Source organism: Eulemur rufifrons, chromosome 5, assembly GCF_041146395.1.
Source record: "Eulemur rufifrons isolate Redbay chromosome 5, OSU_ERuf_1, whole genome shotgun sequence".
NCBI lineage: Eukaryota > Metazoa > Chordata > Mammalia > Primates > Lemuridae > Eulemur > Eulemur rufifrons.
Window position 1 is genome coordinate 1459311 of NC_090987.1, and position 121896 is coordinate 1581206.

A 121896-nucleotide genomic window follows, 5' to 3' on the forward strand; every position below is an offset into this window, starting at 1 on the left:
GGTAAGTGGGAATGTGGTTCTCCGCCATCGCTAGCAGACGCCCGTCGTCGGGGGAGTCGGGAAAGAGAAGTCTCGGGGTCTGCGAGGAAGGGTCGTGGAAGACACACTGCTCAGGGCACCTATGCAGAGGAAGCACATGGGTGGAAAATTGTAATTTCCCACTAAACCTGGAAATTCTGACTCAAATCATGATATGCAAAATTATCACTTCCTATCGCCATTTTCCTTACCAACATGGAAAGTTAACACTTTCAATATCTTCTTTCAAATTGCTTTTTCATTTAAGACTTCTCTTCATAGTCACGTTCTATGAAAGCTGAATTAACAGCTTAGGAAGGAGCTAAATTTTAACTATCACAGTTCTTATGAATTCCAGTCCTAGCCACGTAGGGACCTTATGTTCCTAGAGAGCGTTTTTGTTTGTTCCTTACTATGGATGAAAATATAGACAAACACTACTTTCAATATTGCGTTGTTAGGCTGAAATTAAACAAAAATATTGACTGTAACTACCTACATTTTAGAAAATTCTTTTTTATAAGGAAATTGCTCATTAAGTTTCTTGAATGGCACAAGAAAATATATCGTAGCCTGTATTATGCACACAACAAAAATTATAAATGGGTATTCATGCATAAGTGCCCATTTGTGCCTTCCTCCTCTACATGTAATGATGTTAAGAGAAAATTGCGTGGAAGCGATTAAGTCAGCATATTTTAAAAAGATTTTCTCCTAAATACTTATAGGGATCTACATCTGTCTGAGAAAAATTATGTTCCAGCTCTAGCACTTATCTCCCAGAAAATGCTCTTAGAAAAATATTGCATTGTACTGGCTCTCTTTAAAAATACAAAATCTTATTACAAATATCAAAATGTCTGAAGTTTTGATGCTCATATATTGACACACACACAAAAAAATCCTGGGAGCCAAATCTATCTGTATCCTCTAAACCAGGGCACAGAAAAAGTTACTCCCCATTTTAAAAAGTACTTTATCTTTATTTATGTATCTTCTCTTTCAAGAAAAAGAAGATATTAAGATGATTTGCAGTTAAAAAAGTATATCATAAGATAGCAAAGCAAACATGTAAAAGCCAAAGAAAAGTAATAAAATAGAATCACCTCATTTTCCCTCTTCCCTCTGAATTTACTGTTAGTGTCCAGAGGTGTAGATAACCTTAAAAAGAACTTTAAAAGGATTCTTTTCAAGGTAAATCTAAATTAGGTCAAAGTGTAAAACCTCTCTCCACTAAGAAGGCAGTAACTTGCTTTGAGATGTGTCATTTTAGTGAAAAAATAAATTAACTCAAAAAATGCAACTGAGCTGAAGAATGCAAATGTCCATCAATTGACAAATGTTTAAACAAAATGTGGCTATTCGTGCGATCGAGGACCCTGGGACAACAGAAGGAAGGAAGTGCTGGTTCGGGCTGCGGCCCAGGTGCACTGACAGGGCTGCTGAGTGACGGCCCAGGGCCACACCTTGCCCAGTTCCATCCGCCCGAATTGCCCAGAGCAGGAACGTCTATAGAGATAGCGCGTCCCTGGCACAGCGGCTGCCTGGGCTGGGGCAGTGACTGCTAATGGGTGTGGCTTTGGTTCCCAGGGTGAGGAAAGCGTTCTAAAATTTGATTACAGTGATGGCAAATACACTAAAAAATCATTGAACTATGTATTTCAAAGGTAGACGTTTATGGCATATAAACTATATCTCAGTAAAACCATTTTAAATACACAATTGCACTATACAGGTGGCTCAGGCTCCAACCTGACAGCTGAACAAATATTTAAGTCCCAAAGAGGGTGTCCCAGCACAGCGTGGCAGGATTGGTCTGGGCTGGAGAGACTTTCCAAGCAAGTGTCCTAGTCTCCCACCCGGAGGCGGGAAACCTCGGCAGGGTCCCCGTGGGACGCGCGATTCTGGGCAGCATTTCTCCCTGTGCCCGACACCAGGAGTCATCCCCAGATATGTAAAGAGCGAGTGCCCTTAAGAACTTATTATGCACTATTTACCTTTAACCAACAGTGTCTCTGGCAAGATCCGCCTGTGGTGTAGCCTGCCTGCACCAGCTCTGGGAGCTGCACCCACTGTTTCCCAAAGCTACATCCAGTCACACTGAATCCATGTGCTTCCCTGGGAGCAGCTACTCTTTGCCTTTGTTCCCAGGATTGGCCGGGCACTGGGGGACCCGGCTCAAGGCCAGGTGACTACAGGGTGTACGGGGGTGAAAGTGGAGTCCGTTCCCTGAAGTGTGTAGACTCGAGCTGTGAAGCCTCTCTCTGCACTGACTGCAGCTCTGCAGGAAGAGTCGGGGGGGGGGGCCGGGAAGAGGGGCCAGGGCGCAGGGGGTCCGGCTTGGCAGGGAAGGGGGTCCCAGGTGAGCCCAAGGCCCGTGGGCCTCCCTTGCCCTCCGTGCAGCTGTCCTGGGGTCTGTCGTGGAGGCTGAAGATGAACCCTTGTATGATTTCAATGTTTTATTAAATTCCATCGTCTCTACCAATGGAATCTGTACTACCAAAGACTACCAAAAGGATCATTTTTGGTTCACTGACCTTAATCATAACCACTGTTTATTGAGTGACTGCTATGTGCTTGGTGCCATTCCAGGTGCCAGGAATTTATCCAGGAACCAGCCAGAAGCCCCTGCCCTGTGGAGGCTGTGCCATCACCCACAGGACGTTGCTGACTGTATCCTTTATTCACAGGTAATTACTGAGCTCCTAATAAACAAAATGGTCATTCTTTCAGCAGCATTAAATGAGCGTCTGGAAGCTAGACTGTGGACGCCCTTGGGGATGCCGTCCATGGACTTGGTCACCTCCAAGTTTATAGTATAAACTCCTCAAGTTTATACTATATAAATTTCTTCAATTTTTAATCACTTTTTCATGCTAAAATGCTGAGAAACCAGCCAACAATTCGCACAATACATTGTCTGAATGCATTGTTTTCTGTTGTGTTTGAATGGGAGTTACTTTCTATTACTAGTCTATTATTTCTAAGTGAAGAACGTGCTAAAATTGCCCCCATAATCTACAACAGGATTCATAATCCTCCTGGTTTCTTACTTTATAAGGAGTCATAGGACTAAAGAAAGGTTACTATGTTACATTTAAATTTGCAGTTTAACAGGGTTTGCCTGAAAGGAGGAAGCGTTTTTCTGAAACAACCGTAATTACAGAGCAAAAAAAGCAAGTGGTAATCAGGCGTCTTGCAGCCCAGCACTGCCTTCCTTAGAACCGTGAAGTCTGGGACGCAGAGCTGAAAAGCGCTTTGCAGATGGAAAATCAGGTTCAAAACTATTGTTCAAATATGGGAACTTGGGCACCAAAAAAAAAAAAAAAAAAAATTAAGTGACTTCCACAGGCCACCTTTCCCCCACGATGGCCGGGAGACCTGGATCCAGTGACCTGCACGAGGTCACGTGAGGGTCCGGGGTGACAGGGGGAGTTTGCTAGAAAGAGGTGAACAGGACGCACCCAAGTCACACGCCAGCACAGCCAGCGCTCGGAGGTGCCCGCGTGTCCAGCGCCAGCATCTGCGGCACTGCAGGGCTCTGCCCGATCCTCGTCCCATTCACCCTTCGACTCCTAAAACCCTGTTCTCAAACTCACTCTTCCAGTCACCTGCGGAGGTGAGATTTCAGAGTAGACACTTCGTACGTCTTTATTAACCACTATTTTGGAGAATGCAAAGAATACAGAACCAAAGGGCATCCGTTGATGTCTCCAAATCACAATTATGCTTTCTTAAAAAAAAATCAGAACTTCTCCTTAGCGGACACCAGGAAACCCAGCCACCAGAAAATGCCCAAATCTGGGGAAATACGCGGAGGTGCCGTCTAGCAACCTTTATTTTCAAACTCTTTGTCTTGGTCCATGCAGGCTGCTTTCACAAAGATCATCAACTGGATAGATTACAAACAGCAAAAACGTGTCCCCACAGTCCTGGAGGCTGATTCAGTGTCTGGCTCCCAGACGGGTCATACCGCTGTGTGGTTGTCACATGGAGGAAGGGCCGGGCAGGTGGCTCTCCGGGGCTTCCGTCCCACGGGCACCAACCCCCTTCCCCAGGCTCCACCCTAATCATCTCTCAAAGGCCCCGCCTCCTGCTGCCCCCACTGTGGGTTGGAATTTCCACATGTGCATCTGGTGGCAGAGGAGGACACGCAGTCAGCCTGCAGTATTCTTCGAGTACTAATATGCTGTCAAATGTAAAAATAAATGCGTGGAATAGCTTATAAACTTTGTGTATGTAAATGTAATATGATACAATGCCTCAAGGGTTGAGAAGAGGAAAAGAACAAATAGGACATACCTATGTCCATAGCCATGTGTGTGCTTCTGTGTGCATAAGATATTTCTGGAAGGATGTGCCAGACACTGATACTATGGTGTCCTGGGGACTGAGGGCTGAGGATGGATGACGAGCGAGAGCCCAGGACAGGAAGCCAGGGCGTGGCAGGCAGCGCCCTCTAGGCCAGCACCGTCTTTGGGGCCGAGTCCTCTAGAACCAGGCGTATTTCAGGCAGGCTGTGCACAGGATGAGTTACAAAAATGCTTTAAATCATTTCAGAACTTTCTGAATATTTACATGATCTCCCTGGGTGACTATAAATATATCTGTAATTTTTACATTTTTTAAAAAAATTACATTAATTTAATAATCTTCCCCTGTATAAACACATAAATCACTGACATGTATTAAATCTTAATTCTTCCCTTGTTTATTAGGTTTCCAACTGACAATAAAATAAATGACCGTGATAATGTCTTCCAGCTTATTTCTCATAATGACAGAATGAAACTAAAAATATTTTTAAAAATAACCATAAAACAGAAACTGATGCTTTTCAATTACACTCAAAGACTCAGAATATTTCAAGATATACTACTTTTTGTACGATTCCACTTTTCATGGTTTTCTATCTCTATTCCAGGTTCTGTTACTGTAGCCAAACATTCTTTCAAATCCTCTTTAATATAAAATTACTAAATTAAGGTATAACTGAAGTATATTCATTCAACATATTAATGTCTGCTCCACAAAATGAGGGCTCTCTCAGACCTACTCTATTGAACATGGCAAGGAAGAAACAGAAATGTAAATGAATAAACACAGCTAATAAAAAATTCTAAGTAATAAAGCAACTCCATAGTTAGAATACACTTTCCCATTCTGCCTTTGCTAACAGTCGCCCCAGCTCTCCGGGACGATGCAGGCTGACGTGTCACTGAGGCACAGGAAGCAGATGGCCACGCAGGGCTCCAGCTCAGCTGGGTTTTCGGGACAGAGCAAGAGGACCTGCATAAGGACAGTGGGCCGCACAGCTGACCCCGCGGGAAGTGGCCATTCCAGACAGTCTGCCGCTGTTTCTCCCCCTCTGTGACAGGCGGCGACCCCTTTCCTCTCCCGGACACCTGGCCTCCCCGTCTCTGCTTCTCTGCTCTCTGCAGACGGGCTTTCCCTGCCGGTTCATAACTTCCGCCTTCATTTGCTGCCGTCTTCACAGAGCACCTGTCATGGCCAGACCCCTTCCTCGTGTGACTGCAGTTAAGGGACAGACAGAGGGCCTCTGTCCCCCCCCAGACCGTGGGTCACTGACACCTCTCCCAGCTGAGCCCAGCACGCCAAGACGCCCGGGAGAGCCCGCAAGTCACCAGACACGTCTACTCCCAGAGCCGGGATCCAGAGGATTACTCAGAAATGGATTTTTGCTTCAGTAGTTTTATGTGGATATTTAGAATGCATTGCATACTTCCTTGTAAATACGATGTCATCAGACCACCCCACGCACCCCCGTGACATGGCCAGTGGTCGTGTCCGGCCTCCACCTCGGAGCTGGAGACCTTGGTGACCTTCTCTCTCCTAACCCAGGGGCCTCATGTCACAGTCCCCCCCCACACACACACTTTCCCTGGCTTCCAGACCCTCGTAGGCCCCGTAGTTATTCTTGGAGTCATTAGCACTTAATGTCATAGAAATGATACTGAAATCTTGGTTGTGGCTTTTATGTTCTGCAAAACGTTTGCAATCAGGCCTGTTCTGGATAAGATTAGGATGCGGGACACACGACGGCTGCCGCACACTGGATCTCATGAGTCCGCCCACCCCCACGGCAACACGCCCTCCACGAGACCGGTTCACCCTCCCCTCCCCTCCACCCTGGTGAAATCAGATCTGGGAAGATCCGAAATTCATCCATCCAAAATGAAAATAGTTCATAGTTTCCATTTCGTTTACCTCTCCTGGTAGCATTTGCATTTTATCATGAGTCAAAGTTTTAAAATAAATAAAGGAACAATGCTAGAATGTTAGAATTTCCATCTTCAGCCAGTAGAAAATAGATAATATTGGGAAGGCAAGTGCAAACGCCTCTGAGTTCAAACAGTATTCTGCTTTTACAGGAGGCTGACCTCGGCTGCATGCTGGTTGTCAAAGTAGCTATTGCACAGACAAATAAACTGGACTTTTTATAAAACCAGCTATGATGGCATCTGCCAAGGCAGGTCTGCAGAGCTACACATCAACACACCATCTCCATGGGTTTCCCAAATAGGCCAGAAATGATTAAATAATTTCTGTAGAACAGCATTTGAAATTTTGCTTCCATCTATATTTTTCATAATCGTCAGCAGAGAACTGATTTCATCGCTTTAAGAAACGAATAATTTGGCATTTTAAAGAAGTTCGGAGCTCACATTAGCACAAAGAACCCATTAAGGTTCCGCGCACACAGCTCGGGGACCCTTGCGAGTACTTTATCTTTCAGCTCTACCAAATGCTATTTTAAAAAAAGCATCCAGATTTCTATCCTAAAGGCAATTATTTTCTTAAAGTTCATGAAGTGTAGGAGATAAATGAAAAACGCAGTTTAATATTTGTATGTCTGTCCCCCAGCAACGGAAGCTAAACATCAAATTGCACAACTCCAAGGACCCTGAGGAAGAGCGGCTGCACGTAATTTTAGTCAATTGTGCTTGGAAATCCGCGGATGGTCTAAAACCAACTCATGTCGGTACAAAGACAGTCGCATGAATTCCCGACTGTTCCTGTGAAACACTGTCAGCACCTCCTGCGACGAACGCACTGTGTGTGTCAGCCTGGCCTGTCTGTGGCACCCAGCTACTCACTCCAGTGCCAATGCGGGGTTGCCGCACAGATAGTTTGCGGATGTGGTTAACGTCTCCCATCAGGTGACTTTAGCTAACAGAGGTTACCCTCCATAACGTGGATGGGCCTTGTGCCACCAGTAGGAGGACTTCAGACCAAACCCAGGTTTCCTGGAGAAGAAATTCTGCATCTAGAGCGCAGCGTCGGCTCCGCCTGAGCTCCCAGCCTGCCGCTGCCCTGCGGGCTCAGACTTGCCGGCCCCACAGCCAGGCGAGCCAGTTCTTTGAAACGAATCTCTTACCCCATAGAGAGGTGATCTCCTCCTGGTTCTGTTTCTCTAGAGAACCCTGACTGGTACATCGCCCTACTCTACAGTAGTAATTTATTTACGTATCGCGCCTGAACGGTTTTGCAAGGAGAAAAGCTCTGTGACTATGTTAAAGACATGAAGTCCTGGCCATCTGTTGCCTTAGCGACTAGACCCTTTGTGGCATTAAATCAGCTTTTGCAGGCCGTAATCCCAGTTACCTAAACAAGTTGCCCGGGCTACTCAGGCAGCCAGAAGAATCCAGACGGCTTCCACGTGGCCCCTTTGCATTTGCAGAATGAGAGCAGGAGGAGCTGATTTGTGATTTACTGCTGTTAGTGGGGCCTTGCGTTTTAACCGGAAAAGTCAGAACGCCGCAGGTGGAATTCACAGACCCCAAACACCACCCGAAGGCGCCGGTGAAACTTCGGGTGCTTGCTTTGACGTGCCCCAGGAGGAAGGCACCTCTCTCAACGAGGGCTAACTGCTGCTTTTCTGCCAACCTGATCATTACACGTTTGTCTCACTTGTGGGTTTAGATGGTCAAGGTTAAAGCCGGATGCGCCAGTGAAAGGCCTCGTCTGTTCTTACAGGCCCGGCAGCTTCCAGCTACAGCCCGGAACACTCTAAATGAAAACGGCAGTTGCAGACCATCTCCACAGGGGTCACCCTCTGTTTCCTGGAAGGCGGGCCGCCAAACACTCTGATGTGGAGGTAAACTGAGGCAGGTGGGGAGCGACTTCTCCACCAACCACCCCCCCCACCATAAAGTGTCCTTGTGCTACGTACAGGGCATGTGATAAGTGACCGCACTTTCTGGGCGATTTTATAAGGCTGGTTGTATTTATAAAGGGAATTATAAACAACTTGTTGGAAATGAGTGAGGGGACCTTGCATTTCAAAGGAATCTTGTGGTTTTTTAAGTCTCTTTGTAAATATGGACTTTTCATATGTCAGCTTTGCTCAAAGCAGGAAACAGGTCTGTGCTGATAGAATGTGGACGTCTTTCCCTGTCAGCCCAGCGGTGCTTTGTTCACGCTAATCAATCACCCTACCAATATTCATTTAATAATTATTGCCCAAATTACCGTGAGTGCAGTTACCTGCACAGACGGCAAGTTTCATCTGGGACTCCAGAGATTAAGTAGCACAGCTCTAGATTATTTTTATTACTATTATTACTATTACTATTAATATTATTAAACAACAAGAATGCCGTAATTCTATTTGGCTCTTCAAATTTTTCATTGCTTTCACATACATTCTTATTTGGTACTCACCACATCCTATAATTTTACTTTGCAGATGAGGAAATTGTGCCTTAAAGAGAACAAGTGACTCACCCACGAGGATGTGACGAGCTGGAGGAGGCTAACACCTGTCCTTCCCCTTCTAAAACCGTCTCAGATCCGTGCAGTGCTGACGTCTTCGCAAGCTCTCCCCGGGCACGGGCCAGCAGGCTGGATTCCCACCCCACATGCGGGATCCTGTGAGCGCCTCGGATCCGGAGAGCTCTCCGTGCCCCGCGCACAGCAGAGGGTGGTCCACACACGACGTCTGGTCCGTTTGGTTTTCAAGGGTCCCTCTAGTAACCAGTTCTACTCCGGTGTACACCAGTGACACTGGAAACCAAACGGAGTCAGGAGAGACTACGCCAAAGGCCCACACATTTCCAATTATAACTCACATGTTAGAAACAGGCTCCACAGCAAGACGAATAATAGTCAACCCCCCAGTCCAGAACCAACACAGTCACTGTCATCAAGGATGTGACAGCTGTTCATTGACATGGAAAGATGCTTACGATATTCTGTTAAGTGGAAAAAGCAAATTTCAAAATAATAATTATAGCATGGTTACAGTTTTATAAATATATATAGCATGCAAAATGTTGGAAAGTAAATTCACACTATGTTCAATAATTATTTCTCAGTGGTGTAGCTTGGAGCCTTTGTTTTTTTTTTTGTTTTTTTTTTTTTTTATAGAGATAGGGTCTCACTTTGTCACCCAGGCTGGCATGCAGTGGCACGATCACTGCTCACTGCAGCCTCGAACTCCTGGGCTCAAGCGATCCTCCTGCCTTGGCCTTGCAAAGCTCTGGGATTATAGGTGTGAGCCACGATGCCCGGCCTAACTTGGAGCTTTTATGTTTAAAAATGTTTTTCTGGGCCGGGCAAGGTGGCTCATGCCTGTAATCCTAGCACTCTGGGAGGCCTAGGTGGGAGGATTGTTTGAGCTCAGGAGTTTGAGACCAGCCTGAGCAAGAGCGAGACCCTGTCTCTACTAAAAATAGAAAGAAATTATATGGACAGCTAAAAATATATATAGAAAAATTAGCTGGGCATGGTGGCGCATGCCTGTAGTCCCAGCTACTTGGGAGGCTGAGGCAGGAGGATCGCTTGAGCCCAGGAGTTTGAGGTTGCTGTGAGTTAGGCTGATGCCACGGCACTCTAGCCCAGGCAACAGAGTGAGACTCTGTCTCAAAAAAAAAAAAAAAAAAGTTTTTCTGCATTTTCCAACTTTCAACCATGAGTAAGTAGTGCTTGAGTAACATAATGTTTGAGACAGTACACAGCTAATTTCTAATCATTCATTAGTAGGTTACTCAGCCACCAAATACTCTCACATCAAAGACCTACTCTCTCCGGCCTTCTGAGTGGCTTTGGCCTGAAGGCCCAGGCTTCGGGCAGCGAGTGGGCAGGGCCAGCGTCGTGTCCTCGTGTGAGCAGGGATGGAGAGGAGACTGGCATTCTCTGCTTATAAAGCTGCTCCTCGTTTGCAAAGGAATTATCTTCTGAACGTTTCAGGACCTGGGGTTCACCATCTCCCTCTCCACGTTCTAAGCTGGAACTATCTGTGTGTCACTCTCGGTAGCCAGGGGTGGGCTGACCACCAGGGAGGAACCAGCCACCTCTTCCCGTCCCACTGGAACACACGAGCACGGAGGCCGGTGTGCAGATGGCAGTGGCGTGTGTAGACAGGTAGGTGTGTATCCCTGCGAATGTATCCCTATAATGGGGCCAGAAAACATTTGGGAAGGCAGAGTTGAGCCAGCAGATGCCCCACCGGGTGTTAAAGATGTAGCTTTTTTTGTAACCAGGGAGTGGGCCTTGTCCTTCCGACGTTCGACGTCGTGTGACCCCAGAGCAGGCTTGCGCAGGAAAGGGAGGATGTCCTGGCGAGACCTCCCTCCCGCTCCACCCGCGTTGGTGTCGTGCATCCTCTGCCCAGAGTGCCGCCCCAGCACAGCCCTGGCACAGGAGAGGTGGCTCCGCCCTGTCCCCCCAGGTGGCTCCCACCCAGGGAGGAGCTCTGTTCCTGAGACAGCGGCCACCTCCCTCTCTCCCTGTAAACCCACGACTTTTAAAATGTCATCGGTTCTGAATCCTGCGCGGCAGTTCGCGTGTTTCAAGGCGAATATTCAGATGACTTAAGGGAATAAGCCTTTAACCCCCTCCAGTGTTAATCTGCACACCCACCAGGTAAGAAGAAGTTAGTTACTGTCTTCACTGTTCTCGTTTATAAATCATGGAGCCCTTCTCGCAAGGCCTCTACGTGGCTAAATTTCTTAGCCTCGTTGTGATGCTTCTGTGCACTTGAAACTAATAATATTTACTCTCTTTTAAAAATAAAAACGTGTATAGTTGCACAGGAAGCACATCAGTCCTTACTGTGTGCCGGGCCCTGTGTAAGAACCGCACACAAACACCGCGTTGCATCCTCAGGACAACTGTGGCCGCAGCCAGCACCGCCCGCCAGGGAGGACGTCCCCAAGGTCACGCACTGACCGGGCTGCCTGCCCACGCCCAGCTCCTGTGCGTCACGGTCCACATTTACTCTGGACGCGAGGGTGACAGAAATCACTCTCATGTGAGTGTCCCTGTGAAAATTCGAGCTCAGCCTTCCAAGAAAGCTGCCTCCCCGTGTCAGGACAGGAAGTGCTCACACGACCAGAAAAATCCGGTCCCTTCTCACTGCTGCCCAGCTGCACACGGCAGGAAGGCAGAGCTGCCCTGGGAATGGGGAGGTCCTGCCAAAACTGAACTCAACAAGGAAGCCCCTGAGAATGCAGAGAAAGGAGGTGGCCCTGGTCACAGCCACTGGAGCTGTCAAATCAAGCCAGGCCCCAAAGCCACATCCCTTCAGAACTTCTAGCAGCCTGTAACACAACGGCTCCTCCACGGCGCCAGTCCCTGATGTTTCTCTTCGCTTGCAGCCAGCAAGTAACTCGGTGAGGAGCGGGATGTTATCACGGCAGCCTTCCCGACGTGCGGTTGGCTGCGTTGGGTCGTACAAGGGGCAGCGGTTGGCCGTCCTGGTATTTCAAAATGAAGCCCACGGCTATGTCATCTCAGCTGCGGCCCCGCCTGGATGCAGTGAGGCTGCAGAACTGCTGGCAGAGGGAGCAGAGACCTGGGAGAGTGTCGCCCGCTCCAGCAGAGAGATGAGCTCCCCTTGGAGCCGGACGCCCGCGGAAGCAGAGGAGACAGAGACGGCTGGTGAACCAGGTGTCTCTCGGCAGCTCGCAGCCCTAGTTATGGGCTCTTCCAGGTCAGGGCCTGGTGTGATTCTCTGCCTGGGGCTGGTATGTCAGCAGCAGGGGCAAGACGCAGGATCCGGTGTGAAGGGAGGTGCTCTGGACACCCCCAAGCCCCCCTGCCAGGCTTTCTTTCCTTAAAGGCTCCACTGGGGGCAGCCGGGCTTTGCCACCCCGCAGAGAACAAGGTTTGGAATTGCCCTGGGGCAGAAGGCACCAGACGGAAATCGAGACAGGAGAAAGCCTGTCCTTCCTCTCCTGTGAACTGGGCTCACCTCCTGGTTCTACTTGTGCGCCAGCAACCCGGGGAAAGGCGCTGGCCTCCCCGAGCCCGGGTGCCCGGCTGAGGGTGCTGTGAGGATGAAGTGAGTTGATGCCTCTGAGACACTCACAACACAGTGGTGCTGCAGCCATCGGCTGTTTTTAAACTGTTTAGAATTGATGTTCTAATTTCTGCGAGAAAAAAAATGAAAAGGATTCGGTTACATACAAGCAGAGAGCATTCGGGAGAGGCACAGTCCCCCGCCTTCCTGATGAGAACGGCAGAGCTGGAGCGAAAGGGCGGTTAGGACAGTCTCCTGGCACCAGAGACCTGCTCCCCTCTCTCACATCCTCTCGGGGAGAAAACAAGAGAGATGGGTTTTTTTTTTTTATTATTATTATTTGTATGAATTTAAGAGATACAAGGATGGTTTTGTTATGTGGGTATGTTGCATAGTGGTGAAGTCTGGGCTTTTAGTGTAACCATCACCCGAATAATGCACACTGTACCCACGAAGTAATTCCTCATCATCCACCCCTACCCTTCTGAGGCTCCAGTGTCTGTTGTTCCCACACTCTATGTCCACGTTTACACGCTTTTTAGCTTCCACTTACAAGTGAGAACGTGCAGTCTCTGACTTTCAGTTCCTCAGTAATTTCACTTAAGATAGCGGCCTCAAGTCCATCCATGTTGCTGCAAAAGACAGGATTTCATTCTTTTTTACTGCTGAATAGTATTCTATGGCATGTGTACGTATGTGTGTGTATGTTTGTGTATATACACACCACATTTTCTTTACCTAATCATCCATCGAGGAACTCTTAGGTTGATTCCGTATCTTTACTATTGTGAATTGTGCTGTGATAAACATACCAGTGCAGGTGTCTTTTGATATAATGATTTCTTTTCCTTTGGGTAGATACCCAGTAGTGGGATTGCTGGATCCAGTGGCACTTCTATTTTTCGTTCTTTGAGAAATCTCCATACTGTTTTCTACAGAGGTTGTATTAACTTACATTTCCACCAATAGTCACTCCCTTTCTCCGCATCCTCTGCAACATCTGTTATTTTTTTGTCTCAATAGCCATTCTGACTGGTGTATCTCCTTGTGGTTTTAATTCACATTTCTCTGATGATTTGTGATGTTGAGCATTTTTTCATCTGCTTGTTGGCTATGTGTATGTCTTCTTTTGAAAAATGTCTGTTCATGTCCTTTGCCTGCTTTTTTTTTTTTTTTTTTTTTTTTTTTGACAGAGTCTTACTCTGTTGCCCAGGCTACAGTGCCGTGGCGTCAGCCTAGCTCACGGCAACCTCAAACTCCTGGGCTCCAGCAATCCTTCTGCCTCAGCCTCCCAAGTAGCTGGGACTATAGGCATGTGCCACCATGCCCAGCTAATTTTTTCTACCTATTTTTAAATGTCCAGATAATTGCTTTGTATTTTTTTAGTAGAAACAGAGTCTCGCTTTGCTCAGGCTGGTCTCAAACTCCTGAGCTCAAATGATTCACCTACCTCGGCCTCCCAGAGTGCTAGGATTACAGGTGTGAGCCACCTCACCCAACCCTTTGCCTGCTTTTTAACAAGGTTATTTTGTTGTTATTGTTTTTGAGTTGTTTGAGTTCCTTGTAAATTCTGGACATTAGTCCCTGTCAGATGCATAGTTTGCAAATATTTTCTCCATTCTTCAGGTTGTCTGTTCGCTTTGTTGATTATTTATTTTGCTGTGCAGAAACTTTTAAGTCTGTTTTTGTTACTTAGTTTTAAATCTTAGTCATAAATTCTTTGCCTAGACCAATGTCCAGAATTCAGTAAAGTTTCAGGATACAAAATTCAATGTGGAAAAATCAGTAGCATTTCTATACACCAATAAAGATCAAGTTGAGAACCAAATCGTGAAGGCAATATCATTTCCAAAGCTGCAAAAGAAAAAAAAAATACCTAGGAATATATTTAATCAAAGAGGTGAAAGACGTCTACAGGAAAAACTACAAAACACTGATGAAAGAAATTGTAGATGACGCCAACAAATGGAAAACATCCCATGCTCATGGATCAGAAGAATCAATATTGTTAAAATGTCTGTACTGCCCAAAACAACCTATAGATTCTATGTAATCCCTATCAAAATACCAATATCATTTTTCACAGAATTAGAAAAAATAATTCTAAAATCCATATGGAAAAAAAAAAAAAAAACCCCAAATAGCTAAAGCAATCCTAAGCAAAAAGGACAAAGCTAAAAGAATCGTATTACCTGACTTCAAATTGCACTGCAAGGCTATAGTAACCAAAACAGCATGGTACTGATGTAAAAATAGATGCATAGATCAATGGAACAGAGAATGCAGAAATAAAGCCACATTATCTACAGCCAACCGATCTTTCACAAAGTTGTCAAAAACATACATTGGGGAAAGGACGCCCTTTTCAATAAATGGTGTGGGTCAGATTGGATAGCCACATCAAAAGAATGAAAGTGGACCTCTATCTCTCATCACACACAAAATCATCTCATGATGGATTAAAGACTTGAATGTAAGACCTAAAACTATTAAAATAAAAATACTGGGAAAAAATCAAGATAGATTACAGTCATTTGCAATTATTTTTAGCTGACAAACTGTGTTTCTCTGAGCCATACTGTATCGCATGGGTCCCAACTGTCATTCAGGTGCTATACTGAAGACCTACTATGCGCCGGCCTGCGTCAGGGTTTGATGAAGCAGAAGTGGGCAAGGACAAGGTCCCTCCCTAGGTGGAGCTCACATGCTAATGTAGGAGGGTTAGGGGACTAGAATACAGGAAGTAAGTAAGAAGACTCCAGATCATATCATCAGTGCAAGACAGAGCCTTACAACAGTGGTGTGAAACAGCCCGGACACAGCTGCTTCAGAATGGGAGTCCAGGGAAGATCGCCTGAGGGAGGGGACTTTTTTAAATTATAAAATACACATAACATAAAATTGATCATCTTAACCACTGTTAGGTGTACAGCTCAGTGGCATAAGCACATTCACATTTTCCTGCAACCATCACCAACATCCACCTCCAGAACCCTTTTTATCTTTCAAAAGAGAAACTCTGTGGGTGACCAAGCAGGGGGTTTCTGGGTGGAGGCCACAGTGACTAGAATAATGGGTGATTGTGGCGGCTCGAGGAGGAGACTGATCTTGCAGAGAGGGTGTGTTGCTCACCACAAACAGGCCAGGCAGAAAGGATGAGGCAAGTGTGTGAACCAGAGAGAGGACTGGGGGTCCAAGGTGGGAGTTGAGCAGGGGAAGGGGTGTGAATTTATTCTGAAGGTCACAGGAGGCACTTCAGGATTTCCAGCAAGGGACAGATGTGGCTTGATCAATTTAGGACTAAGAAGTCATGCATCCACGGTGAGTACTGAGACAGCCACCACAGCTGCCTGTGGAGCCACGAGGGGGCTTGGGGCAGTGGTGGGACGGAGACGCAGAGATGGAGGAAGTTGGGGGCAGAGTGACAAGACGTGCTGACAAGTGAGAGACATGGGAATGCACAGGATCCAGGACGATTCCCAGGGTGGGGGCTGGAGCCCTGGGTGGCCAGTGAGGCCATTGCTGGGGATGGCGAGAACTGTGGCTCGGAGGAGGCTGAGGGGCAGGGGCAGCAAAACAGACCCTCCTGGCTGTTGGATGTCGCTCCTTGGTGAATCGCAATGTCAGACCTGGGATAAGTGTCTCAGGGAACCTAACATCAAAAATAAAACCTGGAGTAGCTTTTCTTCGTGTAAACCTGACTGTACATGATGCTACCATAGAGATAAAGTCACTGATTGTACAATATAATTCATGCTCAATGAAGCTGTATGTTAATATACATTTATTTTAGTAACCTGTGGTATATATCTTTCTGCAAATAGAGAAGCAAATCCTATTTTCCTAACCAAAATGAATCTCTGAAATTTATGTTTTTGGTTGCCATAAGAACTGTTATACACAAATGTCCAAGCCCAGAAACAGTAATAAAGGTGTGCACAATAACTGGACAACATTCTGGCATCTTTCAACTTGCACCGGTTAGTACCAGATACTTTAGGAGGCAACATAGTTATGAGCCAAACAGAGCGTTCACCTTAGTAAAAACTACTGGGTTTCATTTATCTTCCACAATTTAGCCAAAAGTTTTAAATACAAAGTATCTAAATAAATAATTTTGAATCAGTGAGTGAATGAAGGAATGAGATGCTTGACCAATCAGATTGTCAGGTAATAAAATATTTTTCTTCTGGAAATGGAGTCTGTGTTATTTACAAGGGGTATAATAACTAAAGGGTGGGCAGTGGCATCTACCCTCAAGGTTTCTGTGAGCCCATCCTTCCGCTTATCACTCTAACCAACTCTTCCACATCCCGTGACACATAACACACTGTCCCCAATTTCATGGACCAAAGCAGCAGCCGTTTAATTACGCTCCCAGATTCCACAGGCTAGGAACTTGCAAGCACCCAGAGTGGGTGGCTCGTTTCTCCACCAGCTGTCTGGAGCTCCCCTGCAAGACTCGAAGGCCAGGGTGACTCGAAGGCAATCTCCTCTGGACGCTTGTTCATGCTCACAGCTGGCGGTTGATGCTGGTTGTCACAAGCCTGGGCTGTAGGCAAGGACATGAGCACGTGGTGGCCCCATGGGACTGCCTGGACCTCCTCAGAGCACGGCAGCGGGTTCCAAGAGCAAGTGGCCCAAGAGAGAGAAGTGTCCGTTCCTGTTATTGTTACGGTCCTGGCTCAGACGTCCAGAGCCTTCCCTGCTGGTGGAGGCCAGTGTTCACCAATGTTCACCCACGGTCAAGGGGAGGCAGCAGAGACCCCACTTCTCCAGAGCATCAGTGTCCACTAAGTCACATGGGAGCAAGGCTACGTGGGACTGGAGATAATGCCAGCACAAAATAAAGTTGCCGCACTAGCTCCCTCTCAAGTGTCTACGTGTGCACACGGATGAGCCCTAAGAATTTAAGAGGCTAATTGGAAAGCACGCCGTGCAAGGCTGGGACCTCACTGGAAAGTACAGACATTCCAACAGCCCGCAGAGCGGTCGGTGGCTAATACCACAGCGTGACTACACATTGAGTGCATGCAGTTTCTTCCCCAAAACATAGACTTGCCAGTATAGTTCTACAGCTCATTGAGAGTAACTTTGATCTCTATGGATAGCTGTGTCCTTTTATTTTTATTAATAAAATTAAAGAAAAATATTATATATATATAGTTTATGCCTTGTAAAAGTTTATGAAAATATAATACCAACACATTGATGGTAGGAAAATGTATGAAACATGTTTTGTTTTTCCCCACATCACCAGAGTCCTACACATCTCCTTTTCTTCTTTTCTTTCTTGGTGTTTCATCCGGGGGTGAAGTGGCAAGAGGCCTTTTGTGAGTGTGCGTATGTGTGTGCGCGTGTGTGTGTAGTTGTGTTTTATAGCCCCCAAATGGTTCCCTGTTCAAATAATGGTTTTTTTTCATGTTGTACTTTCTCAATTCACTCACCTAATTTTCTTGCACTCAGGGACGTAGCAGTCTCCCCGGTTCCTAACTGGAGTTTGTGGCGAGGCAATCAACCCCGATCGCATACAGGAGAATTATCTGCTATGCGACTATCACCAGCAAATTGTTAATTACAGAGAAGAGGTGAAAATAAAGTTGAATCCTTTTCTAGGCAAATATAACAAGGACAAATCTCTTGATAAGCCAGATAGACTCAAAATGCATGTAGTCCGAAGTCTATTGGAAATTATATAGATTGACTCCCTTTAGCTTGGGTAATTTGGAGTTTAACTCAACAAAAATTTATTGAGTGTACATCATGCACAAAACATTTTGCTATTTGCTGCAGTATGAGACACTGACCAGGTCAAGATTCCTGCCTTCCGCTTCCCTGACAGACAAAGGTAACTGCAACGTGATTTTCTTAGAAATGTCAAAGACACAATGAGGCTTTGATCATTTACTTGTAAAAAGACACCTTTCAATCTCATTTAGCAAGACGGATCTCTGTCATTTTGCTAAGGGCTGCAAGGACATCCTTATGTCAAAGTTTGACTCCCCAAGGTAAGGTAGCATCCTCTGCTCCTCTGTCTGCTGTCCTTGATCCTGGGTCCCATCCTAACCAGGAGGGAGGGGATGGTCTCCAAGCCTGGACCCATTAAATGTTGATCTACTGTTTTATTAACTAGTATTACTCATGTAGGTTTTCTCTGAAGTGTTCATGAATTTTTAAAACTGGCTACCAAACTGCACAGGCATTCTATCCCCAACAAAACACTCGTGGTGCAATTTTATAAAGACTTTAAAAAGACTTAACTGGAGCTTGTCCAGCCTGACATTTATGGAGGTGACTCCTGGCAAATGTAATGTTTCAGCAAACCACTGAAAATCTAGCAGAAGTAGAATAAAGCGGAATGACACGTGCCGCTGTCGTCAGTGTGCTGGAGTGACTTCCCAAAGCCCAGCGGCACTGCCTTGGCAGGGCAGGCACGTGTCCCCTCTGTGTGAAGTCACCCCAAGATGAAGCAGGGAGACATTCTGGGGGAGAAGCTGTTTCTGATGCTGAAATGGGCATTCGAAATGGGGCCTGGTTGTCTGGCTTCCCAGAGCTTTAAGAGCAACTTGAGTCTGGGAACCAGGGGGCACCCCTGGCCAGGCGTCACTGCCTGGCACCTGAGTGTTAGCCCAGCTCCCTCACACCCGCCCTGTTTATCTCGGACCTAAGGTAGGTGTCAAGTCAGGGGGGAAACTTTATCCCTGGCACACTGGGCACCCCTCTATCTACCCCTCCTAACCCCCAACCTCTGGTTCCCAGAGCCCTCATGTTCTCTGCTCCCGACAGTCTCTTCTGAGGAAAAGACTAGATTAAGCGCTTTTATATTATTCCGGAAATATTTGCCTTTGAATTACCAGCACTTGAACTCAATTGGTGAATCCTGGGGGTCTCTGCGGGAGGCCGGTTTGGGCAGGCAGCCTGGAACCCGCGCTGCGGGTGGCCCAGGGGCAGGAGCGGACTGCATCTTCCCTCTGACGTCGTGTGGGTGCCCTGTCTCCTGTCTCATCAGACCCATTCCTGACTGGGGACTTAGGTCCACAAGAACACCAGGATCCCCTTCGGCATGTCTCCCCGACCTCCTACTCTTCCCGCAGCAGGAGAAGGCCCGGAGTCCAGACCCGTCTCCCCGCCAGCCCTGTGCGTGATCCAGAGGACAGCGCAGCCCGCAGGTGCTTCCCTGCGGCCAGGTGGCTTCATTTCTTCAGCGGCCGCAGCGCCTTCCCACAGGCCTCCCTCCTGAGCACGTGAGCGCTCGGCTCTGCAGCCAGCACCTGTTCGCAGGACTTTGGATCCTACTTCTGGTCCGGGAAGAGGAGGCCGGGACCTCGGGAGGACCGGCCTGGAGTTGGACCCTCCGCACTCAGACACTGACCTGTCCCAGGTTCGTCTGCCGGACCGCCAGAGACGGGTGAGGACAGGCATGAAGCCGGAGGGGGCGGTGTGCATCCGGACCGGTCGCGTGTGGGTGGGCCTCAGTCGCGTGCTGTGCCACGGGCCTGGAGGAGACGCTGTCTCGGATCCCTCCGGTTAGGCCGAGGGCCTGGTCGGGGCAGGTTCAGAGGCCAAGCCACGAGGGAAGGTTCCACAAGCAGCAACTTAGATCCCAGTTCCGCAGCGGGCGAAGCTTCGGCCCCACCCCCGAGGGCTGACCGTGCGCGCGGGTCCCCGCGGGTCCCCCGATCCACGTGGGCAGAGCCGCCCCTAGGTCCTCCGGCTCCCGTGCGTGCGGCGCGGGGCGGACGCCCAGGTGGGGCGGGCTGCCTGCAGCCAGCGGTGTTTACCTGGCTGGCCGGCGGCCCGGGAGGCGGGGCGGGAAAGCGGGGTGCGCGCCCGTCCCTCGGAGCCGCGCCGTCAGTCACCACCGCCGCGCTCCAGCGAGGACGAGCCTCCGGCCCTGGCGGCCCCAGTTTCCCGACCCCGGAAGGCGGCGCCGGCGGCACAGAGCCCCTGCGCTGCCCGCGTTTGGCGCAGGGACCAGCTTCCCGGGCCCGGGCGTGAGAACACGGCCTGGGACCCCGCGTTGCCCCTCGGCCTCGGAGCAGCGAGCACAGCACCGGTGGGTGATCGTCGCCGGGGACGGGAGGGGCGGCTCTGGCGCCTTTGTCTCCGCGCCCCTCTGAGCCGGGGACCGCAGAGACCTGGGCGGGATGGCTCGGGGCGGGGAGCGGGGAACTGGAGCACGGCTGGGGATAGGCGCGGCCCCCGCGGCCGAACTCCGGGTCCCTTTCCTGGCCGGGAACGGACGGGGCTCACCTGGTCACCGGCGCAGGTGGCCGGGCAGGTGGCAGCCCAGTGGCCTCCCGGACCTGACACTACGTCCCTACCCAGATCCTACCCGCGAGAGGGTGGGCGCGGGTGTAGACGCAGGCCTACAGCGGCGGGGACTGGAACCTGTCAGGTTTCCAGGGATGGCCTCGGGCCAAACCTGGCGGCCCCGGTCGCTTAAAGAGCGCCCGGCCGTGGGGGTGGGGGAAAGTTTAGAGGTGGGAAGAGACACCGGTCAACAGAGGTCGCTCGCGGCTGGGCCGGCGCGGAGACTGCTGGTGGGAGCCTAAGGGCGGGCGGGGAGGGGGATCCGTCCAGCTTAGAGAGCCTCCTAATTACACACCTGGGGCCAAGTGCATGATCGCGCCCCGCCCCTCCCCCAGGGCGAAGCAGTTTCCTTTTGAGCAACAAGGGCGGCTACGACGACTTTGTCCGGGCTTCCGCCTTTACGGGGCCTGTCTGCTGTTCCTCTGCCGGGCTCGCAGGCAGCCCACCTGAGCCCACCTGCGGCCATCTGCCTGCCGCGGTGCCCGTGCCGCGCGCTGTGGCCCGCATTGCTCGGGTCTGCCCCCCGGGCACCTCCTGGGCGACTCCCGTCCTGGGCCGGATGCGCCGGTTTCTGTGACCCCCCCCTCTCCCACCAAGTCGGCTTGCGTGACTGTTGCTGTCACTCTATGTCTTCTGGAGTCCTCGTGGCAGTTCCTCGCTTCTTTCAGCCTCTACTGTAGCCCCCTGTTTTGGAGGGTGGAGAGAGGTTTGGGGAAAGGTTCCAGTTTCTTGGGGATCGGAGTGAGCTCTGGCAGGAAAGAGGCATTCTGGCTCCTTGTTCTGTTTTCTAATTGCAGCAACGTGGGAATCAGCAACACATGTTTGGTGTATCCAGTGGGTGACAGGTGCTGGGCTTGCTGGGATGTGCTAGGAGGGAGGTAGACTGTGTTCAGGGAGACTCTGCCTGTCTGGCCACAGGACTCCGGAGTAGAAAGAGAGGTTTTCAGAGGCAGGAAACTTTAGGGGGCATCCCATCCAAGACCTGTGTGCGCTGGACATTTTTCTCGCCAAGGTCAGGGAGATACTTTACAGGACAGTCAGGGGACCGTCCTGAATCAGGCATGACCCTGCACGAGAGCTTCCTGCAGCCACTCCCAGTGATGAGGGGCCTCCTGGGAGGTTGGGGCCAGGTGCTGATGCCCCACATCTGCCTGGAGCAGAGCTGCCCTTAGTGGGTGAGGGGCCAGGACTGTAAGGAGGCCCCGGCCCGGCAGTGCGTGTGTCTACGGCCAAGGGAAAGTGCACGGCAGCAGATTGTTTTTTTCAAGTGGAATAAACAGAAACCTGAGGAGAAAGAATCCTGTTAAAGATTATTGTGAATGTTGGTACCGAGACTCCCAAGGATTTAACTGTTCTGAACTGACTGCCTCTGTTAACTCAGGGCTAAACAAAAGCTGTTTGGTTTAAATGTGCTTTGAAAATCCTTCTAAAGAACCACAATTCTGCTGAAAGATAAGGAAGTGTGAGATGAGAGACTGAGATCTGGTGTGTGGCTGCGGTGACAGTGGCGATCAGCGTTTACAGCCCCCGCTGCTGGTGGTGGCTGTGCGTGGATTGGGGTCCCCACTGACCACTGAGAAAGAACAGACCAATCTTTCTAGTTTCGCCTGATTTGTAAATGTTAATTGAAGCTTATTTTGTTTGACTTTTAGTTTCTCTCTACATTCCTTAAAAATAGGACACACTTGAGGTTATAGCTGCCTCCATGCCTTTTCTATTACCAGGAGGCATTTACTGACCACTTGCAAACGGCCAGGCTCTCTCCTCAGAGCCATTTGTCACCTCACATAGTATCATAACTGCCCGGGATGTTCTCATTTGATGTCACTGTCCTATTAATAGCCTCATTTTTTACTGATGAGGAAACAAGGCCCCAAGAGGTTAAGTCACCCCAAGGGCACACAACCGGGAAGAGGCAGGATTCAGTCTGGGCGCCTGCCACCAGCTCCCGCTTGCTGCCTGGCGTGGCCTTGCTGGACAGGACACCGTGCAAAGGTGCCCTTCACTTCTCTTTCATTTTCAATTCCACCGTGAGCGAGTGGTCTGCACCCATAGCTGTCAGTGGCTGAAGTTTGAGGGAGATGCCCAGAAAATGTGCTTCCTTTTCAGAATGACACAACCCTAAGGGCACTGTCGTCTGCCTTTGCTTTTATCATCCTGTCCTTAACTTTCTTAGTTGTCAATAAAGAAGGAAAGACTATTCTAATTACTCTTCGTATGATTTTAAATACATAGTCATTAGGCACTTCTATTGGTCCGCTGAAGCCCCTGAAGAAGCCCCCAGAGCCGTCCCTCAAGGGAGAGCAGCCGTATGGGAGCCCTGGCGCCTGCCAGGCGGGAGTGTTGCCAGATGAGCAGCTGGAACGTTCTCCTGAGCAGATTTTGAATCTCTGTAAATCTGTAGTGTGCAGGCTTCCACCAGAGAAGCAGAACCAGTGGGAGATGCATGTCAGGGGTTTACTGAGGAAAGGCAGATGTCCCGAGGCAGGCCGGCCAGAAGGGCGGCTGGATCGCTCAGGCGGGCACGGGAGCTGCGGCCCACAGGTGGAGCCTCTTCAAGCTGTGCCCAGTGAAAACCTCAGGCGCATGTTCCAAACCTACTGAAAATGTCCCAGACTCAATAATTGTTAAAATGCAAAAATGTAGATCTGAATGTTCTTTGGTTCTGGACTCCGCGAACAACACTGGGTAGGTCTGCGGCACTGCCATGAAAAACAGGTGGACGTCAAAGTGGATAAACAGGCTTATGTGAGGTTGGCATCTGGGATAGCTCCAAAGTTCCCAAATTCAGTGATGTAGAACAAGCCACTCGAGAGTAAAATACGAGACTGAACAGGCTCTATAGTCTAGAGAGAAAACCCAGGTGGACTAATAAAATATGAAACGAACTTTAACCCATTGGTAATGAGGGAATTAAAAATTAAAACAGCAATAAGATACTTTGCCGCAGTCACCACGCTGGTAAGAAATTTAAATTCTGACTATAGCAAATACTGGAGAAGGCAGAGAGAAACGAGAGCTCACATTATTGCCAGTAGGACTGTAAACAGGAGCGGAGAATCTTCTAGAAGAGCTGAAGATGGACGCACCCTGAGACAGTTTCACTTCCACCTCTGTCCTCCTGGGACAGCCGCTCTGTGTGTACAGGACACACACAATGGCTGCTCCCTGAAGTAATCTTTTAAAATTTTGTTTTGAGATAATCGTATATTCACATGCAATTGCAAGAACTAGCACACAGAGGTCTCATATGCCCTTCACCTAGTTGCCCCAGCGATAGCATCGTACAAAACCGTGGTGTGACCTGGCAACCGGGAAGTGAGCCCGGATACAGTCCACCGGCCTCGTTCAGATTGCAGAGTTCCCCAGTTTACATGCACTCGTTTCAAATGTGTGTGTGTTTAGTTCCGTGTAATTTTATCACCTGTGTAGAGTTGTGTGACCACCAGCACATGAAGGTACAGGACAGTCTCATCACAGGAGCCTCATGCCACCCTTCATGGCCCAGCCAGCTGCCCCTCTCCCCTCCCCAAAGTCTGGCAACCACTCATCTGCTCCCCGTTTTCTACAGTTCCATCTTTTCAAGAATGCTATAGAAATGGAGCCATACAATCGGTAACTTTTGAGACTGGCATTTTTTTCTCTGGAATAAATGCCCAGAGAGCAGCTGCTGAGTTGTATGGTAAGCACATGTCCACGTACCATGTCCATACCCCCGCATCCACGCCCCCTGTCCTCGTCCCCATGTCCCCATCCCACTTCCAGGGGTGTCCCAGGAAAGGGGGGTCAAACATGTGGAGGTGACCAAAAACAATACTTTAGCTGATTTATTTTTATATGAACTCACTCTCTTTAAGAGTGACAAGATTAACATTCAGCTCACCAATTTTCCAAGAGACAAAAGGAAAATGAAGTTTTATTCACTGTAAGTGATTAACCAAATTACTTATTCAGTCGTATATTAGAGACTTATATACAAAATTTACAAACAGGCAAGTAACACAAGAGAGAGAGAAGGGCCTGGAGGCAGGGGTGGGGCAGGCAGGACTCGGGGAGCTGGAGAAAGGGGGCCTGGGAGACACCCCCACCTCACCCCCCACTCCAGGATCCTGCTCATGGGAATTGGTCAGTTTCCTTCTTTTAGAAGCAAAACGTTGACAAATCAGACTGTGGGCACAGCTAAGCAGAGCTGGGGGGGAATTCAGAGAGCTAAACGCTCTCAGGGTAGAAAAGCGGAAAGGTCTCTAATCAGCAATCTAAATTCCAACTCAAGAGTAAAAACGAATAATTAAATCTATCCAAAGGAAGCAGAAAGAAGAAAACAAAAAGAGCAGAAATCAATGAAATTGAAAATAGGAAAACAGTAGAGAAAAATCAATGAAACAAGATAATTCTTCAGGAAAAAAATCAAATAAAGCAACAGGACAGCTTGTTTTTAAAGGAAAGACGTGGCTATGAACACATTCAACATTTTCAAGTGCATGAACATAGAGTCATTTCTTTTGATGTGATGGGACGCACACGGCGGACGTGGCACTGACTGTGACAAGGCGTGAGCGCCGGCAGCGTGACAGAGACCCCCACCCTCCCCCACTCCACAGCCTCTCAGGCCTGGAGCCCCCCCTCCCTCCAGGAAACCGGTTTCTGGGGCCTCGTGGTTATTTTTCTTGAGGATGAAATCCTTCTCCGTGGTATGAATTATAAGTTGTAAAATTCAAAAATAGTTGAAATAACAATTCAGGAAGTTTTATTAAATGAACTAGCTTTAATAGCACATCAGGTTTGACTCATGTTGTAACTGAGGCTTGGATTTGGTTTTTATCTCACAGTTTTAAAGCTCTCTAGAAACCAGCGACCGGCATTGACTTTCCCTTTGAAAGTAGAGTTGAACTTGATTTCATTTATATCTGAGCTTCTATTTTGGTCAGTGGTCCACGTTCAACCCTGACCGCCGGCCGGGAAACGCTGACTCCTTCGCAGCTCGAGCACCGTCCGCTCCGCCCAGGCCGACCCGCCTCGCCCGCCGGTGGGGGCCGCTGCCTGCCAGGCACGGCGGGCAGAGTGTGGATGGCTGGCCTCGGGCTCGCGGCCGACCGAGGGTGGAGCTCACGGCAGACAGAGCTGAAGTGTCTCAGGGTGGATTTTTGTCAAAGAGGGTGATGAGCCTTAAAGTACTTGCAAAGGAATGGTGAGTGTCAGTGCAGGGGCTGTGTGTCCACCTGGCATTGCTCGATGGCCTTGTCCACTGTGGGACAGCAGCACTGCAGGGTCACAGCCCCGCCTGTTGGGGTGTCCGGTGACAAGGGATCTTCCCGGAGAGCCCTGTCCACCCTCCAGGTAGGAGCGCCTGCCCTGCTGCCCTGCAGGCAGGAGCGAGAGCCCCGTGCCGGGGAGGGACGGCGCTTGGGGAAACTCCTCCCCGGACAGCAGGCAGGGCCACTAGGCCAGGTCCAGGCTGACCGCCAGCCGCACAGAGGGAGGGAAACACTCCCACTCAGACGGACTGTTTCTCACACGGAGTCTGATCAGGAACCCTAAATCCCGAGAGGTCAGCACACTCAGAAAACGAAACAGAACCTGCCTGGGTCAGTGTGAATTCCTAGCAGGGATGGAACAGGCCTGGTGGCTGGGTACCCACCTCCCCGGCAAAGCACCTGCAGGTGGCCAGCAGGCCCTGGCTGTCCTGCCTTCTCACCGGGGAGGGGCAAGCTGGCTCCTGTGTTTCTCATGGGGGGTCTGCAGCCCCCTGCACAAGTTTCACTGGGAGTTCATGTCAATGCAGGGCCCTGGGCCCCGCCTCCGGCAGGCCACACCACAGTCTTGGGGGTTGGGCCCAGGAACCTGTATTGTAATGAGCTCCTAGTAAACTCAGGACGGCTGCTCCAAGTGAAGGAAGGAAACAGGTAGCGAGTGGCCGCTTGTGTCTGGTTTCCACAGCTCGTGGTAACCACACAGAGGCTCACAAACGTGCTTTAATACGATCAGGAAATTCTTTACTTTCCACTGATAAACCAAATTTGCATTAGAGAGAATGACCCATTAATTAAAATAAAGTTTTTACTTTGACAATATATTTTTATTTGTATCATGCACTTTTGATACTTGCTTTGCATTTAGAGAGTAACATTTTATTTCCTGCCTGTGAGTGCTACTGTGTCTGCTGAGGAATGTTTACGGTCACTCATGTTCCTCATCTGGTTTCTTGCATAGTGGCAACCTAACATGTTTGCTAAACGTGCTATCAAAGCCGAAATTACAGAGCCACGTTGCAGGCTTCCCACGTAGAGCCAGCGCATGAGTACTTTTAAAAGATTCCTCGGGCGTCTACTTTGTGCAAAGTTCTCTGCTATACATTTTGGGGCACAGCAAGAGAAAATAGACATCATTCCTGTCCTTAAAAGTGCTTATCGTTTCATTACGGAACTGAGAAGTCCACAAATAAGTTTTCCAAGGCAAAGTATTTGCTCAGGGCCCTGGAATACGTGCAGGCAACATGCCGCAGAATCCCTGACGCAGGAGATTGCACCTAGGAGAGGACGATACACTGTGACGTTTGTCCCGTGCTGTGCCACGGTTCACTTTCCACCTGGCCCCCACGCCACCAGCTCCCTGCCCATCTCCCAGGTCCTGTCCGGATCTGCTCAGGACTCTTCCTGGAATTCCCAGCTCATTATCGGTGTAGATGGCTCCTTTCTGGAGCTGCTTTCTTACCTTGTTTCTTGCTGTCTCCTGTCCTGCGCAGCCTTCACAAGGGACGGCCCTCTCCTCCGGTGTTGGTAGCATTCTGTTTACAGATTACATATGTTCTGGAAAACTGTTCGAATGTGGTATAGTTGCCCTAATACGTACCATCGTGCATAGTCCTAATATTTGTGGCATAAACAGACACGTGGACTTTGCTAATTCTAATTGTCATTGCCCAATTGTTGCATCAAAACAGCCTGAATTTTACAGAAGTTGGGTCTAAATCTGCTTTCCACCAACAGCAGCCAGCTAAGGAACTGGGGCAGGATTGATTCAGCTTATTTATTCAGCTTAAAAGAACAGATAAATTAGATCAGTAATTTAATAAAATAAGCAAACGTGATTCTCAGATCTTTTAGGAGATAGGTTTCTCTGTGTGTGTGTGTATGTGGGGGAAGAGTGTGTTTTGGTTATTTTTATTGTGGTTCTTTATGATGTCTGAACATGTAATAATCTTGGGATACCTTGAGACCAAGATTGATGAAGTGTAAGTGCCAGCTACAGTTATCTTCCTGGAATCGTGAAGAGGACAGATTATATTTCAGAAGCAGGCAAAATGCATGCTCGGCTCCAATATATCATTTTCTATTGCTGTATGAAAGGTGTTGGGATTTTAAAAGGGAGATGATGATTCTTTTACTCCATCATTATTTTTTATGTCAAGACTTATTTTTGAAGAGACAAGGATTTAAACCAGATATTAAAAGCTAACCTTATTCATCTCAGACGAGGGGTTGAAAATTGCTACATGAAGGGAGGTAGAACATCGAAGTGTATAAACCTGGCAAGCAACCTTCCCGAACATGCATGCTTAGGTGAATGTGAAATGTCATATTTGAAGCCTCATTAGATAATAGTCCCAATACTGAATAAATAAATTAAGTAGATCAGAGAGGGAGAGAGATCAGCAGCACTGAAGTGTGCTGATTGAACTTCAGTAAGTTTCAATGTGACAATAGATTGAAACCTGGACAGAATGTCTCAGCATCTCTAAAACAGAAACAGAACAGCAACATCTGCTTGTGCAGGTGGAAGGGTCCCAGCGGGTATTTTTGTGCAGGTGACCGTGACGCAGTCGTCTCAGAGATAACTTCACTTCTTTGCACAGCACATGTAGAAAAGGAGTTTGGAAACTGACTCTTGGTTCTACCTGCAGGGATCTGTTCTTGGCCTCTCGGTGGAGCTGCTCTTAGTCACCACGACACCCAGGGCAGCTCCAAAGGGCAGTGATTCTGGTCCTCCAAATCCCCACATGTCCCCATCCTCTCCTTAGATTAACCGTCTAGTCATGCTCTTTGAAGTTTTCTGCACCGTGCTGATGTGATGGATTTTGTGCCTGATTACGTACATTTCGTAGTGCTGTGGAGACCCAGAGAAAGCCCAGGATAAACATGGGCAGAGAGGGAGGGAGGCAGAGGGTGTTCGCCCATTCCTCGAAGCAGGCCAGGCTCAGGCCAAGTGCCCACGGGGCCTCCAGGAGGAAGAAGGAAAGACAGAAAGCGCCCAGGGCCTCTCCAGTGTGGACAGCATGTCTGCAGTCACATGGCACCGCAGGCCACCGCTGCACCAGCTGCTGTGGGGACTGACCTGGTTTCAGACGGGTCTGTGTTCCCAGCAGCGGGCGGAGCTTGCAGGAGGGTGTGTTCTCTGCACTGGGACTTTGGAACCCTGCCCCGGAGCTGTGGGTGAATGTTGCCACACGGTCTGCCCAAGGCCTGGGGGATGAGGGATGGGTGTGCTGAGCACAGAGGTGCTCTTCCGGAACCACAGGCCTTCCTCGTGCCCTGGAGGGGCCTACACTTGGTGGCTGTGGGCACAGCGTGGGTCTGGGGCTGCCCCGGCCGCTGCAGGGTGTCTGTGCGGTGCCTGCTCCTCCGGTCCCCTCGGTCCCCTCGGCATCTGTGGCTGAGCTTTCCAGCCGGGGTGGGGGGAGGCGGTGCTCCTCTGCAGTGCAGGTGGAGGTGACTTTCTCTGCCTCCCTTCCTCGCCGGCACCCCAACTTCTGTGCCAGGCCTGTTCCCTCAGCTCAGCCCTGGGGCTGGGGTGGGGCTAACTGGCACTTCCTCTTGGGGCGTCCTTTGTTCAGGAGGAACCTGCGCCTAGAGCGGCCTTCAGCCTCCCGGCCCCAGCTCAGCTCTGGTGTGAGGCTGCAGCGGGCGGAGCTCAATGCCGGTGCTCAGGGCCGAGTCCTCCCGCCTAACCCCACAGTGTGTGTGTGCGTGGGGTGTGTGTGATATGTGAGAGTGTGTGTGCATGTGTGTGATGCACGTGGTGTGTGGTATGTTTGTATGTTGTGTGTGCATGAGTGTGTGGTGTATATGTGTGTGCGTGTTGTATGTGATGTGTGTGAGGTGTGTGGGATGGGTGTGTGTGTGGTATATGAATCTGCGTGTGTGCGTGCTGCATGTGGTGTGCTGTGTGCGTGTGCGTGTGGTGTGCATGTGTGTTGGGATCCAGCCCTCTGCCCTGCCATTGGCTGTGAGCCCGGGCACGGGGCACCTAGCAGACACTCAAATGAATTTTCGTCATTCTCATCTCAGACTCAGCCCCCATGTCAAAGAATCCGCTGTTAGCCGCTCACACAACCCGGACAGCTGTGTGTAAAGCTTGTCGGAGACGCTGGCTTTGTGACAATGCTCCGAGGTCCGGAGCTCGAGGGTCCTTGTACAGACTGCCAGCAGCCGAGCCGCAGGAATGCCGCCCGTGTCCTGAGAAGGACAGCAAAGGAGGCTCGGGGACTGGCCACGGCCACCAGCTGCCAAGGGCAGGGACAAGGCTAGGATTCGGCTTGTGGTCCCCAAACCCGTCGCCTTCCGGTTTCGTCACGCACTCACTCTTTTCAGCAGGCTCTGCGCTGTCTTGGATGTGACCATCCTCACTTGAAATCTGTGATCAGAGTCGAATAAGAGACTATTTACCCACAGATATTGTAAAAGACACTTTATCATAATTCCAGTGTAGTCACACTTCATCAGACAAGCCGTAGTGACTACTCTGCCAAGATGTTTGCATTTCTCAAGCCATGTTCTTTATATCCTGTGAAAGGCATCCTGGGGTAATCTTGATTGTGGTGCGGCAATAAAGTTACAAGGCCTCAGCCTAGAGGTAGTAAATCACCTGTTGAATGGATGTTGATCTTTTAGGCTTCAAGATATTAGCAATTAAATGGCACGCAGAAGACTCTTGGAATGTTCACATTCAAAATGCAAGCTGACTGGCAGTCACGTTCACAGTTTACGCCGTGTACTCTAGGTGTTTCTTGCTGAATTCATTTAAATACCACTTTTTAAATAACAGAGTTTAAAAGATACTTAATGTAATGATGCATTCTTATAATGCTTTATTATTTCTTGTCACTCTGGGACAGTTTTCACATTGAAGGAAATGAGGGATGAGAGCTTTGTCGAAGCTGTTAATATATTTTGTATCTTCAAAACACATATCATAGGGTATAAGATGAAGGAGAAAGTGAACGTCTAACCTTTCAATGGAGCTCTTTTCCTTACTAAATCCAAAACTTCATGCGTAGAGAAACCAAAGAGCAAAGTGTCAGGCTGGCTCTTGGCCGTACTCATGGACGAAAACTCCACTCGGCAGCTACCAGCGTGGCTCAGCGCAGAGCACACGGCGCCCCTGCCCGGCCCTGCCCGGGATGCTGCGTGGCCTTGGGTTACACAGGCCTTCTGCTCTCATGAGCTTCAACATCTGTAAAATGTGGAGCATAATGATAGCACCTACCTCTTCGCAGGTGGGAAGGATTAAGAAGATACGTGTCCGAACTCTCCAGCCAGCGCCTAACACACTGCAATTCCCCCGATGCTGCTGGCCACGATCAGAGGTTTCCTGAGCCACATCCAGAGTTCTCTCCATGGCACTTCCTGTCTGTGATGTGCCGCTCGCCTTTGCTTGCATACAGCTGTCACTTGCCAGCATCCTTTGTCTTTCTACTGTGCTTCACACAGCTAAGAACTTACCTGGTAAAACGTTGCACATCCAGGTGAAGACGTGGGACCCCTTAGGGGATCAGCTCTGACCGGGTCTTCTGCGAGGCCATGGTGGGGTTGATGACCACAAGTAGCATTCTTATCCCTGATTAGAATATGAAGTTTCTGGAAAGTTCCAGAAGGTTCTGGAAAGAAGTGACACAGTAAAATGCTGCTTGCCCTGGTGAAGACATGGCACCGATTAGAAGATAGGCTCTGAGCCAGGTCTCCTGTGGGCCCATGGTGGGGTCTGTGGCCACAACATGGCATTCTTTTCCCTGATTACAATCTGGAGATTTTAGATCAACAGCTCTAGAATTCATTTATCCTCTGTGTTTTCAGAATGATCAGCTTTATCTTAGTCAAGACTCAGACAGCAGCTCTTTGGGGCCCAGGCCACGTGTAAATTTACGGCTGCACCTAGAGTTACGGGGCCGGCACATTTGTTGCCTGTGCACAGGCCGCCTCAGGCCGTCACGCCTGGTGCTCAGGAATGTGAGCTGTGCTGGAGGTGAATGAGCACACACTGCTCTGCCCTGCGGTTGCTGGCTCTGCAGTGAGCAATGCCCAGAGTGTCCGTGGCCCGCTAATTACCAACGCCGGTGCCCTGGGTCATGTCAGACACACGGGCCGTGGTAATGGCAAAGGCATGACTCCCTGCCACGGCCGGGGCGGGGGAGGCCACTGAAGATGGGACACGTGGGCCAGCCACGGAGGCACAGCCATGCTGGGGTGTAGCATCCTCTGACTTAATGGTTTGCACCCCCAGGGGCCTATAAAATATTAACCAATGGTTCCCGCAGCACCTGCAGGAAGTAGCGTTTACATCACAGTTGCAGATAAGGGGAACATGGGCAGAGCCCTCAGAGCCCGCGGCAGGGGCAGGAGCAGGAGGCAGCCGCCCTGGACACGCCTGTTCCTCAGGCCTCACCACTTCCTCTCTGCACCCCGCGGCTCGCCCGTCCCAGCGCTGGGGCTCACGCAGGACGTGCTCGTGATGGGGACTCACCAAGCCAGCAGGATCCGACACACGTTCCTGTGACTGGCCCCACATGACCGCAGAGCCCCAGAGGAAGGGCGTGCCCTCCCCGCGCCAGTCCCGACATGACAGTGTGGCCTGGCGCGTCAGACTTGGAGCAAGAGCAGCTTCCTCCTTGCTGCTTCTGCACGGAGAATGTCCCACGTCCCACCTGTCACAACTTGTGGATACAGGGATAAGAAGTTTCCACGGTTAATCTCACCTAACATGAATGAACTGTGGTTTGATCTGCCTTTTTTTCCTTCGAGAAAATGCTTTATTGTCATTTACAGTGCTGGGAACACTGGCCATTTGCCCCTTCCTCTGAAAACGGCGGTCTCTGCAAAGTCAGCTGATCCTGCAAGCGGTAAATTCAAGGACTGCGATCAGATTTCCAATAAACTCCATTTTTCTCACTTCCCTAATTTCCTTTTAAAATGGCTTTTGATAACTTTAAGGTGGTGTTCTTCCCTACTGTACATCTACTTAAGTCTGATACGCCTGAAGAAAACAAGGGGCAGTGTTAACTTATGGACACTATCTGACACCCCAGAGCAAAGCCCCCATCCGGAAGGTCTAGGAGCTGGTTTCTTCTCGGGCACTTCTTACCTGCGTGAGTCCAGACTGGGTTCCGGAGCTTGTTCTGTCTGGAAGCGCCCGCAGACTCCCAGCCCAGTGCAGGGCCCTGGCAATGGTGGGAGGCCGCGTCCCTCTGCGTTGCCGTGGAGAAGGCTGCTCTGGGATGGACGTAGGTTCCTCGACGAGCTCCGACCTTGTCCTCCTCGGAAAATTGCAGGCTTTCAGGAAACTCTTGGTCTAGGGAAACGCAGCCCGCTGGAGAGTGGGCTCACCGCAGGAGAGTTGCAATTTCCTTCCAGAAATGGATGAGGGGCATCGCTCATCTCCTGCGGTGTAAGTCATTTCACCTGCGACTTCAGTGGTGTCCCCAGGGACCCTGTTCCTGGGTGGATTTGGTGCTATTCGGTCGCTCCTGTGTCCACTGGACTCCACTCACAGTCTCCCTTCCTCGGGGCCTTTGCACAAGCCGTGCCTGCTGCCTGGAGCACTCCTCCCCTTCTGCGCTCCCTCCCGCATCCTCACCTGCTCCTTCCGCTTTTCCTGCAGGGCTCCGCTTGCCCTGTCCCTGAACATGGCCTTTCTGGGGCTGCCATATAAAGTGCCCCGCATGGGCTGGCTTAAAACAACAGAAACGTTGTCGCCTGTCACGGTTCTGGAGGCCCGAAGCCCAGGTCAGGGCACTAGCAGGGCCAGTCTCTCTCCGAAGACCTGAGGGGAGGACCCCTGCTTGCCTCTCCCAGCTGCCGGGCTGCCGGCACTCCTCGGCTTCCCGGGAATGCGGCCACGTCACTCCGTCTCTGCCTCCGCTGACACGTGGTGTTTCTCCCTGTGTGACGCTGTGTATCTACGTCCAAATTTTCCAGTCCTTTCTCTCGTAAGAGCACCAGTCACTGGATCTAGGGCCCGCCCTAACGCAATAGGACCTCGTCTTAACGTGGAGACATCTATGAAGACCTTGTTTCCAAACAAGGTCACATTGATGGGTGGTTGGAGGTTGCAGTAAGCTATGCTTGCACCTGGACAACAGAGCAAGACCCTGTCTCTTAAAATAAAAAAAGGAAAAAGTGCAATTTTAGGAGCAGAAACAGAAACTTGTATATATATCTGTACATAGAGATATATAGAGATTATTTTGCTAATCCTAATCCATATGTAAGAGTAGAACAAGCAAGGCATAAATTCTGCAAAGTGGAGTCTTTGTTTTTCAGACAAAGGGAACGAAATCTGTGCTCCTGTCCAGGCAGACGAACCCCAAACCTATCGGCGCTGCCCCTCCCTCCGCGCAGGCTCGGGCTGGCTGGGGCAGCTCCGCGTGCAGGTTCTCGGAGGGCGTCCTCACTATGCCCGGCTCCCCACTCGCCTCCCGTGTAGACGTCGGGAAGGTGTCAAGGCCCGAGGGCCCCAGACTGGAATCACCTGCCGGGCCGTGGAAGGTGTTTCTCAAAAGCTCTCGGAGTTGCTGGTGGGTCCCCAGCACTGCGTGGTGCTGCCTGAGACCCTCCCCGCTGCCACTTCCCTGACGGTGTGAGTTGATAATTTGGGAACGTGGAACACCGCAGACCCACCGTGGCAGTTTTTCCCACATGGGACGTGTTCATATGTGAATAACATCCAGCTAACCCTGTTTATAACTAAAATATGTTCCTAGAGGTACACTCATAGCTAGAGTCAGCCTCTAAACTTCACTTCCCCAACTGTGAAATGGGAATAAAGCTCACAGGCTTAGTCCTATAATCACATAACTAAAAGGTCTCTGGAAAGGTGAGGATAAAGCAATCATCGTAGAATCAGTCCCGTTACTCCCCAGAAACATTTACCTTAGGGTTGCTTCCTTGAACACGGCTCAAAAAATAACCCAACATTGTGCAATCGACAGCCTGTTATAAAAACAAAACTAAAAGAATTATAAGTTTGCAAAAATAATACAACTACGATCTGTGTCCTACAACATGGGCAGAAATACACCATACAGATTTCTCCCTCATAAGCCCAAACACACAGTGAAGTGAAGACAGCGTACGATTACTTACACACCGTCATAAACTTGACATTGCATCACTGCGCCCAAGGCTCATCAGCCAAACACTCCACGGTGCAGATGCTTTGGCAGGTTTGGGGATGGGGAGTGAGATGCTTTGGGCGACCACGTCTACTAGACTTGCATTGAGGTCTTCTCTATCTCACGGTAAATTTATTTAAGCAAGCTATTTCACAATAATCCCCTTGCCTCTAAAATTGCACTTGAAGTTATTTCAAAAATAGCCAATTTAGCATTTTAATGTTTGAAGCCTTCTCCGAGGTTGGGGAATGGCTGTCTCTTGAAGGTCCTATTCACTTTTCTCTTTTCTCAACTCCCCAACCCAGAACACCAGTCCTGAGCTAGCAGAAGTGGCATGACTTCCTGTGCTTTGGTTGTCTGTGATGGAGAAAGAGCTTTGTTACGGGCAATTGAGTGATGTAACTTCTGGGTTTCTCAAAGCAGCTGGTGTTTTTAACACTTTTTCTTTCCTTGACTTGTCAGTTTAGGAGTGGACGTACACGTAGACGGGAAGCCATACGGGGGTCTCGGAAACGTGGTAGTGGACAGGTAGACGGTGTGGCTGTAGCTGCCCACCACCTGCACCTGTGCGGGCGACAGAGGAAGGTGGAAACCAGCAGCCCCCCGTAGGGCACCCTACCCCTACCCCTTCCCCTAACCACCCCCGCAGCTCCTGTGTGTTTCCCTCTGACCCCAGTGCAGGGAGGGAGCTTTGATTACCTCCACTTCATAGCACACTGCGGCTTAGAGAACGGGAATCGGCCCAAGGTCACCCAGGGGAACCTGGGCTGAGACCTCGGTCTGCTCTGCCTGGTTTGCACTGTGAAAAGTCAGAGCTGCCCACGGAATGTCTAGTAACTGTTTAAAATACTCAGGAGCAAAGTGCCCCGGCCCCTGGCCCTGGCATTTTGGTTTCATCATTTGCCCACACGAACGGGCTCATGTTTATCTGTGCCGATTCCTCCTAGAGCTCGTCAAGGTAACACCTAGAAGTCTAAGCTGCTTTAGGGGCACCTTATTGAAAATGAAAGCCAGTTAAAACTGGATTGCTTCCCACTTACTCTGGTTTGCTAATTTTGATTGCATAGTCTTAATTCTAACCCTCGAGGTAACACTAAGTGTTGATAATCACGTAAACTTTATCAAGGTGTTCAGTAATCCCGTCGGCTGCAAATCTGACCCAGGTTTGAATTCCAGTCTGGAATCTGCACCATCCGATGGAAACTGGAAGTCTGTCCGTGTCCCAGCTCAAGCTCTCCACCCCTCCCCCTCTCGACCTTTCCTGTTATTTTGCAAAAAGCTTTTTCAGTTACCCAAGAGACACTTGGGAGTCGGCCTGGCTTTCCTGGGGCATTCCACACACTTATCACATTTTTCTCTTGCTTTCTCAATTTGATTAATTGTAAACATGCGATAAAGTAAAGATTCCTCCAAACACCCAGCTGCTTGGTCCCCACATGCTTCTTTTCAGCACACGACAGACACGGCCGCTGGGGCTGAGCTCCGGGCCGAGACCGGCACCCTTCTGTGACTCGACTGTCTCCGGCAGGCAGAGCGGGCAGCGTCAGAATCCACGAGGCAGAGCGCCAGTCGCTCAGGGTCACGGCGGAAGGTGAGCGGCGGGTCTGCTCTGCCGCCCTCACCGCGGTGCCGGGGTGCACGGCCCAAGCACCGATGCTCAGACATTTCCCATCAAACCGTCATTTTCTTCCTCTTGTCTCTCTCTTCCTGCCAGTATATAAACTTTGCATTTAAGGCTAGAGTTTACCAACCCTAAATGACACATATAAATAAATTTTCTTTATATAATCTGAGCAGTCCGTCAAATGTAAGTTAGTAGGTTTATCTAACTAGTAAAATCTAACAGGTTTATTCGGAAGTCTGACCTGGACTTTACTTCTTGTAATTGATTCTGTGTCTGGTAATCTTGAGTTTCCTAAAGAGTGATTGACATCAGTCATTCCGGGTGTAGCCTAGTTGTCCTGTGAAGTGTGGTAGGTGTTTGATCAGAACAAACGACTGGGATGAAGCGTGGCCTCCCTCCAAGCAGTGCTTGAGCATCTGTGGTTAGATTTCAGCTGTTCCAGGGCCATTTGTCCAAAAATAGTTCTCCTTTGTCCACAAGCAACTCTTGAAATATTTACGTGTCCCAGGCTGTTCTGATTTGGGACAAATCCTCAGAGATGAGTTCTCTGGGAGGCGGGAACGTTGTACTTGCATTTGCCTAGTCCCAGCACAGGGGGAGGGAAGATGGAGGAGGAGGAGGAAAAGGTGCAGACGGCAGTGAGGAGGGACGCACAGGGCGTGGAGCTGAGAGGACGCCCGGGCAGAAAAGGCAGCGGTGACAGGAGGTCGTTCCCACGTGCCTAGGCAATGCGCCCAAAGGTCCAAGCAGTCAACTGTAACGACAGAAGTTACCCATTTTTGCCTGTAGTTAGTTTTGAGTAGACCAGTTCTTATTTCTTAAACAGAAAGGTGGCTCCACAGATGTTTGATGCATTGTCGTTCTATACATGATAGACACATCGCAAGTTCTTGATGTTTAGCTACAACGGCACTGCGTGGAATTAAAGAGAGGACCCACTTTGGGGCGACAGCCCCTGTGTGCCGAGCATTCAGATCAGCATCTCTCAGGGAGCTCACCCATTCCTGTTTAGACCCCCAGAGAACAACAGTTTCTTTTTCCCTTTTTTAACTCATTCTTACCCAAGAAAGTACTATCTGTGCCCCCAAAGTCCATTTTCCAATGAAAAAATTACCCCGGAAAGGTTTGTTTGGTTGCCCAATTTAGACAAATTGGCAAGGTAGATGGTAGAATCGCACTGGATACTGAAATTATCTGCAAAGGCGGCCCTGCGTCTTTGAAATCATGCATATCAACGTTGCTTTTTTCACTCTCCTGCCATAAACCTGGGGAATTCACCTGACTCTTCAATGTTGGTCGTGTTCTTATCGTCACTAGAGCCACGGCTTGCGTCGCCCAGAGCACTGTCTTTGGGCACTTGCAGCTCTATCAAACCCTCTCTGCACGAGGCCCCCGCTGGAAATGTTCCGCTCGCCCTGGGTCCTGTTTTCTTGGGCCGAAGGCGTCTGCGGCTTCCCTCCTGCGGTTGGCTGTTTGTGTTCCACACAGACTCGGAGGTCTCGCTCCCAGGAATGACTCCGCTGCTGTGGATGTTGGCTTCTCTCCTCACCGATCCTTGGACGGGCCGTGGGGCGACTGGGGTTCCTATGCAGGAGGATCCTAATCCAGTCCTTCATTAGTCACCATAAAGCCACCTGGTAATAGGAGAGGCGGAAGCATTCAGCTGCTAGGCAATTCTCTCTCTTCTGAAGAGTGACTTTGGGTAACAAAACTGGCCCTGTATTCCGGCACATGTAATATTTTGGAGATTTTCCTTCCCATGCTTAGAAGATGATTCATTTTGTCATCTTCCGAGGACAGCTGCTCCTGGGCTCAGCAGGGGAGTGGGGACCCACATCTTCTTTAAAAAGACAATTACATCATGTAATTGTCCTTAGAGACTCGGCCCACCTGCGCCCAGGTCTGCGCTGACGGGACAAGGGACCCTCAGCTGACAGTGCCCATGGCAGGTGCAGGTCCAGAGGAGCGGACGGGTGAGCACTTGGTATGGAATGGGTGTGGCTTAAATTCTTTAGTTCTTTAGTTCTGTGCATATTTTGGGGAAAAATCATGAATCTGCTGCTAAGATTTGTGTTAGAAAATAAAAAGGAGGAGCAAGATGCCTTTTCTAATCCAACTCGATCTTCCCTACAAACGTCAGATTCTTCGGATGCTGGTCAGACGAGCCGTCCTCGATCTGACTTTGCTGTTTTTAAGGCAGCAAACACGAGTGACTACTTGTGACGTGTTATTTTTAGAGGAGTGCTGAGCGCTTTTCTGACGTCCCAGCTCATCTCATTGCATCGCACCTGAGTGTGAGATGTACTTCTGTGAGTGCCTGCGTATGTGCACGGACCTTTGAGATTGCTTGAGATGGGTCGGCATGTTCTGTAGGTGAGGAAACAAGCTGAAGCGTGTTTGCTGCTGAGCAGAATCTGGGCACTGGCGCTGTTCTACTTTCTAGCTCTTCGCACGGGACCAAAAGCCTGGCATTGGCTAAACGGATGCTTGGACGTGTCTCTTGAGTTTCCAGGCTTCGGTTTTCCCTTCTCAAAAACAGGCATCATGCATCTCACAGGTTGTCATTCTGATTGGAAAATAATGTGGAAAACTCTCAAAGTGCAGCTTAAAGGCTCACACCTTCTTTTTCTCTTTTTCTTTTAGCATCCGAAGAGCCTGTCGTAGCAGTTCAGGATGGGAAACCACGTGGGGAAGCGCGAGGCGCACGCTGAGAAGGCCGGCACGGTAAGCTGGGAGCGGAGGCTGGAAACACGGGGCGTTCTTGGCGTTAGACGCCGGCCCCGGGTGCGGCATCGGCTAGAGGTGCTGAGTGCACCACGGCGGCCCTCGCGTCAGCGGGTGGGGGCAGAGCCCTGGCTGTTAGGATTAATCATCATTAATAATTTACGCAGGAAGATTCCTGTCTCCGGGTGGGTCATGACCTTGAAAAGAGATAAAGGAAGGAGGGGAGGGAGGAAAAGACGGAGACAGAGAAGGAGAAAGAGAGAAAAGAGAAGGAGGTCGAGGCCTTTGCTCCCTGCCCCGGGGCGTGATCCTGTGAGCATCGGGAGGGTCTCAGAGAGAAAAGAGATTATAAAACTCTTCTGCTCTCATGAAAAAATACTTTTGTTTTTTTTCAAGGGTTTCTATTTTTCAAATGAGGGTATTCCCAAACTGCCCTCTCTTCTACCCGGAGCCCTGGTGAAGGGCCGGGAGATACTGGAGCTGCTTGCTCAGACCTCTCCTAGATCAGGGACGGCTTTCTCCAGCGCTTGGCTCCTTGGCCCTCGCGCCTGTTCCTTCCTTCGGGGGTCGCGCCCGTTCCTTCCTTCGGGGGTCGCGCCCAGCCCCGACCGCACTTCTGCACCTCCCAGAGTTTCCAGACCCACCAGGGTCTCGGCCCAGCTCAGAGATCCAGGTCCTGGTGCCGACGGGGATGGTTTGCAAAGTGTCCAGTCCGAGACCCCAGGTTCCAGGGTCCCCCACTCCCGGGAGTCCCGTGCTCCTGCTGCCTGGGTTTTTTTCTAAGACGGTGGACTGTTACTGGCTGCCGTAGAGACTTCCAGGGCCGTCCGTAGCTGGGACCCCAGCCCTGCCGGACTTGGCCTTTCCCGTGGCACCTGCCCCCACAGCCCTTTCCTGACCGTCCAGTAGAATGTTTGGAAAATACGAATGAGCAAGCAGGAAAACTGCAAATTAGAAACCACCCAAACCTTTCCAGCTAGTGAGGAGTACTCCTTGGGATCCTAGCCCAGCATTTGCCGTTTTCCGGCTTATTTACGGGCATCTGCTTCCCGCTCTGATCCTGACCCTCCGCGTTGCCCTCCATGCCCCTGTGCTGTCTCTGGACTGAGGTTCCCGCCTTTTGCGACTGAGACCCCACGGCAGGTGGTGCTCACAGGGGCCACACTGAGCGGGCTCCTTGTCTCGCTCTGTGAGGACATCGGCCTGACATTGTGCACAAAACCCTGAATCTACCCCATTTGGGGAGGGGGGATTGTTCGATCTCTTTGTTACTTTAACTCGACATAAGATTATGCTACAATGTAGGATGAAATGACAGGGCACCAGCACGCCGCGATGCTGAGGGTGGAAGCCCCGCTACTCGCACGGGGAAGGGCTTTTAAAATGTCCACTGAATTGAATGGAATTGAATTGTGGCCTCAAGACCTCCTTGCTGTGGTCTGTAGTAGTGTTTTTATTTAATAATAGCAAACTTTACAGTAACAGGTCCTCTGATTTGTACTTGGACTCAATTTCTGTATCAGCCAAACAGGTAATTTTCCATGACTTGCTTTCAAATCACCGTGCAAAGCCAGTGAGTGACTGCCGGCCATCCTTCTGTATCTCATCCTAATGAAAGTCCTGAGGAGTATTATCTACAGCCTCACTAGCTTCTTGCCTAATGATTTAGAAGAATCAATTTTCTAAATATGTAAATGGTCCTAGTAAATACTGAGTGATGGGTGCGGATACCGCGGATACTGACACAGTATCTCTGATAACTCAGTTGTTACAATTAGCAGTAACGTCAGCATCTGCACCAGGAGCACATAGTCTCAGCTAAAAGTAAAAGTGGAAAAACAGCTCTTCTCGGAGGTCTCTAGGCTGTTAACACTGTGGTATTTTCAGGCTTAGAATGACTGATTTGCAGCTCCAGTTTCTAAATACCTCTGTGGCTACAGTCTCTTGCCTATTGTTTGACGTTGTGAAGCACTGAAATATATTTTTAATTTGCCTGATTCTGCCAGGGAAAGATTGTTGAGCATAAGCTTATACTCGTGCTTTCATTTTCTGAAATCTAATTTTTAAAGTTCTGTCATGTAAAAACGTCAAAAACTGAGAATTTAAAAACTATGGTTTCTCTAGATAGCTTTTACTAGTAAGAGCTTTTTTAAAAAAAACCTTGATAGAAAACATTTGATGCCCTTCAAAGTACGTGTTCTGTGATGATGCACGGCCTAGGTGAGCATTTGAACTTGCACCACAAGAGGAAAATGCCACAAGAGCTGCCACCCCACTGGTGACCACGCCGAGTGTTTGTGTGTGTGACACTGGGGGGCATTTTGTCCCCTTACGAGAGAGCAAGGCGGGGTGTGTCTGTTTCGGGTGCCGCTTACTGATCGTGCCGGAAGGGCAGCTCCCTGCAGCCCTAAGCCACATCCCCCCGCTCCGAGGGCCAGGGCCTCCCTGTCCGCCGCCCCGCTGAGACCCCTCCCTGTGGCCTGCAGGGACCCTGCAGCAGGGATCGCAGGGATCGGTTTACCCTCTGACTTCTCCCCTGCACGTCCAGTGAGGACCTCCCCCTCCCTCCTCACCCGCACCAGCACCTTGGACATGCTGGCACTGCTGACTCTGAACGTCTGAAAGAGTAAATAAAGCGCACCCTCTTTGCTAACTCCACTTGCGCATAAGAACTTAGCTTCCTGGCACGCTCTGCGCTCTGTGCGCTGCTGCAGAAGGAGATGGGAGACTGTCCCTGCCCTCCAGGACCCTCAGTCCAGTGGGCAGGTTTCCCCCAGTGACTCAGGGCCTTGAAACTCCTTCCCTGGTGTCTCTCTTGTCCCGAGTGAGACACGGCAGCCGTGAGGGGAAGAGCAGCCGACCAGAGGGTAACTTGGGAATTTCTCCGCTCGGTGAGAAGATAAAGGACACGCTCTGCTGAGGTTGCACCGTCAGCCACCCCAGGCAGGCGCACGTCCCGGTAGCGACGTGGTGGGAGCCACGGTCCTGGTGCCACGTCCAGGAGCGTCGCGTGGGGCCGGGCCCAGGGCAGGACCCAGCAGCAGGGGAGCCGGGGCCTGTCCTGGCCGTGATTCACTCCCGCCGGTGACTAATCACTTCCCGGGGGCAGGAGCAGTTTCAGTGACTCACCCTCACGCTCAGAAATGAAGAAATCCCTGTCTCGCTTTTGATTCCCTTTTTTATTTTTAGTCTCAGTGAAGTTTTGGGTTCCGAATGGCCCTCACGCCATTTACCGGCTTTTCGTCAGTCTGCCGTTTGTACTTGGTGTCCACCTTTGCGATAGTCATTGGCCAGAACTGGGGCTGGGAGTGGTCGCCACGGCCCTGGGGAGGGAGAGACCAGCCGCGAGCTCAGAGCAGCCCCGGCCGTGGTGGCCTTGCGCCTGCCTGGCAGCCCTGCAGGTCGGGACGCAGTCGGACGAGCGGCTGAGCTGTGGTCGGCGTCAGGAAAGGCGCTGGGCCGTGGCCCGGGGAGGATCGGCACGTGGTCGGAATAGTGCCGTGGGGGCCACTAGTCTCTCCGGGAGCTCCCCTCCCACGCTCCTCGGCTTTTGACCTGTGAGTTTGCTCCCTGGAGTTTCTGGTGACAGCTAAGCCGGTGCCAAAGGCAGTGCCAGTGGCGGCAGCCTGCGAGCCCGGTGCCCTGCGGACATTGTGTGCATCTCGGGTCCTATCAGAGCAGTTTCCTGGGGCTGCACAACAGGGCGTCACAGCCTGGGCCGCACGACAGCAGAAACGCGTCTCTCTGGCTCCGAGACTGGAGTCTGAGGTCAAGGTGCCGTCAGGGCTGGCGTCCTCAGCCGCCTCTCCTGGGCTTGCAGACAGCCACCTTGTCCCTGCGGCCTCATGTGGTTGTCTCCCTCCGTGTATCTGTGTCCCCGTCTGTGCTTCCTGTACGGACCCCGGTCACATGGGCCGAGCCCCACCCTAGTGGCCTCATGTTAATGTCCTACTTTTGAACACAGTCGTGTTCTGAGGTCGAAGGGTCAGGACTTCCATACGTGGACTGTGGAGAACGTGGTTCAGTCCACGGCGTGGACTGTGTGGCTTGCTAAGCCTCAGCAGCGGCTGGGCAGCGGGAGCCATCAGGGAAGGAACTCTCTCCAGCCCTGGGACTGGTATTTGCTGCCGGCGTCTGACACCCACCCTGGGAAAGACACTGCCGTCGCCCCAGGCACGGACCCCACACCGACAGCCACGTTTGTCAGAGACCACAGAGCTCGTCTCTCTCCTCGCAGCTCAGACGGCCGCTTCCTGTGTCGGGTCCTCCTTCCTGCCTCCCCCGCAGCCCGAGCGCGGCAGCACCCACGGTGGCATCTCCACCTGGTGACTGGCGCTGCTGTGTTCGTCCCTTCTCCAAGCTTGGGACCTGCCAAATGGCCGTCTTCACCCTCCCGGGCACCGAGGCTCCGGCTGAAGTGGCCCTGCGCACGCCGGGTGGGGACGGAAGGAGAAGCTGGAGCGTGAGGCCAGGCCGGCGCCTCGAGGTGGGCAGGTGCGGCAGGAACATCAGTGCGGGCGCACCTGGAAATCCACAGCTTCTAGTGGCCGCGTAGAAAAGCAAAAGGAGACTAGGCACATATTTTCTCTAACTTAATAAACCACATGTCATGTCAGCGTAGGATCCGTATAAAAATTACCGATGAAACAGTTTATAGTTCTTTACCTCACGCTGTGTCTTCACACTGGGGGATTGATTTCGGGGGCCACCCGCAGCTGGGACCGCAGGACCAGGCGGCGCAGTGCCAAAGCCTCCACGACTGAGCCCCGCTGTCCCGCCAGGCAGAGCGTCCCAAGAACCCTTTCACGGCGTTGCTCACCCTGTTCACGGCTCCGTCTGTGCTTCTCGTCTGTTGCCCGATACACAAACGCGCCCTAAAGCCAGGAAAACTGCAGATCCACTCTGATCACCCAGACGCTCTGCGCAGCCTCCCCTGGGCAGAAGAGTCGGCATTGATGAAGATGAGGAGGAGGAGGACACTGAGGAACGGTGGCTGCCTCGGGCTCCCTGGCGGGCCGGTGGGCAGTGTCAGGGCCGCGACACGAGAACACAGGTGCAGGAGGGACCTGTCCGCATTTGCCTCGGTGTGTCCAGCCCTCTGCCCCGCCCCCCTGCCCCGGCAGCACCCCAACCCCCCCAGGCCCTACAGCAACTCACGGGCCAGACCGGGGACTTGGGCACAGGCTGTAGACCCGGAGCCAGGGCAGACCCCTACACAGTGTCCTGGCACCTGTCGAGTTGTCTTGCCCTGAATTTCTCTGACGAAGAGACGTGCACGAGAGGATTGAATTCTCTCGAGTTCGGATATCAATCAGCTGTTCAGGACTGAGAAACATGTTTAAGTGTCTGTTCCCTCCCCCGTCCATTCGTCCCTCCGCACACACGTTTAAAGAACTTTATTAACTGCCTGCTCTGCAGGACTCTGTGCTGGGCTCTGCAGGTGAAAATTCCGGCTTCCCCACCAGCTAGTCAGGTGACCTTGGGCAGGTCACGTCCCTTCTCTGTGCTCCAGTCGCCGCATCTGCACAGCGGAGACGGTGCTGCCATGACACGTGGATGAGCTCCTGTGTGCAGCGCGCCCGGAACATCCGTGCACGGAGCAGGTCATGTGTGTCGTTTGCCATCACTGTTACTGATGTCCTTCTTGCAGTGACTGTTTTAAAAGAAAAACATGTCCCTATATCTCTCCTCAAAATAGCCCACAACCTAACGGAGGAACCAACAGAATCAGGAAGCTGCGCTCAGAGCAGCGTGGGGGATGCGGAAGGGTCGCCGTGCGCAGTGTCCCTGGGGCTGCCTGACCGGCGCCCTCACCCACGAGAGCCGTCACCACTCGAGGGAGAAGGCCCGAGTGTCCTTCCCAGTTTCCTGAGGATTGAGACAAGCATAGACAAACGTTTAAATAAAAAAAAAAAAAAAAAAAAAAGAAGAACGTACTAGTCTGACATTTCAAATTAAACTGATTCCTTCCATGTAATCCGTGCCCCAAAGCCAGGTGTGTGGCAGCGAGTACCGTGAGCGCACATCCCACCTCTCCAGGGGAAATCGCGCCCCTGGGGGACCCGCTCCCATATTTAATTATCCTTAAAACCCCAGTCTGTCTCGAGGGACTCTCCAGATATTATTAAAATGAAATTCTGAGAAATGAGACGTTTCCTTTGCCAATACACACAAAGGCGCTGAAGCGATTCAGCTGTTGCCATCAGCGTGTAAACAGAATCTTTCACTTTGACGGGGAAAATATGTTTCCTTTGGAACCGCTGACGTCCCAGCTGCGAGACGTCACCGACTGCTTCGCACAGTGAGTTATTGTCTCGTGGCTGCCGCTTTGTGGAACCGTAAATCCCAAGACATCTGCCCTCAGTATAGAATGTTGTTAGGTTATTTAACTTTTCTAGTAAGTTCTTCCCTCGTCATACCACCCTCAGGAATGAGAAATATTGTGTTTCCAGCCATCACCAGCTCAGCACTGCTCTCTGCGCTGAAGCCAGGTCCAGTGAGGACGGGAACCTTGTCTGTCTAGCGGCCGGACACGTCCTCGGCCCAGGGGTGCCAGCCACCGGGCGCTGACGTGGAGGGAACGTTTGCTGAAGGACGTGCGCAGCCACCCAGCGTCCTCCGCCCAGACGCAGGCCGGGCGCACAGACGGCGGAAGCCGCCCCCCAAACCCTCCGAGAGACCCTCAAAACTCCGCATCCAGCCCTGCTGTCTTCCCCGCCCCACGCTTCCCCCTGCGACTGCGTGTGGAAGCAGACCACGTCACCAGGACATTTCACAGAGAGGGACGCGGAACTGCCCAGAAAGTCACTTCCATCCAGGGCCCCAGCTCCGGCCTGGGCCCTGTGACACGACTCTCAGGCCTTTGGACACCAAGTTTGCGGGGACGTCGTGCCTTTCTGGCTTGAGTGCAGTGCCTTGGCAACTGTTGGGTCTGTTCACGTATTCATATACTTTCCATTTTTTAGGCAAGTCACATAAACAGATTTTTTGAGAATTTAGGTAATTCCTAAATTAGTCATTTAATATATGTTTAAAAGCTCAGGGGACGGGGAAGTAGGCACCAGAGACACGGGCAGATCTGGTCTGACACACGGACACCTGGGAACACCTCCACGACATCTGGAAAGATCTTAGGGTGTGGGGCGCAGACTGACTTTTCATTGTACCTTGTCTTGGCAGAGTTTCAGAATTCTGTGTCTGTATCTGTCTCTCTCTCATTCACACACCCCTAAAAAAATCCCTGCGACCTCAATTGCAGAACGTTAGACTGTCTCTCGTAGGCTGACAGTGCACTGAGGTGGCCGCACTGGGTGGGCCTGACAGCCCCCGTGCCCGCACCTGTCCAGATGTCCCCGCGGCAGCACCGTCCCCAGCACTCTCCGCGTGAGGGGCGTGCTCTGTGTCTGTGTGACGAGAAGCCAACAGCACGTGAAATGGGGCTGGCACAACCGAAGACTGAGTTTTAATGTTACTTGTTTTTTCACAATTTGGATTTGAACAGCTCGCTGTTGGCGAGGGGCTCCCTGTGGGACGTGCAGCTCTGCTGGGGGCTGGGGCTGGCGGCCCCCATCTCTCCCGGACCCCCGGGTGTTAGCTGCCTATTGTCCACGAGAAGAGCTGGGCTGGTTCCCACAGTCATACAGTGTTGTGTAAAAGTTAATATTGAGTTCAGAAGTTAAATAGAGGTGCTTACTTAATTCATGTTGTCGGATATAACTGATACATAGTGCCTTGTGTGGAGTGACAGAAACGGCAGGACGTGCACTGCGGTGCCTGCGTCTCCCCCACCCCCAGGCCGGCGAGCGTGCCTCCCCTCCCCCACCAGAACGCACACCGGGGCTGGGGTGCTCACAGGGGCAGCTGATTTCATGAAATAAGGACCCTGGTTCTCCAGGAGTTGGACTTGTTTTTCCTCCTGCTTTTAGCTAGATTCATATAGCTCCCCTTCCTCATTTCTCATGTCACCATATAATACTCCCCACCTACTCTCCCCTGCATCTGTAACTCTACATTATCTTGTTCTGCGATATCACAGCTGGAGGGCCCAGGGAGACAGAGGTCTCGGCCTTACCAAGGGTGGGACACAAAACTAGCAGACACGGGTTTATGTCATTAAGTGGGAAGTTTAAGGTGGGAAAGGACCTGTGCTCGTGATGGATACGTTCTATGTGAAACACTCGCCAGGTTCAAATCCGGATTCACCTTTGATGAGTAACCCAATACCGCGTGTGGCACCGCAGATGTTGACTCATGAATTATGGGCGACTGGGATGGGAGTATCGCCAGGGCAACACCGCTTTTTCAGAGGGTGGAGGAGATGAGTTCATGGGAGTGGGAAGTAAGTTCAGCGCCTTCCTGTGGGTGTTTCCCAGGAGGCCAGGGATGGAGCGGCGTGGTGAGTGTCTCTCACCTCCACGAGGTCCGTCAGCCCTCAGTGTCCCTGTGCTCATGCGCGCCTGCCCGAACCACCACCTCTTATCCAATTTCAGAAGTGCCACCGCGTAATTGTATCCGTGAAGACAAGTTTATTTTAGGCTCTGAAAGTGGAAAGCATGTCTTTTCGTATAAAATTTCTGTGCTTGTTTTATGATTAGGGAAGAACTTTTTTAATATAGTCTTTAATAAATGTCTTTTACAATGTTTTAAATTAAATTAAACCTGAAAAATCCAGTTGTCAAAATGGAGTCCCCTAAATTCAGCACACCAGTTTTAAACATTCAAATTTGAAAGCATGAGCTTTTATATGCTGAAATACATTTGTGAAAAATTATCTCTCTGTAAATGTGCATGTGTGTCTATGGTGTGTGTGGGTGTGTGTGTCTATGGTGTATGTATGTATGTCTATGGTGTGTGTGAGTGTGGGGTGGGTGGTGTGTGCATGTGGGTTGTCTATGGGGGGAGTGTGGGTGTGTGTGTCTATGGTGTGTGGGTGTGTGTGTCTATGGTGTGTGTGTCTGTGGTGTGTGTGAGTGTGGGGTGGGTGATGTGTGCATGTGTGTGTCTATGGTGTGTGTGTGGGTGTGTGTGTCTATGGTGTGTGCATGTGTGTGTCTATGGTGTGTGTGAGTGTGGGGTGGGTGGTGTGTGCATGTGGGTTGTCTATGGGGGGAGTGTGGGTGTGTGTGTCTATGGTGTGTGTGTCTGTGGTGTGTGTGAGTGTGGGGTGGGTGATGTGTGCATGTGTGTGTCTATGGTGTGTGTGTGGGTGTGTGTGTCTATGGTGTGTGCATGTGTGTGTCTATGGTGTGTGTGAGTGTGGGGTGGGTGGTGTGTGCATGAGGGTTGTCTATGGGGGGAGTGTGGGTGTGTATGTCTATAGTGTGTGTGGGTGTGTGTCTATGGTGTGTGTGTCTGTGGTGTGTGTGAGTGTGGGGTGGGCGATGTGTGCATGTGGGTTGTCTATGGTGTGTGTGGGTGTATGTGTCTATGGTGTGTGCATGTGTGTGTCTGTGGTGTGTGTGGGTGTGGGGTGGGTGGTGTGTGCATGTGGGTTGTCTATGGTGTGTGTGGGTGTGTGTGTCTATGGCGTGTGCATGTGTGTGTCTGTGGTGTGTGTGGGTGTGGGGTGTGTGGTGTGTGCATGTGGGTTGTCTATGGGGGTGTGTGTGTGTGTGCACACGCCTGTGTGTGGCATTGCTCTGGCCCCCAGGCTCTGTTGCTCGGGAGGCCCGTGCACAGCTACAGGGACACCTTCTCACACTCAGCCCGAGCTCCGCACTTGGATGATTCTTACGCTTCATTCTCCTAACTGCAGTCTAGTGCTTGCATTAATTTAATTACATTTTAAATTTAATTATCATATAGTTTTAGATAAAATTCATTATTAGGTTTCTGCAGCCTTTGATACTTGGAAAACAGAGTCCTTGTTATTTAATGCATCCTAAATTAACGCTTGAACACAATTCATATGTAACCAAACCAAATTGTAAGTAGATAAATCAGGCAAGTTGGTAATTATATTAATCACCCATGCAGATTTAGGATTACTGCAACATAGATTATTCATGGATGTGTGTGCATCTGCGCTATATACTATCTCATGATTGTATTAGGGCATGTAACAAAATACCAATGTCTAGAAATTTAAATGTAAAAGTCTATCTTAAATGTTGTTTTCAAATGTGTTGGTAGAATTTGCCTCTTTTAGAAATCAGTTTAAGGGATGTCTTGTGAGCACACCCAGGCCCCCTGCCCCAGCTCTCTGCCTGTCCACAGGGCTGGAGTCACCCCCACGGGGCTCTTCCCTCCCGTCCCCGCTGTGGGCCTGGCCCTTTGTGCAGCCCCTGCTCCCCCCAGGGGGACAGGGAGGGGTCAGGTCGGGTTTGAGATGCCCGAAGATGACCAGGTCTCCTAGGACAGACAGAGCACAGCAGGTGGCCAGGATGCAGCTCCGGGGTGTCGGTGTTGGGAAGGAGGGCGCTTGTGGGGGGTGACACTGAGGAGGGCCTGGCCCCCCCCCCCGGGGGTCACGGCTGCCTGGACAGCTGCTTTGGTGAGAAAACCTGACTGGCATAGGCTGGGGAGGAGACGGTTTGTACAGGAGCCTGCGCTGGGAAGTTGTTAGGACGCCGGCCTCGGAGTGGAGGGGCGTGGTGTGGAGGGGTGAGGAGTGGAGGGGTGCGGAGTGGAGGGGCGCGGAGTGAAGGGGCGTGGTGTGGAGGGGCGCGGAGTGGAGGGGCGTGGTGTGGAGGGGCGCGGAATGGATCCCCACAGCGCTGCTCTGTTTGGACGGGGTGTGAGCAGTGTTGTCAGCCGATGCGAACCGTAGGAAGAGAACAGGCGGTTCCCTGAGCCACATCTCCAAATTGAATGTAGTAATGTTCAATCCCGCCTGCTAAAGTTGTCACTTTGTTTTAAAAAGGAGGACAACATGCTCTCGGGACCCTCTCCTCTGAGAGTCACAGTAAAAAGCACCTCGGGGCGCGTCCCTGCGGAGCACAGCCTGAGGGCCCTGGTGCACAGAAAGCTCAACTCAGGGCAGGAAAAAGTGGGAGGAGCAAACGCAGGTCTATCACTGTCTTGCAGGGTTAGGCCACCTAGACGTTGGCCCTTCCCTCTGTTACACGCCCGGGAAAGTTGGGGAGCTGTGTTCACCACACTCCCAACCTATGATCATCTTTGGTAAGAGAGTGGGAGCGTTCTGTTGGCCGCTGTGACTTCAGCCTCCCAGATGACACACAAGCTTTTCCCTCTTTTCATTTGCGACCGGTCCCGGGTATGCTTTGCATCCAAAATCACCTATCTTCAGTTTTTTTCTATTGAATTCATAAAAGGGCTGTAGAGGTGGATGAAGCTTTTGGTTTTTATGCTTTTCAAATAAAATAAATGGAATGTAAAATTTTGGAGGGGCCATCTATTCTTTGTGGCAATTTCAGTCTTTCATTAAAGTGGTTTATTGTATGTATTTCAAAGTGAAATGTGACGTGATATTTGGAGAATGTTGCAGGATCATGCCATGCTTCCCTTTGGTGAGCTGTGCTCACGACGTAGATTCTTTTCATGTCGTTGTTGGAATGTGGAGTATGTAGTTACTCTGCTTAGGATCGTTATAGCTCATGCCTTTCTTGCCAACTCACCAACGTTTAAAAAAAAATCAATCTTTTATGTTTATTCTTGAGCATGTAATAATGCAAATTAAACTCTAAACAGTAGGAGATTGTGACTTTTTAAGAAAGTCATAATTCCCTTGGCTATTAAAACAAACACTTTTTCATGAATAACTCTGGGAAACCCATTCGATCTGCATTTTTTTTTGGATAACTTAGTTGTCATGTGACCTGCTAGATTGAGTTGAATACTCCATAGAGGTTTTTCAAAGTAATTATATGACTTGTATCTTCTTGTAGCCATATTCTGACCTGATTTTAATATCAACTATGAAACAAGAGAAGGTCTGAGGCCTAAAAAACAAAATTCCTTCTGCGTGTGCATTTGCAGAGAGGATTATGTTCAGACTCTTGTGAAAGGAGGAATTGATCTTAATTGGTCTTGATAATTGGCACCTGTGACCTTTGTATGCATGACATTCTTGAACTCCATCCAGGTTCCTACAGAGTTCAGGCGACTGCTTTGCTGTTGAGTGGGCAGGAACGAGCCTCCGCCTGGTCCCTGTGTGTCTCCCGCTCTGAGGACACTTGGAGCAGATCTGCTGTCCCCTCCTCCTGATCACAGGGACGGCACCACCCAGCCTTTAGGGAGAGCGTCTGCGGCGATCGTGGCAATTCCATGTTGCAGGGCGAGCTTGTTCCTGCAGGGCGAGGGAGCCAGGCTGCAGGTGCAATTAGACTGTCTCTCTGTCTCCCCTCCCCTTGTCTTCCACATCTTAATCTTATTGCACTGACACCTTAAAACCTGTTTTACTTAAAAAGATTTTCTTTCGACCTTCCCAAAGATCTGACTGTGGAAAACCGTCACAGGATGAGTAAATGCACAGTGATGGCATCTGGCACTGGCCCTGTGCCAGCTGAGGGCGCCTCCGTCACGGGCTTTACACCTATGAGCTCATCCGGCGTTGACAATGACCTTGGGCATGGAAAACGCCATTCTGCCCATTTTACACAGCAGGAGAGGGAACTAAAGAGGTTAAGAAGGTTGGCAGGGCCGAGGTCTATCAATGCATTAGTCTGTCCTTTGGGCAAAGATGTGTCTTTCTCCCGAGTCTGACCCGTCGCCCTTCTGCCGCGCCTGCGTCCCGGGAGGCGAGCGCACACGGGAGCACGTGCAGGCAGGGGGGACAGATTTAAGAAATGAAGCAGGACGGTTTGTATGACATAAAACTACAGGAAATGTGTTCGCCTTCAGATTAGAAAGATCAGAGGTTTGCACGGCCTCATTGTTTCCAGTAACGCACAATATTCTGTTGAACTGAGTGGACGCCTTCACGCACCTTCAAGCTTGCAGGAGAAGAGCTGCGCTGAGCAGAATCATCCCCTCTCCCTCCCTCATCTCTTCCCTCCCTCTCCTTCTCCCCTCCCAACGTGAGGCTCTGCGTGGTTTACTCGGCCAGCTGATAGAGCGGTGGCTTCCAGGAAAAACGGCAAGATATTTGTGTTCCTGAAATAGAAGTCAGTGTGTCCAGTTACGCAACAGGCCTCGATAAACAGTTTCGCTGGGACACTAGTTAATATTAATTTGGGGGCAGCTTCTAAAACTCAATATTTAAATAAAGTCCTGAGCATATTTCTCTGCATTGTCAACCTAAACAAGAAGGAGGGAGGGATGCTGCCTAACAGAAAACAGGGGTGGGCACACGCGTGCCACAGCAAACTGCGTGTATTCAGCGAGTTGAAGGAAGACAAAGGTGTTTAAAGGAAACAGGAGGAGGATCACAGAATCGGTTTCAGATTTTCGCTCTTGGCCACGAGGATCAATAGCAGGGGTGGAGTCAGTGCAGGGCTGGGCAGGCAGCTGGTGAACAGACGTCCCTGCAGAGGTATTTTTCGTGTAAAGCTGTGATGGCTTCTGTGCAAGGCTGTGGTTTTGCAGACTTTTGTGGTAGTTCTCAACATCCCACAGCGCAAGGACCCCCCTTCTCGGCCTCCCCCCACCCCCACCTGTCAGGGCTTCCTTAGCGCTGGGGACTCCACTTAGGTTCTGACGACCTTCACAGCACGCGGCGTCTAGGAAGGACACCGCCGTCCTAACCACACTACAAAGTGACTCGCAAGGAGCGTGGTGTGAAACTACAGGGCTGTTCGCTGCCCTACGGGAATGTGTCCGCAGGGCAGTGGCTCCGTGAGCTTTCTCCTACGCGGGACTTCGAACCCCCTCTAATGACGCTGCGGTGTTTCGTGTTTAACCACCTGCAAACGGAGCAGTTACGGGGTTTTCTCTGAAACAGCTTTATTGAGATGTAATTTAAATACCATACAATTTACCCATTTAAGGTATACAATGCAGTATTTTTTTTACTATATTCACAGATAAACATAACTGTCACAACAGTCAGTTTTACAACATGGACATCAGCTCAAAAAGAAAACACACCTTTAGCAATCGCTCCCAACCCCCACCCTCAGCCACCAGCAGCCTGCGCTCTGTCTCTTGACTCCCCCGTTTCGGATATTTCCCAGGAATGGAACCACACGTGTGGTCTCCTGTGTCTGGCTTCCTTCATGTAGAATGATGTTTTCAAGGTTCATCCATGTTGTAGCGTGTATCAGTGCTTTATTCTTTTATATATGTATGTATCGATTATATGATCATGTATATAGCCAACCAATAGTCCGCTGTATGGAAATACTGCATTTTGTTTATCCATTTATCTGTTGACGGATGTTTGGAGTAATTTTTCTTCTAGGCTGTCTCAGAAAACATGAACATGCTGCACTTCCTACACGCGTGTGCACCGCAGGGGACTGGGCCAGCTCTGTGTAACGAACACTTGTCATGTGATGCTGGTCGGCTTGACGACTCCTGATTTTATTGTATTTATTTATTTGAGACAGGGTCTCACTCTGTATCCCGGGCTGGAGTGCAGTGGCTTCATCACAGCTCACTGCAGCCTCCAACTCCTGGGCTCAAGCGATCCTCCCGCCTCAGCCTCCCAAAGTGCTGGGATTACAGGCGTGTGCCCAGCCTGATTTTATTTTTGAAGTGCCCATTCTGGCCGACTGCGCTGGGAGCTCCTCGGGGCATGTGTCCTCGGTTCCTATGCAGCGTTTGGCGCAAGCTTGGGTGGGAATGAGGAGAATGGGGAGGAACCGAGGAGTTAGAACTGGACGAGGCTTTGACCTGTGTCTGAACCAGAGATTCCTGACTCAAGTTTCATGACATCTCAGGAAATGCACAGTCGTTTTTGGTATGGCATTGTAGAGTTCTCACAATCACCTCTTGCAGGTTTTTTTTAACAAAAAGCAACCTGCGGGGGCCAGGACTCCTGTCTAATGCACAACTGGTTCCGCAGGTTCAGCCTCACTGTGTGACATGTCTCAACTTCTTTCCTCTCCCTGATAAGTATCTTCCAGTCACATTACAACTTTGGGAATAAACCTTATAACTTGTGAACAATATGACCACTGGTGTTTTTCTCTCCAGTAACCTTTTTGTTACTTGTCAGAATTTTCTGTCAAGATCAGAAATTATCCTCTGGGCCATGGGTCTTTTAGAAATGCGAGGCTAATCATAAGCGTGTTTTCACCTGCAGTGTATGTGTGCACATGTACACATGTGTGTGAATCTCTGCACCAAAGGAGAAAATCCCCAAACGTGGCAGGTGACGCCCTCCGCAGGGGCGTGCGGTTTGGGCGCAATGGGACCCTCTGGCGGCAGCGGGTTCCTGGGCAGGCGGCCCTCAGACACCGCCGGCCCCTTCCCCAGCGCTCCGGCCTGCGGCTGGCTTGGGACGTGCGACTCGATCTTATCCGCTGCCTCTCCGCTTGGTTCTGGTGAAGACATAACCGAATTGCACTTTCTGGGTGGTGGACAGGGGTGACCTGTGAGTTCCCCGGGGTCCCCCTCATGTCACCTGCCCCCGCAGGTCGGCCCGTGCCAACCCCCAAGGGAAAGTTTGCTACTTAAACTTTAGAGGTCAAGGCTGAACGAAGTTTTTGTTTGTTTGTTTTTTGTTTTTTCATGTTTCAGTCACCAGGGAAGTGAGACCGATGCCTGGTGTATAACAGACGAAGGGACTAAGATTTCCTTTGTTCGAAAAAGTGCATCTTTTTTCCTCTGCCCTCCCTCACAGCATGTGCTAACACCCGGGCTGCTTGTGCTGCACATGTGGGGAATGTGTTCATTTCCTGTGGCTTCTGCCACGAGCTGCCACACACAGTGGCCGAGGAGGGCAGAAGCTCGTCCATGACGGTGTGGGCAGGGCGGCTCCTTCCCAGCCCCGGGGGGAATCGCCCGGCCTCCTGCCAGCGTCAGGCAGCTCCCGCCGTCCTGGGTGCTCCTGGGCTGTGGCTGCGTCACCGCAGTCCCTGCCTTCATCACAGGGCGCTCTCCCACATGTCTCCCACGTGTCTGCGTCTCTGCGTGGAATTTCCTCGTCCTGTACGGACACCAGTCATTGGAGCAGGGCTCAGCCTAAGCCGGCATGACTCCAGTTCAACTTGATAACGTCGGCAAAGACCTGGTTACCCAGTAAGGCCCCAGGCACTGGGGGTAGGACATGGAGATATATATATATATGTGTGTGTGTGTGTGTGTGTGTGTGCGCGTATATAAATATATATGTGTGTACACATACATACATATTTTTTTTGAAACAGGGTCTCACTCTGTCACCCCAGGTAGAGTGCCATGGCATCATCATAGCTCACTGCAACCTCCAACTCCTGGCCTCAAGTGATCCTCCCACCTCGCCTGCCAGAGTGCTGTGATTACAGGCGTGAACCACCACATCTGGCCCATGGACGTATATTCAGCCCATAAGAGGGAGTGAAGTCTGGTGGGTGGCTCTGGAGTGTGGGGGTTGCAGCGCACAGGGCTGTGCAAGGGAGAACCAGGGAGGACCATGGACCTGTGCGTCCCCGCCCTGCCTTGTCCTCCCTTTGACCTGCCCCTGGCCTGGCCAGACGTGAGGCTATTTCATGTCCAGTTTGGAAATCTTTGATTTGACCCAGTGAAGTTTCTTTTGACTCTCATAGAATGAACTCCTTGCAGAGAACCAGAACCATGCCCTTCGGAGCCCAAGGACACCTGGTCTGGGTTTGGGACCTTGTGCCTCACACCTGCCTGGGCACGCTGGGCAGTTGTATGTGAGGACCTTTGAGCACTTCTTTGTCCTGTGAATATCGAGTATATATTGCCCGACCCCAGTCAGGAACAGGATTTGAAAGGCAGAGTTCCCTTGGGAAATGCAAGAAATACCCACTATTTGAAAGAGAATTTTGAAAACCCTTTCAACACTAAAGACGAATGAATTCTGTCCCCTGATATGCTATTCAGGCCGCCACTCAGGGCCAGGGCACAGGACAAATGCTCAGCTTCCTCCAAAACCAGCCGGGGTGAGGGGAGTGTGGCCCGAGAAGAGTGGACAGATGCAAAGGCGCCACCTCCTCGTGGCCTTAGCACTGACAGCTTGTGACAATGACAAGGGGAGACGCACTGTGGTCTGAATAAATGTGTCCCTTGGAAGCTGCATCCACTCAGCAGAAGATGCGTTGGCTAAAGAAATGCTTTAATTGCACGTGAACGAAAACTTTGCTTGAGTAAAAAAATAGAGTGCAGGGTGGGGTTGGTGTGAGTAAATTGCTTAAGTTAGAGGGACTATTGTGTCATTGTCTATGAGTAGTGAATCTCATCTATATTTAGAGATAGTTTTAAATCTACATGTACAATTATGAAAATTATGGAAGTTTGTCTTTTCATGTTTTCCCCTAAAATTATTGTGGATAGAGAAGTAGGTTCTGGCATAAGTCACTCCTGTGTATTTAGGCTGATGGAAAGGAAAATTGGCACAAATAGTGTGGAGGAGCCGTAATTGCTTAAAGTGCATGTAGACACCTGCAGGCGGAGACCCAGTTTGGAATCAATTTGGACACATCTGGGCAACGACATGGTGGGAGGACTGAGAGATCAGGACCCGTCCTCCCATTGCATGTCTGAGTGCTCTCGACAGGAAGCTCTTGTTTCCTCACCTTGAAAATTACATCACCTTTGACAGCTCGTCTTGATTTTGCTTGTTTCGCTAGTAGACATTTTGCTTATCGGAAATGTTATTCATGAGGACATATTTTATATTCATGGAATAACAATGACATCAGGTCTCAAAAGCAAGCTTTTCTTTGGGTAGAAATTAGTCATTCAATTTCCCAGGCGAACACGCACTTCTGCACACCGTCGTGCACCACTGTAGGGAGCACAGATGTTTAATCGTCAGTGTTGATACTGAGAGGACGGAGAAAAAGGCAGGATTTGGGTCCTGTGTGTCATCACTGTTTAGGCCCATCTGTGGCTGCTTCCACGTGGGCTAAGCAGAGTGGACTCTGTCACTGTGGGACGGAGTCTGCACTAGCCGGGTGTCTCCTCCCGATTGTGCCGTCCCAACCTTCAAAACCAGCCTGGGGATGGAGCAGGGAGGTGGCTGCCACTGTATGGTCACCCTCCACTCACTTAAAGCAAAGTGATTTGCTTCAAATATCCAGCTTTCCCTGTGTCTGAAATACTGTAATTTCTAGGATTCAGCATGGTTTTACCTGCCACTAAGAAGAAAACAACTGCCAACTCTAGCTGGAAGATGTGATTTATTGATTGTGGTCAGAGAGGATTTATGAGCAGAAAAATGAAAGTGATGTATAGAAAACAGAAGTGAGGCTCAGAAACAGCCGGATTGGCTACAGGGCAGCGTTTGCCTTATTTGAACACGGTTCGAGCAGTTGGCCCCTGCAGTGGGTGGAAACTCGTTGATTGGTACAAGAGTCAGTTACCGTCTGCTTACGTGCAACCGGGTACAGTGCACTGCGTATGTGCGGAGAAAGCTTCAGGCCAAACTTACAGGGAAGAAGCCTTGAGTTAAACTTAATTTAATACCGATTACTTTGTAGTTAGTAGAGAATATGATTTGATATTGGCATAGAAGCCAGATGTAAAGTGAACATATATGACATGAATTCACAGCTCACGAAAGACTCTATCTGGAAACTCTGTTGCAAGTTTTACTCTCTTCTAAAATTAAACAGGTAGACATGAAAAATATTCGTATTAAGCGATCTTTGGCTCCCTCTGCTGAAACAGAAATGATCCATTTTAAACTATTTTCAAATAGCACAAAATTGAAAGGTCTTTTCAGCACTTGCAGGGTTTGAAGCATCCTGCAAGGTTGGAGGGATGGAAAGATTTGTAAGGCCAGGTCCTCTCCTGAGAGAGGTTCACAGCGTAGGGGGGAGACGAATACACGAACGGGGTGTGTGTGACAGCCTGTGTCACACACGGGGGGGGGGGATGTGAGAATCTGCAGGGGACACACAGTTGCTGGGACCCTGGAGCCCTGGGGCAGCGGAGGCCAGAGTCCCCGAGGCCAGGACCCCGGCTGGCCGGAGGGTGCAGAGGAGGTGAGAGTGAGGGACCGCCCGCGGGACGCGGCCCAGGTGCGCTAGGTGACCGCTGCTCTTTGTCCTCCAGAAGAGGCTGCCAGTGTTTATCCCAATTCCCAGAAATGTCCCTGTTTCACCATGTCCTCAACAACACTGGAAATCAGGGTTGTTTTTTTTTTAATTTTGTCAATATGTTAAAAGAAAAAAACATCATTCTTGTTTTGCTTTGTATTTCTTCAATTACTAGTGAGTTTTAACATTGCTTACATTTTATTATCTACTCTTAACAACTATTTTATGAAGCTTTGCAGATCTCAGTCTGGAAAACACCAGGTTAGTTTATACAGTGGCCAACTGGCAACGTGAGCTTTGCTTACGTGCGTTGTCAAAGGACAGAATCGCAACAGATTTAAAGATCTTAGTTGGCTTTTACCTGCCATCCTAGAATCGGGCAACACCGTGTTCTGCACAAGAGGGTGAACGCTCCCAGAGCCCAGCAGGGAAGGCCGCTTTTCTAGACAGAATGGCTGGGGGGAGGAGAAACAGAACACACCGTGAGCAGGTGAACAGGTGGTCGTTTTGGAGAGACTGTCCGGGTGAAGGTTAAAGCGGACAGGACTTCCTCGTACAGCCAGGATACCTGTCTGGAAATGTGGCTGTTCTCTCCCTCCTGACTCCTGGGAGGGCCAGGGCGGGGGGTGGGGTGGAATCCTGGCATTGTCCTGGTGGCGGGAGCCTCAGCCGGAGCCCCTCCCTCTGGGGGCTCTGTCGGGCCTGGTGCGGGGGCTCCATCCAGACCAGGCCTCCTGTCGATTTATTTAACACCCTGAAGGCAACTTCTCCCCTTGTCAATTCTATAAGTTAAATAATCAATGTCTCTTTTTATATATAAGTAACACTGAACATCAGTGAATTATGGAAACAATCTTATAGACACTGGTTGCTGGAGACCTCGACCGCTCATCCCCTCCTGTCTGGCTGGCAACGGGAGTGGAGACCCTGGTGACACTCACATGCACACACATACGCACACATACATATGCACACCCAGCAACACACATGCTCACATGCACACACAGCAACACACATGCACACACACAGCAGTGCACAAACACGCGCTCACATGCACACATACATATGCACACGCCGCAGCACACATGCACACACACACGTGCACACGCATGGGGCTAGGGGCTTCCCGAAGGGGGTGTGCGGGGCCCTGCTGGAGTGAACTCAGAGGCCGGGCTCCTCTCCGGAAACAAACAGCCCACAGTATGTAACTGAGTCTCTCTAGGTCTGAGTCAGACTTTAGGTTGACATATTAGTCAGGACAGTTTTTGTTGCAATTGGCAAACCCAACTCAGATAACGAAAGCCGGTGGGGTTGCGGGGGTTACAGAGACAGAGAATTTCCTGGCGTGTGCTGCAGACACAGCCCAGCGCAGGGACCCAGACGGACTCAGGATCTGGAGCTCCGTCTCTGCAACCCCAGGTCCCCAGACACCCGGCTGTGCCTCTCTGTGCGGCAGCCGCATCCACCGCGTGGGGTGTGCGGGGTGCCCAGGGGTGCGTGGCCGGGCCGCTGTCCCACCAGGGCAGCAGCACCCCCAGAGGTCTGCAGGAGTGAGGGAGGAGGGCCACACGCGCCGCAAGGGACAGCTGGAGCAGAGCTGGGGCACAGGGGAGCTTCCCACCTTTTCTATTTCAGTTTCCATTTCATTTGGCAAATAAACAAGTAGCAATTTCTACCTGCCAGGCATGTTCTAAGCACTTCATAAGCGTTAACTTTAGTAACCCTCATTACAATCATGTCAAGCATGACTAGTAATTCCTGCCTTTTATAGTTAAGGAAACTGAGGCCCAGGGAAGCTAGGTGACCGTCCCCAGGTCACACAGCTAAGAAGCAGCAAGCCAAGCCAGACCTGCACCCCACTGGGCCGGCTCCAGAGCGAGTGGCCCGAGCGGCTGCGCGGCCCCCTCTCCAGAAGGAAGGAATGTGCGACAGAGCCTAAGCACATCTCATGGCCCTGGGTTACGGCGCCTAGGAAATGAGAGCTTGGTCTGCAAAAATGTATAAGGGAAAAACGCATGGTAATTATTTTGTTGATAAAACACTTCATCCTAAGATAAGGGTTTTGTTGTGTTTTTTTCCCTAGGATGCTGAAACTAACAGAGGAGAGTCTGAAAAAAAGAGAAACCTCAGCGAACTTTCCCAAGCGGCCTCGGAAGACAGCGACGTGTTCGGTAGGTGACACACACTGGACAACGTGGCCCCACGTGGTGACGCTGTGTGTGCTCTCCTCTGGGGAAGCCTTTAATTTTAAAACTGCGGGGTTGACTGTGGTCTGCTCTCGCCACTAACAAGGTAGACCAAGTAGAAATGCGGTGGGTACAGCCCCTTCCTCGCCCCCTGCAGTCCCTCCTCCCCGCGTGAGCCCTGGCAGCTGTTCCTGCCTGGCTTTGGTTTTTGTTTTTGATTTGCATGCCTTCTTCTACACGCAGACACCTGACATTTCCCAGGTTTTTCCCTACTATGTGGTACTTCTCTCATCATCTATTTGTCCATTTGTGTGTGGGTGTGAGAAAGTGCTCATAAAATAGTGCTCATACAAAATAACTAATGAGGAAGTGGACCTGCACCGGTGACACAGAAGGCGTTGGGAAATAACTGCTCTCTGCAAAATTCTACTCTGTTGTTTTGCCATTGTGAATATAAATTGCCTTTATATATTGCTGTGGTTTGAATGCATCCCCCAAATTCCACGTGTTGGAAACTTGGTCCCAAGTTCATAGGTTGGTTGGGGGGGGCCCTCTGGGAGGTAATTAGGATTAGATAAGAGCATCAGAGTGGGCCCACGGTGGACGGGTGGCTTTCCAGTTGAGGAAGAGAGACCCGAGCCAGCACACCTGTCACGATGACGCAGAAGCCACACATGGGCTGGCCCTGCCCTTGGACTCGCAGCCGCCAGAACTGTGGGAAACAAATTTCTTTACTTTATAAATTACGCAGTCTCAGGCATTCGGTTGTAGCAACAGAAAACAAACTAAGACATATTGACCTTTATTCCTGCTTCCCGTGAGCGGGTGACTGTGGTCCCACTCGATTTTTACGCTGGCGAGGTGGGATCCGCTCTCTCTGTGACCACACCGATGCTAAGTGTCCTGCCCAAGACTGCACGGCTGCACAGACACGCGAAGCAGCTCTGTCCTGTGTGCTCCTTTCTTCCCTCCACGTGTTCCCAAAGTGAAGAGAACCAACAGGTGGTGTTAAATGGGCGCGGATCCCGAGAACCCACTGGCGTGTCAGAGGGAAGGGGGGTTTCTGGCAAGGACATAAGCATCCTTGACCCAAGGGCAGCCCAGCTTGGCGGCTGTGGACATTCCGGGCAAACAGGCCTCCTGGCCACCTTCCCTGGCCGGTCTCTGCTTAGCTACGCAAAGGTCTTTCTTAATCCTCACTTGTCAGGCAGAATAATCCACCTCAATTGTTTTTGTTCCTGATTAACTTGCTCTTTGTCAAAAGTTCCTTCTTTTCTATAATTTTTTCCTTCTTGAGCAAACGCACACGATCACAAATGTAGCACTGCTGGTGTGGTCTGCACACAGTCCCCGGGAGTCATCCTCGGCGCCTGCAGCTGATGCTCGATTCCAGTTGAGCCAGAAGCAGGGGTGGCATGAGGAGTCTGCAGGGCGACCAGGTCCTGCCTTCCTCTGCGGGAGTGAGGGCGGCCGGGATGCCCCTGCTTCCCTCCGGTCCCCGGCAGGGCAGGTGTGAGGGTCCCCGCCAAGCTCTGGGCGTCGGCTTCTGAGCTCCGTGATGTCCCATCCCTAATCCTCCCTGGAAGCCACAGGAAAACGAAGCGAAACTGATCCCAGCTGTTAATCTTGACTGTATAATCTCGGAGAATGTGTGTGGGAATTCTTTTTAAATTATGATGTGCCGCACACATGTCACTCCAGATGACAGCAGCGGCTCCCTCCCACTTCACAGAAAGGTCTTTTCCTGACGGGAAAGTAAATTGCACAAGTATGTCAGGGAACCTGCCTTCCGTGTCCTGTGAGCACGCGGGCCGTGAGAGGCCAGGCACCGATAACCTTCGGGCTCCTGGTGACACTTTTATCCGCGTGTCACAAGAAGGGGCAAAGCATGTGAAGAATATGGAGAAAGCCATCGTCCTCCAGCTGACAATTTCTTAAGGACACACACCCAGGGTCTCTGAATGTCAGAAAACAGTGTGTACTTCAGCTGGGAAAAGAATCCCTGCTCAAGGACTGGATTGGAGAATCGAAGCGAGGTCTGTGGCCCGGGGTGACCCTGGCACAGGTGCCCCGTGTGGCTCACACACGGAGCTCACAGTCACCTCGGACAACGGAGACCAGGCAGATTCCGCCACCCCGTCGCGAAGGCACAGCCGGTCCTTGACCAAGCGTGCACTAACGTTTTGCTCACTTTTCATGTCCTGGTACGAGTCCCACCGGAGCGTTGTTCTAGATCTAGGCAAATGAGTCAGTAGCGCACGCTTTCCCGTCTCGCTCTGTCACCTTCTCTCACAGCGTGTGGTTCTATCTCAGGACTGTTTTTCCCAGTCACACGAGGAGGAAGGAAACACTTTAAGGCAGAGAGGCCTGGAGAGCCCCGTGTTGTGTGGGCTTTGGGGAACCAGGCCGTTTTGTGCAGACCAGCGGCTGAGCCTCTCTGAACCACCCACACACACTGCGCACTCCGCCCTCACTCGCACGGCTCACGGACCAGGGCTGAGACAAGGCAGGTAATTCATGGAGTGGAGCCAAGTCTTCCGTGTCCCTGCATGAGAATGACAAAGGAAAGGAGCCGCAGAGAGAGGGCGCCACTGCTCCTCGGGAACAGGCATCTCAGAGGCAGAGGGAAGGACGGGCACGCCTCCCATTGCACCTGCCCTCCTTCCCTCCACAGGTGTCAGAGGTAAAAGTGCAGCCCGCCCGCCCCCGTGCACGGCGCGTCCAGGGCTAAGCCCCGTGCGTGTTGCAGACAAGGGCAAGATCCTGCAGGATCCATGGGGAAATCATCTTTTATAGATGCTACTTTCAAGTAATATATGTATTTAATGGGTCCTTGTTAGTAACCTAAGCTAGAAAACTATTAATAGTTAAGGAGCAGCCATTTCTGATGTCAAATTCTTTTTCGGCCCCGCGGGCCCAGGAGCTAAGGGGCGCCGGGGCACTTTCCCATGGGTGGCTCTCCATCTGTGGCTACTCGGATGCAGCCAGTGTCCCTAAAATCACTGCCACACAGCCTTTGCTGTGATGCCAGCTTTAATGTACTGCTAATTGTGATTCCGTTGGTGCCTGCGGCCTTTTATTCATATCCAGACAAAGCACTAGATAATCAATGTTGTGTCAAAATGTCTTTGCGAGTGGGTATAAATCATAGAAATAAAATCACAAGTGGAGAACGTGAAGAAATATTAGGAACCATCCTGTCTGACCCCTCATTTGATACTGAGCATGTGGCAGCTGGGACAGTTGAGACAGATGCCCAAAGGCTCGAGTGCTGTGGCCACAGAGGCAGGATTGGTGCCCGGAGCTTGGCCCCGAGGACCCCTGGGGGACAGGGCAGTTCTCAGTCTGTGTTTGACAGATTTGTTAAAACAGTCAGACACTGTCACATTTATGACTCCTCTGTGCATTTGAGTCTGTGGTCCCCAAGCCGCCGGTCCATGGCCTGTTAGGAACCGGGCCGTGCATCCCTGCCTGAGCTCCACCTCCCCCGTTCCCCTGTCCATGGAAAAATTGCACGGGCCTCATGGCAGGAGGTGAGCGGCAGGAGAGCCAGCGAAGCTTCACCTGTATTTACAGGCACTCCCCATCACTCACATCCCCGCCTGAGCTCCACCTCCCATCAGATCAGCTGCGGCATTAGGTTCTCATAGGAGCACGAACCCTACTGTAAACTGTGCACTCGAGGGATCTAGGTTGCGGCTCTTTATGAGAATCTGATGCCTGGTGACCTGAGGTGGAGCTGAGGCCGTGATGCTAGTGCTGGGGAGCGGCTGCAAATACAGATCACCATTAGCAGAGAGGTTTGACTCCGCAATGAATGTAATGTGCTTGAATCATCCCAAAACCATCCTCTCCACCCCTGTCCATGGAAAAATTATCTTCCACGAAACCTGTCCCTGGTGCACAAAGGTTGAGGACAGCCCATTTAAGTGAACGCTCATGACACTTTGTATCACTGAGAACCTAAATACACCTTTGGACAGTTGCAGGGCTTGGTCGCAGTACCCAGGCAGGCCGCCAGGGGGCGAGCTTCCTCCCCGTGGCTGAGCGGATTCTCAGCGTCCAGCCCTGCGGCTCACGCGGTGCTCCGCACGCTCGGTTCTACGGGCGGCCTCTGCCGTGGGCTGTTGCACAAACCTCTTGGCTCCTGCGAGTTACTCTATCGCCCTGGCAAGGCCATACCGCCTTGTGGTTAGAGTACGGACGCAGGACCTCTGGGCGAAGCGCCCGGCTCCCGTGTTTCAGCCCCTGTGTAGACAGGTCGCCGCAGAGGGTTTGTGAGCACCGGGCGAGCTGTGGGAGGGTCCCGGGGGCAGCAGGGTGGAGGTGGGTCAGCGCGATGGGCCACCTGTGTCAGGTAATTGGCGCTCGTTGGAGTCAGGGCCCTGCCCTCCCACAGAGCCGGGAGCCGGGGCCCACCTGCCCCGATGTTCTTCTCGAGGCCTTGGTTCCAGGGTGGTCGAGGAACAGAGTCCAGGCTGCAAACTGGCAGGAGGCCGGGCCGGGGGAGGAGGAGCGTCTCAAGGGGCGGAGAGGGACTTACCAGGACGAGCTTTCTGAAGACAAGGAGGGCGGGGCCGAGAGTCAGAGAAACCCGTCGAGGTCTGGCACAGCCACCGGGCAGGGTGAGGCTGCCGGACAGCGATCGGCACCTGCCTCGGCTTTAGAGCAGAGCCTGCCGCCCACAGACCCTGTGAGCCCCAGGACACTGGGCCGGGTGCAGGACAGCTGCCACCGTGGGCTCCCGGAGCTTTGCAGACGCAGGCCTGGGTGCGTGGGGCCGCTGATACCTGGAACTGCAATGCCAGTGGCTTCACTGAAGGCCGGTGCTGTTGGGGACACACTCCAGTGCCACCTGCCCTTGCCACGTGTGGTGGGGGGGGCTCGCTTGGGAGACTGACCCACGCCCACCCCGCAGCTCCACGCCCGACCCCTGAACTGTCATTAACCGGGTTCCGATCCCCACCGACTTCCTCAGCTGACAGCTCAACCTGACACCTTCCTGCATGACCCGATGGCAGGTGTGGCAGCCACAGTGCCTCACAGCACGAGTGCGAATCTGGGCCCTTTGAAACTGCCAAGAAGAGATAGTAAAAATAAAAAGAAGAAACTTTGGCACCTACGAAGATTAGTCCCACATAAAACGTGGTCTGGCCGCGATGGGAGGCACGTCAGGGTGTCGAGTGCCGAGAACATCTGTAACAAGAGGAGTCAGGCCGGGCTGGGCGCCGGGGACGGGCGCAGTCGGCATTGTCAGTAACGTTGTTGACATTTTCACGTCCAGAGAAAAGGGAACGTGTGAGGACTGGCCTGCAACACCGCGGTCCCAGTCAGGCTCTGCGAGGAAGGCCTTTATCCTAGAGTCTGTGTGATTTTGAATAAGACCATGGGCTTTGATGAAAGAGGAAGTTTGGATGGCGTTAGTGGCTCTGCCGTGGACCCAGTCAAGCCCCAGCTCCCTGGCTGGTGTTCCGGGCCCTTCACCGGCTCACCCCGTTTGGTTTTTTGCCCTGCTGCTGTCCTGCCTCCCAGGCAGGGTGTGGACAGCTGGTTAAACGCCAGCCTCTGCCTCCCGGGGCGGCTGGGCTCTGCCTTCCCGGCAGGTCTCTCCGCCGGTGGCCGGTGGGACGCAGGCTGATAAATAGCTTGTTGGCCAGGACAGGACAGGCTGATGAGACCCTGAGCTCCCTCCCCTCCTGTACTGTCCCCTCCCCAGGCCTCCCTCTGCTGCCTCCACTCGGGCCCTCGGGGCTTGCGTGGGGGTCACAGAGACGGAGGTCCCGCAGGGCCCATCTGCCTCGGGTTATCTGCCATGAGTGACAGGCACAAAAATGAACCTGCAAACCCAAAAGACGTCCCTGGGGAAAGCGCTCGGGCTGCCCAGCCCGGGTCCCACTGGCTCTGCCACGGGTCAGCTGGGCTTTGCGCTTCTCCACCTCTGAGAGGCCCTGGAACAGCGGACAGTGTGGCTTTGCCGGGAGCCACGCTGGGGGGGGGGGGTGTCCTGCCCCACTAGGACAGCGAGTGTCCTGCCCGTCTCACCTCCCCGGTGGCAGAACTCTGCATTCCCTTCCGGGCCCCTGCGGAGGCGCAGAGAGCAGTTTTAGGTGGGGACCGACGCAAGCCCAGAGTCACGTTAGGGGGCCTTGCGGAGGGGGGGGGCTCCACTCATTGTAAATCCCCTTCCACAACGAGTTAAGATGATTCTTAATTAATTTAAGGTTTCATTATCGGCATTTAAACTGTTCTGTTCTCTTGCATTTTTTCCTTCAGTTGTACAGTAGTCAGCCATATCACTATCCAAAGAATTTTTTGTGGGTCTTGAATCCATCTGTCATATTTCAGTAGAAAAATGTCTGAGTGTATAAACATCCACCTTACAAATTAACTTTTATAATGCAAATGACTAATACGTTGCTAGAAACATATTGACAAAAGAGTTTTGGAGGGGTTTTTTTTTTTTTTTTGGTTTTGAGGTTATTTTGTTTGTTTCTTCCCAGTTGTATTGATGTATAAAAACTTTATAATTTATAATTTTTCACCTATTAACATAGGTGAAACTTCCTATATGCTCAATAAGTATTGGTGGCCGATGAGCAAATGGAATCGGCTGTGGCAGGCAGGTGTCAGGCCGGGGGAGTCAGGCTGGAGTGTCAGACCGGGGGTGAGTGTCAGGCCAGGGTGTCAGGCCGGGGTATCAGGCGTCCAGGCTCCAGACCGGGGCTTGGCCCTGCCCGCGGGAGCATCCAACATCTCAGCCAGGTTTTGCTCTGCCTCATGAAAGCAGGCGTCTCTGCAGCGAGAGCTTATCCTTCAGTAAGAATTACCGTCGTGCACAGCAGCCAGCCCTGGGACAGAAGTTCTCTGAACAGGCCTCGCTCAGCTGTCTTCGGTGACCTTTCAAAATTGTGTTGTTGTGTTCAGCTTGAAGTGACATGTAGTTTTATTTGTTTAGCTCTTGAGCGGAGGGACTCGAGGGGTGAGAGGCCCACGTCTTTGCCTCCACGCAGGGTCCTGGCGTCCGGCTGTCGGGGCCCATCCTGTTCCCCTGCTCATGTCTGGGAGCGGCTGTGACACCGCGGAGCTGCAGGGACTTGTGTGGGGACTGGGGAGACCTCACTTCATCCTTCTTCTCTTTTTAAAACCCCAGCAGCTACTATGAAACCTTAATTATTCCAAACAAGCTTCTAGAGCTGCTGAGTTTGCAGAAATGCCTGTTTGCCAAGTCACCAGGAGTGTCTGCAGAGACACTTGCAGCAGTCGTTGGTGTTGAAATGGCCTCAAAATGAGCTGATTTTCTTATCGTGCCTCACGTTTACATCAGGGCTTGCTGGCTACGGTTCATCTGAAAACAACACAGGAGCAAAGCTCCACTTTATTCAAAGAAAGAACAGGTGTTTTACCCTGAAAGATAGCGGCCCGTCCTCAGATGCAGAAAACAATGACTAAGTTGAAGGAAGAAAACCAAGCCCGGTCACAGTTCCTCCGTCCCAGACGGGCAGAGCGGTGGCAGGTGGCGCCAGCCTGGGGAGGGAACGTCTGCGACCTGCCTCCTGGGCCGGTGGGTGGGTTTGGAGGACGCAGGTTCCAGAATGTTTACTTCTGCGTGGCCCCGCCTTGGTGTTTTATCACCCTGCTGAGGCCACCTCCTCCCAGAGTGTGCGGCATTGGAGGCTGGGGCTGGTCCCCACCGGGCAGGACAGGACTCGCGCTCACCCTGCGGGGCCTGTCCCACCCCAGCTCAGCTACGCGTGTCCCCATTGCTGCTGATTTTCGCTGGGGTGCGGGCAATGGAACCCCCGCTTCTGTCCTCTCCAGCAACACGCGGTGGGAACACGGGGCCCTGTCCAGAAATGAGGCGCGCTGTCCTTGTCTCTTTGCTAAGAGCAGTGATCGCTGACGGGACCAAGGACCACCTCTCGCACTGCGGGGGCCCAAGCCCATCAGCCCACCTGGACTGTCTTGGGAGCCCCAGCGGGTCCCCAAGTCCCTCCTGATCCGCCCGTCTGTTCTCCAGGTGAACTGAGCACGGGGTCCCTGCTCAGAGCTCGCACCCTCGCCCAGGCCTGTCTGACCACACCCCATGCCCATCCTGCCCCCCACACCCCCAGCCTCCTGGTTGCTGCCCCCTTTTGCAAATGCTGAAGACAGTTGAGCGAGACATCTCCAGAGTGGGTGGGTGAGCTCTGGGGCACTCCTGTTTCCCCGCATTTTCCACAGCGTCACGGGTGGGAGCGGTCTGAGAGAACACAGCACCCACAGGCCCAGTCGAGGGCCAGGCCTGGCAAGAGGGGGTCCTGCTGCGTGGAGAGGGGGGGCTCGGCCTGGGTCGGCAGAGCACTTCCTGCAGGGGCCACAAATCCCAGGACCAGAGGATGGCCCAGCGGGGCCCACTCCAGGTGGGAACGTGGGTGGGCGTGGATGGGGGTCAGGGATCCTCTGACCGTGAGCACCGGGCAGTCACGGCCACCTGAGCTCAGGGTCGGTCCCCCTGTGCACTCACCCCTGACTGGCCCCAGCCTTCAAAAATAAAATGTACTGCTTAGGGTCACTCAGGGCCATCAGAGCCACAATGGGACAGCTGAGAGGGTTCTGGAACAAAGAGGGCATACAAGCCTTACAGTGGCACAAATAGCAGATGTGATGGGCTCTGGCCAGTGCGATGGCCGCGCGGCCCGGCCTGAGACCAGGGAGGCTCAGAGTCCTCCTTGCTCGTGGGCGTCCAGCCCCGGGTTGGTTGCCTCTGTCTTGCCCGCTAGGACGCTCTCGGACCGCCACTTTGACAGCGCCTGCATTTGGTTTCCGTGAGAAAGGGTTACTATTTCAGATTTCCACCTCGCACCCTGCATGGCCCGTTAGACTTGGGAGCTCCAGTGTGTGGCCCGGGGTGACCGTGGCTCCTCCTGCTCCTTCTGGACCACCTGAGACAGGACCCCTCAGTAGGCACCATCTGCAGTAGAGCAGCACCCACTCACAGTCACCCACACGCACCCACACGCACCCACATGCACCCACACACCCACACGCACCCACACGTGCTCACAGGCACCCACACACACCCACACACCCACACGCGCCCACACGTGCTCCAACTCACCCACACACACCCACACACCCACAGGCGCCCACACATGCTCACACACACCCACACACACCCACATGCACCCAGATGGGGGCCGGCAGAGGTGACCGACGTGCAGGACACTGGGCAGGACAAAGCTCTGGGAAGGGGAGTGGACCTGGAGCCGGAGGGACAATCGCAAGAGGGATTCGAACCCCGTCTCAGGAGTCTCATCTTGCCTGGCAGCGGGCGAGCACAGAAGGCCCCTGTGCACAGCTCTCGGAGGACAGGCCACAGCGCGCAGCGAGCTGGCCAAACGCCCAGGAGGAGGCTGTGGGGCCCGGGCACAGGGGAGATGGGAGCCAGGAGAGAGGCCACCGGCTGGGGGCTGGGGAGGTGGCTGTAGGAGCTGGGGGTCCAGGGCCAGTGCGGCCAGCCTGCGCCACCCTTGCCACGCAGAGCCACCCTCCCAGGACCTGGCCTGGCAGAGCAACAGGCTGCTGTCTACCCCGTCAGCCTCAGCGGGTCACTGGACATCGGCCCCGGGCCAGGGCAGCACTGGGCGCTGCAGCGTCCGCAGCTGCCGGGGGAATAGGCTCCTCTGCTGTGACTTCGCACGCCGGTGGTCACGGGTGGGACTCGAATGCTGAAGTCGCTGCTCTGAGCAGTGGACGGTGTGGGGCGCGTCGGGGTTGGGCATTTGGAGGTCAGCCCAGGGTGCCGGCCCAGATGGCGGGGGAGGATCTCCCATCCCCTGAGACAGGGGGCTTGCGCGGCTCAGGGAGGTGGTGGGGAGCCAGGAATCAAAGATGCAGAAACAGGGACACCGTGATGTGGGAGGGGGCACAGGCCTGGGGCGGGGTCTGGGCAGAGCGGGCTGGGTCGAGTGGCTGGGGCGCAGTCTGGTGGGGCCTTGACAGCCGGCGGGGCTGAGCGTGGCATCCCTGCCCTGGGTGTTGGCATGTGCGCAGCGCACAGTGAGGCCGTGTTTTAAACCCGCAGAGATGGTCAGCGCCCCTTTCCCGCTCACTGTGGCTCCGTGAGGCTTTTACCCATCACACCACGACACCAAGCAGCAGCTCGGTCTGCCGGAGCGTGTGGGCTATTCACGGAGATTAAAAGCTTTATCCCAGTAAAGCCATTTGCAGTGATCACATTTTACACCCTGCACGGGACGTTTGTGGAGGTCCAGGCTAGAGGCCCTGGCCACCCCTCCAGCCCTGCTGGGCCCATCCCGGCAGGGGCACTGCGGAGACACCGCCTGGCACAGAACCGCCCAGAAACAGAGTCGCCGAGTTACATCTGCAGAGACCACAGTAACCAGGACCCCTTGGAAGTGACCCCAGGCTTATAAGATTCTATGCCAAATTGTCCCTGTGATACAGATAGAAAATGTTACAGTCAGATTTAAAGAGAGCAATTTTATTTCAATTTTGAAGAGCTATTGTATAAATTTATTTTCATGACACTGAAATGGCAAATTTCTATAATACTTTTGGTAATGTATTCGAGATTCAGGCAAAAAAAGGTAAAAATGGATTCTTATAAGTGCCTATTGTGATTAAGTTAGAATTCTCATAAATAAACCTTAAAAAGTATTTAGCTCCACTAGATGAGTGGGTAGGAAATGTGTCAATGTCTTCATTCTGACATCAGCCCAACACAATGTAAATGTCTGATTATTTGATCATCATGGATTGTCTCAAAATGTTTTCCAAAATAGGGAAAAAAACTTTTAAAACATTAGTATGCATTCTTTACTAAAACAGTTTGTACCTAGAAGTGGTGACGGCGGCAGATAAATCGAGCACGTTTACCTGGGGCAGTTTATAAACCAGATCTTGGAAATTCTTCCTCAGTCCCATTTATCTAATTCTGACGTCACCTTCTGTTAATCTGGAAAGCCGTGCGTTACTGCATGAGCGTTTTTTAAGTATTTTCCCTAATATTTCTTCACTTGGAGAGTTTGAGTTTTTCTTATCCTTAAAAAACAGTAGCTAACACTGGCTGGCACCGCGCGGGCACTTCCTCGGCGCCGGAGCGCGGTCTCTGAAAAGCTGCCATTGTGCGAAGCCCATCGCGCTGCGCTAGACATTTGACACCATTGTTCCTGGGCAGCCAGGGACAGTAAGTGCCACAGATCTGCAACTGTCCCCAACAAGAGACCTAAAAATAACTCTCTCATTTACCAAAACGCCCTATCGTAAATGTATCCGTTATTTTTTACATTGTAAGCCATGGGCCATGCCTATTCCTGCAAGACAGAGTAATTATAAATGGCTGCAGTTTCTGACTATTTTCTCAGGCCATAAATGATAAAAGTGTGGATGTTTACAAAATGATATAAATGTTTTTAGAAGTGTGAAAGTTAAACTTATTTAACTTTAGTTAAACTTATTTAACTAACAAGATACGACATTTGGCCTGAGAGCAAGGCTGCCAATCAAACCGAGTGCAGCTGTGGACTGGAGCTCCCTCTCCCTTCCAGGAGGGCAGGTGCCAGAGCTCGGTGCCCAGTGCCAAGGGCCACATCGTTTGGAGATGAGGGGTTTTTACAGCACGTGCCTTTGGCTGAGGGGGCAAGACAACATACCACCTTCTGCTCACCTCCCCAGTTTGACCTGAAACAATTCAATGTGCGCGTATTCAGCAAGCAAATCTCCAGAAAGGCTGTCGTGAGTGGTGTCATTTCCACTTTATTATGAGCTCGTGGCTTTTCTTCGTGGCTGCCCTGGACAGCTCCAGGTTTGACTTGTTTCTTACGATGCTGTGACTACTAGAAATTTCACTGCTTTTTGCTGGTTGCAAATAGATACTGCAGGCTCTGTCGCAATAATCTCATCTGGGTTCCGGCAAGTCTTTTATTGATCGTTCTTCCCAAATAGTCTTGTATTCAGTTATTTAGCAAAGAAGCTTTTTAGAATCAGAAGGGAAGAAAAAGAAAAAGATAACATGAGGAGCTTCTAAAATTCAGTTCTTAAAGAAATATGAGCCACCCTTGCATGTCAAGGCAGATGCAATTATTCATGTAACTGTGATTTCATATAAATGATTAAAGTCATCAATGATTGGAGCAATCTGCCAACTCTAAGAACAGTAAAAATCAAGTCAGGAGCCGTCCATACGAAGGCAGACCAGTGGCCCCGGCCTCACGACCCTCCCTAACCCAGTAGTCCTGGGTGCTGCAAGTGTCACTCGTAGGACACAGCCAAAGTGCCGCACCTCGACCCCTGTGCTTTGTTCCTGTCCCCTTTTTTCCTCTGGCTTCCAGCTTCCCTGATAGGTGGTCACTAACCCTGTTCTTCCTTCCCACGAGTCTGTCCACAGCTTCCTCCTCCCCACCCGCTATGGCAGCCCAGATCCTGCAGTGGGCGTGGAGGTGGCTCCTGGTCGCCTTCTGCAGATGTGCCCCCTTCTCTCCCACCTTTCTGCTAAACCAAATGTGGGGGCTGTGAGGGGCCTGTGGGCGGCGGGGGTGTCTGGGAGGCTGGGGCTATAGGAGGCTGGGAGGTCGGGGGTGCTGCAGGGGGCTACAGGGACCTGCGGGGAGGCTGGGGCTCTGCCGGGGGCCTGCAGGGGGCCGGGGGGCCTTGGGGTCGGGGGGCCATGGGAGGCATGTGTTTGGATTTCTATGGCTGCATAACAAATCACCACACACGTAGCCACCTGAAACAAAACCCACTATGAGCTCAGATTCTGCTGGGTGGAGGCCCGGGGCTCAACGGCTGTCCCTGCTCAGGGTCTCTGGGGCCATTATGAAGGGGCCAGTGGGCCTGGACGCTCATCAGAGGCTCCGATAAGGAGTCCACTCCCGAGCTCATCGGGCCGTCAGCAGAATTCCCCTCGGGGTGGCCTTAGGAGCAAGGGCCCTGTTCCTTGCCGGTGCCAGCGGGGGTCACTGTCAGCTCTCCCCGGCCACTCTCTGGCCCCTGCACACGTTCCCACCATCCTCACACCTGCAGGGCCTGGAATCCTTCCGGCCTGGAGTCTCGCTGACATCTGCTTCTGCTACCTGCAGAGAAAACTCTGCCTTCGAAAGGGTCCTGTGGTTAGGTCAGATGTCCCTGATAATCTTTCTTTTGTCACGTTATGTGACAGTCATGAGAAATACCTCATCATAGTCAGGCTCTACCTCACGCAAAGGGGGTGGGGAGTTATACCAGGATGAGGGCTGTGGGATTATTCTTAGAGTTGTGCCTGACACAGGGCACTTCACGGACACTGGCTGGGTGGGAGGACAGACAGATGGAAGGACGGACGGTGGGTGGCTGGTGGCTGGGTGGGCGGTGGGTGGGAGGTAGATGGGTGTGTGGATGGTGGATGGGTGGGAGGTAGGTGGGTGGGAGGTAGGTAGGTGGGTGGGAGGTGGGTGGGTGGGTGGGAGGTGGATGGGTGTGTGGATGGTGGCTGGGTGGGTGGACGGGTGGGAGGTAGGTTGGTGGGAGGTGGCTGGGAGGTAGGTGGGTGGGAGGTAGGTGGGTGGGAGGTGGGTGGGTGTGTGGATGGGGGATGGGTGGGTGGACGGGCGGGAGGTGGGTGGGTGGGAGGTAGGTGGGTGGGAGGTGGGTGGGAGGTGGGTGGGTAGATGGTGGACAACGTGCAGGATCTTATGCCCGTGCACAAGATGTTCCCAGATTAGTTTCATAAATATCGTAATAACAGCAACGGCCACAACAGCCCTCCCTGAGCACTGGAGGCACAGGCCGAGGCGGCTGCACGACCCGCACCGAGAGCCGTTGTCCCAGCAGTGCCGTGAGGCAGCTCCGACTGTGCCGCCAGCCTTGCGGTGAGGCCACCAAGCCTTAGAGAGATTGAACGGTGTGCTCAAGATCACACAGTAGGCGATGGCACCGAGGATCCAAGTCAGCTGTATGTAACTCCAGCCCTTTGGTCTAAGCGTCCAAATTCCACTTAATTCAACTAGTGTTTGGTGCGTCCCTGTTGTGTAAAATCGCCCGAGGGCTCGGAAACCAGTTCTCACTCACTCACTGCTGCTGACCAGCAATTTGCAGCAGTGGCTGTGAGGCCACGTTCCTGGAGGACATCTTCCGACGCGCTGGGTCTGCCCCCGTGAGACCCACAGGGGGCTGCACGTGGAACAGAACCACATGGATCTCGGCTCTTGTGTGAAAAGCCCCTATCTGGGCACCAGCGGTGCCGGGAGCTGGGCGTGCAGCCCGCAGCCCCGTCGGGCGACGGAGAAACTGGCTCGGCGGGCGTGGCCCCCGGTGGTCACCGCCAGGCGTGGCCAAGCCAGAGGACCCGGTTCCCATCCTCTGCGCCCTCCCCCCGCCACACACCGGCTGCCTCTCCTGTGACCCCTGCCCCGAGAGGGGGAGGGCTCCGGGGCTGAGCTATTTAGAGCAAATAAAAACTATATGTTCTGGGCACACAAAGGAGGCATTTGTGTAAGACGGGTGGGTTGATAAGACTCATTTGTGGAAAAGTTTTAAAGAAATCTCTGCGCGTAGCCTGGGGGGCGGCCACATGCCTCTCATAGATGTGGAATTTCTGCCATAGCAAATCCCCGTCCGCACCATGGGCCTTTTTGTTTCCTTTGCCCTCCTGGGTGACCCTGGGCACAGCGTGCCAGTGACACGAGTATCCCACAAACAAGGAGAGGCCTCTTCGGTCCTGGCCCACACTCCCAAATTCCACGGCTCTCTGCAGGCGCGGCCTCCTGCAGGGCCCAGCAGGGCCCCAGCGCCCCGCCCTCCACCCCGGGCGACACACCTGTCCCCGCAGTCCTAGCTCCAGGGGTCTGTCCAGGGACTGAGCACTAGCAGTCCTCAGGGCCCCACCTGCTTTCACCTGCTGGACAGGAGCCGAGCGCTCGGCAAACGCCCCGGTTCTCACCGTGCAGAGCCTGCAGGCCCACGTCCCCCTGGGCAAGGCCACCTGCAGGCCCGCTCTGCGGCCAGTGCATGGCCCGTCCAAGGCGGCCGAGGTGGGCAGGAGTGCTGATCGGACCCCGTCAGAGCCGGCGGGGCTGAGCCGCCACCGGGAGGAAAGGGGCTGACGGTCCTCAAACAGAGCCCGGAGCATTCTTCCCTCTGTGGCTTCCCGTGTGAACTGGGACAAGGTGTCCTTCTACCAGATACTGTGTATCAGCACACGCAGCGGTAAGGACCTCACGTACAGAAAAGTGACCTGGAAACTGCTCAAATAGCGAAAGACCTGTCTCATGCCGTCCGCAAAAATGAGGCTCTGGCTGGCCTCTGCTCCTTTCCTTGGCTGTCCCTGACATTTCCTGAAACCTGTGCTTGTGGGGCATTGGGGACCGTGCCTGCAGGAGGGAGCTGAGGTTCCGAGTGGCTGACGGGGCAGGGGCACGGCGCTGTGTGCTGTGCGCCAAGCTGCTCAGGTAAACACCTGCCGCGGCTCCAAAGCATCTCCCCACCAACGGAAGCAAACTGAGAATGAAAATTTAGAAAGACACTTGAGGAAAATTGTATTGTCTTAGTTCAGTTTGCTGTTGGGAGTTTTCATGGGGCTTTTCTGGGCTGTAGGAAACAGTGTCACCTTCTCTTGATCTTTTAAAATATAGGATCTCTTTTGCAATGGCTGAGGTATTGGATAACGTTTCTTTGGTTCTCTAAAACAGTCTCTGTATTGGTTAAGAGTTTCTTGACCCTAAAGAATGGTGTCCTGACCTCAGGGTCCTGCCCCTGCCTGCTCTGAAGGACTGAGACCTGGGTGGCTCGTTCTCATTTTGCTGTGACAGCTGGTCCCGTAAGAGAAGGCTAGAAATAGGGTCAGTTATGGTCACCTAGATGGCACCGTGGCCTGGACAGGGTCAGTCGCCTTGAAGATGCCATCTGATGAAAAGGAATGGAAGAAATGCATAAGTTTAAAAAGTATCAATTTAAAAACACCAAATCAAAAACCAAATAATTAAAAATTGTCTCTGTTTTGTGGATTCCACAATAATGGTTTCCTTAATCTATTCCATGCTACTATTTTGAGTTAGCACCTAAGGATTAATTTGAACAATTATGGAAAATAACACATTTTGGTGTATTTGGATATGTGGATTTATTTTTGGAAGATGCTTCCCTAAAGTGACTGTGAGCTGGAAAACCACATTGTGAGTCATTTCAGAAACAGCCGTTCAGGTTTCAGTGTGACGGGGCCACACGGCTCCCGTGAACCCTGCCGTCCGAGTTTAGGACCAAAGTCGCTGAAGCTCCGTGGCCGAGTGAGGGCCTCCCGCGGCCCGTGGCGTGGCCGCCCTGCTGGGTTTTCTCCACGCGTCCCTGTGTGGATAGTGCCCCGGCTCGAAGGGCAGGCCTGGCATTACAGCAGGATGGCAGAAACAGAAAGTGAAGGACGAGACCCCAGTGTGCCACCAGCCACTCACGGACCTTCTGACTGTGGCCTGAGCCTCCGGGACGCTAGTTTCCAGCCTCTCGGATTTTAACTTTATGAATCCCCAATGTGCTTAGGCAATCGTCTGGACTCTTGCCCCTAAAGAGACAACCAGCAAGTGCATTTGGGGTGGGCTCGTGGGACCCCTGAGATTGTGTCTGGGTACCCGCTAAAGGGAAGCCCATGTTTGTGAGCCAGGAACGTTCTAGATCCTGGGTGAGAGGTCCCGGTGGTTGGGGCAGACCAGTCAGATCAGGTCAACTGTGACCTTGTGTGTGGATACGTGGTCGTTTTATGGGAACTTAAAATACTCACAACTAACCAAAACTGTGCTCTGGGCTGTAAACCTAACCAGCTGTACCACCGAGAACAATTGTTTTTAAAAGTGAGGTAAAAACGTGGAGAAAGCAGGGAGTCTATTATTATAGTGATGTCACAAAATGAATAAACTGATGTCATCTGACAAAATATCTGGTGGATGCCATGTAGGAAAATATATGCACAGAAAAACGGGGACCAAAAGTCTGTCTGGGGGGTTTCAGTGGTCTATGGAGAATTGTGAGTCCAAAGTCTTGCGAGGGCTTTGGAATTTTTGCAAAGGGCTGGGAGTCAGACGTGAGTCTCTGAGCTGTTGGAGATCTGGGGCTTCCTAACATGTCCCCCAGCCTTGCCCCTGCCCGGGGGACGCTAGCCGGCTGGTCACCGCAGCCTCGGGTGGGCCTGGGATGGCCCGTGTGGACAGAGGCTTCCTCTTTGCAGACAGGTTGAAGGTGACCCTTTTATGACTCTAAATGTATCCCCGGCCATTTATCCTGGGACGATGCCCTTCCTATCCTGTCGATTCCAAAATTCTTTCTTTCATGAAATTATAGTGCTAGTACGTGGTAGTTATTTCTTTTTTCTTAATGTCTTAGCTGGCAAAATAAAGACTTGAATTCCTAAGGTGGACAACAGAAAGCCCCACCATTTTTACCCCTGATTTTTACTACTTTACTGGTCCCTGAAGTCTGGGATTCCCCATTTACACGGGAACCGGATGTACAAATAAAATCAGCCAACAGTGGTTCACGCTAGGCAAGGCCGAAACTCCCATCTTTACAGTGTGTCGTTGGGAAAACCTCCAACTACTTGAGCAATGGTCATTTTCATGGTTTCCTGTCTCATTTACGATCTGTTTGGCTGTGGATGTGAAATTTTATGAAACTTCCCTGGTGAAATTATATTCGGATGATCTCCCAGGTCTAATGTTTTGAGATCTCTAATCTCAGGAGAAAACGTTGAATCAATTGTCATGACAAGGTGACAGTGTCACACCTTGTCCGTGGATGTGCTATGTGTTCTAGTTAAATTCGATGGTGTGACTTGCATTCGTGGAGAAAATGATGTCTGTACTGAGTTGTATTCTGGTTTGCTGAGTAATAATACGTCACGCTCTGGATTATTAAATAAATACTTTGCGTTCCTGTTGGCCTGCAAACCTCTGGCTTTCACACACGGTTGCAAACCCAGAAGGAGCAGCCTGCGAGCCCGCGCTCACACGGACCTCACCCCTGCAGCCCCGGAGCGCCTGGGCTCGCCTCCCACGCTGGCCAGGCGTGTTCCCAGCGCCGGGCATTGCCTAGAGGGGTGCAGACCAGACCCTGAACACGAAGCAGCGGTGGGCTCCTTACACGCTCTGAAGTCACAGAGGCTTTCGTCATGGTCACCAGGCACTGCGAGTGTCGGAGAGCAGGGCGTGTAGCCGCGCTCACACGGTGCCGCGGGTAAGAGTGAAGACGAGTTATCTGGAGAACCAGTAGATGTTGCCCACGGCTCCTCCACCTGCTACAAAAAGGCAGGATTGGGGCCCCGCCCCGGTGCATTCTGATGATTGGGTCTGGGGCGTGCTTAGGAACCTGGATTTTTTCTTGCACACGCACGTGCTTTTGGTGAAAGTTTATGCCTCCCACAGGTGCAGCAGACTAGCACATAAGAAATATGCTCTAGGTGAAAAATATAACATTTAAGTGTACAACAGTATTCACTTTGTCATCGCAATTTTATCGGAGACGATCTTGTATGAATATTTGATTCCTGCCATTTTCTGGTTATTGCAAGATGACGGGTAAGTGACAGTTTTCTAAACAAGCATGGAGTTATCACACGGTAGCTTCCAAGTGTTAAACAGTAACACTTGCATGGACGGCTCGTCAAAGACGCGATACAATGTCCAGGACTCCTGGGCTCACTGTGCCGGGTGTTTAACAGTCCTTGTGAATTCTGCCAAGGACAGAGATGTCAACTGTGACTCGGTGGCCGTGCTTGCAGTCGGCCAGGGCACTGAGTCCACTGAGTGCATTCGGGGCCCCCGTGGCTGCAGGCGGTGGCCCTGGCTGGCTCTTGGCTGGGGCAGGTGTCTGAGAGAGTCTATGGAACTTCCCCAGAGAAATTACATTCGGATGATCCCTCGGGCTGAGGGGTCTCCCCGTGTCCTGGTCAGCCCCTCCGTTCAGTCGCTGCGATCCAGATGTTTCAGCCGTCAGTGGTCTGCAGTGAAATTGTAGCTGAGAGCAAACCGAGCTGCAGCTGAGGCCAGTTTAGGCCGGGGAAGGAGCCGGTGTACAGCACCCAGGGCCGGGGACTGGGTATGTTTCCAGAGCGCAGAGAGGGAGCACTGGCCCCAGCTAACAAATTCCTCCATCAGTTCCCGCCTCGCTTCTCTAAGCCTCAGTTTTCTCGTTTGAATAAAGGCTAATACAGCCGCCGGCTTGGTAGGGTTCTGAGAACCCGCATCTAGCAAAGGCCTTTCCGTAGCTCTCCGTGGACGGCAGCATTTATGAAGGAGTCGCTGATAGAAGCCTCAGGACATCTGAGATGTCCCAAGTACTGAACCGCACCTGTCCATCTGGAATACGCACAGGGATGCACCGCCTGGCTCGGGGACCTGCTCAGGGACATCGGTCCGGCAGAGAGTGGGCTGAAGTCGGCCCCGGGTCCTCCCCAGCTGTTTCCCGCAGCCCTCCAGCCCCCACTCCCACCCTGGAGACCACAGTCCTCATCTCTTTTGCGATGGCGCTTCTCTGCCGTCCACGCACTTGGTTCCCCCCAGACAGACCGCAGGGCTCACGTGGACAAAGGGACTTGTCGAAGCGGCACCACAAGTCCAAACAGAGAAACTGGGACTTGGAGTTCACGAAGGGATAGAGCTGGAAGGTTAAATTTGTTCTGGTAGTTCAGAGCCAGGCTGAATGGTTATGTTTAGAATATTAGAAAACCTTCCACATGGCCAGAAAGACTTAAATTATGCAACTGAAATTGTTATAATTTCTGGCGTTCTTTGCACTATGTGTGTAGTGACATCGAGGACTTAAGGGAAATTCTCACTTTAAAATAAATACATAAAAAACAATTTGGCAGCAATTATGCCAAATCTAAGTTCTTGTAGCAAAGAAAGTGGGGAGCTTTGGTTTACTTCCTCTTGGAGTACCTTCTGGCAAACATCAGTGTCTTCTGTTAGCAAACGGTAAACGCTTGCTGAGGGCCACTGTGCGGGAAAGTTGGTGACAAACTCAGCGTGGTCCCTGCCCCTCAGAGAGGGGTCGTCTAACTGGAGGGACAGATGAGCAGATGTGAAACAATTTAGAGAAAACTAAGGAGCCACTCCACAGTGCTGATGACCGGAACCCCGTGTTATGGGGGCCATTCTAGCAATGACATTGAGGGTGTGTGTTTTTTTTAGAGAAGTTTTCCTGCATTTGTAGAATTTGATCAATAGTACAGAAAATATTAGAATTGCATATTCTGGTAAAATTAGATCTGCGTGTTTCCTTGATTGAGTAATAAATGCTCTGCTCTATAAATATAATCTAAATAAAAAGTCTGTATTGGGCTTTAATTTGATTTAATATTAATGGATGCATTTAAACTGCATTGTCCCTACCAAAAATGCTGCACGTCCACGGATTTAGACTTCTCACCGTACTCCTTACGTGTTGGGAAAAGCTACTTTTGGGACACAAATGCCCTTCTCTGTGCTTTACAAATAACGGTATTCAGGGACACAAAGCCCAACTGTTGTAAAAATATTAGTATTCAGATGCTCTTGTGTTTTGTTAATGCATTTAATTATGTACAATATAGCTATTGTTTTCCTCTCACATTTGCATTAATTTATATTAGCTAGAGAATAAAAAGCAGAGCTATAAAACCAGACTCTAATTATTTCTGTTGCTCTTGCAACCTATAAATAAGCATTGCATCCCTGCAAAAACTACAGCTTTGTACCCGCCGGTGTTCTTCGTGTTGCTTTTTCCAAACACTACAATGCAGTGATGTATTTCGGGAACATGTTGTAAATCTTAGGGTTCTTATGTAGTTAAATGTGCCCAGTGGTCATGAAAGAATGACCCCATCCCACCCCGGCTTGCCCCGTCTTTCCTGCACTTGTCCTGGATCTGGGACCTGTTTCTCGGGCACAGAGCTCGGCCGGATTGGACACACCCAGCAGGTTTGCGCACCATGCTAGGAGCGTGACTAGGACCAGGGTCACCTGGGTTCCTATTGTTTGTGTTTTACTTTGTCATCAGCAAACGTCCATAACGTACGTGGGGAGTAAGTTAATCTGCCTTGGAATGCAAGCTCTGTATCGCTGCATGATAAATGTCATTTACGGGGCAGTTTCTTGACCCGTGTGAGTCTAAGGAAAGAAATCAGCAGGATTGGAACTGCTTCTTTTGGTGCATGTATTTGTGGAAGTGCGTGTTGTACATACATGAACTTCCACACATGTATGTACCCAAAGGAAAATGACCCCAGCCCCTCCTCATGTGCCGCTGTCCCCCAGAACTGGTGTCCTGCCGCTACGTGGCCCCCGATGGGACCTTGGTATCAAAGGAGCCCGTGTGACTGTGTGTTTTCAGACAGATCCAGAAAAGGCCGGTCATTTCACTTAGACACGAGGGCTTGAGAAACACTGAGAGACGAAGAAACTGCACTAGAGCCAAAGTCCTGACGATGGTGTGAAACTGGAAGGTGCTTTTCCCATGCACAGTTTTATTCCCAGCGTCCCCAGGGTCGCGGCCTGGTGGCGAGTGGCCTGTCGTCTTGGCTCAGTCCACAGGTCTATGAAGCATGAGGCAATTACACTTGATCTAAAGTTTTTACAAGAATTGCTGATTAGGACGCAGAAGATATGGTTCTAGTTCTGATGGTGCTCTGCCTGTGTGTGCGTGTGTGTGCATGTGCGTGTGCGCGTGTGCGTGTGTGTGTGCGTGTGTGTGCATGTGTGTACATGTGCATGTGTGTGTGTGCGTGTGTGTGCATGTGCGTGTGTGTGCATGTGTGTGCGTGTGCGTGTATGTGCATGTGCGTGTGTGTGCATGTGCGTGTGTGTGCGTGTGCATGTGTGTGTCCCCGGGACCAGCTTCCCCGGCGGACGGCGTTTCGCAGGCGTGGTCAGAGGCTTGCTGGAAACCTCAGCGTGTCCCGCGTGACCCTATGAGGAGAGGCTCCTCGGACCCCGCCCTGTGCTCTTCTCGCTGTAATAAATCGCCGTGGTCACAGGATCACACGCTCAGTCCTGTGAGCCCTCCTAGCCCCTCACGGAAACTGGGGGTCATGGGGACTCCAACACTGTCACCCAAAGATGTCCTCGGAGAGACCAGTCTAAAATGATGTCCACGTGCCCTGCGCACTTTCGTCCCTGTCAGGCTGCACTGGGTTGGGGCTGGGTTGCCGCCTGCCTCCCCACGGCAGGTAAACTTGGGGCTCCCCCAGCTCCAGCCCAGACACCCTTCTTCACCAGTGTCCCAGGCAGACCCAGCCCCTCTGCTGGCCCAGCCGCACAGGGTGAGAGCCAAGGGCCCAGCGTCGGGCCTTCCATCCGCCCTCGTGGCTCCGCACAGCCGCACACCCACACCGTGAGCCACACGCCTGCTGCTCTGCCCTGTCCACAGTCCGCTCTCAGCCAGCAGGGCTCCCCCTGCTCCCCAAACCCTGTATCCCCTGGGTCCCTGTCACGGCCCATGATGCTGTTGCCTGCCAGCCTCCTTGACCCCAACTGTCCAGCTGCTCCCCGAGCTGATCCCTGCCCAGGCCCTGCAGTGGGCCCTTCCTCCTGCCAGAAGCACCCTCACACCCCCAAGTCCTCACAAGGCCCAGACTGTCACCTCATCCAGATATCACCTCCTCAAGGGCCTTCCTGATGACCTCAGCCTGCTCTGTCTTCTTTGTATCATTGCACCATAGAAAATGATACATTGTGTCCGTCTCCTATGGCTGCTGAAACAAATTGCCACACGTCGGGTGGCTTAAAACAACGGAATTTATTCTTTCACAGTTGTAGAGGCCAGAAATCCTAAATCAAGGTGTCTTTGGGGCTGTGCACACTCTGAAGGCTCTAGGGGAGAATCTGTCTGTGTCTCTGACCTTCTGGTGGTGCGGGGGTCCTTGGTGCTCCGTGGCTTGTAGATGCGTCACTCCAGTCTCCACCTCAACCACATTTGCTCCTTGCACCTGTGTCTCCGTGCCCAGACCTCCCTCTTCTTACGAGAATACCAGTCACTGGGTTAGGGCCCACTCTATTCCAGCATGACCTTCTTCTAGGAGGGCTCACAGGACTGAGTGTGCTCAATACAATAATTGATGGATGGATGAGTGAGTGGGTGGATGGATAGATTAGTAGATGGGTGGATGGATGCATGGATGGACAGATGGATGGATGAGTGGATGGATGGGTGAGTGGGTGGATGGATAGATTAGTAGATGAATGCATGGATGAACAGATGGATGGATGAGTGGATGGATGGGTGAGGGGGTGGATGGATGGATGAGTGGGAAGATGGATGGATGAGTGGGAAGATGGATTAGTAGATGGGTGGATGGATTAGTAGATGGGTGGATGGATTGGTAGGTGGGTGGATGGATTAGTAGATGGGTGGATGAATTGGTAGATGGGTGGATAAATGGATGGATAGATGGATGGATAGATGGATGGATGGGTGAGTGGGAAGATGGATTAGTAGATGGGTGGATGGATTGGTAGATGGGTGGATAAATGGATGGATAGATGGATGGATAGATGGATGGATAGATGGATGGATGAGTGGATGGATGGGTGAGTGGGAAGATGGATGGGTGAGTGGGTGGATGGATTAGTAGATGGGTGGATAAACGGATGGATAGATGGATGGTATGACAGGAAAGTGTGAGGGAATCCACATTTTCTGTAGATAAGTCATAGAATTTGGAGAGGAAACTAACTAAATGATGTTCATTTAAACCTAACTTCCTGTAACTTGAGAGCAAATGGGTTTGTTGCCATTTGTGAGAGAAATGTATTTTTCGTAAAAAGCTGTGCGATGGTGGCATACGACATGAAATACCCATTCCCACTTCAAACGTTCTGATTGTTGCTGCTTACAGAGGAGAAGCCAAATCCAAATGTCCTGAATAAGCAATTCTCCAGTGCGAGAGGCCCCTTGTGGAATCTGGGAAGGAAAGAATTCTAAATGCCCCATTTCTTTAAGGCATGAATTGTAAAAAGATGTGGGAAGTTCCATTTCTCCCAAGAACACTAAAAACACCTTTTGTCAGAGGAATGCTCCCAGCGTGCTCAGCTTGCGCACCGGCGGCCTTCCAGGTACCAAATGTCCCTAGAGGAACCTGCACTCTGGGCTCTCCAAGTGCAGCCATGCGGCACCTGGGGGGACTCTGATGCGCCCGCCGCCGGCTCGGCCACCTGCCCAGGAAACCCTGGTGCATTTCATCCAGGTGCCAAACTCTGAGCGACCCAGGTAATCCCAGGGCTGTGGCAGGATGCCAGTCCAGGTCGGTCTCTGCGCAGGGCAGTCCGAGGCTGCCGTGTGGCTCGGTGGGCACGGCACACGCTCTGGGCACTGTATGGGGGACAGCTAGTTCAAGACCCCTGGAAGAAAGCGGCTTTGTCCCCGGTCTGCTCGCACAGGCCCGTATTCATATCTCATTGTTGTTTGCAGGAGAGGCAGATGCGAACCAGAACAATGGGACCTCCTCTAGGGACACAGCGGTGACAGACTCCAAGAGCACAGCGGACCCAAAGAATGCCTGGCAGGACGCCCACCCAGCTGACCCGGGGAGCCGCCCCCACTTGGTCCGCCTCTTTTCCCGAGATGCCCCGGGGAGGGAGGACAACACCTTCAAAGACAGGCCCTCCGAGTCTGACGAGCTCCAGACCATCCAAGAAGACAGTGCAGCTGTATCCGAGGGCCTGGATGTGATGGCGTCACAGAAGAGACCCTCCCAGAGGCACGGGTCCAAGTACCTGGCCACAGCGAGTACCGTGGACCATGCCCGGCTTGGCTTCCTCCCGCGGCACAGAGACACGGGCATTCTTGACTCCATCGGGCGCTTCTTTGGCGGTGACAGGGGTGCGCCCAAGCGGGGCTCTGGCAAGGTGAGCTCGGAGGAGTGAAGGAGCTTTAGTCTAGACAGAAAAAGGACAGGACAATTTAGCAGGGGAACTAAGCCATTAGAGGAAGAACTCACGCGTAGCCGCTTAGTGTCTGGGGGGTTGGTCCTTGCTGGGAAGGGCACAGAGGCCCCGGGCCGGGGCCTGCCTTGCTGCTTAGGGTATTTCTGTTAAATGCACCCTCTCTGTCCTCCTCACAAGGGATTGTGATGGGGTGTGGCTCGGGAATGCAAGGAAATTCTGAATTCTGGCTCTGGGTGTGCCCTGCGTATGGGCAGCGCAGCAAGAGTGCCACATGCTTGTGCCGTGTGCTTGGGGGCTTTACAGCTGGTTTTGCCTTTGGCCCGTACGTTTGGCTTCAACACTGGGTTACGCTCATTTTTTTCCTGGAGTCGCTGCTGCTGGCTTCACACTGCTCTGCAACAATCATGCGATTGAGGTCGAGGAGGACTTTAGAACAAGCTCCCAAATTTAAATCTGCCTCGAGCAAACTTTCTCTTTTGTCTGAGTTGTTTAGTGGAAGGGGTAGAGGGATGAACAAGTGCTGATGAATCAAAACTTTATTATTTTGTGATTCCATTAATTTGAATGTAGAATCTTGGAAGTTTCATTGTTTAAAAGCAAATGTTCTGTGGATAAAAATGTATCACAGGAAAACAATGCTGTCCAGTCTCTAGGGGGCTTCTGGCGCTGACTGCGAGTGGGTCGTCTGTGCCTGCTGTTCCTTTAAGAGCTGCCCCCCAAGTTGTTCGGATGGCAAAGGGGAGCCATGGCACAGGGCTTGGCAGAGTGTTGGGTAATTGGGTAATTTTGGAGAGAGAGAAGTTTTTCCCAAAAAGCCCCTGGTGTACTGGGTGTTCTCACAAAGCCCTGTGAGCTGCGGCTTTTCTGCTGCCGTGTCCTGAGCTGCCTCTGTATCTTGGGGAAGGTGAGAGGCTTTGGAAGGACATGTGGGACCGAGACCCTCATCGTGTGAATGGACCACCGTAAAAACCACGGGCACCTTGGAGCTGTGGTCTCCAACTGCACTTCTTAAAATTATTGCTCATGAATCTGTTGAAGCTGAACACAAATGTCAGGTTTACCGTTCCCACGGGCATGAAAGCACACTGGGATTTCAGGCAGTCATACATTGCTCCGTGTGGAGGCGTCAGGCTGTGACACCTTCACGACTTACTTGTGAACAACACTTGCTGTATCTTAAGTGCTTACTGAATTCACATTCTGGTCGGTCCCTTCGGTGTCTGCATTGGTAGACGTTTGCCTTCACTCCTTGGCAATACTCCGTCACCCCAGATGTCGGCCGTCGGACCTGTTTCGAACTCGCATTTCGCTTGGTAGCGCCTTTTCAAGCTGTTGGACCACACCAGGTGTCTGTGGGTTCCGGCACCTGGCAAGGTCTTGCTGTTACGCTGAGGTCCCCATGCACGCAGAGGGGTCAGTGTTGAAAACTTAGACTATCCTGCTTCATCCAAGGAGCGGGAAAAGTGGATTTAAATTGTGCAGAGAAGATGAAATAGCTGGATAGCATATATTACAAAACAAGCTTCATTTCCGTGATAATGGTTCAAGTTGAAATATAATGGTGAAAGCATTTATATCAATCATTGTGGCTTTATCTCAAAGTGGATGTATAAACCCACAGATGTTTTTCTTCCTTTATGTGAGATTACAACATTTATTGTTTTAAATCTCTTCTATGCTTCGATATTTTCAAAGGAAAGATCCTAGTCTCAGAAGTAGTCTCTTGGCAAAATAATGTTGCCAGGTTGTCAGGGATTTAGAAAAATCAAAGCACTTTAACAGGATTTTAAAAAATAAAAACAATTTTTAAATAATTGTTTTAAAAATTTTGAAGTATCAGTCCTTTTCACTACCAAGTGTTAAATACAAAATATTTTTAAATACAGCTTGGCCCTTTGATGCCAAAACAGACAATTAGAGTTTGCATGTATAATCACGGAGCAGCTTCATACAAACACGGGCTATTGGTGCGTTGCCGCGCAGTATCCTTGCTGAGGGTGTGCAACAGGTTGTTCAACTCCACTCTTTTATTGTGGAGTCCTCTAAACACTGGAGATGCAAACTTCACCTGCCCTGCACCCAGCTACAAACCCACGCTAGCCCTAGAAGTCTGGAGTATTGGTACAGACTGCTGTGGAGTGATTTTTTTATTTTTGCTTTTGTGTTTACTTTGGTTTTGCTCTGTTTATAAATCAGGAGAGCCCTTCTTTCTCTATGCTAGAGAGCTCCTCAGGGTAGACTTAAGAGAATGATCACTGTCCCATGGCGCGGGCAGCCCGCCCGGCCGTCCCGTGGGAAAGCGATCGATCGTTCTGCTTCTCTGTCTAGATCGGGTCCTGTGTTTCTCGGCAGAATCCTGCCAGCCTCTGAATGAGCCCTCCACCCCCCAAGACCCTGTGAAAGGGGCTGTTTGTCCTGGCTGCTCTCCTCGGGGCCCTGGGGGCACGTGCTGCCCGCACCAGGCGGTGGGGCCGCTGCCCACCCCCGGCCCAGGGAATGCACCAGTGACACCCACCTTCTGTGTGGCTGGGAGCTGACATTCAAGGAAAGTGCACTAAAAATGCCTTGAGGAGGCATATTCTTTTGAGAGCCATAAATGAAAAGTGCATTCACAGAGAACATGCTCCTTTATTGTGGGAGGAAAGAAAGGAGCGTGTTGTCTCTAAGGAACAGGTTTCCCAGCTCCCCAGAGTGCGGGTCTGGGGCCCGCGGGGCGGAGCTGGGGCTCAGGTGCCTCAGCCTCACCTGCCCGGGCTCAGTCCCCAGACTCAGTCCTGTGTCAGTGCTGACACCTGAGGCCTGGAAACACTGGCTTTGGAAGTTGCTCCTCCTCCTTATCTAGAGGAAGTCAGGTTGGGCCCAGTACAAGCTGGACGCAGGGACTCGGGGCGATCCCCAAGTAGGAGTGCAGTGAGGACACACCCATCTCCTGTTTCTCCATGTCGTATGCTTCCAAAGAAGTTTGTTTTTTTTTTTTTAATCTAGGTTCTATACTGGTGATTTCCCCTATTTTTCTCTATTTGTTTTACATTAAAAGCTCCATTTATAACCTGCTAATGTCGGCATTGCGTTATTCAACATTCAGTATTACTTCTGAGCCACTCATTCTGACTGTTCAGGGTAAGAGCTGTTTCTTTCATTTAATGCCATGGGGTATAACAGTCTTGTAAATTAATCCAAATGTTCTGTTGCCTGATTTTTTTTCCATTGCATTTTAATTACATTAAACACATTGTAGTTCTACGGGAACTTAATTCTTCATTGTTAACACGATATCCCAATTCTGTGGCAATGTTCTGTCATCCCACGGGGAGCGCACCGTTTGGGGCCACGTGGAGGGCACAGGAGAGAGCGTCCCCGGGGGTGCTGGGGGGGTGCGGCCCGCAGTCCCTCACCCGGGCTGGGGCGCCCACAGGGCCACACTGAGGCTGTTCAGAGCCCGTGTGGTCGCGGGTTCGGCCATTCACTGCATCCGTTTGACGAGAGGTTTGGCCAGAGGTCCGGCTGGAGACAGTCCAGTGGGGCGGGTGCACTTATTTCTGCACCAAACAAGTATTTTTTGAGATTCCTTCTGGGAACTCCTGACCGGTTAGTGACCAGAGGCTTCTGTGGCTCCATCCCCAGCCCCCTCCTGTGCCCCTCTGTGGCCTCAGTGCCGCGGCCATCCTTGGGTGTCTGAGTAGACGGTGGTTACGTCAGAACGCTGTGCCTGCATCAGCTGCGACTTTGCCGCGTCCTCTGTACAAGTGATACGTTGTAAATTATGTGAATGTATTTAACCATAATTGCCTCTGGTGGTTGTGTTACAATTTGATTTTGTTATGAACTTTGCTTTATATATACTTCTGCCCTTTCATGCATTCATTAAACAGTTTAACAGACTGAGGATGGTGTGCTAATTAATTGCACATGAACTTTTTTGAGTTGTCTTGTGTGGTTGTCCTGCCTGAGCAAGTGTGCTGTGTCACTGGCGTTTTTGTGCCTTGTGACACAGCCAGCAGGTAAGTCTGGGCGCCTGGGCGCCTGCCACTTCTGCACGAGAAGGTCACGCTTCCTCCCTCATCTGCTTTGACCCACAAGGACGTTTCGTTCTTTTCTCTCCATTGACAGTCGGATATCCGGGTCTTTCTACTCTGACCGTTCTTGTTCTGCTTGACGTTGCTCATGTTTCTCCCAAAGCGTCGCGTGTCGGGGGAGGGGCTGAGCCGCCCCCGCGGCCCTTGGTGCCGTCTTGGACACGCCACGAACACGTGCTGAATGGACCAGCACACGGACGGCCGCCCTCCCTCCCCTCCACGCCCCCGGTGAGGACATGCACCAGGTGTCACGGGAGCCTCGGGAAACGGAAAGGAGAGGGCTGGACCGTCCTGAGGAGCAGGGCGGGTGTGTGGGACTGGGGCAAAGTCGGGGCCGTTGATGATAAACTGTGATAGACTCTGGCGTGTCCCGCCCGTCACCTGACGCATGTCCCACCGGTGGGCCCTCCTAACGCATCTCCCATAAACTCATGTCCATTCAAGGCATTTATTCCCTCATCACTGATTTTCCCTTTGGAAAAAAAATTAGCCATTTGGTAACAGGTGATTCCAATTGGCCGATGGAGCAGTTGGCTGACGTCCCACGGGCTGTGTCGTCAGGGGAATGACACGCCACGCAGCGCACGTGGACGTCACCGTGGCATTGCTTAGTGTCCAGGAACTGTGGACATCCCCCACCAAACTGGTTAAAATGACATCTCAGAGAGTTCCCATCAGGCCTGTCACCACGCTCTTGATGCTCTGAAATCACCCTACTTCATAAAAAATAGTGAAAAGGAAAAGAGCTGAAGAAAGATGAACTCTGAGGGAGCCCACGGAAGAGGCTCTGCACGCGGGTTCTCAGGAGAGGCCACCCCTGCCCGTCCTCCCTTGCTGGGCTGCAGCCCTGGTGGCTGAGGTGCTCGTTGTCCCGGTTCTTCTACTGAAGACGTTTTACTTTTCTGGTCAGACACGAGGTGTAGAACCTCGCTCTGCAAACCCCACAGGTGGAAACAAGGCTCGTGCCCTCTCCTGACCCTGGGAGACCAGGGGTACCGGTGGCATCTCCTGCAGGCCACCCACGGGACACCTGTGTCCACCCAGCCACCCCCCACCACCCGGTGGACAGGTGTGTTGGGAGGGGCGTAACACCAGCCCCCAGGGTGTGGCGATGTCTCGGTGGTGGCCCCTTCAGGAAGAAGAGACACTGCGTTAAATAGGTGAAGAATCAGTAGAAAGTCCTTCTTTGTCTGGGGACCAACGTCCGCAGCATGGACTTGCCCATGGGCCACCAGCTGAGGGTCACTCCTTCTGGAGACGGCCCAGTCTTCCCAGGACAGTCACCACCCAGGCTCGTCCACCAAGACCTGCTCTAGGATCAATACTCGATTTTCTCCCTCTTTTAAGAACGCAGTGCCATGAATTAACGTCACCAGTAATTCTTGCTGGTGTAGAAATGGCCTCTCTCATGCGGGAGGATCAGTGACGAGGTGAACAGGTCGGCACACACTCACCGAGGAGCCGCCCCGGGACCCCGGGGAGTTCACTTCCGTAACACGCCCAGAAGCGCGCTAACACGCGTCATGCCAAAACACGCACACCCGGCTGTTAACCTGCTGAGAAAGAATCCATTAACCTGCAGCTAATGCAAGGCCTCTCCTGAAACCTATTACGTCAATTCTGTAGCTTGACAACTGCAGGTCTCTCTCTCTGTCTCTCTCTCCCCTCCCGCCTCCACCCCCTGCTTCTTCCTTCTCGGATTCGTGGGATGTCGGAACCAGGCACTTCCTGCAGACCATTGACCTTGGTCCTGCGATCATAGTCTTCCAACCACCTTGTTCAAGTTCGTTGCTCCAGCAAATACGCTCGTGTAGCTAAGAGAATACGGAGAATGCACTCAGTCGGGAGCAGGTGCTGTTTAGCCAGGTTTATAGCAATGGAGTTACGGAGACTACTTAGCTCCTGTCAAGGAACATTAAGTTCCTGCTTACGTCAAATCCTGAAACGTCACCGATAACCAGGATGAATGGCAGCACGAAAATGTGGCTGCAAGTGGCCACAGTGGCTTTGAGCACTGCTGCTCCTAAAGCCATTTCCTCATCCTCTACAGAAACCTGGAAAGGGCCCAGCTCGGTTACATTAAGCCCCACAGAGCAGGAAAGATTTCTGCTTGTAAATGCAATGCAAAAGCTCACGCTTGCTATGGAAGAAAAGATAATAAAACTGAGTATCAAATGTATCCATTCCATCACAGACATCAAAAGCGATTTTCGCTCACTCTGCCCCCGACTGGGACACGCCCTCTTACCTGCTGTCTCAGAGACCCGACGTGCCTGGCACTGCCACAGCCCTGAGCACATGTGGTCCCGCAGTCGGGCGCGGGGCCCCCTCATAGACTCTGCAGGAAAGGATTTTTCCCTAAATCTTCCCTTCTGTTCCTCTTTCCTGTGTGCGTGTCTTGCCCCCCACTCCTGTCCCCTTTGCTGCGCTGGTCCCTGCACCACCTGCCTGCACAGCCCGGCTGGGGTCGCCCTCTACCGTCATCCCGCTCACTCCTCCCTCCCGGGGTCTGCCGGGGCTCTGGAGGAGATTTGCTGGAGGCCGTGGGGCTCTGCGGCCGCTGCACTCACACCACGCGCTCTGTGTCCCTCGGCAGGTACCTTGGCTAAAGCAGAGCCGGAGCCCTCTGGCCTCTTATGCCCACGGCCGGCCTGGGCTGTGCAACATGTACAAGGTAAGACGCGCGGACGCCCCCGCCGGGCCGTGAGTGACCCGGGCTCACCTGGGCTCTCAGCTCCCTGCGGGGCCTCCAGATGTTTGCCCTCCCCCCGGGCAGGCAGGGCCCCCCGGAGCTCGGGGCTACGGTGCCTTCACAAGGGGCAAAGCCAGTGAGGCGGGAAGACGCCCGGGAGAAGGCGGCAAGCCCAGGTGGCGTGGGGGCCCCACCCTGGAGTCCGTGGTGGGGGACCCTGGCCGGGGTGCGATGTCTGGTCAGGAGGACGGACCACCCCCGAGGGGTCACGGCGTGGTAACAGGTCTGCGTCCTTTGCGGAGGCCGAGGTGCAGCCCCTGGTGGCTCCACAGGCCCAGCAGGCAGCGGGCGGACGCTGGTCCGGGAGGGTTGGCCTGACCACGGCCACTTGCACATCTGCGGTGGAAACAGCGCCGAGCAGACACCTGGCACTCGCTCAGCGTCAGCCGAACTAAGCTCCGAAACGAGCGCCCCGGGGAAGTCTGGTCCCTCGGGCCAGTCCTCACCGAGCTCGGCCGAGCTGCCTGCAGGTGCAGGGTGACAGCAAGGACCTGGAGCCGGAGGAAAGGGGGGAAGGTCCCATCCTGAAACCTCCGTGAGGAGCCCTGCTGCTCACCCGCACCGGGGGCGCCGCACAAGCCCGTCCACTGGTCACGTTCCAGACCAACGCAGTCACTGCTGTCCCTTGGCACCTGGCTTTATCACCTGGGAACGTGCAAAAGATGGAAAACTCGTGCTGGTACCCAAGACATGCTCGGCCGGGAACCCAGGGTGGGGCAGGGTATGCCAGAAGGGTCCTCGTGGAACCTTCCTCCCCTGGGGCACCCAGGCCAGCGGCCCACTGAGCCAGAGGGGAGGCGGGAGGAGCCCTGCAGCCGGCAAGGCCTAGGAGCCCCCAGGAGAGAAGCGTCCAGCGTGACTGTGGAGGCTGCACAGTGGCGGGTGGCCGTGTGCTGACTGTCACACCGGTGCCCTCGTGTGCCAGGCTGTGCCCTCACGGGCAGGAGAGGACCAGGAGGAATGTGGGGCATCCCACTGGTCTCCCGGGTGGCCAGTTCAGGGCAGAGGCTGGAAGTGCAGGGGGGCAAGCCCAGGCCTGAGTGCCCGAGGGCCAGGGGAGCCCCTGCAGCAGGCGGGCACCTGGGCCGTGATGGGTGGGCTGCAGTGTCCTTGATGGATTTCTTATCAAGCCACAGGGGAGGCAGGACTCTCCCTCCTGGGCGATCTCGGGGGTGCTGGCCCGGATGCCTGGCCCGGGAGCTTGTGTTTGACTTGAACCGTGACGCAGTGGGCAGCAGCTCTTGATTCTCAGCTTCTGAGGGTCCCTGTCCCTGTGGGCTGCTCACAGGCCAGGGCGGCCACCTGGGCTTCCCAGGACGGGGACAGGGCTGCGCCTACCTGCTGCTTCCCGGGCGGAGCAGCCGTGCTGGGCGCTGAGGGTGGCAACTCCACAGCAGGGGGTGCAATTGGGGAGCAGAGTATGGACCTGGTGCCCAAGTGGAGACCTTCGCCTGGGACGACGTGGACACCCCCCCGGACCGGGCTTCCCCCTGAGTGGGGCGAGCTGCTGCGACAGAGCACAGGCCCCCCGCGTTCGGACACGAGCAAGGAACTGTCAGCAGAATATTTGATTTTTCTCTTTCAAAAACTTATTTAACAGAGAAAAACCAGCCCTTCTGTTCTCCACAGCTTCATCCCAGACAGATTTTTGCACAGACACCTAAAAATGTGGCCAAAAATAAATACTCTGCAAAAAGCCATCTCTGCGTGGCTGCCACAGCCTTGCTCTCCAGGCCATTGAAAAAGAGGCGAGTTTCCAACGTGAGGCTCTTTGCACCTGTCACGTGTGCGTTCCTGAGTCCCCTCTGGTCTAAGCAGGATTTGGATCCATTTGCACAAGCACACGGGAAGAATTAAAACAGAGAGAGGGAATGGATGGTTGTGTGTGTGTGTGTGTGTGTGCATGTGCATGCGTGTGTGTGCGCGCGTGTGGTGTTCGTTCCTATGCGGACCAGAAGGTGGGGCCAGGAGCAAAGTTGACCACGACACAATGTTTGAGAACCTGAAAGCGCGTTGGAAAAGCAAGAACTCCAAGGGGAAGGAAGGAGCAGCCCACACGTGGACGGGCCACCCCTGTGGGAGCAGAGGAGCGTTTCCCTGACCCCCTCCCCGGCACGGCAGGGTCTCTGGGTCCCAGCACCCGGCCTAGCACCCGCAGACGCTGCATGGAACCACCGAACAGCTTGAGCCGGGACCCAGGGACAGACGAACACGAAGGGACACTCTGCTGCTGGTTTCCACTGAGACTGCCCCTGCTTCCTCCCAAGTCTGTCCGCCGCATGCTCGCAGACCCGCCCGTGGCTCCTGGCCTGCCCTCGAGGACGCTGTCCACACCTGGCCATCGTGGGCACCCTCAGGTTTGCTGAAGGACCCCTCCCTGCTCCTGAATCCACCGGCTGTCACCACAGCACGTTGGGGTGTAGGAGTCAGAACGTGTCGTGTCATGGAAAAGCTCGGCAGCAAGAACCAGACGTACGTGCTTTAGGTCAATTCGGCCACGTGGGTGATGTGACCTCAGCCCGGCGTTCACCTGCTCTGAGCTCCGACTCCTCACCTGGGAAACTGCAACAGGAAGTTGTCATCTGTCCTGCTGACCACATGGGGCTTCTGTGCTAATCCTGTGGGAACACAGGTGTTGTCACAGCCCTGCTCGACGTCACCTTGCTGGGTGGGGAAGGTGCGCGGCGGGTGAGGGGCAGCGCTTGCCCTAAAGCACCCCGGTGGCTCCGGCCTCTCTGCCCTGGCCAGCTGTGGCCCCGGACCTGTCACGTTTCTGCTTTTGGGCCTCAGTTTCCTCAACTGTAAAATGCAAGTGTCAGGTTAGTGATTGCAGACGTTCCTTTGAAGACTGAAGTCTCTCGAGTCTTCTGTCTTCTCCCACGCCTTCAGGGGACAACACGGCTCTCACCACCCAGCAGGTTTGGGAGGTGGCGTGGGGCACACGCAGCCTGTCCCATCTTGCTCTGGTCATAAGGGCAATGAAACCTCTGGTCTCCCAGGTGTCACCTATGCAGGAAGGTTGCGTGTAGACTTTCCTCGGACTTCTTCAGGTTTGATGAATTGAATTTCCTCATCGTTTCCCCAAAATGCCTCTGCCCAGATTACAGTGACTGATGGCTGATGATTTGATGAGCCCATTGCCGTCTGGAGCACATCCGGTTCCCTGCAGAGCGTGCTGGCGTTGAGGGGCCTCCAGCTGCCGGGGGACCCCGTCCGTCCCACGACCTGCCCACGGCCTTGGCTGCTGGGAAGCTCGTTGCTGCTTTGCTTTTCCCTCCAAAGACGTCGAGACGGACCCCACGCTCGGGGCTGTGAGCACGCCCACCTTCTCTGCAAGTGGACATCGAGACTCCACAGCCAAGGAAACGCTCTCTGGGTACCTGTGTCTGGTGTATGCTTCTGTTTTGAGGTTAGCCTGATATCTATGCTTAAAAGAGTCTTCTGCACACTTCAGACACATTGGGGTCTTTACTTGTGGGTGCTTGGGAGCAGAGGGGAGAGAAGTCGGAGTGGTTAAGTCCAGCATCAAACCCGTCTCCGCGTTACTGGACAGGGACAGCGGTGAGGCCTCAGCCCCGTGTGCCGAGCGTCATTCTTTGACCATCGCGCCAGTTGCCTGCACCAGGAACACATCTCTGGGCCGCCCTGCAGGAGACCGTCCAGGTCCTCTTGCCAGGAGCTGTCCTGGGGAGACGAACAAGGGTGCCCTCCCGGGCCCAGCGCAGGCTACACCCAGCTCTGGCCGAGACAGAGATGCAGGTGGACAATAGACAACCATTGCTGCCCCTCCCTCACCAGCGGGGCCATTCGTCCACCTCCCCGGGGCCATCCGCTCGCCAGGGCGGGACAGCTGGGAACTGGCCTCACAGCGCTTCCCGCCGAGGCTAAATCCCAGGTCAGGAGGGGACATCCGGAAAGAGTTTGCTGAACTCGCAGAAGCCCCTGACGCCCGACCTGCCATGTGTCTCTGTGCCGGGCCAGGCCCTTGGGCGCGTCCCACACAGGGGATCTCTGTCCCCGTTCCAGAGGAAGCAAAATCACAGAAAACACAGGGAACCGGAAGGCCCAACCTCCGAAGCTTCCAGCTTCGCCATTTGCTGAAGTAGAAATTCTCGAACTTGAAAACCTGCCCCGCAGTGGGGGGCACCTTGGCAATCCCGCCCCCAGCGGGACACCAGGAGCGATGCCAGTGAACTCTCAACCTGTCACCAGCTGTCCTCTCACCCGGCACCTGGGAAGAAACCTGCTATGGGAACAGTGGCTGGCAGCCCGAGGTCTCCGTCTAAGTGACAGGTTTGTCTGTGACTTGCTCCAGTGACAGAGCCCACGAGGACATCGCGGGGCTTTCGACAAGGAAAGGGAAAGCCCACGGCCTTCGCTTAACTGACTCGAGTCAGTGACTCGGGAACAGATGTGCTCTCAGCCTCGGCAATGGGCAAAAACACAGGAAAACTGCACATCTCGTCCAGACAGAGAATTCTCTCCAGATTGCAAAATCTAAAATGCCCTGATTTTACCAGAAAAAAATCTAACGCTCTCTCCTGTGGCATATTAGAAGCTGTTTGACCAGAAACGGCAGAGAATTTCCTCTGAAATGTATGTATCCAAACAATACTGGAATTGGAGAGAGAACCACGGTGTGCTGTGAATTCTTGGAGCTGCCAGAGTGCTGGGGGCTCAGGGACGTGGGGAGGGAGGAAGACTTAACTCACAACCGACAGACGTGTCGTTTGTCACCGTGCACGTGTGCTGGTCGGTAACGTCTGTGTTACTGGCGCCTCTCAGCCACCGGGCCAGCGCCATGGGACACGCAGACACCACAGCCCGGACGCTCAGATGACGTGTGGCTGCTTCCCACCGGGTCTAAGCAGGAAACGGTGCGTCTGCTTCACAGCCAACTGCGTTCTATGACTCGTGATAGAAAGGACACAACAGTGGAGACGCATGTCTGGTTTTATCATCACTTTCCCAAGAAGAGACTCATTTTCTTGATTTTAAACCTTACTCTGCTTTTTCCTATCACAGCAGTTCAGCAGTTCAGAAAAACGACGACACCGACCTCCGATATCTGGGTTTTTGAGGGTGCCACAGAATCAAAGATGTCTCAGGGGGACAGAAGTGAAATGCAAAGTCATTCACTCCCAGGACCACTAGTGAAACCCTCCAAATGAGCAGCAAGTGCCCGAATGCCACTGTGGGGACACAGGCAAAAACCTGCAATGTTCCACCTGAAAACTAGAGGAATAAGTATCAGGAATACGGTGTCCGTTGGTTTCCGGTTGCGTAGGTGAAATAGAAAGGTCCAGACAATACGATCTGTGAGCACGACATTGGGAGGGGGACGAGGGGGCCTCTCGTTCTAATCCTGCCGAAACGCATCCTCTGAAATGACCAGGAGACCCGAAAACGCTCATCTAGTCACTGGCCCTGCCTGTGTTTACTGATGTAACTAGCAACTAGTTTTCTAGAAGAGCAGAAATGAACACTTCCCCAGTTCCCTAGACATTAACTGACACATCTGGGCATTAATTGACTTTGTCAACAGATATTAATTTCTTTTTCCCATATATGAGCACATTAGTATACCAAAGCTCGTATCTTCATGTAAGGTAAGTCTACAAACTTTTATAATAAATACATCAACAAAATACAATTTTTAACACCTGTTCTTCCCCCTCCCTCTGGTCGTCTGAGCAGCAGGTGAATTTGCTCACCGCTGCCTGCCCAGGTGCGCGCCCTGAGCAGCCCCGGCGGGCGCGGCAGCCCCAGGCCGGGGCATTCGGAGACCGGCCGGGCCGATCCCGGAGCTGTGAGGCGCGGCGGCCGCGCGAGGGCAGCACTGAGCCGCGCGTGCGTGCACAGGCGGGGAGGTGGGCCAGGGCCGCCTGCTCCGTGTTTAAACCGAGCATGATCACTCCCCCTGCAGTCCTTTGGGGACACGGGGATGCGCGAGCATTCCCAGAACCTGGATGACTTGCTTAAGAAAATGCCAGTAGGAAAACTGTCCTGGATGCTACGGTCCGGGCAGGTCACAGCTGGTTCGACGGGGACGATTGTCTGATGCGCGGTTCTCCGCAAGCGAAGACCAGGGTTTGCTGAAGTCCACGGCCACGTGCTGAGGGCCACAGTGAGTGCCCCGCTGTGTCTCTGGTAAAGGCGCTTAGTGGGGGGTCGAGGTGGAAAAGCCTGGCGCGGGGGCCCCTAGGCGGGTGACCTCCGGGGCAAGGCTCACTCGGGTGACTGAAGGGGCAGCCAGAGAGCTGCTCCGTGCTCTCCCCCAGGTGGGGAAGGTGGAGCAGGTGTCATCCACACTCAGTTATTTAGGCCGGGCGTGGTGGCTCACACCTGTAATCCTAGCACTTCGGGAGCCCGAGGTGGGAGGATCGCTCGAGGTCAGGAGTTCGAGTCCAGCCTGAGCAAGAGCGAGACACTCCCCCCCTCAGCCCTCCAACCCTCTACTAAAAATAGAAAGAAATTATCTGGACAACTAAAAATATATAGAAAAAATTAGCCGGGCATGGTGGTGCATGCCTGTAGTCTCAGCTACTCGGGAGGCTGAGGCAGGAGGATCGCTTGAGCCCAGGAGTTGGAGGTTGCTGTGAGCTGGGCTGACGCCACGACACTCTAGCCCGGGCAACAGAGTGAGATTCTGTCTCAAAAAAAATAAATAAATAAACAAAATAAAAAAATAAAAAAACACCCAGTTATTTGAATGACCAATGTCCCCAAAACCAGTACACAATAAAATAGATTAAAAGTGGAAAAACAAAATGTACTTTCTGTTAAAACACATGATCTGAAAAGAGGCCAGGTCATCTGTGATGATGTTTAAAAGACGTGTTTATGTTGCGCAGTGTCATCACGGGCTCTCTACCGTGGACGGGGGCAGTGGGCCAGGTCTGAGAGGTGGGGGGTGAGACCACAGAGGGGGTCCTCTGAGGGGCTTGTCGCCTGCATCTACTGTTAACTGCTATGTAACTGCTAGCAGTGATTAGTCTCCTCTGGGGAAATCTTCCAGTTCCCTTCCTTCGTCCTCACGTAGCTGCTGATTTATTATTCACCCAAAAGAGACAAGCAGCCCCGAGCCGGCGTGGCGGGGGGGCCCAGAGCAGCCAGCCGGGAACAGGCAGGGCCACAGCCGGGCGTGGAGTCGCCGGAACCGGTTACCGGCACTGTGACGGTTGATTCGGGGAGAGTTTAAAGTCCTCTCTCAGACAAGGCATAAAGGAAGAGCTGGAACTCTTTTCCCCCCAACCGCAAAGCCCCAGGGCCAGTGACACTGGTATTGCTCAAGACACAGCACCTGCTTCTGAGCCGGACGCACCCATCAATTTGCCTCCTTTAATCAAATCCGAACTCAGCGACGGTGCAGGCCGGCGCCCCTCTCCATAAACAGCCCCCGCACTCAGCGCAGCGGGTCCCTACGAGTCCGATGACCGCGGGTCTTCAGATGCCCCCGGGGAAACTAATCCCCTCGCCCCAAGTGCAAGCCCAGAGCGCCCGGCTCCCCTGGACCTCACAGCAGCCGGAAACGGAGCGTAGGGGCGCCCTCTGCTGGTGATCAGGAAAAAAGTAAACTAATAATTTTTCAAAAATAGTGCAATGAAACAGGCTAATGGAAAAAAAGCAATTTATTTTAAAGATAAATAAAATGGTCAGCCTTGGTCTTCCGCTCATGGTTTTGAAACCTTTTCAGCATAATGTTGTCTTAGTTGGCAACAAAAAGTTTGTTGTTGTTTTGTGTTTGTTGTTTTGTTCATCAGGATACAAACCTGTATTGATGTGGACAGAGGTCTCTGACACTATTGAGTAAAAAGAGAAAAGTCAGGTTAACTGTGAGTCTGTCTAGTACGATCCCTTTATTGGCACTTACATGGTCTATCTGTGTTTATGCACAAAGCCAGGTCTAAAAATGTGGTCATCAAAGTATAAACAAAGGTCATCTTTAAGTAGAAGTTCTCCCACAAATTGTCTTATTTTATTGAATGTCCTTATATGAATATCTACTCTTTTCCTACACAACAGAAAATTTTGATTTTAAAAATTAGACTATTGGTCCAATCTTCACTTGTTCAAACTCCTCAGCTCCAAACAAGCCAGCCAAATGCTCTGCTGAGATGTCCCGGCCCATCTGCAGACCGGCCGTGCTGGGCTCTGGGCTCTGGGCTCCTCTCAGGGTTCCGATTCCTCTGCACCAGGCCCTGTGTGCACGCCCTGTTTCACGGTGTGACTGACCTGCTAATTCTTCCTTTGCCTTTTAATTGTCTACAAGGAAAAGGAGGTAGCTGGGACTGGAGAGGTGTAGACAAAGGGACATAAATCTCAGCAAATAGCTGCAAAATGTTAACAATCTTGGATTTTTCTTAAACCTTAGTAAGTACAAAGTACTTCGTGAGAGAATTGCTGAACACGTGTCCTAAACATTAACTAGCTACACGACACAATCCTTCCTCCCCTAGAGAGCCCAGGTTCGGCTGGCCACCTTCAAGGGGACCTTGCCCATCACGAGTGTTCTAGGGCAGAGGCTCAGAACTCCTGATGGGACAGGCTCTCTGGGGTCTCTGCAGGGAAGGTCCCCTGCGTTGGTCTGTGAGGTGGGGGAGGTTCACCTCCGTCCCCAGGAGCCACCCCCAGGCTTCTGTCCTCCCGTGGCAGCCTCCACTGTGTCTTCCAGGCCTGGCACCCTCTCCCAATTCCTCCCACCTGGGAACAGGTAACCTGGTCCACAGTGAGGTGCGAGGGAATGACAAGGACCCTCTCCCCATGAATTATAAAATACGCCCCCCCAAAAAACACTACTTTTAAAATATACCAACTCACATGGTAGATTTATCACATCACCTGTGCCTCGTGGAAACCGTGGACCCCGAACATGCCTAGAACCGGACGGAGCGTGGTTTGTGGCTATTGTGAGCAAGGTGTGGTGGGCTGGCCGTGGACGGGGGCCGGCAGGAGAGGACCACCTGCTTAGATCAAAGGTAGAAACAGCTGGCTTCTCCCGGCCTCCCGGCCCTGCCTGCCGGCCACGAAGATGCGAAGATGCGTTGCAGGTGTCTGAGGAGCCACGTGCTGGGAGGACTCACTTCTCCAGCTGCAGCCCCTGAAGCTGTTACTGCTCGTTTCATAAGTGCGCCCTGGCCGTAGGGTGGCAGCAACGCCACAGTGCTGTGCGCGGCAGGCGCCCGGAGGGTTCTCCTCCAGGCAGTCCCGCTTCAGGCTGCTGAGGACAGGAGAGCCGGGACGCTGGGCACCGCTTCTGCCAGAGTCATCGAGGGCTCCGGAGAGTCGTGGCCGGATCAGATCGGCGTCGCTGGGGGAGTTGGGTCCCTTGAAAGGTGCCTCATCTGTAGCCAGAGGCGGCTGAATGGATAACAGGGTGTGGCGGACGCATCCAGTGGAACGTCGTCAGCCTGCAAAGGATGGAAATTCCGACACAGGTGACAGCGTGGATGGCCCTTGGGGACATTGTGGTAAGTGAAAAAAGCCGGTTACGAAAGGACACCTGCTGTGTGATTCCACTTACGGAGGTCCCCAGCAGTCACATTCACAGACAGGAGACTGCTGGGGCCAGGCGCTGGGGCGGGGACAGGGCGCGAGTGTTTAGCAGGGACAGTTTGCATTTTACAAGACGGAAAGAGTCAGGGACATGGCGGTGGTGATGGCCGTGCACCCCCTGGGCGTGCTCAGCACCACTGAACTGCACGTTGAAAAATGGCTAAAATGGTAAATTCTGTGTTATGTACGTCTCACCACAATAAATTTTTTTTTTTTTTTTTTTTTTAAATCGGCTCAGATCCGGCACCCTCCAGACCCGGCACCCCCGGGTCAGGGCGTCACCCACGGTAGCCCAGCCGTCCTGTGCTCACCGCAAAAGCTCTCGGGGACACGCAAATAAACTAAAACCCAGAAAACACCTGAGACATAAACCTCACCAGATAATTAGCTTCCATTCTTTGGCTACTATTGGCACGTGGCCTCTTAGTAACATATCACAGCTGAAATTGCTGAGTCTCGGTTCAGTCTCGGCGTTTACGGTGCGGCCCTGAAGGCCGCGCCAAGAGCCACTCCCGCCCGCGGCCGCGGGGCGTCTGGCTCCCCGAAAGCTCCTCTCCAGGGCGGCGGGGAAGGGGCTGCTTGCGGCTGTTCCCTGCCCACCTTGCGTTTGCTGAGCTGCTCTGCCTGAGTCGGCCGCCGAAAGCCTTGGGGGTCACGCGGGAGATTTTCGTCTTCCTCCAAAATACTAACATCTAACTGGAGAGGCAAGAAGCTTCTGGAAAACTAAAAAGGACAATCCAATGCCAGATGAGGTATCGCAGCCAAAAGATGCCATATTTTTTTTTTTTTTTTTTTTAAATAGAGATGTTTGCAAGGAGAGGACGTTCCAGGCAAAGGTAATCGTGCAGGCAAGAGCCCGAGTGCGCGCAGGTGCGCGCGCTTAGGGAGAGGGCCGGAGAGCGCGGGCTGGAGAGGATGTTCCCGTGCCTCCATCTGCCGGCTACTTAGTGACAGACGTGTTAAAGGACCTTATTCTATTTTACTTTATTTCTTAAATGAACAGAGTAAAACAGACTTGGTTTTGGTGCACAGGTCTATAGATTGTAACGCGGGTGTAGGATCGTGTGGCTCTTGCCGCAGTCAGAACACGTCACCCTGAAAACGCGCCCCTGGCTCCCCGGAGGGGTCACGCCGCACCCTCCCCCGTCCTGCCACCCGGGCTCAGGCTTCCTCTCTGCACTGAGTCTTTCCCAGGACGCGCTGTGAGCGAGACGGGGCAGGGCGAAATCTCTGGAACGCTGCTCTGCGCAGCTCGGCGCCTTGGAGATGCCTCTGTGCTGCGCGCGTGTGAAGCCTGTTCCTTGTCACCGCGGCGTGGTGCTTCACGGTGTGGACACCCCACCGCTGCTCCCTTCATCCACCGAGAACATCGGGCCGTTGGCAGTCGTCGGTGACAACGCACTGAGCTGCCACGAACATTCCCGCGCAGGCTGCTGTGTGAGCACAAGTTTCCACTGAAGTTTAAATTACTTTTCCCTCGAAAGATTGATGACCAACGTATTCATTACAAAAACCATTTTCAAAAATACGTCGTGTCTCCTGTATCATTCAAAGCAGGAAATGAAATTACGGGGTCATGTGGTGAGTATGTTATTAACGTTGTGAGAAGCTGCCAGATTGTTTTCCAGAGTGACGGGCTGCGTTCCCATAGCGACGCGTGAGCCGCTGCTCCTCCCAGCCAGCACCCGGCGCTGTCGGTATTTTCTGCTTCAGCCGTTCGGCAGGTGGCGGGGTGTCGCCGCGTGGTTTTGATTTGCCTCTTGCTCATGCCCAGTGGTGGTGACTATCTTTCCATTGCTCCTTCCTCTCCTCGACATCCTCTTTGGGGAAGTGTTTGTGTTTTGTCCGTTTTTTTTTTTTAGCCAGGTTGTTTTCTCCCCTTAGAGTTTTGAGAGACTTTTACATATTCTGGTTTCAAGTCCTTTGCCGGATAAGTGATTTGCAAATATTTTCCCCCAGTCTGTAGTTTGTCTTTTCATTCTCTTAAAAGAGTCTCTTGAAGAACAAAACTTTAAACTTTTTTGCAGGTTTATCCCTGTTTGTTTTTCTGACACTATTATGTATGGCACTGTTTTTAAATTTTTGTTTTTTAACTGTTTATTGCCCATATGTAGATATGTGATTGACTAAATGTCCTTTCAGCAATAGGTCATTACAACTATTATATAACAAGATAGTTATAACTGTATGACTATCTCAAATTACCTGTGCAACTAACAATTTATAGCTAAAAAGCCCAAGTCAAAGGCCTGGTTCAGTCACTATAACCAAAAAAAATGTATGATTCCATGATAATTGTTCTGTTGACTTAAGATCTATGCAATGTGTTAGGTTCTGTATTAAAAATTATCTACGCAGCCCACATGTTAATTCAACAAAAAAATTTATGTTTGTTGCACACTCAGCTCTGTGCTGAGGGCCATAGATAAACCAGCCGCCTCCTTCATGAAGGTCCTGAGCCCTGATTTCCCAGCTCTGAGAGCTCAGATGGAACCTACCACCACCATGTGTGCCTTAAAAGATTTAAATTACCATTTCCTCAAAAGTTTAGTGACCAATATATTTATTATAAAAATCACTTACAAAAATATATTTTTCTTTTCTCATTCAAAGCACGTGTGAATAATTCACGTGTGAAACATCATTATCTGCATAATGCTTCGTTAAATCTCTCACAACATAAGTTTTAATGATATGAGCTGTGCATACTGTGACTAAGCATTAATTTCTTTAAAAACATCTAGTAACATTTAGGGCATTTTTCTAGTTTAATTGCAGGATGAGTAATTTAAAGGAAAATGATGGTTCTGTAACTGGAAATCCAATACACAGAAGGTAGGAAAATGTACGCAAACACCAAGGGAAAAGTAGCTTGGACAGAATTTTGATCTTTTTCAGTTATTTCAGGCCATTAGGATGGGATCTAATAAATAACTTCACCCAGCAGACAGACGACACACTTAAAGATATCTGTCTTAAAGTAAGCAACACAAACATTTTCTTGGCTGATCTAATTTTTTTAGTTCTTAATTTTACACTCGCTCCCTGCTGGAGGAGCCGTGTGAGGCTGGTTAGGGGTGCAGGACACCATGGGCCACTGCACAGGCCGCTGCACGGGCCGCTGCACGCGGGGCGCCAAGGGCCGGAGGGGAGGTCACAGGAGGAGCATCAGAGGAGTGCGCAGCGTCTGGAAAGCTTCCCAGAGAGAGGAAGTTGGAACCAGGAGAGTTAGGGGGCTGAGCAACGACTGCAACCTCCTGCCCCTTCCCCGGCTGCTTCCACATGCTCAGGTTCAAAGGCCACAGCAGCTGCCTCTGAGGAGACGGAGCGTGATCACGTCACTCTTCCACGCGTGGGACGGTGTGGCCGTCGGTCAGCAGACAGGCACCCGGGAGCCGCGTCGGGGACTTGAGGGCGTCAGGGCCGTCCGAGGAGAGGAGGGAGAGAGCGCGGACCACGCTCCGCCTAGAACAGGTCACGGTCCCGTCGGAAGTGAGAGGATGGCCAACACACAAGAGGCACAAGACAAGAAAAACACAATTAAGGGGTGAAATATGAGCTGCCAGTTATCGAGAAATGCAGGTAGTGGAACCGGATCATTGTTCCAGCATCAACGTCGTCAGGAGCTCTCGGGCGGGACTTGGTCTGCTTCACTGCCGCTGTTTGCAGACCTGGGGCCTCGCGGGCCGCTGGCGGGCGGACAGGAGGGAATGAGCCGCGTCTGAGGAGCCGGGTCCCCTGTGCCGTGGAGGACAGGGGCACACAGCACACAGGTGCACCGTGCCACTCCACAGGGAGGGCGGTCGTGAACTCGAGGTACAGAGAGCAGAGAGCACGGTGCTGCGTCGCCCCGGGAGCTGGAGTGAGCCCCCAGCAGGTGCCATTGCTCCGGGCCTGGAGGAGGAGGGGACAGGGGGCAGAGGGAAGGAGGAAGGGGCTTGCAGACAGGCGGGCTGCGCAGCCCCGAACTGGGGGGGGGTGCTGGGCCTGGCCGGGGGGCAGGGCCTGCAGAGCGGGAGCGCTGGGGGCCGGGCTCCCAACAGGCTGAAGCCAGTGGTGGCCCAGGGGACACTGGCAAAGTGGAGGGGCGGCCGTCATCGCGTCCCTGTGCTCCCAGCTTGCTCTCCGCGGTGGGAAGGAAGCCGAGGGGGCAGGGAGTCGCGTGGGGCAGTTGTGAGAGGACAGCCGGCTTCGGGCCACACTCTGAAGGGCACCAACCTCCCCGTGTCTCGTGCGTGCAGCAGCTCCCAGCAGGACGCCCAGACCCGCACAGCTCCCCGAGGAGGAGGAGATGGGGCTGTGGCCTGTCCTGAGGTCACCGTGCCTCTGTCTTGCAGGACTCACACCACGCGGCGAGAACCACCCACTACGGCTCCCTGCCCCAGAAGTCCCAGCACGGCCGGGCCCAAGAGGAAAACCCCGTAGTCCACTTCTTCAAGAACATCGTAAGTGACACCAGGGGGACGCAGGCCATGGCAGGTGGGAGGGCTGCAGGCGGCTGCCACAGTCCACAGGGGACGTGCGTCCCTTATCCTCAGGTGACACCACGTCCCTCAGGGTGAGGCTGGCCCTGGAGCTCCACCCTGGAGCCTGGTCCCAGGTTCCAAACAGGTGCCTCCAATGTCATGTACTGGAGGACTCACGTCTGTGGAGACCAGACTCCTGTGTGAGGCTCGGTCTAAAAACAGGCTTTGCAAAACCACCCAGATGGCACAAGGTGTGAGGGGGCCAGGGCCGGGCAGGGGTTGTGCAGACAGCGTGCAGGACCCCCAGGGTGCGGAGCTGCTCCCTGCGGGCTGACTGGGACGCACCCAGCAGCAGGGCTGTCACAGGAGCCAGCTCCCAGCTGCGCAGCCTTTGGGTGTTTTCCACTCTCGCAACCCCCCGAGTGCTCTGAGGATCTGCAGGTGGGGAGCCGGGCAGAGAGCGGCGGTGCCCTCACCTGACAGAGGGACCCTCGGGAGGGACAGGCGTCTCTGCGGGGTGGCTCCCAATGCAGCCCCCGCTCTGTCTTTCCAGGTGACACCTCGCACGCCTCCTCCATCGCAAGGAAAGGTAAGAACTCGAGTGCTTGGATCCATCTTCCCTCCACTTAGACTTTCCCGAAATCCGAAAATGTACCAGAAAGAGAGTTGGACTCAGAACTGCCTGAATTGATCCCAAAACGTTTTGTCATGTGGTTCCCAAGTACAATGGAGCCAGCAGGTCCATGGCACCTTCTACATCTTCCTACATCCCCCTGCACCTCCTACTCCTTCCTACACGCCCCTGCACCTCCTACTCCTTCCTACACCCCCCTGCACCTCCTACTCCTTCCTGCACCCTCCTACTCCTTTCTGCACCCTCCTACTCCTTCCTACACCCTCCTACTCCTTCCTACAGCCCCCTGCACCCTCCTACTCCTTCCTACAGCCCCCCGCACCCTCCTACTCCTTCCTACAGCCCCCCGCACCCTCCTACTCCTTCCTACAGCCCCCCGCACCCTCCTACTCCTTCCTACAGCCCCCCTGCACCTCCTACTCCCTCCTGCACCCTCCTACTCCTTCCTACAGCCCCCTGCACCCTCCTACTCCTTCCTACAGCCCCCTGCACCTCCTACTCCTTCCTATAGCCCCCTGCACCCTCCTACTCCTTCCTACAGCCCCCCTGCACCCTCCTACTCCCTCCTGCACCCTCCTACTCCTTCCTACAGCCCCCTGCACCCTCCTACTCCTTCCTACAGCCCCCTGCACCCTCCTACTCCTTCCTACAGCCCCCCGCACCCTCCTACTCCTTCCTACGGCCCCCCGCACCCTCCTACTCCTTCCTACGGCCCCCCGCACCCTCCTACTCCTTCCTACGGCCCCCCGCACCCTCCTACTCCTTCCTACAGCCCCCCGCACCCTCCTACTCCTTCCTACAGCCCCCCGCACCCTCCTACTCCTTCCTACACCCCCCTGCACATCCTACTCCTTCCTGCACCCTCCTACTCCTTCCTGCACCCTCCTACTCCTTCCTACACCCTCCTACTCCTTCCTACAGCCCCCCGCACCCTCCTACTCCTTCCTACAGCCCCCCGCACCCTCCTACTCCTTCCTACAGCCCCCCTGCACCTCCTACTCCCTCCTGCACCCTCCTACTCCTTCCTACAGCCCCCTGCACCCTCCTACTCCTTCCTACAGCCCCCTGCACCTCCTACTCCTTCCTATAGCCCCCTGCACCCTCCTACTCCTTCCTACAGCCCCCCTGCACCTCCTACTCCCTCCTGCACCCTCCTACTCCTTCCTACAGCCCCCTGCACCCTCCTACTCCTTCCTGCACCCTCCTACTCCTTCCTACAGCCCCTGCACCCTCCTACTCCTTCCTGCACCCTCCTACTCCTTCCTACAGCCCCCTGCACCCTCCTACTCCCTCCTGCACCCTCCTACTCCTTCCTACAGCCCCTGCACCCTCGTACTCCTTCCTGCACCCTCCTACTCCTTCCTACAGCCCCTGCACCCTCCTACTCCTTCCTGCACCCTCCTACTCCTTCCTACAGCCCCCCTGCACCTCCTACTCCCTCCTGCACCCTCCTACTCCTTCCTACAGCCCCCTGCATCCTCCTACTCCTTCCTGCACCCTCCTACTCCTTCCTACAGCCCCCTGCACCTCCTACTCCTTCCTACAGCCCCTGCACCCTCCTACTCCTTCCTACAGCCCCCTGCACCCTCCTACTCCTTCCTACAGCCTCCTGCACCCTCCTACTCCTTCCTACACCCTCCTACTCCTTCCTACAGCCCCCTGCACCTCCTACTCCTTCCTACAGCCCCCTGCACCCTCCTACTCCTTCCTACACCCTCCTACTCCTTCCTACAGCCCCCTGCACCTCCTACTCCTTCCTACAGCCCCCTGCACCCTCCTACTACTTCCTACAGCCCCCTGCACCTCCTACTACTTCCTGCACCCTCCTACTCCTTCCTACACCCTCCTACTCCTTCCTACAGCCCCCTGCACCTCCTACTCCTTCCTACACCCTCCTACTCCTTCCTGCACCCTCCTACTCCTTCCTACAGCCCCCTGCACCCTCCTACTCCTTCCTACAGCCCCCTGCACCTCCTACTCCTTCCTGCAGCCCCCTGCACCCTCCTACTCCTTCCTACACCCTCCTACTCCTTCCTACACCCTCCTACTCCTTCCTGCACCCTCCTACTCCTTCCTACACCCTCCTACTTCTTCCTACAGCCCCTGCACCCTCCTACTCCTTCCTACAGCCCCTGCACCCTCCTACTCCTTCCTGCACCCTCCTACTCCTTCCTACACCCTCCTACTCCTTCCTACACCCTCCTACTCCTTCCTACAGCCCCCTGCACCTCCTACTCCTTCCTGCACCCTCCTATTCCTTCCTGCACCCTCCTACTCCTTCCTAAAGCCCCCTGCACCCTCCTACTCCTTCCTACAGCCCCCTGCACCCTCCTACTACTTCCTACAGCCCCCTGCACCTCCTACTACTTCCTGCACCCTCCTACTCCTTCCTACACCCTCCTACTCCTTCCTACAGCCCCCTGCACCTCCTACTCCTACCTACACCCTCCTACTCCTTCCTGCACCCTCCTACTCCTTCCTACAGCCCCCTGCACCCTCCTACTCCTTCCTACACCCTCCTACTCCTTCCTACAGCCCCCTGCACCTCCTACTCCTTCCTACACCCTCCTACTCCTTCCTACAGCCCCCTGCACCTCCTACTCCTTCCTACACCCTCCTACTCCTTCCTGCACCCTCCTACTCCTTCCTACAGCCCCCTGCACCCTCCTACTCCTTCCTACAGCCCCCTGCACCCTCCTACTCCTTCCTACATCCCCCTGCACCCTCCTACTCCTTCCTACAGCCCCCTGCACCCTCCTACTCCTTCCTACAGCCCCCTGCACCCTCCTACTCCTTCCTACACCCTCCTACTCCTTCCTACAGCCCCCTGCACCTCCTACTCCTTCCTACACCCTCCTACTCCTTCCTGCACCCTCCTTCTCCTTCCTACAGCCCCCTGCACCCTCCTACTCCTTCCAACAGCCCCCTGCACCCTCCTACTCCTTCCTACAGCCCCCTGCACCCTCCTACTCCTTCCTACAGCCCCCTGCACCCTCCTACTCCTTCCTACAGCCCCCTGCACCCTCCTACTCCTTCCTACAGCCCCCTGCACCTCCTACTCCTTCCTACAGCCCCTGCACCCTCCTACTCCTTCCTACAGCCCCCTGCACCCTCCTACTCCTTCCTACAGCCCCCTGCACCCTCCTACTCCTTCCTACAGCCCCCTGCACCCTCCTGCTCCTTCCTACAGCCCCTGCACCCTCCTACTCCTTCCTGCACCCTCCTACTCCTTCCTACAGCCCCCTGCACCTCCTACTCCTTCCTACACCCTCCTACTCCTTCCTGCACCCTCCTACTCCTTCCTGCAGCCCCCTGCACCTCCTACTCCTTCCTACAGCCCCCTGCACCCTCCTACTCCTTCCTATAGCACCTGAACCTCCTACACCCTCCTGCAACCCCCTAGAATCTCCTACACCTGTCTACACCCCCTGCACTCCATACACCCTTCTACACCGTCCCATACCCCCTTGCACCCTCCTAAACCCCGTACAACCTTCTAAACCTTCCTATATGCCCCCTGCACCCCCGTACACCATCCTACACCCTCCTATGCCCCCACACTCCCTATAACCCCCTACACCCCTATACCCTCCTACAACCCCCTGCACCCTCCTACGCCTTCCTACAGACCCTGAACCTCGTACACCCTCCTACAACCCCCCTACAATCTCCTACACCTGTCTACACCCCCTGTACCCCGTATACCCTTCTACACTGTCCCATACCCCCTTGCACCCTCCTAAACCCCGTACAACTTTCTATACCTTCCTATACGCCCCCTGTACCCCCTGCACTCCCCTACAGCATCCTACATCCTCCTATGCCCCCCACACCCCCCTGCACCCACCTACACCCCCATACTCTCCTAGACCCCCCCGCAGCTGCGTGGACGGTACAACCCGGGCTGCGTCCTCTGTGCAAAGCTCCAGGCAGCCGAGCTCCCCCAGGTGTGAGCGTGTTCACCTCTCAGTGCCAGACGGTTTGGCTTGTGTTTCCTGTGTGTGGAAAGCACTTCCGTCTCACTGACGCCCTGTCCTGTCTCTCTCTTCCTCACACAGGGGAGAGGACTGTCGCTCAGCAGATTCAGCTGGGTAGGTGGCAAAACGCATGTCGTCCAGCTTCCTCCTCCTCTCTGGTCCTCAGGGCGTTGACTTATATTCCGTTGATTACCTTCCGCCTGTTTCGGTTGCTTAACGCCCCCCCTTCCTCCCTGCTGAGACGGTCCCGGTCCCCCGGTGGCAGGGCAGGAACCCACCTCCCTCCAGCTCATTAACGCCTCTTGCTCCCGCCCAGGACCCGGCTGCAAACCCTCTTCTCCCAAAGGGCTCCTGGCGACTGGCTGGTCTCCCTCCCAGGAAGAGGCGACACCACTCTTGAGATAATTTCTAACTTCCTTCCAACACAACTGGTGGGAAAAGCAAACCCCAGAGTCTGAGTGTGGAACGGCAGTGATGGCCCCACCTACGTAACCCCAGATGTCGAATGTTACTGAGGAAAAATGATACTGCTATGAACAGAAAAAGACGCTAAATTCAGTAATTCAGTTTATAGTAGCCCCATTAATCCAAAAGATTTTGGCTGTTTGTATTTTAGCAATAACTAAAACTTAGACATCAAGCCATAAACCTCCTTAGGAATTTTAGGTTTTTTAATACAGAGAGTGAAGCTAATCTGTTCATTTTCTAGTGAATTTGGTGTCTGCACCAAACCTAAAATGTCCATTATATTTTAACCAAACTTATAGACTTTAGTTCCCAGAAAATATCAGATATGGTTCTTACTGTATAAAAATTATAATTTTCAAGGCCAGGTGTGGTGGCTCACACCTGTAATCCTGGCACTCTGGGAGGCCGAGGTAGGAGGATCGCTTGAGCTCAGGAGTTCGAGACCAGCTTGAGCAAGTGCAAGACCCCATCTCTACTAAAAATAGAAAAATCAGCCAGGCGTGGTGGCGCAGGTCTGTAGTCCCAGCTACGCGGGAGGCTGAGGCAGAAGGATTGCTGCACCCAGGAGTTTGAGGTTGCTGTGAGCTGTGATGACACCACTGCATTCTAGCCTGGCACAGCGAGACTCTGTCTCAAAAATTTAAAAAAAATTGTAATTTTCAGAGTAAAATGGAGGAATGACCACCAAACTATTAGAGATACGCTGTGTCTATCTCAGGAACTACGATATCCTTGTACCCCAGGACAGAGCCTACCTATATCTGCTGATCAATTAGTGAGCATCATATAAATGAAGGAATTTTGAAAGAAAGGGAAAAAGAACAAAGAGAAAGAGGAGGAAGATAGAACAGGGGCTGGAGGGAGGGTGGGGGTGAGCGAGAGAGGACGAGGAAAGGCCCCACCAGGCCCCTGAATGACCCCGCCACGTCCGTGCACGCAGTTGGGATCTGGGGCATCTGTGAACATTTACAGTGATACTTATTAGGCTCGCTTTTCTGACCGAGTGAATTTGCAAAAAGATGGCAAGGTAGAAAATTTACACGGACCAGCACTCAGACGATTATTAATAATGTTGACTTTCTGTGCCAGCAGGAGACAAAGACAACATTGAAGAATGAAATCCAGTTTTGACCCAGATATCGTACTTTAGCTCCCGTTATCTGCCTCTTACATTTCTAGGCGCGGCTCCTGGGCGCTGTGCAAAAGCCTCCCTGCCAGGAGTGACGGGGCCGCCTGTGAGGTCCCCCCAGCTAACAAGGCCGCCTGCTGTCCCCTGTGCTCTCCCTGTCCCTCCTGCTAACGTGTGCCGAGTTCCTCTCTCTTCCCACGCCAAAGCCTCTGTGTTTTGCCGCTTGCCCGCCTGTCCCCAGAGCCGCGGGGACGCTCCTTGCTGGCATTTCGGAAAGGCCCCCTTCCCTTTCTGTGTTGCATGTTTCCAGGTAAATTCCAGGTTGTCCAGAGATAAAAGTCACTAAGAATCGGAAAGGAGGGAAATCAGATCATTAACCTAAAAGCCAGTCCCTGAATTTAGTTCTTGGAAGATCCTTAGTTTTGGGGCTGACCAGCAGAGCGAGACAGGGTGATTTAGCACTCGCGTGGGGAGGTGCGGTTTTCCGGCATTTAGGACGTCTGTCTGGCGCCGCGCTGCACACCTGTCCCCTCCCCCGTGCCCTGATGGCCGCAGAAGCCCCTGGGGTGCAGGGCCGCACTGGCGTCCTGAGCATGCAGTGGTTCCGTGTCTTCGCCACACGTGCCCGTCCCTCACCCCACGTGGTGACCCTCGGATCACATTTTCACGTGAAAGCAGCGCCCAGGTTCCCGGTGGCTGGGTGGCTCCCCGTCAGCCTGTGCGGCGGGAAGCACCTGGCAGAGCAGCCTTCAGGATCCCACCGTCCTGCCTCTAAGAGAAAGAGACGACAGGTCAGAGTGTCCCCCAAGGCCCTTCCTTCCCTGAAACACCTGCGTAAAACACGAAGGGGCGTCGGCCAGGGAACCGTCTGGCTCGTTTGCTAGTCTTCAGGAGAGGATGCAGACAGACAGAACCCGCCATTTCTTGTCGGCAAAATGTAACTGCACCTGCCTGGGAGGGACCTTCTCCCCAGACGCCAGCATCCCCCTGTCCTCCCACTCAGCACAGCCCCTGACGTCCCTTGTCCGTGCGTAGAGCGGAAGTTCCACTTGCAAGTACAGCAACCTGGTCCTGAAACACAAATGTCCTCGGGTTTCAGGAGTCGCTCACCTTCGTCACCAGCGCCAGGCTGGTCCCCAAACGCTGGCCGGCCCCGCACGTCAGCCGCACCTTTGTTCTCCCCATGTTCTCACAGGACCCCGTGAGGAAGGGGCTGTTTTTACCATTTTACAGATGAGGAAACTGCAGCTCAGAGAGGCTCCAGACCTGCCCGAGGTCACACAGCCAGGAACTGGGGGTGGAGGTGGCCCCTCGTGCAGGGCCCGGCTCCCACCTCCATCCCACTCAGCAGCCCGGGCCCCTCATGAGGACCTTGTTCCAGGTCAAGCTGGTTCCTGGTCAGCCCAGAGAATTAGGAACTTCGTCTTCACACTGCAGAAAAGGAAGGGGGCTCCATGTCACTGAGTCCCCAGACCGTTGGTCCCCCCAGCTAGGTCTAGTATAGAGCAGTGGGAGCCCCAGGACAGGGCACGGCCACCCTCTGGCTCAGGCCCCCGGGTGCCCGCTGGGGAGGCCACTCTCTCCACACGCGTAGACACGGCCTCTTTGCCCGGAGTGCGTGATGTTTGCTAATCTTCTCTTGTATACCACAGCGTGGCGAAGGTAAGTGGCTGTTCCATCCATGAGTCCAATCCTCAGAACAAGTGCGTTCGGGCCACATGCCACACAGCAGAGCCGCAGCCCAGGCCAGAGCCCTCCTCTCCTGGGGGCCGACACCCCGCAGACCTGGGGACAAGTGGCCTCTCCCTCCCCTCCTGCTCCTCCCAAAGACGCATGGAGACCACTTGGTGGCGGGGCCTTTCCCTTGGTCCTGGTGGCAGCGCGAGTGGTGCCGCTGCGGCTGGGGCTGAGGTCCCCGTGGTCTTTCCTTGCAGGGGGCCGAAGGGCAGAGGCCAGGATTTGGCTACGGCGGCAGAGCGTCCGACTATAAATCAACCCACAAGGGATTCAAGGGGGCCCACGACGCCCAGGGCACGCTGTCCAAGATCTTTAAACTGGTAACGTACCCTCCTGCCGTTGGGCAGCGCTGGGACCCCCGGGCTGTGTTCAGGCTGTGCCCACATTGGGGGTCTCCAGGCCAAACCGTGCCCCCAGGACAGACGCCGGGGCGGGAAGAGCCTCGGTTAAAAGAAAAGTTCACTCCAGAATCCCCAGCCGAGCTGAGCCCAGGGTGCCCGGGCGAGAGCAGAGGGCCCTGGGCGGGCTGGCGTGGGTCTGCCCTTCCACGCTCGTCTTTTCTGAGCTTAATCCGGAGCAAGAGGTAGTTTAGAAAGGGCAGCCACGTTGGTTCATTCACCAGGCGTTTCTGGAGGGCTTGCTTGGCTGGGGGTCGGGGGGCGGCTGACCTTGATGCCGGCACCCAGCCCAGCTGGATGTGGGGCCCCCGCTGTGCCCAGGAGGGGCGGGAGCCCCCAGGAACTGCCAGGAGTCCAGCAGACAAGGGGGCAGGAAAGTCCTGCCAGGAACCTCAGGAAGGGCTGATGAGACTTGGAGCCACACAGTCCTGGGGGCGAATGCCGGGCCACTGCTTTTAGCCACGTGGCCTCAGGCTCTGTCCTCTCTGAGACCCAGTTTCCTCACCCATAAAATGGGGACGGTGCACCGACGATCCGTGCAAATCCCGTGACAGTAGAAGGTGTGGCAACCGCAGCGCGGTCAGCACAGGCTGGCTCGGGCGACTGTTGTCCACAGTGTGAACTTTGCTGCTCTGAGTGAGCGAGGCAGGTGCAGGTGAAACTTGAGGCTCGAGCCCAGCAGAGCAGCGAAGACAAGGTGTCCGGAGCTCCCTGGGCGCTGGCGTTTTCCTCCCGAAGAAGACCAAGCTCGGCAGGGCTCCTGCCCAGGGGGCCGGGAGGTCGGGGTCTCTCTAGCGGAGAAGGTGGACGAACACCGCAGTCCAGGCTTGCATGTGGACCCGAGCCCAGGCTCTCCCTATAATCCACCTTCAGTGCAGGCCACCATGTGCCACCAAATGCCACCCCTCGGAGGCCAGGGCACCTGGAGCCAGCACACCGGGCAGGGCCAGGACTCTGCCCCCCAGGACATCGAGGAGACTTGACACCTGGGCCAGGCAGCTCAGGCCCCGACAGGCGCTGAGAGACGGAGCCCTGGCCTGACCCTCCCTGCCACGCTCCCCTTCCACGCCCGCCCCCGCGGGTCTGTCGGCAGACACTCGAGTGGCTCCACTGCTGCCCGTTTTAGGGCTTAAGTCAACTCCAGAGCACCCTCGGCGTGAAGAGGAGCCCTCACCTGGCTTCTGTTCATCCCCAGACAACCTCACGACCTGCACCTCACGACCTGCAAGGCCACAGCGATTTCCAACCAAGTCCCTCCTGGGAGCACGGATCCTGGGGTGCGAGGGTCTCAACTGCCCATGGGCACGATGTGTCAAGAGCCTGCGAGGCACCCTCTTAAGGCTCCAGGGGGCAGAGGCCCCAGACAACAGAAGCGACTGTGCTCGTGGCAGGTGCCAAGCTTGAGTCCACACCCAGCCTGGAGGCCGAGTGCTCAAGCCGCACACTCCGCAGACGGGCCCAGAGGCTCCCGGGGCCCTGGAGCCTGCGGTTCTGGGACTGGGTCCCCCATTCCTGGCAGATGCTGATGGCACTGCTGGGTGCCGAGTTTCCCGAGCACCAAAGGAGCCCACTTCCTGGCGAGAAGGGCACAGGCGTGGCCGTGTGCTGTGTCAGAGACGCGGAGGGAGGTGGCAGGGCCACAGCTGGGCGGGGTCCAGGCAGAGGAGCAGAGTGGGAGAGGCCGGGGGACTGGCAGAGCAGGAGGCCACCGGGGGAGGGGCCAGGAGGGAGAGAAAAGTACAGCCCCCTGGGCAGAACTCTGCAGCCTTCCTCACGGCCCAGTTCTGCCCTGATGGGGTGGGGGCTTGGGGGTCCAGCCGGAGAGGGACCGGTGTGACCCACGTTAATGCTGAGATGCCCGTCAGGGTCTCCGGCAGACACGGGTCGGAGCAGGGAGGCCGTGGAGCCCCCTGGACTGGCAGGGAGAGGCCACGGGGCTGTGTGGCCACACGTCCAGGCGTGGGCCACCAAGGCTGTGTCGCGTGTCGTGCTTCGGGGCCTGGTGCTGGATGGGAGCCAGGAGGAGACGATGGCGCCATTGCCCAGCTCTGCAAGGCTCAGCGAGCACTGTCACCCCCGGATCTGCCGAGGCCGTTCCTGGCCCGAGGCAGTCAGGAATGAACATCGTCTAGATGCAAGTTCCCGCCCGCTTTTTCCTGGAGCTACGGCCTGCACTGCCATTTCACCTGCTCTCAACCCAAACACGGTGGTAGGGCTCCTTGCTTGGTGTCGCACGGCTGACGTTAAACCGCCACGGTCGTCGTCTGGGAGGCGCTCCACAGGCAGCCTCCTGTTCAACCCAGACATGCAGGGAGGAGGACGCTGCGGGGAGACGGAGGAGCACGTCACACAAGCACCTGCTGTGGCAGGAGGGCGCAGCCCTGACAGACCAGCGTGCCCTGGAACGCTGCACAGACAGGACGGCCGTGTCACACGCGTCCGTGCTGGGTTCCCACACAGCGGCACCTGGGCCTCGGGCTCCTCTGTGTCCTAGGCTGGTGTCCGGGCGCACAGAATGTGTTTCCAGAAGCTTTCCCACGTGGTAGTGTTCTCACCTGTGTCCTCAGGCCAGTGGTCACCACATTTTGGGGACTTCGTGTTGTGGGTGTTCCCGGTCCTTGGTGGCACGGAGGGACTACACTCGCCCAGCCGCCCCGGCACAGCATCGGGCCTGCGAGAGGCAGCTGAGTCTAACCGGACAGGCTTCTGCTGCAGGCGGCTCGGTTACGTCACCCCGGCGACATCTGTCACTGAGGGCAGGCCCCACGCCCCTGCGAGCTGGTCACCCCCACGGCTCTGAGACCAGGGTGCACAGCCCAGCCGGCACCTTCAGGTACAGCCGACGACTCAGTCCAGGGCGTCACTGCTACGAGATCTCTGACCTAGTTACGTCGGTTTTCTAACTGGTTTATCAAAACGTCAAGGCGTTAGGATTTATCTGGATGATCTGGTCTGTAACACAAACACTCACAGATTCAGCCACATGACTATCAAGCCACAGGCGTGGGGACGTCCTGCCCGGTGGCAGGGACATGCAGTGGGGACAGACCCCATCCCTCTGCGTCCTCGGGGAGTGCACGTGCGCACGGTATCTGCCCGCGAGCCCAGACTCCAGGAGGCCCTGCTGCGGGAAGTGCGGCCCCGCCTTGGAGGAAAGTGGGTCTCACTCGGGCAAGTCTGCAACGCGCGCACTTGCTGTGTGTCGGATAAAGCGAAGCCAGGATGACTCCTCAGCGCAAACTCTGAGTAGGAACAGCAGCTCTACGCCGGGCAGTCGACCAGCAGGGCCAGCGTGACGGATTCTGCCTCATTCCAGAACGTGGCCCCAGCGGGTGGGGATGCAGACCCCGGAGGACTCTGTCTGGGCCCGAAACTGCACTGGAACAGCAACGCCCCACGAGCGACAGGCCAGTGGGCCACCTGCCCCAGAGCCATGTCTGGGCTCCACCCCGACTCACTCACCAGGACGTTCCAGGGTGAACCCAGAGTCGGCAGTGGTGACGGCTTCCCGGCTGGTCTCTGTAACCACACTCACCCGAGAAACACGGACTCGCCCCGCCTGCGCGACTGCTGACAGCATCAGCGTGATGACCGCTGCACACGCCAGGGAGGGGGACGGCGGAGAGGCCACCGTGGCCCCACTTGGGAAGTTCCCCCAGCAACATGTGCAACAGATATAGCCAGTGACAGAAGATGCTCCCAAGGCCAGAGCTTGTCACCACCACACTGATGCACAGAAAGCACCACTTCTACCTACACACTTACTGTGTGCACAGAAAGCAAGTGTGCAAAACCTGTTTGTTTTCTTCCGTAGGTCCAACATTTTCCTGAAACTTTTTGTGAGCAGCTCTTACAAATTTTAAATTTCTATGCAGTTCAAGAAAAGCTTCAGGCCGGGTGCGGTGGCTAATGCCTGTAATCCCAGCACTCTGGGAGGCTGAGGCGAGAGGATCGTTTGAGCTCAGAAGTTCGAGACCAGCCTGAGCAAGAGCGAGACCCCCGTCTCTACTAAAAATAGAAAGAAATTATCTGTAAAAATATATAGAAAAAATTAGCTGGGCATGGTGGCGCATGCCTGTAGTCCCAGCTACTTGGGAGGCTGAGGCAGGAGGATCGCTTGAGCCCAGGAGTTTGAGATTGCTGTGAGGGAGGCTGACGCCACGGCACTCTAGCCTGGGCAACAGAGCAAGACTCTGTCTAAAAAAAAAAAAAAAAAAAAATTGAAGCTTTTCTTTCCTTTTTTTTTTTATCAAATTAAAAAGCATTTCAATTCATATGCTTGTAATTAAATCTTACCGCATGAAAAGTTCAGAACTGGGCTACGATGAGCCTATGGCCGAATGAGTCAACAAGGAGCAGTTACAACAGATTAATTAAGAAAACACCCTCTTCCCAGGGATTAAGGGAGTAGAGTGGTTGGAAAAAGTAAAAGCCCAAGAATCGCAGCTATCCCCTTGATGAGGTAACCGTGTCATCTGTACGTGTCCTGGCGTCGGGGCTGTGGTCGTTCGTGTCACCGGGTGACGTGGCGAGTGCAGAATCAGCCCAGGTCGGCGCTGCTGGGTGTGGGCGATGCAAACGGCACGTCTCCTGAACACCGCGCTTGCTGGGGGCTCCTGTCGAAAGGGATCTTTGAGAGAGCGACTTTTCATCCACAACCTAACACGAAAGAAGGAAACCCAAGGAGAAAGAGACTGGAATTTGAATGCAAAAACCCAAACACGCAGCCCCTTTGTCAACGGGAACGACCTCCCGAGTGACAAACCGGTGGATCCTCTCGGGGCCACACCCACGCTGGCCGCCTCTGCGGGGCGGGTCCCCCCACACCTGGGCTGCATCTGCAATGTCAGCTCTTTTAAAAAAAAAGTCAAGTCGTATTTGTCCAGAAAACATGTTAATTCATGGTTTTCAGGCCCCTTTAAGTGGAAGTTTGTAGACGAACCACTCTGTAGCTGATTCTCTTGGCGTGGCCACTGAGATGGCAAATACGAGCGTCCCCAGGCCCAGCCGTGCTGGCATTTGGCTTTCGCCCGGTGCAGCACTCGGTTGTCAGCACTAGGTCCTCCCCCAGGACAGAGTTGTCCCTGTCGTTGTTTACAGTGTCCCTTGGTGACCCTGGCACCTCTAGCCAAAGGAAGAAAGTGACCATTCAAAGCAAAACAATACAGACATTGAGCAGCAATGCCCGGTCACCCCAGGCACTGCCGTCCGTGTCCCGAGACTTGGGTCCGGGTGAATCTGTCCCGTGGCACTGACGGCTCAGTCAGCCTGGCCGGGGGGCGCGAGGAATGGAACAAACCGGTGTGTAAGCCGTGACACAGGCAGGGGGTCCTGGGCCGGGGGTGCTCACACTCCTGCCTAACTCCCATGTCTTCCTTTCCACAGGGAGGAAGAGACAGTCGCTCTGGATCCCCCATGGCCAGACGCTGAGCCCACCTTGTTCCGGATCCTGCCCTCTGCTTCTAGACATAACTGCCTAAAACGTTACTACCCACGCGTGGACTAGCTAGTTAGAGCACATGACCTCCCCTAACTCCTGTTGAGTTGTGCGCACAGCAGGGTCGGGCACACAGCGTCCCACTAGCAATTTCTGGCCAAAAGTTGAATGGAGAAAAAGAAAACAGAAAATGATTAAAACTGTCACTTCACGTGTGAGGAGTGCATTTCCCGGGGGTGCCCACTCCCCGACACGCACCCCCAGCAGCATGCGGCTCCCCCAGGTCCGTGTGCACGGACGCCCCCCCTGACTCACCCCTCCATCCTTGGACTTGCTTTTCGCCGTGACCGCAGCCCCCCGAGCTTCCGCCGAGCACTGCCATGGACGCACACCGCTGTAGGGACAGAGAGCGCGACGGGCGGGAGGACTGTTGTGATCCAGGCTTCTTCGGTTTTCTTTTCCGACCCTTCTCTCACCTCCTGAAGTGTATTTATTTCTCCTAACAGGATTAGACAGTCAAGGAGTGGCTTACTACCGCGGGAGCTTTTGGTATGTGAAACGCGGGCCCGGGCGGCTGGTAGAGTCCAACGTGGGCAGCACAGAGAGGGGGGCGCGCCTCCAGGCCGCGGCTGCCCACACCCCACTTAGCTGAATTCGTGCGTGGCAGAGAGAGGACAGGTGGCAAGCGCGGGCTGGGCACTGGCCTCATACAGGAAACGGGGCCTGCTTGGAAACTGGGTGACGGAGACGTCCTACGTGTGGCTGCGGGTTGTCACTGTCACCCCGCACGGTGGCACCAGAGCAGCCTCCACAAATGACCTCGTTTCCAAACCAGCACCCACAGCCGGGGAGTCCAGGCAGACTAGTGCATCTCGGAGCAGAACCGTAGGAGTTCTCTGGTGGCCTCGCGGTGTTACACTGGTCACCTTTAGACGCTGCATGTGGCCAGGGTAAGCTTGCATGGCAGTGCACACTGGCAACACTAACCCTCAGAAGAAGATAACCTCTCCCCTCCTCGCCTCCTGGCACGACCCTGCCCTCTCGAGCAGACGGGAACGGCCAGTCCTGGTCACTGACCCACACTCGGGGCCGCGGGCCCGGAGCAGGGAAGAGTTCTTCCGACCCGCGTCCGGCTAATCTCGGCTGACGTCCCTTCCGCTCCGCCCTGCTAACTACTGACGCCCTTTTGAGTTGAGCGTGTCTTTCGTGGCCCACACTGGCATCGTCCTCCCCTAGAGCCAGACGAGGATAGTCCCTGTAATGCCAACACACGTCCTTTTAATCCCGTGCTAACTCTGAATGCTCAGTGTGGGTATAATACATGTCTATTAATATGTAGCCTCAATGATGAGAGGGTAAGATAAAAAAGGAACAAAATTCCAGAAACGCAACGTCCATACTGTCCACCGTAAGCACTCTGCATCTTGGCGTGGGGCGCGGCCGCCAGGCCTCGTGCACGGCGGCACCCGGTGATGCGTCCACTGTACGCCCTGTTCTTGAGTATCGAAATAAAATAATAAACATTTAATGATATCTGCACAGTGTCTTATTTGTGTTGTGTGGGGAACGTGGGCTCCAGCTCTCCTGGGGTGCCTTTCACCACTTGCCTGCTCAGCCCCTTCTGGCTGAGGAACTTGGAAAATCACACAAGTATAATTACATTTTCAAAATTGTATTCTTTTAGTTGGCACATCTATTTTAATCTCACATACATAAAAAAAGGCATTAAATGGTAAACCAAGGTCATATCCTAGAGTAAGCTAGCATTGCCGTGCCATTACAATACTCAGGTAAATATTTTTAAGGAAAGGAAGCAGGACAGGAGCT

At 53.0% G+C, this 121896-nt stretch overlaps 1 protein-coding gene across 9 annotated transcripts; it reads left to right on the forward strand.

Moving 5' to 3' along the window:
- The first annotated feature begins 17994 nt into the window (after window positions 1–17994).
- On the forward strand, window positions 17995–120786 carry MBP (myelin basic protein). Of its 9 annotated transcripts, none has more exons than XM_069468333.1 (10): window positions 17995–19691; window positions 39247–39327; window positions 60460–60547; window positions 84965–85401; window positions 92113–92190; window positions 106161–106268; window positions 106843–106878; window positions 110982–111014; window positions 114432–114554; window positions 120018–120786. In XM_069468333.1, the coding sequence occupies exons 2-10, from the start codon at window positions 39277–39279 to the stop codon at window positions 120060–120062; spliced, it is 999 nt and encodes a 332-aa protein (XP_069324434.1). In that variant the 5' UTR covers window positions 17995–19691; window positions 39247–39276; the 3' UTR covers window positions 120063–120786. The 9 variants fall into 9 exon arrangements, 8 of the variants coding, with proteins under 8 accessions (XP_069324434.1, XP_069324433.1, XP_069324441.1 ...); XR_011233587.1 differs by lacking the exons at window positions 17995–19691; window positions 120018–120786 and adding exons at window positions 20115–20339; window positions 111217–114159 and having other exon boundaries at window positions 114432–114479; XM_069468332.1 differs by lacking the exon at window positions 17995–19691 and adding an exon at window positions 20115–20339.
- The last annotated feature ends 1110 nt before the right edge of the window (window positions 120787–121896 follow it).

Coding starts and splice junctions, on each gene's coding strand:
- MBP (XM_069468333.1), top strand. CDS start 39,277: ATGGGAAACCACGTGGGGAAGCGCGAGGCGCACGCTGAGAAGGCCGGC. Junction 92,191..106,160: donor GGCTGTGCAACATGTACAAG/GTAAGACGCGCG, acceptor TCTGTCTTGCAG/GACTCACACCACGCGGCGAG. Junction 111,015..114,431: donor CGCTCAGCAGATTCAGCTGG/GTAGGTGGCAAA, acceptor CTTTCCTTGCAG/GGGGCCGAAGGGCAGAGGCC.